Source organism: Gorilla gorilla, chromosome 1, assembly GCF_029281585.2.
Source record: "Gorilla gorilla gorilla isolate KB3781 chromosome 1, NHGRI_mGorGor1-v2.1_pri, whole genome shotgun sequence".
Lineage (NCBI taxonomy): Eukaryota > Metazoa > Chordata > Mammalia > Primates > Hominidae > Gorilla > Gorilla gorilla.
In genome coordinates, this window is record NC_073224.2 from 87,907,384 (window position 1) to 88,026,161 (window position 118,778).

General features: G+C 39.3%; 2 long non-coding RNA genes across 2 annotated transcripts; one reads left to right on the forward strand and one right to left on the reverse strand.

Moving 5' to 3' along the window:
* Positions 1–18,654: 18,654 nt before the first annotated feature.
* LOC129527604 (uncharacterized) lies at positions 18,655–86,944 on the forward strand. Its single transcript, XR_008672599.2, has 3 exons — positions 18,655–18,821; positions 22,401–22,553; positions 86,520–86,944. It is a non-coding gene; the product is annotated as an uncharacterized lncRNA (long non-coding RNA).
* Positions 57,552–63,483, reverse strand: LOC134758367 (uncharacterized). The gene is made up of 3 exons (XR_010133526.1): positions 63,195–63,483; positions 61,536–61,644; positions 57,552–58,109 (listed from the first exon to the last, which is right to left on the reverse strand). It is a non-coding gene; the product is annotated as an uncharacterized lncRNA (long non-coding RNA).
* Positions 86,945–118,778: the final 31,834 nt, after the last annotated feature.

A 118,778-nucleotide genomic window follows, 5' to 3' on the forward strand; every position in this document is an offset into this window, starting at 1 on the left:
ACATGAATTATTTGACACTGCTGATTAAACATACTTATGCATATTCTACAGGTACAAGAAAGAGCCAAGTGTGCTAAGCATAGTGGTCTTCCTTGGCTGAAAGGATAATATGGACAAAAGCCTCTCTATGTAAGTTCACTGTGGCCCGAAAATGTTAAGAGTCTTCCCAAGGAGCCTGATTTGCAACAGGAGTGCCAAGTAGCCCCAAGAAGCTACTGAATCTCAAGGCAGCACTTCCTTCTTTCCAGCGCAGTATTCTGTATTGTGGACCATCTCTCAGGTTTTGTCCATAGTGAGTGGGAATTCTCGTCACTGGAGAATATGTACATGATATGCATGATGTGCATCTGTGATACAGCAGGGGCTCTTTGCTCTTGCACAGCCTTTTGGAGGCAGCTTCATCCTGCATCCTGGAAACACATTCCTTGACTTCAGTTGCAAAGAGGGGGAAAGGGATGAAAGTGGGAGTGGTGGCTGGATGACAGTCCCTGTCTTCATAGGGCACTCCTTGTATATTCAATTCCTTCCAGCTCCAGCCTCCTTAGAGTATTACTCCCCTCAACCAAAAAGGCAGGAAATGGATGGTACAAGTGAGAGTTTCTACCTCACTGGGTGTGAATGTGAATGTGTTTTATATACTGGGAGTTGCTATGAAAATATAAAACATGATTATATTACATATTACACTCTTTTTTGAGGGGCAAATGTTGAGTTGGAAAGAAATCACCCATGGCTGCCTAGAACAATGCCTGTGACAAAATTAACCATGCAAGTTAGCCCTGATAATTTAACAAGGGTTAAGAGAATTTGGAAATTTAGACTGAACCTAAGGGACATAAGAATAAAAATAGGTTTAGGAGATTCAGGGGAGTACATTATGGTTTTCATTTGTTGGAGAGAGTTAACTCACTGTGATACCGACAATTTGCACAAAAGGCCATATTTTTCAAAGCTCTTTAACATATCACCTCTCATGTAATTTGATCCTCAGAGTAACCATATGAAGAGGATAGCAATATAACCCTTTTGTACAAGGGAGGAAATAGTTATCCAGGCATTTGTACATGTCCATTACTTATTGTCCATGGGAAGACAGGGTGGGACTGGAAAATAAAACTTGCTCTTCTGGTTCCAAATCTTTAATCTTTCTACTACAGTGTAGAATTCTCCAGTGTACTGGAATATAATGTTATTATTAAATCAGTTTTCTTCCTATGTCACACCTTAGACAAAAGCAGAAGGGTGGCAGTAACATTTGTGTAGGCTTGAAGGGCTTTTGTCATTGACTCAGAGTTACAGTGCAGAGGGAGACATGCACAATTTAATCAAGAAATTGTGATCGTAGGTGCATCTTGATGCTCCCCCTAATTCAGCCCTGCCATTCTTCTCTTACAGTGGTGGAGCAGATTTTGTCAACAAGTGTGCTTTGGGCACTGTGCTGGGCACCATAGGGAATAGAGTTGTAGTTTATTGCAAGATCCTTGCTCCCAGGAGCCTGAAATCTAGACTAAGTAAATTCACACACACAAAAATCTATAGTACCAGCTCTGTTTGAAATTCATTTAAGAGAAAAGAGACCAGTGAGGGCAAGACTGCAGGAAGCTGCAGGAAGAAGGCATCCTTTACAGCTAGTCAGACATAGATAAGGAACTAAATATACTGAAGGGTGAAGGCACATATTTCCAAGGGAAAACATGAGCCAAAGCTTAGAAGCAGGAAAAACCAGGGTATGTGTGTGAGACAGTGAAGAAGCCATATTGCCTAGGGCAGGAGGGTAAACCACAGTTACCTATTAGGAGGAGAAACTGGCAGCCAGGCCCAACCAGTGGCAGAAGCAATAAGAGAGAGATTGATGATGCTGTGGCAGGGACTCCACCCTGCCCCAGGTGTATCTGTACTGTTGACCAGAATGATCCTCAGAGGGATGTACTCAGCGTGGATGTAATTTTTTTCCAGGAGTGTGAGAAGGAGGAAGTGTAGGGAAGTGGGAGAGAGGAGAAGAAATGCACTGGGGTGGGGAGGTTGTAGGTTTCTACCAGCGCACATTGTCCCACAGGAAAAGGCTTTCCACGAGACACATCTCCTTCCTTGTCTTTGCAGGCTGATTCCTGCCAATGATCTTCCTTTGGGAGATTTCCCATTTTCTCTTCCCGTTCCTGCTTGGTACATACTTTTTCTTCTTATGGCAAATTTTGTATTTTTAGCCCAGGCAGTTGCTGTGGAAACCACTAGAGCTGAACATTTTGTTTCCCAAGAACAAATGCATGCTTAAATATTCAAGCAATTTTCTGTTGTTCAAAGGAACTCAAATTTCTAGTGTATTGTTCAGACCACATGAGAGAAATTGAAGTTTTTCTCCATTACTTTTAGGGGTTCCCACAGTAGTCACACTTTTCTAGGGTTGAGAGAAGGTCAGGTTTAAAGTTTATATCAAACATGGTAATCCCTTTCAAAAATAAGCATAAGGAATAATTTTATAATGTTTCCCTTCTTCCTCCAACATTTTTTAAAGATCTTAACAATGCGTCCTCTAGAAAATGAAGGTGGGAGTTCATTTCTTCCCTCTTTGGGAGGGGGAGATGCATTAAGAGGCATGCTTCTCCAGCCTTTCAATAAAGAGGTGCCATCTATTTCAAGTCTAACTTACCTCAAACAACATTGGCATTGAAAAATAGCTTTTTGCTCAGTATTGATCAAGCTGCCCCTACTTTGGACAAATTGTAGAAATTGCATTTGCTGTATCTGAGTAGTCTTTTTCCCCCAAGAATATTTCATATACACATTATAGCCTATGAATTGCAAGCATGTCCCTACTTTGGTATCTGAGGTTCTGAAGCCTACCCCAGCCTCCAGATTTCTTTCAAGTACATTAGAGAATAAGAATGGATTTCCCACACATCTAGATAAAGAGTTCTTAACCTTGGGTTCACAAACTTGGATGGAAAAAAAACCTACACCATTATTTTTGCTAACTTCTAACTCAGATTTATAATTTCTTTCACTTATGAATGTAGGCAACAAATCAAAAGTCTAATGATGACTTTGTCACCACTGGAACTTATTACAGTTGCTGAAGAGGTATATCAAAATTTTGTGCTTGCTTCGCACTCCATTGAAATTAGTCATTAGATATGCTGCGCAGTCCAATCTTGTTTCTTGAGTTAATAAAGAATATATATATATATATTCCTATGGAAATTTGATTTATAGTATTTTGAAAGCTATATTTAAATATAATTGCTATTCTTTGTAATAAATTATATTTTATTTTATGCATTTAAAAATGTTATATTTTGAGAAGAGGGTCTGTAGGTTTTCCAGACTGCCAAAGGGGTCCATGGCACACAAATATTTAACAACTCTAGTGTTACCAACTCTACAACAAGCTGTCGCCATCTATTCACCATTACTTGAGACATTTTCTGCACTCTGTTTGTTACCCTTGAAAGCCACATGTAAAATTTATAATGTAAAACAATTCTGTGGGAAGAAGTGGTATCAGTTGGTGTAGTGTCCGGACTGAGAAACCATTCTGGATATTTTAAGCAGGAAGAGATGTAATGTAAGGAGTTATAGACTGGAGCTGAGGGAGCAAAGGTCAAGGAATACTGCCACTGACATTCTGGAAATCAGAAAGTTTAAAGAACTTTAGGAAGCCTTCACTAACCTTCTTAGCTGCTACAACACCAAGGGATATGATTGGTGAGAGAAGGATACCTGGAAGCTTCTGGACAGTGTCACATCTACAGTGTATGCAAGTCCACAGAATGCATACAACTGCCTATTGCTGCTGCAGAAAACTTAATAGTTTCTATTTTTTCTCTGTTCTCCAGTTCTTGCGTTGCTTCACATTGTTGAAACATAACTCAGGCTGGGATTCTGAGAAATGTGGATTTCAGGCTTCCAGCCTCTGGAACACAGAGGCAGCATAAGGTGGGAAGCAGGGAGCATGGAATGAGGAGTGCTGAGCCAACAGCACACCCAGCATGCAAGCCTGGTGCAGCAGTGGCATCATGGAGAACATCAGGTTTGGATGTTGGAATATCTAATAACCTTGCCTCTGTGCCTTTGGGTAACTCACACTTGTCTTTTCTGAGACTCAACTTCGACATTTACAAAGATTTAATTTTTAAACTAGACTACATTTTGACTCAAGTCCCTTTTAGCTCTGAATTCTGATGGTTCTGGGAATGTAGTTCCTTGGAATTCAGTCCCTTGAAATAAAATTTACTTTTCCATTCACAAGCACTGGTGAATGAGTGGGTCTAGGAAAAGTAGAGCTTGTCAGGCAATGGGCTAAGGAATTTTGAAAGAATTATTTAGATTTCTTTTGCTCTGAAGAGAGGATACCTGTCCTTCCCAGTACCACATAATTATAGGCTGACATCTTTCTCTACACTGTTGCTTGGGCAACCTACGTAGAAAGCAGTAAGACTAATTCCACAAGCTACACAGGAGGGTTTGATTGCTTTATCTGAGAGTCTCATCACTTACATGTGTTTACATGAAGTGTTTGAAGATAATTTCTTACTAACCTAGAGGCATCTCTGTGTGATATATTCAACCACTTTGAATAATCTCCCTCTAATCTGGTTCATATTCACCTTCACCATTTCCTCCACTTACTCCACTTCCTCATCATCTTGCCAAGTGAGGAAAAAAACAGACCAGGAATACAAATATTTCAAATACCTACAATAGGTCAAAGCAATATGGCTTGGATCAAGAGGCATTTTGTTGCTGTTCCATCACGGTCATATTAGCTCCCCGGAGGGACTCTGGCTCAAGCCTTCCAGGGAAAGTTCTCTTCTATCCTGCAGGCAGGTGCATCCTGGAGGGCAGGAGCACTATGGTCAGAAGGCTGAGCTCCTTAATCAAAAAGCCTCAGGGGTGCCATGCTGTCACCCATCAAGTGAAAGCTTGAGGAAAGAGGCTTTGAATGGCCAACATTGATTCTCTGAGCTTATTCTCTTGAAAGTGAAAGGATTATGTGCAGCTGGGAGATCTAGTTTAGCAGGAATTTCCTTTCAATAAGGAAAGGGCTTCATATTTGATTTTATATATTACAAGGGCAGGTCTTGGTTTACAGAACATATCAACAATTCTATTCCTGTCCTGAGAGTGGGGAGACCTCTAGGCAGAGGTGGGGCAAAGTCAGAGGGCCAGGCTTCCTGGAATTCTTGGCTCTGTTGAGAGGCGATAAGCTGGTTGAATAGTCAAGTGGGGTGCAATTTTGAAGATCTCTGCTTTACATTGCCTACTTTCTGCCCTGAAGTGACTAAGAGAAAATCAATTGAATTCACTTTTTAAAAGCAGCTGTGGATCACATATATGTAAAGACCCATGCTGAAGCTATTGCGTATTCAGAGGTGAAAAATACCTCGTTTCTGTCTTCAAGATTTTATAAGCTGACTGGAATGAATTACACATCCAAATAAATTTGATACTACTCTGTGATGACTGCTAAAAACCATATTTTATGAGAGAAAGAATTATTTCTGTCTCTGTGAATCTTGGGAGTCATCTAAGAAAATATGAGAGTTGTATGGGCCTTGAAGGAAACAGAGGAGTTTAATAAATAAATGATGGGAAGATTAGTAAGGGAGAAGGAAACATTTCATGCAAAAGCCCAAATTTATACTGAGGCCTGTAGTAGAAGGGTGAAGGACATTATTTGAGAAATAAGGAGTGGCCATAAGTTCAGTGTTAATGAATCAATACTACATATTAAATAAGGTGTCTTTAAAGAGAAACACACGTAAAACAAGCTTATGTATTCACTGGTTGACCAAAATGTTATGAGCAGATGCTCACAGGAACTTAACCTTGTATTTCTTCTAGGATCGATGGGTCAGTATTTGCTAATTCATTGCCTGCAGTAACTTTGCAGAGCACAACTACCATGAATAATGAGAATCAATTGTATTTATCATCTCTGGGCTAGACAATAATACAAATAATAGGTACACTTAATTACTAAGTACTACTTGGCAGTCATTGTGGTAGTTGTAAGAGATACAGTGATGAAAGAGAGAGACACAGCCCCTTTTCTCAAGTTTATAGATCATAGCGAATTTAGATGCTAATGTGCTCACCGCAAAACTGATGGATATGATGAAAAGGGAATTATGGCATGCTGTGGGAAGATACGCAGGAGGACCTAATCTACAGGTAGGCACTATTATTCTCCTATGCATGGGGGACTTGGAGGCACACAGTTCCTAAGTAATTTGTCCCAGGTTCCCTCATCTCACTTTGCACAACTATCTCTGGGGGTGGAAAATGTTGGGAGGTTGGAAGGCAGAAGTGATGAGTAATCTCACTATAAAAGGAATCTTGATTTTATTGAGATTCACTTTAAATACTATGGTGCACAAATGCAAAGTGTCAGGAACTACTGCAAATGAAGACAGAAACGATGAACCTGCAGTGCTTCAATTTCAATGGTTGTCAGTGAGATACAAGTCAGTTTTCTAAGCATTTCATTATTCACAACTTTTCAAGATAAATCTGCTACATAAGGCAAGGTAATTCTCATGCAAATGAATTCAAGTTTCTAAAATAGGGAATTTCATAGAGAAGCCTTTTTTCCTTCTTTCTTTTTTCTCCCTTCTACAGCTCTGCTGCTTTTCTCTTGGGACCACGGTTTCTCAACTGAGCTGTATTCAATTTTACAATTAAGTTTTGTATTGATATTTTCTGGTTCCTGAGAGTAAGAGAATCGAGGAAAGAAAAGCAAGTAGTACATGGTTTCCTCTTACTTTGCTCTCACTTTCTAGAGATTTAACTTGTTCCTGGTAATGGGTAACAATTCCCCAGGGACCTCGATGACACATGCACTACAAATGGAAAAGTCTCTAGGGAAGCCCCTGTTTTCCTTGTTTATGTGAATACAACAGCATCCCTCTGTCTTTGGGCTTAAAGGAAGAAGCGCTTGCCAGTGACAAGGTAAAGGCACAAGAGAAGGCAGGAAATGAAGAGTTCTCCTTAGGGGAGAAGGCCTGGGATGGGGGATAAATGAGGGAGGCATTTGTTTGGTGGAGACGTTAGTGAACAGCCTGACAAAGAAATCCCATTTCCAGACTAAAGACGACCACTTCAGGACCCTTCAAGAGGGCGCAGATTCTATTCACCTTGTCTAGTGGCACATGTCCCAGTTCTGCTTTTTGTGTTTTGGAAACTTTTGCTGTTTCAATTGTGGTTGTGTAGAACAATCTATTGTATGTACAATGTTGTTCTACTTCCCTATACTCCTTCACAGTACAACAGTTCCTGAAGTGGGTGGAAATGATTACGCATAGGTTTCTGATGGGAAGCAAACCGTTGAGAGAGAAAATGTTTGTCCAGGGCTCTCCACCCAGTGAGTAACATAGCTGTGATTTAAGGTAACCATTACAGGCAACAGAGCAAACAGAAAAATACAGACAAGAAAATGTCTTTCTCTGGAAGACTAACTTGCCAACTTAACACGTGCTGAGAGCTCAATCACTTGCTTTTAAAATCAGCTGACTTAAACAAATGTCTGAAAATCTTATACTCTACCAATGTCTATTTAAACATGGCTGATTAAATCCAAAAGAAGGGCAGATCAAACAAAAATAATGTTTGGACTTCAATTGCCAGATCGAGCCATTTGATTAAAAATATGCCTCTGCCTTGAACAGAGATTCTATATAAAAATATAGCTGAGCTTAGCTTTCTTGTTTAAAATAGGACACTTGTAAAAATGGAACACATGTGGGAGATTCTTCACAAATGGCCATTATTGTTCAAATTGGAAGAGGTGGATACATGTAGGGTTGCCAGATAAAATGCAGGATGCTTAGTTAAATTTGAATTTCAGATAAACAATGAATGATGTTTTAGTAAAAGGTTGTGCCAAATACTGCGTGGGCCATGCTTATTCATTGGTTATCTGAAACCCTAATATGACTGAGTGTCCTGTATTTCTACTTGCTAAATCTGACAAGTCTAGTCATGTGCTTTAAAATCAACATCTGGTTCTGGATATCAGAAATGCAAATAGTATCATAAATGCAATGGCTTTCCAAAGCATTTTCTAGTCCCTATTGCAAAGTTGATACATCTTGAAAATGGATTATACCCTGAAAATGGAAATCCAATCAAAGGAACTTCCTCATGCTCCAAACATAGAAAATTTGGATAAACTATGCCAACAAAAGTTACATATGCTACTAAGCTCAACAAAAAAGGAACTCCATAGGTAGTAGAAATAAAGACATTCTCAAAGTCAAAAATGGTGATAGCCTAAAGCCACAGTGGCTCATGGGACAACAGGTCCTTGATATACTTTTTAATGTACGAATATTGGGTTTTTCATGCCCACAGAGGATGGGCTATGAGATCTAAAGCCATTTGAGATAAGCAACTATAATGGAGTCTTTTACATATTGCTACAATTCTTGAAAGCAGATTCTATCCGTAGAAAAATGATTTAAAAAAACCTCCACGTATTAGTGACCCAAGGAGCTAGCTATCCGTAACACCCGTAAGAATTCAGAATCTTGAAATTACGTAAGGAATGGGTGTAGAGTCTAAATATACCCCACCCATGAGGTGTAGGAACCCCAGATTTAGAAAGCAGCATACAACTGGTCTAGCTTTGGTGAAACCCTGAGGCCCTGGCAGAGGCAAATATGAAAATACTGTGTAAGTGCACTTCCGTCAATCAGCACAACAGAATTTCCAGTGAAACCCATCTGCAGTAAAGATGAACTTTTAAAAGTTACAAGAGGCAACACAAGAAAATTCTGAGGAAAACTAACAACAATGTGAAAAAGAAAATGACCGCTTCAGTAAAAAAAAAAAAAAAAGAGAGAGAGAAAATGAATGTATTTAAAATATTCATGTTAGAACATTATAAAAGGCATAGAAATCAGAAGACAAGAAGAAAATAGTATAAGAAAAGAAAAAGCAGAAAAATGGCATCTCTAGAAATGAACAAATATGTAGTTCAATTAAGATAGCAAATTATGAGTTAAACTAAAGTACATGCAGCTGAAGACAGCTTAATTAGTAGAAGGTAGAGCTGAATAAAACACCTATAATGCAGAAGTGATCGAAACGGGGTGTTCTATAAAGAGACTAAAAGATATGAAAGTTAGAATAAGAAGATCTAATATACATCTGTTAGAAAAAATGAGAAGACACAATATTCAAAAAGATACTGGCTTGGAATTTTTCAGAACTCCAGAAAGATATAAGTCCTCATATTAAAATTATGCAAGTAATCCCAATGAGAATTAATTTCATAGTGAAATTGCAGGACAACAAAGATCAGAAAAAATAAATTGTGCAGGTTCCAAGAAAAAAAGACAGATTACCCACAAAAATAACTACTAAGACTAATAGCATACTTTAGCAACAATAGAAGCCAGAATGAAATGGAATATTTGCAAAATGTTCAGTTAAGTGTCACTGAAAGGTATGGTGGAATAAAATTATTTTTCTATAAAGGAAGGTTGAGTTTATAAATCACATATATTCACTGAAAAAACTACTAAAAGTAACGCTGATTGTATAAACAACAAAAAGGCTGTTTTGAGAAGCTTGAAAACAAGGTGAAACTAATGTAAAATAACATGAAAATGGAAGGGGATTGTATTTAAAGCATACCAAGTTTCCTCTATTGGCCAATAAGAGATCTTTATTAGAATTGGACTTTGTTAGGTGTCCATGTTAAAGAACAGAAATAAAACACATATATTCAAAAGAGTGGATGAAGAAAAGGAAAGAAAGAAAATGGATCTGTTATTTAAATACCTAAAAAGTAAGAGCAGAGAATATTTTAAAGCAAAAAAGTTTTAAAAAGATATAGTAGGAAAAAAGAAAGCTGTTATTGCAATATTAATATCAGACAAATCTAGTTTTTAAGGCACAATAGCTGTGAAAAGGGTTATTTCTTAATGATTAAAACAACAGTTCAGGGCCGGGCATGGTGGCTCATGCCTATAACCCCAGCAGTTTGGGAGGCCGGGGTGGGCGGATCACCTGAGGTCAGGAGTTCGAGACCAGCCTGCCCAACATAGCAAAACCCCATCTCTACTAAAAATACAAAAAAATTAGCTGGGTGTGGTGGTGGGCCCCTGTAATCCCAGATACTCAGGAGGCTGAGACCAGAGAATTGCTTGAACCCAGGAGGCAGAGGTTGCAGTGAGCTGAGATCATGCCACTGCACTCCAGCCTGGGTGACAAGAGTGAAACTCTGTCTCAAAAAAGATGAGAAAAACAAAAACAAAAACAAACAAACAACAACAAAAAAAGGTACATCAGGAAAATATAATAATCATTACATACTACAAACAGAAACTGACAAATACAAAATCGAAATGGGAGATTTTTTTTACCTCCCATCAAAAACTGGTAGATGAAGCTAATAAAAACTGGTGAAGATATAAATATTTGAATATTCATGTTTATAAGCTTGATTAAGTAGACATGCTTAGAACACTTTACCTATCAATAGAGAATATAACACATACTTTCATCTTATAAGCATTTTTCCAGAGGAAAGGAAGCAAGCAAAAACTCCCCAAGTCAATTCATAAAGCTATTCTAACTTTGACAGACAAACAAGACAAGAATAGTAGAAAGAGACCTGAGGAAAAACTCTTCATTTATAAACATAAATGCAAATTTCATAAAATATAAGGAAACTGAACCTGTCCATTTATTATTTTTAAAAAGTTTATCATGGTGCAGGAGGGTTTATTTTAGAAACGCAGGGATATATTAACATTAGGAAATCTATAAAGTAACCCATCACATTAACAGATTCAAGAAGAAAGTCAGTTAAGCAACTCAATAGATCCAGACAAGGCATTTGATAAAAATCCAACATTCCTTGTGGTTTAAAACAATGCTTAACAAACTAAAAGAAGTTTCTTAGATTAAGAGAATCTAACAAATGTGTACAGTGAATACTATACTTACAGCCTTAGAATCTATTCTTTTAAAGTCAGAAATACAGCAGAGATGCCCATTATTATTTCTAACCTTCATTGTACCGAAGGTCTTAGGCAATACAAAGAGACAAGGAAATGAAACGGTAAGAATAAGGATCAGATTGGGAGAAACAAAACTTTCTATCTACAGACAAGCTATTGCAAGTTATAAGAGGAGGAAGCAGTGTTCAGGGTGTGGGTTTCATTCTGTAGGAGTATAATGACTTAAACACACACCTACTCCGGCCATTCCTGCTTCAGACCTGGGTTTAGTTTGGTTACTCTCTGCAGTCTGTCATTTTTTGGTGATAGATTCTTTCTTTGGTCATATTCCCTACATTGACCACTGGATTATATCTTTCCATAAAACATGTTCTCCCTCTTCTTTTACTTACAGATCTATAGTATAATTGCAGCATAGGCTATCAAAGATATTTCGATGTTTCTTTTTTTAAAATTTAACTTGTATTTTAAGCTCAGGAGTGCATGTGCAGGTTTGTTACATAGGGAAACTTGTGTCATGCACATTTGTTGTACAGGTTATTTCATCACCCAGGTATTAAGCATAGTACCCATTAGTTATTTTTCCAGGTCCTCTCCCTTCTCCCAGCCCCCATCCTCCAATAGGCCTCAGTGTGTGTCATTCCCCTCTATGTGTCCATGTGTTCTCATCATTTAACTTATGAGAACATGTGGTGTTTAGTTTTCTGTTCCTGCATTCGTTTGCTAAGGATAATGACCTCCAGCTCCATCCACGCTATGGAGAGAACATAATCTCATTGTTTTTTTATGGCTGCATGGTATTCCATAGGGTATATGTACCACATTTTCTTTATCCAGTCTACCACTGATGGGCATTTAGGTTGATTCCATGTCTATGCTATTGTGAAGAGGGCTGCAATGAACATACATGTACATGTGTCTTTATGATAGAATGATTTATATTCCTTGGATAGGGACCCAGTAATGGGATTGCTGGGTGAAATGATAGTTCTGTTTTTAGGTCTTTGATGAATCGTAACACTGTTTTCCACAATGTTTGAACTAATTTACATTCCCACCAAAAGTGTATTAGCGTTCCTTTTTCTCTGCAACCTCGCCAGCATGTTTTTTTCTTTACTTTTTTAATAGCCATTATCAGAGAGATTTTGAAGCACCATCAAATATATAGCAGGATTCCACATTCCAGCTAATCCACACTTTCAGTCAACACTGTGATGAAGGATTTTAGGTCCCTATATTCATTAATAAAAAGAAATGCTACCAAACTTAATAGGAAGTTGAATATTTTGATGCTTCCCTTTCAGTAACTGAGGATAGAGGCATTTACAATACTTTTTTTAAAATTTTTTTTTATTTTTAGTATTTATTGATCATTCTTGGGTGTTTCTCGGAGAGGGGGATTTGGCAGGGTCATAGGATAATAGTGGAGAGAAGGTCAGCGGATAAACACGTGAACAAAGGTCTCTGGTTTTCCTGCGCAGCAGGCCCTGCCGCCTTCTGCAGTGTTTGTGTCCCTGGGTACTTGAGATTAGGGAGTGGTGATGACTCTTAACCAGTATGCTGCCTTCAAGCATCTGTTTAACAAAGCATATCTTGCACCGCCCTTAATTCGTTTAACCCTTAGTGGACACAGCACATGTTTCAGAGAGCACAGGGTTGGGGGTAAGGTTATAGATTAACAGCATCCCAAGGCAGAAGAATTTTTCTTAGTACAGAACAAAATGGAGTCTCCCATGTCTACCTCTTTCCACACAGACACAGCAACAATCCTATCTCTCCCTCTTTTCCCCACATTTCCCCCTTTTCTATTTGACAAAACCGCCATCGTCATCATGGCCCGTTCTCAATGAGCTGTTGGGTACACCTCCCAGACGGGGTGGCGGCTGGGCAGAGGGGCTCCTCACTTCCCAGACAGGGCGGCCGGGCAGAGGCGCCCCCTACCTCCCAGATGGGGCAGTGGCCGGGCGGGGGCTGCCCCCCACCTCCCGGACGGGGCGGCCGCCCTGCGGAGATGCTCCTCACTTCCCAGATGGGGCGGCTGCCGGGCGGAGGGGCTCCTCAGTTCCCAGATGGGGTCACGGCCGGGCAGAGGCGCTCTTCACATCTCAGACGGGGCGGCGGGGCAGAGGCGCTCCCCACATCCCAGACGATGGGCGGCCGGGCAGAGACGCTCCTCACTTCCTAGACTGGATGACGGCCGGGAAGAGGCGCTCCTCACTTCCCAGACTGGGCGGCCGGGCGGAGGGGCTCCTCACATCCCAGACCATGGGCAGCCAGGCAGAGACGCTCCTCACTTCCTAGACGGGGTGGCGGCCGGGCAGAGGCTGCAATCTCGGCACTTTGGGAGGCCAAGGCAGGCGGCTGGGAGGTGGAGGTTGTAGCGAGCCGAGATCACGCCACTGCACTCCAGCCTAGGCAACATTGAGCACTGACTGAGCAAGACTCCGTCTGCAATCCCGGCACCTCGGGAGGCCGAGGCTGGCAGATCACTCGCGGTCAGGAGCTGGAGACCAGCCCGGCCAACACAGCGAAACCCCATCTCCACCAAAAAATACGAAAACCAGTCAGGCATGGCGGCACGCACCTGCAGTCCCAGGCACTCGGCAGGCTGAGGCAGGAAAATCAGGCAGGGAGGTTGCAGTGAGTCGAGATGGCAGCAGTACAATCCAGCCTCCGCTGGGCATCAGAGGGAGATGGTGCAAAGGAGAGGGAGAGGGAGGGGAAGGGGGAGGGGGAGGGAGAATACTTTTTATCCTATTGTGGAGCTTCAGTCAAAGGACCCAGAGAGTGAAATTTATTTGCTCTGATAATTTCACTGATGAAATGACTGTCACAGCTGGAATAATATGCAGAGAAGAGGACAGCAAGGAAAAAGTAAATAGACATTAAAGAACACTGGGACTCTATCATTGCAGGTTGAGGAGGCTCATATAGTAGGAATAGTTCTTTCCTCCTTTTAAGAGTGATTTTATCTTTTTCCTCCTAGATTTCCTTTCCTTGGTGGCTGTGGGAATCTGTGCCTTTGCACAGTAGCCTCCAGAAGCTTGTAAGCAAATAAGATATCTGACATTTACAAAATGTCTTACAGTTTACAGTGCAGTTTCACATACATTATCTCCTTAGATGCTCACAACATCCCTGAGCCTGCCATGTGGTGTCATTCCCACTTGATAAGGAAGGATACTGACTTTTCAGAAAGGTTAAGTGACTATTCAAAGTCATGCAGCTCATTTAGTCACAGGGTCCAGATTCAAGCCAGGAGGTTTTCAATGTTTTTTCAGCAATGCATTGAAACTCAGTGACTGATACAATGAGTGGCAGTAAATAAGATATCAGAAGCCATCTATCTGTAGGTGACAGCTTTGCTGGGATCCCAGGTCTCTGCCGAGGACAGAGGGCACAGAAAATGTCTTTGGAGACTATTGCACATATCCTTAGGGCTCCAAAAGTTTCACCCACTGCGGATGGCTCTAACCAGGTCTCTTGAATTCTAGTCTTGACTTGTCCACTGTGTTTGGAATCTTGGGCAACTTATGAAGTTTCTCTGGTTTTACTTTTTCTTTTCATTAAATACAGTTACTGATAATTACCCTAATAACATCAGGATTGTTGTAAGAATAAAGCAAATAATAAACATCATCTCAGAAGGCTTAAAGTGCAATATAAAAGCTAGAAAGCTATTGTTATTCTTGTCAGTAATAATGTAATAAATAGTACAGTAAGACTTTGGTTTCGGTTAACATTTGACAGATGTCCACGGACCCCACGCCAGGTAAATACTGCAGTAGCTTCCTAGAATTGTGTGCATTTATTTTTCCAATTTGAAAAAATACCAAGACATATCAATATAAAAATTATCCACATTTCTAATATTGAAAATTAATACAAATTAAGAATATGACATCTCCTGTCCTCGTCTCCCCTCCCCTCCCCTCCCCTCCCCTCCCCTGTTCTTCAACTTCCCTATTACCTCCCAATCCCACCCCCAGAGTTAATCACTGTTGACTGCTTCTTGTTTTCTTTGCTTTAGTTCCTGGATTTTTATGAAATGTGCTACACTGAGAAATAATATTGCTATGCAAATAATGACCACATCTTACAATCACACGGAGGCTTATAGTTTATGAAATACTTGTTTGAGTACTATCACCTTTGAGCCTCCTAAGAGTGCCTGAGAAGTGCTTATTATGCCCTTTGTATTGTAGTTCAGTCAGAGTAATACGATGGAATCAAAGACATGAATCCTGCAGCAATCAAGTTTAGTGAGGGAGATGAAAAATTATATACAATATGCTTATATATTTTTTAAAATTTATATTAAAATACATTTTAATTATACACATAATATAAAATAAACTTTATATTATAAAATGTATATATTTATATATTTTAAATATATGTAAATGTATATATTTTTATTATAAAGTATATATATTTTAATGTATTTTAAATATATAAATGTATGCTTTAAATATGTAAATAAAACATATATATCTGTTATATATATATATACACATACATATATATACACACACACATATATCTCTATATATATAATTAATTCTGTCTAGGGCCTGGTAGAAAAGAGAGGCCAGGAAATATTTTATATAAGAGATTACAGTAGAGCACAATTATGAATGATATTAAAATCTAGAGAGCAGTGATTACTCAAGGTCAGACCACTAGAAAGGACTCAAACTCATATCTTACGGCTCCAAGCCCAAATTTCTTTCTCCCACACTTTATTGTACAGTTTATGGTTTGCCCATTCAAAGCAGGCATGTTTTATGTAATATTTAACCAGAGTCAAAGGAATTTCCCAGCTTCAAAGACATTTAGTACAGCTGACAGAGACATGTGATTGCCTGAATGGATTCTAAAGTTCATAGAATTGCCAGTTACTGTGAGAATACCCTTGATGTGTCAGCATGTGTGTGGTGCAAAATAGATGAAGTAAGGAAAGTTTCCTTTTGGAACATTTCTCCTCAAACACTTCAGACTTCCTGGCCCTCTTGCTGTCTCAGGCTTCTGAGGCTCCATTGTGATAACACAACCAAGGCTACCTGGTCCTTAACATGGGCCTATCCCTAAATGATCCAACACTGACCAGCCAGTGTGTCATAATGATGCTTAACAGGCTGCAGCGGAATCTGGTGTGAGTACATTACCATGATGTGATCCATTACTAATCATCGTGTAAGAGTGGTTTATGTAGTGAATATTTAGTTCATTTAGGCATGAGATATATAGAAACTAAAGTCCCTTGACTCAAAGATATGGCTTTATAAAGCTGCAATTTGAGACGTACTGCCTGAGGAGGGAAATAGGATTTGTGTTGGGCAGTGGGGGATTAGAAACCACCAACTCTTTTTACATGTGACGCTGGATCTCACAACAGCAGAAATAACTGTGACCTTGCTTAGCTTATTTATTTGTTTTCCATGCTGGTGGTGACTGGCTACTTTGGTGGGGGAGGAAGAGTGAAGGTTTTTCTAAGACAAAGGACAACACATGGAGTGTTCAGCCAAGAGGGGCTCCCTCCCCTTGGCCTTGTGTCTGATCACCCCTGTGGCAGGAAGGAAGATGCCTGCTGGTATTGACAGCTCTGGCAGGGCCACCTCCGGTTTCCTGTTCTTTGGGCTGCCTCAGTGGCAGGGGGCAGGTAGCAGGGGGGAAGCACTGGCTACCAGAGGAGGGGTAGCTTAATGAAGGCAATAATGCTCCAGGAATCAGGGGAGAAAAAGCCAGGCTTAAAGAGGTCCTATTTTTTCCAACCAAGAAACACTATTATTTGGACTATGAGAGCTCAAAGGCCCTTCCAATGCCAGCACTCAGTGACTTCATAACTATGAAGGGAAGGGGCAGTGTGGTATTGGGGAGTTTCTGCTGAGGGAGCCAAAAGTTTTGCCAGCCTTTCCCTGTCCCCATGACACCTCTTTTATTTCCTGTCCTTCCCATTGCCACGGGAATTTGCATGGGTAGTCACTATGCCTACTGTGTTTATTGCTTTATTGCAGCACTTAGCACTGTGTCTGACACATAATAGAAAATTAATAAATATTGCTGAATGATCTTTATGACTATCTATATGTATTTGAAGTAAAATCCCATTGAACTATTTCCTTCTTTATAGTCTATTCAGACTTAATACTTTGGTTAACAAATAAACAAATTAAACTTGTGCATAGGACAAAAGGCTAGAAGGAAATTATCAAAATATTAATAACTTTCTTTGGGAAATATAAATATGTTTATTTCTCTCTGTTCTATTTTGGTTTAACTTTCTTTTTCTACCTTTCTATAACTAAAAAAGTGTGTTAACTTTTGTAATGAAAAAATCTTCAGCAAACTTTATTAAAAAATGTAAAATCTTTTTGGGGAACTCTATTTTCTGAAGAAATAACAACTACTGACTTCCTATAATGTTTGGGTGGGGTGCAGCCATGGGTGGGCTTTCATGCACATATGTACACATCTACATATGTAATAGCTGTACATTCCTCCAATGGAGATGTTAACTCCTTCTTTTAAACTTCAGTGTAACCAAATAAGAAAGACAAGCAATGTACTTGGTAAGCTCTTCCAGGACAGTAGCATTACACAATTCCTCCATGAACATCTGCAGAAGTGCTTTCCAGCTTCCCAGCTGATTAATTCTACAGCCTCATCTCTTTCTGGGCCCATCTCCTCACTGCCGCCATACTGAATTGCTTGTAATTCCCTGAGGAAGCTAAGTCTTGCCTATCTCTGCTTTCGCACCTTTCCACCTAGGAAACACCTCTCCTTCAGAATGCAGCTCACTAAAGTGTCACACACTCCATAAAGCCCTTTCTGGCTCTTTTCCCAGCTCTACTCTTCACCTTTATGGACAACTGATCCCCCATCCTCTGGGCATTCCTTGCACCCCATGAGGGTCCCCATCGCAGGCCTGCAACCCTGGACCGTGCTTATCTGTACAAGTTTGTTCCTCCACTACCCTTTGGCTCTCTGCAGGTGTGCAGCAGGTCTGAGTGCCAGAACCTAGCACAATTCTTTGCACCTAGAAGGACCTCGAGGGTTGTTTGATAAAGGAGCATAACTGACCTCAGCCTGCCAGTCCCAGTGACGGGTTAATGGCAGGTGGTGACATAGTGGGAAGAAATGCATGGGAGGGAAGACGTGTTTAAAATTGTAATGGAAGTCAGAAAAAAGGAGAATTTACTGCAGCCAACTTTTAGAGATGTAAACTGACTTGCCATTTGTTTTGGATCTCCCAGTGCACTACTTTGTTGTTTTTGTCTCGAAATGTCATCTGAGATGATGCTGTTTATATCTTGTCTATCACAAGTTCTGCGGTTTGGTGGTGAGAACACAGAAACTGGGTTCTATGCTGCTATGGTAATCATTGCCTGTAAAAAACAAAATGAAACAAATGACTTTTCTCCTTGAGGCCATAAAAAAATAAACAGCTTTGAGATACTTCCTAATTAAGGTGTAAATGTTCACCCCATATACTCCAAGACAACTATGATAATTATAATAGCACATTCATTATATTCACAAACGTTTGCAAAGCACCCACCATGTGCCAGACGCTGTTTGTAAGTGCTGGCATGGCTCTTGCCATGGGGACTGGGGACAATTGGTCCTTTCTACCATGGTGTGGCTGGGAATTTAGCTGCTTCTTCCCTTCCCCCAATATCCATGGGGTACCATGCTCTGACCTCAGCCTGAAAAGCGAAAGGCATTTAACCCCTACCTGAGCATGTGAAGGAGGGAAGCCTATTCTCTTTTCTCACGGCTCCTTGATGAGAGACGCACCAACCATGGGGCTTCTGAGAATGAGGGAGACCATCGTCACAGGGAGATGCAAAGGTAAGGAGAGAGAAAAGAGGCTTTCGTGTGCTGATGATGGGGTGGAAGGGCAGTAAGACAGGAGACTTGAGAAATGGGAATTGCAGCAAGGAGCTATCAAGACAAGAAACGTGTAAAGAGAATGAACTAGAAGTTAGGAGAAAAAAATGGATAGATGGAAGCTGGGGAATAGACAGGGTGTGGGAGAGCTAGAACTAGAGAAAGAGTGGTGAATGACAAAGCAATTGTGTTACTTCACTGTGTCCCAGTTGTGTGCTTCTCTTGGGGAACCTGGGGCCTCTCATTATTTAGCGACTTTAGCCCAGCTTGAGATCCTGGGTCAGCTGCCCAGGCTCATTTATTTATTTATAAAATGCAACCTATCAAACTTAGAATCTAATGAAGATTCTTCCCTTGGCATAATAGGGCCAATCTGGGCGTAGGGCATGATCTGGTTCCTAACCCACTCTCCAACCTCATTGCCTCCTACTCACCCTTTTGCTCAATCCACACTGGGTTGCTTACTGTACATCAAACATTCTTATCCTGCATTTGGCCTTAACATGAGTTGTTCTTGAAGCCTATAATGCTCTTTGGGCAAATATTTGCATGTCTGTATTCCTCAGTTTATTCAGATCTCTGCTCAACTGTTACCTGCTCCTAAAAGCCTTCCCTGACAAACCTATTGAAAACAGCTTTCCTTATCAATCTTCATGCCCAAACTGTTTTTTTATATCATTAATTACTATCTAACTTCACACATGTATGCATTGATTCATTCAATCATATATTTATCTTTGCCATTTAGAAGATAAGATCCATGTGTTGGGAGAGATTTCTCCATGAGTCTCACATTTCTGCCTTTTGTGTGAACAGAGACATGGACTTTGTTGCCGATGATCTCTTCTAGTCCATTTGTATAGTAAACACCCTGGAAAGTGGAGAGAGTGTCTCACTCCAGAGCAAAGACCAGGAAAGCTTAGTGACCAATTAGAAAAGATTTAGATTCCCTAAACTCAGTGTTCTTCTCCTGTAATACAACCCACTGCGTGTTCCCCTGTCACCTGGTTCCATGGGTCCCAATTCTCCCAAGGTGATGCCAGTGCAAGAAGAGGCTGTTTCTCTGCATCCACTGAAAATGTTTCAGGCTAACTTTTAGCTTGCAACTAGGGTAAAATGCTTTAAGAGTGGATACTCAGCTATTTAATTACATTTAATTACATCTTGGTAAAGGTCCTTCCCACCCTTCCCACACTGCTACCTGTGCTCAGATTCCCTGTTCCTCTATTAGCCACTATTGGTGTCTAGAGCACAATAAATTGCAACCGCCCTCAGTGAAGCATCCCAAGACCTAATCAGGACTCATATGTCCTAGCTTAGGGAAATTTCCAACCAGTGGGGCTGATCTCAAATCTCCTATCTCCTCCAGATTTGCACCCAGGAAGTCAATTTAGATAATCCCCTGACTTTTCCCCAATGCCTGCAGAGTTTGAATTTTGTCTGTGGGAGTTATTTATAGAGTTTTCTTTGTGCACGAGCAAGACTGAAAATTTACAATGTTGTTTTGGTATCTCCCTGATCCTCAGCTGTCTTAAGAACATTCGATTCAAAGGGCAGTTTTGTAGCTAATGCTAGCAGATCAGTTGGTGAGACTGAATTGCTGTTTTGCCTGACTTAACCTAAGTACGGTTTTAAAGAGGTATAATTATTTCTTTGCATTGGTAATAGAGGCACATGCAACAAACATTATCCCCAAAGGTCTATGTAATTGAGTTATTATAGATCAATTTGTATTTTCTCGTTCAATTACATTACAATTTTAGAGGTAATAATACTTATTCTCAGTGCTTAATGGTCTACAAATGGAAGTGATTACTGCCTTAATTGTCATTTTCCAAATGCTTATTGAACACCTATAATGTCCCAAGAATAGCGTTAGGCTTGCAATAAAGCTGGCAAACAAGTGCACCCTAATCAGATTAGAGCATGATACGTGTCTTAAACATAAACAAAAGGTTAAGTATCAGTATAAGCAAAATGCCGTGAAGGTTTCAGGAAATGGAGTGATGGGGAGTGAATAAGGTTCTTATAACATCAAACACACGGCTTGATTTAGATTAAGTTTTCAATAAGTGCTTGTGTAATTGAATGCAGGAAAGACAGCATATCTTTTGGGGAAGATCAATGATTTTATGGAATAAATGTTATTTCATATAGATCTTGAGAAATAGGCTAACGCAAAATCTCTGGGAAAGAGTCCAACATCTTAGTAAATGTATATGAAAGTGAGAAGATGGAATTCTCTGCCTTTGAACTCCTTTTACTAATGTTTCATGACTTTATTCTCTCCTCTGCTTCTAATACTAAGTAGTATTATTAATTATATTATTAATTATTAATTACTACATACTATGCTATATAATTATTAAGATAATTACTACTAGTAATTGTATTATATTAGTAATAACCTAATTATATATTAATAATTACAGTAATAATATAATTACTAGTAGTAATAATGACTAGTAAAGTTTCTTTATCATAACATATTAATCCTTGTTTTCTTTTCTAGTGCAAATAAATAATTTTGATGTTAACTGATGCATTTTTTTATGTTTCCAAAGTAAGTTTAGAACCAGGACCACTCTAGACAAAATTGTAGTAAAGCAAGGGGAATTTGTCATTAGCGTTCCTTCCCCAGGCAACACATATTCTGAAACATTATACTCACACCAGTATAGGCCATTCTTGGTTCCCAAATCTTAAAGAGTTCCCTGTCTGCTAATCCATAGCTAAGTTGCTTGATAAACAAATGACAAAAAAATTTACATTGTAATGGCTTGCTTTTATCTGGTGCTACATATTTAAAGATGGCAGCATGGAGCCAATCTGAAACTCATAGTCTTAAAGCAACGATTCGAATAGTGGGGATTTTGTTCACTCTGACAAGCTGGTGGTTGAAATATACCACACACTGCTACATTTATACTATCAGCTTTGGAATCATAGAATTTTAAAGCTACAAAAGACCTTGGATATCAACTTTTAAAATAAGGAAATGGAGGCCTAGAGAGATGAAAAAAACAAACAAGTAAGCAAGAAAATAAGCAAACACAGATTATCCAGTCATGATTCATGCTAGCAGCATCAAACTAGATGAAATGAAAATTCAGTGCTTTTAACATATAACTAGGGTTCTTAGCAATTTTAAGAGCCATTACTTATCATTGTTCTGAAATAATTTAATTTCTAATTAAGACCAGGTATCAAACTGATAGTTAATGGGTCTCATTATATGAAAAAAATTCTGAATATTATGATTCAGTTATTTATTACAGGTTTGTTTTTTCTGGTTACATCAAAGACAAAGCAATTTTCATTATAGAAAATTTAAAAGCTAGTAATTTCTAAGTGACTGCTCTAAGGTCATACAAAGTGTCAGTGGTTCAGCAGGGATTGGGACTGAAATTATTGGCCTGCTCTTTAAAGCTTTTAAGTCCCAGAACTTCTTCAGTGGACACTTATTTCCCACAATATGCCCAGCTGTGTGTAAGTTTTAAATACACAAATGTATACTCAAGTATTTGTGAATGTATTTAGGCAACTGCTGTCTGAGATCCAAAGAAGAATAGTCTCTGATGTCAAGGAGTTTCCATCTGGATGGGAATTCTCAGGGAGTATTTTCTATCCAGGAACAAGGAGGTTAGATGATCATATGGCTTGTAAGCTTCCACAGATGGTTTACACCTTGAGGTAAGTAAGATTAACAGTAACATAAACCAGAGCAAAGTTTTTGACGAAAGGCCCTAGAAGCTCATAGATTTTCTGTCTGACATTTTCACTCCTTTCAAGCCACATATTAATGATGCTGACCTTTTTAGTAATTTGGTTTTGACAGTGACACAGCAGCAATAGTACTCAAAGGCTGACAGCCTGATGTGGGCAAGCCAGGGAAGTAATTACTGCTTTAAATCAAAGAAGAACTGCTTGTGCCTCTGTAGCAGCAAAATTCCACGTTAAGCAGGAACTCTTCCATCCTCTGAACCATATTGTATCCATCATCTTTCTGTGGGTTTACTTCCCAGGGCTCAGAAAAACTGGCTGCCTATTCGTGCCTCCAGACATAATAAGCATGTTTTTTGTTGTTTTTGTTGTTTGTTTGTTTGTTTTAAGACAGGGTCTTGCTCTGTTGCCCAGGCTAGAGTGCAGTGGCCTGATTACAGCTCACTGTAGCCTCGACCTCCTGGGTTCAGGTGATGTTCCCACCTCAGCCTCCTAGGTACCTGGGACTACAGGTACGCACCATCACACCTGGCTAATTTTTTTGTAATTTTGAATAGATTGGGTTTTGCTATGTTGCCCAGGCTGGTCTTGAATTCCTGGACTCAAGTGAACACAGACCCTGGATATGTCAGACTAAGATCTCAGTATCCAATAGATAAATTCATAATGAAATGAAGGGGCTTATGAAAATGTATTTTCGCCACATAACCTTCAGGCCGTAGTTTTGGATAAGAAGGAAAAGGGCAAGTTAAAGAATATTTTTAACTTAAAAAGTGTAGGCAAACTCAGTTTGCAAAAGGCTAATTGGATTTTCTTCCTAGCCGTTCCTTATTTCCCCATTGCATTGCACTTTTCCTGGAAGAATTAGATCAGGCTGGGCAATTTTGCTTTTGGTTTGTAACCAGATTCATTTTGTATCCCTCTTGGGTTTTAGCAGAGTTAGGTTTTAAACTATAGGAGGGAAAAACCACATTCTCACACTCAGAGCCAAGATTTCAAACTATTTTGCAAACACCGTTGACTTCTGTAATTATCAAAGTCACTTCTTCAGCACTGTGCTTGGACCATTCTAAATTGTCTAGTTTCTCATACCTACTGATGATATATCCAAAGGGCAGAGACTAAATGTGGACTTCTTGCTCCTACTTACTGAATTTCCTCTTTCATGGGGAATAACTCATGCTTAGTCCCCATGAGTATAGGGCCATCGTTAACCTACACAGCACCTTTGGAAAATGGCAAAATATCTCATCTTTGGCTAGATGTACAAATTAACTAGCAGAGGGTGATTTTGTGAGAAACAAAAGGGCCTCCTGCCTCTGAATAAATGCTGCCCTAATCTAGTGCTTTGGATTTGCATCATGAATACAGCAGAGGGAGTTAAGCTAATACTAGCTGCTATAACAAACTAGCTCAAAATGACCAGTGGATTAAAACAACAAAAGTTCACCTCTAGTTCATGACAGTTGCTTATCAACCTCCAATAGGCAGATGGGAGAAGGCAGAGAATGGAGAGGCCAATCTGCTTCTTGATCTCTTTGGCCTAGAAATAACACGCTTTACTTCTGCTCATATTCCACTGACAAGAACCAGTCACATGGAGCTTTCTAGGTGACAGGGGATGGGGGGAGTTAGGAGGTATAGTTCATATCCTCCTGAGAAGTGAAGGCAGTCACTTCTCAGATACAAGGGAATTTCTGTGCCTGATGATTTAATAACATTCATTTTGAGCAAGTCAAAGTGTTCTTGTGGAGCCCCATTTTCACCAGGACACCGCAGAGCTGCTAATGCTCGATTTAGGAGGCTGAGCTCCAAATGCTTTTCATATGCTAACGGCTTCAGGCTGTAAATTCATGTGAGCATGGACTTGGGAGTCAGCCAGAATTATATTTAAAATCTCACAAATTGCTTAGCCACTCATGGTCTCAGTTCTCTCATCTATACAATACAAAATAGAGATAATAAGAATCCCAGTTCAACATAATGAATTGAATGGCTTGTTTGTCTCTGCTCCTTTCTGAAGTCCCAGTAAAATAAATATGAAATGTAACAATGTTATAATCTTTAAACCCAATTGGACGGTGACAGCAAATAGAAATGTCAATAAATTTCAGCTGATAGATGGTGGACTCGTGAAAGAGAACTGATTTGATGTAATGAAGCAAATAAAACTTTACAATGTAGTGAGGGGGTGAAGAAAGCCAGCAACAAGCAAACTGATTTATACCACAGAACCCTATAAAGGCTCAGAAACTGGAGAAAGGAGGTATGTTTGAAGAAAAGAGTGTAAGACGGAACTGAAAACAAGATTAACTGCCACCATCCTGGGAGCTGGAGAGAGATGCGGTGCCACACGAAACATGGGCTTACAGAAAATCAGTGGATGGTATGGTAAAACCCTTATCTTTTTCTCCTGCTTGGTTCCAGATTTTGAGAAGCCAGGATTATATGTGCTCTCTTCTGGAGAAACTTCTGGGCAAAAGAAAAGGCCTATACACATCATCATTGGGGTATATTAGTTTCTTGCTGCTGCTGCAACAAATTCCCACAAACTTGGCAGCTTAGACCAACACAAATTATCTTACACTTATGCAGTTCAAATGTCCAAAATGGGCCTCATTAGACTAAAAGCAAGGTGTTGGCATTCTAGGGGATCTGGAGAAGCATGTTTACTTGTCTTTTCCAGCTTCTAGAGGCTTCCCACATTCCTTGATTTGTGGCTCTCTTCTTCCATCTTCAAAGTCAACAACATCAGACCAAGTCTTTTCCACACTGCCATCTGTCTGATTCTCTCTTCTAATTGCCTCTTCCACTTTTAGGTACCCTTGTGATAATACTGGGCAGCCCAGATAATCCAGGAAAATCTCCCTATTTTAAGGTCAACTGATTAGCAACCTTAGTTCCATCTACAACCTTAATTTCTTATTGCCATGTAACCTGATACAGTCACAGATTCTGGAGATTAGGACATAGCTATCTTTGGGGGACATTTGATCTCATCTCACAAAAATGCATTTGTGTCCTAGTCTGATCACCTTGTGAGGCCCACTGGCTGCCAAGCTGTGCCCATGCAGAGAGAGCTCCCAACTGGCTCTTTACAGCCTCTCCCTTATACATGAACTCACAGTCAAGGACCATCAGACATTAGGATACCTCTCAGAGGTAAGGGAAACACATACAAGCACACACAAACACACATCCATGCACTGCACTGCACTACACCACACCCACCCACACTTATACTCAGATCCCTTTCACCTCTCACCCACAAGGCCCACAAGGGTGAGAGGAATGTCAGTATAAGCGTGTGTGGGTGTGGTTGTAGTGCAATACATGGATAAAGGCTCACCCCCTGACCTTTTATAGGGTTCTGTGGTATAGATCAGTTTGCTTGTTGTTGTGAACTAGTTTTTAGCTTAACAACCTCTGCTGTATTTATGATTATGGCATACCTGACTGCAGATAGAGCAAGGATTTTCATCAGGCACATGGAGCAATTCCAGAATGAATAGGGCTTGCTGTATATTCTCCCTCTTTTCCCCTAGAGTGACAACAGAAGGAAGGCTAGAACAACTTATCAAAAAGCAGATGAAGCTGGAGCCTATTGCCCTTGGCATCTGGGTCCTATGGTCCCAGGCCAAGTAGAAGATATGAAAGAAATGTTCTGGCCATGTGTGAAGAGATTAGAGTGTGAGGTAGAGTTGGAATACCCTGGTCTACTAGGCTGCAGACAAATGGGCCAGGTCAAAGAAAGCTGTTGGGTTGTCGGGTAACATGAGAGGCTGGGGGCATGGCCATATATGCTACATGGTTTCACCCTGTATCTCTCCCATTCTTCGCCTTCTCTTTTCCTTCCTTAATCCTGCTATTTCTTTCTTCCCTCTCTATAACCTTTCCGCCCTTTGGAAAAGGGGGGAACCTTTGGATTTTGTCCAAATCTCATATGGAATTGTAATTCCCAGCGTGGGATGTAGGGTCTGGTGGGAGGTGATTGGATTGTGGGGGCAGATTTCCCCCTTTGGTGCTGTTCTTGTGATGGAGTTCTCATGATATCTGATTGTTTAAAAGCATGTGGCACCTTCCTCCTACTCCAGCCTAATGTCCCCTTTGCCTTCCACCATGGTTATAAAGTTTCCTGAGGCCTCCCCAGAAGCTGAGCAGATGCCAGCATCATGCTCCCTGTACAGCCTGTGGAACCTGAGCCAATTAAACCTCTTTTCTTTATAAATTACTCAATCTCAGATATTTCTTTATAGCAGTGAGATAATAGACTAATACACTTCTCCTCTTTTTTTTCCTTCAGTATCCCTGCATGTCTTTCTGTCTCTCTACCTCTCCATATTATGACAATATCCTCTTAGTTTATACATAAATATGTACCAGAGTCAATGTACGTTTCTCCTCATTTTCCTGAAAATCAGTTTGATAGATTATTGCCATTTCTGGCATATTATATCCCTGCCTCCCCAAGATTTCTAGGAATATATGAAATAGGAAATGTAAGAAATTGCTTTTCTTTCATAACAGCCTTTCATCAGGTATTCTCTGAGGAAGTGTGCTAATGGAAGAGGTAGAAGTTTTATTGTCTCTAATCAATAAACCTAATTAAAACATTCCAAGTGCTCCTCAGTTTTTCCCTGAGTTAGTGGAATCTCATGGTTACAGTCATTTTTGGAGTGATGATGGCATCAACGAATGCTAAATGCTGGGGGAGAGCTTGGGGTTAGCTCAGAACATTCTGGCCCTATTCTAGTGATTAGCCTCCTAACGCCTGCCAAGAGGAAAGCTTTGAAGTTCTAGTTCCCAAGCTGAGTATTCACTAGAACCATCAGAAACATCCCAACAGGCAAGGGATAAAGGATCATGAGCTATGATTTCTCTCAAAAATGAAAGGAAGAAAAGTGTATTATTCTCAAATACGTAATTAGATTTAGGTTTCTACATGATCATGTCCAAATTGATATAAAAGAAAAAAAATTTGCTTCAAAACATCTTAAAACTCTCTAACATTAAGTTCTTATATACTTAACTTGTTTCATAAGGTGTAACTAATGTTTAAATTTGTATTGAAATAATACATATACGTAGCCTAAAAATTAAAACAGTACTACAAGGGTTATAATGCAAAACAGCAGCTCCACATTTCCCCAGTTCTGATTTCTACTCCTATATGTAAACATTCCATTCTTTTAGCTGTTTCTTCTGTTATTTATCTTCATCTTGCTAGATGAATACTTATACTGCCATTTCTTGATTTTCCAATTTTAGACACTTGATTTCCTACAATATAAAATAGGGATTTAGACCTCTTGCTCCATGTCCCCTTTGCACACTTGCAGATTTATTCCAAATATATTGACATCATAAATTTTGGTTATATCAATATTCAGGACTCACGTTGTTATGTTTATATTAATAGACATCACAGCTGGGCCGCTGGCAGTGGTGTCATTGCATTATATTTCTCATCTAGCTTTTCTATTTCAATGAGATTAATCATTGCTTTTATGATGATTTGCTTAGTTTTTGGTATCCTTTCACTTCCAAATTCTCTACCAGATCTGTAAGATTCCTCTCATTATAGTCAGGTTTATCACAAACTGTATGCATTATTTTTACTTTTTCTTAAAGACATCCCCTCTGAAGGCTTCCATTCTCTTGCTCCTAGCTGCACTGCTTGTTCAATAGACTGTGAAACAACTAGTTATTTGGGGGCCTTCTCTTCATCATTATTCTAAAAATGCCTTTTTTCTATTTAACTCTTGCCTCTTGGATTCTAAATCCCTATCCTTCCTTATTTTTTTTGCATATTTCCCTTTTTAAAAACATGGAAAACATCCTTTAGCAATTTTCTAAGAAGGGCATAAGGGGGTTAAATATTTAAAGGCTGCCTATAAATGAAAATCTTTTTATATTCCCATAATTGAGTGGTCGTTTATATGGGCCCTGAAGTAAGGGTTAGAATTTACATTTTACTCGGTATTTAAAAGGCGTTTCTCTATTATCTTCTGTAGTCTAGCTTTGTTGTTGATAAATTCAGTACCATTCTGATTTCAAGTCGTTTGTGACCTGGTTTTGGTTTGTTTTCCTATCTGAAGAAGCAATGAGAATGTCTTGACAGTGTTCTGAAATTCTCTAACGATATGCTTTGATGTGAGTCATTTTTCATTTATAATAAAGGGCCCTTAGTAGACCTTTCAGTTTCAGGCTTATGTCTTCAGTTCTGAAAGTTTTCTTATAACATTTCTTTGATAATCTTCACACTTCCACCATGCCCCACCCCCACACTTTCCTGGTCTTCAATTCCTGGATCTTCTGATGATTCTTTAATCTAATTTTATTTTAGAGATATTTCCTTAACTTTATCTTCCAATCTATGTATTGACTTTTTTGTAAATTTCTGCTATGTTTAATTCTCCAAGATATTTCTCTTTCTCTCAGTGTTTCCTTATTATGGCACTCTGTTTTTGTTTTATGACAATAAAATCTTGGCTACTTAAATAAATTAATTTTAGGTTTTCAAAGTTCATTTTCTGCCAGCCAGCAGTGTCTCTACTTCTTTTTTTTTTTTGAGACAGAGTTTTGCTCTGTCGCCCAGGCTGGAGTGCAGTGGCGCGATCTCGGCTCACTGCAAGCTCCGCCTCCTGGGTTCACGCCACTCTCCAGCCTCAGCCTCCCTAGTAGCTGGGATTACAGGCACCCGCCACTACACTTGGCTAATTTTTTGTATTTTCAGTAGAGACGGTGTTTCACCTTGTTAGCCAGGATGGTCTCTATCTCCTGACCTCGTGATTCGCCCGCCTCGGCTTCCCTATTTCTTATGAGTTTCCCTTCCTTCTTTGCCCTTTTCTTTCTTTTTCTTCCTTTCTCTTCTCCCTTCCTTCTCTTCATTGTTGTGAGAATAATTAACATGAGATTTGCCCTCTTAATGACTTTTTAAAAGTGGATAATAAAGTATTATTATCTATAGGCACACTGTTGTACAGCAGATCACTACGACTTATTCATCTTGTATAACTGAAAGTTTATACCCCTTGAATATCAACTCTCCATTCCCACTCCCCTCAGCCCCTGGCAACCACCATTCTACTCACTGCTTCTTTGAATTTGACTATTTTAGATACCTCATATGAGTAGAATCATGCAGTATTTGTCTCTCTGTGACTGGCTTATTTCATTTAACATAATGTTCTCAGGTTCATCCATGTGGTCACTTATGACAGAATTTTTGTTTTTTTTAGGAGAAGTTTCCCTCTTGTTGCCCAGGCTGGAGTGTAATGGCGTGATCCCAGCTCACCGCAACCTCTGCCTCCCAGGTTCAAGCGAGTCTCCTGCCTCAGCCTCCCAAGTAGCTAGGATTACAGGCATGCACCACCATGCCCGGCTAATTTTGTATTTTTTTAGTAGAGACAGGATTTCTCCATGTTGGTCAGGCTGGTCTCAAACTCCCAACCTCAGGTGATCAGCCCACCTCGGCCCCGCAAAATGCTGGGATTACAGGCGTAAGCCACCATGCCTGGACAGAATTTTCCTTTTTTTCTGACAATAAGATTCACAGATATATGGATATGGTGTAAATATGTATTATGTCTTCTTTATCCTTTTATCAAATGATGGACATTAAGCTTGTTTCCACAGCTCAGCTATTATAAATAATGCTGCAAAGAACATGGGAGTGAAAATATCTCTTTGAGATTCTAATTTCAATTCTTTTGGATAAATAACCAGAAGTGGGATGCTGGATTATATAGTAGTCCTATATTTGATTTTAATTTTTGAATGCTTGGAGAAACTTTCATACTGCTTTTCATAGTGGCAGCGTTTTACATTTACACTAGCAGTACATAAAGGTTCTAATTTCTCTACATCCTTGCCAACTCTTTCTTTTCTTTTTCTTTCTTTCTTTCTTTTCTTTTCTTTTCTTTCTTTCTCTTTCTCTTTCTCTCTCTCTCCTCCCTCCCTTCTTTCCCTCCTTCCTTCCCTCCTTCCTTTTTTCTTTCTTTCTTTGTCTCTCTCTCTTTCTTTCTTTCTTTTTCTTTTTGTAATAGCCATCCTAACCCATGTGAGGTGGTTTCTCATTGTTGTTTTCATTTGTATTTCCCTGATGATTACTGATGTTAAGTATCTATTCATACACTTGGCCATTTGTGTATCTTCTGTGGAGAAATTCAAATCCTACTCAAGTCCTTTGCCCATTTTTATATCAGGTTATTTGGTTTTTTGTTTTGTGTTTCCTATTTAGCTATAGAAGTTCCTTACATATTTTAGATATTGACCCCTTATCAAATATATCGTTTGCCAAAAATTTCTCCCATGAGTTATTTTTTCTTTTTATCTCTTATTTTTCTTCTCATTCTTGAAATGCTATTTGTCTGTCAACTCATAATTAAATTGGAGCCACATAATTAAATTCAACTTAGGTTGAATGGGGGTGTAAGTGTGATTGTCTGCGCTCTGGGTATCGGGTTTGCAGTAGGTTGTACTGTTCAACTTGTGGGCTTTTACTTCATTTCTTTATGATTCAGTATAGGGCTTTGCCCTTGCCCTGAGGTAAGCGGGGTACCCCCAAATCCTGAGTTCCTCTACTCTAACCTCTCTTTAGAGGAAATCTCTATCATTTTCCAGAGTGGGAGAATGAGTAGATGAGGATGAGTAGATGAGTAGAGAATCTGCAATTCTAAGCTCCTTATACAAATTTATAATCTTCTTTTTTTCAGCCTTCCAGACCATCTGCACCCTTTACATCCCCCTCAAAAAAACAACCTATAATTTCCAAGTCTTTCTAAGAATCTGACCTGTGGCTTGACTTGGCTTCCCTTTTTCTTGGCTTTCCCCCTACATGCTTAGGGCTCAGCTTTCTATTTGGTCAGTTACTACTGGTGCTTTTTTTTTTCATTTTCCAAAATTTTGTTTTTTGCTTATAGACTATTGTTTCTCTCTATCTTCCTTTTTCCTTATACATTTATAAAATCCTTTACTATAACTTTAGTATGCTTCCAAAAGGAAGTGTTCTAGTGTTCAGCCCACCACACTTGATACAGTCATCTTATTTAAAGTTATGATGTAATAGAAATAAACTGAATTTGCAATGACAGTATAAGATTGGATTCTATTGCATCTTAGCTTACATGACTATGGTCAAGTAAATTAATCTGCTGAGGCATCTCATTTTTTGTCCTTAAACGGGGAAGCTTCATTAAACCTGTATACCTGTGAAGTATAAAATCCCAAACACGGCAGGTTTCTGTAAGCCTTTGTGAGGATAGGTATTGGTAGTCCTACTCAACAGTGTGTCCAGTGCCCAGCACAGTGACTGATGCATACTAAGTATCCATTGTTGTTATTAAATGTGAAATCACTTTGTGAAGTATAAAATACTGAACATTTATAAGGCATTGCCAATGGGTATTATGGGAAGGCAATACTGAAAAGACTTAATCGAGAGTTTACTATATGCTAGGCACTGTTCTAAATGTGTTATAACATTCATGCTCTCATTTATTTCTTATACAAACATTCTGAGATAAGAACCAGTGTTATTCCCATTTTATATATTAAAAAAACGAGGAACTAGTGGTTAAGTGACTTGCCAAGGGCCATGTAAAGAAGTAGAACTAGGCTATGATGCCTGGTAGACTGGCTTTAGCAGTCAGGTTGGTATTTACTACATTGCAGGCTCCATGACAGGAGACCAAAATATTAGAAGGAAAATTCCAGAGACTTAATTTATAGTTGGGTAAGACCAAAAATATAACTGGAAGATAATCAGCAAGCAGCATATTAAAAAGTGCAAAGTGTATCACTTATTTAAATAATCGTTGTGGGAAAAAAAACACAAAAGGAAATAGACAGTTAATCCAAAAAGGCTTCCTGGGATCAGTAAATTTTTAAGCCAAAAAAAAAAAAAATGCCTGTAGAAACTCCAACTAAGGTTCAACTATAGTAATTTAGGGACATTTAAAATGTTAATACAAATTATTCATAGCCCACTCTGTCCCCAATTTTCATGCCTTAGTCAAACCAAGTTATGGATGATAATGCAATAGTCTCCAAAAAGGTCCAGAATTCAGCCCTGCAATCTTTCCTTCCTTCCTTCCATGCATCCATCCATCCATCCATCCATCCATCCATCCATCCATCCATCCAATCATCTGTTTATTACCCTAGGCTCTCAGGCACAAAGCTGAATACATCATAGTCCCTTTCCATAGAGACTTAGTAGACTAATGAGAGAGGCAGACACCTAACTTATGCCATAGGTATAATAATATAAGATAGACATCAGGAATTATAGAAGGAAGAAGAAGGGGCTCTTGAGAGTAAGGAACGGCTTCATTGAAGGAAGTGATTTCCAAATTAAGTATTAAAGGATGAACTGAGATTAGACAAGCAGAAGAGAGGAAAAGAGAAGGGGTAGTAAAGAAATTATAGATCTGCATTGCTGAAGCAAAAAGTTTAATCCCTGAGAACTGAGGCTAGAGAAGTCAGCAAGTACCCATTAAGGAAGGGCATTTATGGCTGGTTGTGGAGCTCAAATGTCACGCAGTGTTGGAAGGAAGCCACTAAAAGCTTTTCATTAATGAAAGATACTCCCAAACCCCATACTGCCAGGCCTAGTACCTAACATCTCACCCTTGTATGACAGTGGGAGCTATCCTTCAGGCAGCCAAGAGTTGGATATCTTTTCTATAATGGCATTTTTCATTCAAATTACTAGTTCATGGGCCTTCAACTCGCCCAAGACAGACAAAGGCAGTTGACATCCTAAACCTACCCCTTTAACGTTGCTTCATGGAACTTCTTGTTTCAGCCCAATGAATCAATGGACAATGAAGCATATCTCCAAGCTCACTGCAATACCTGCATGAATGCCATTGTTCTTACAAGAATAGCAGAACAATCCATCACATCTTATATTCCCTGTTGACCCTCATGATTTTCTCTTTATTCATGCAAATTTTAACAGTTGACTGAGTAACAAACATAAAAAACTAATTTGTTCTAAGGAACTGATACTTAATAATGTCTTACAATATTAACTTCACCAAAAATTGTTTGCATATTTTCCGGGATCTTCAATCCCCAACCCAAAGAAATCTTTAAGGTGAGAATATCAACAAATTGTCAGACCAATGGATAAGGTATCTGTGGTTAGACTTGCCATTACACATTACTCCAGTCTTACTATCTGTGTGGACACTCCCATACTCTTTTTTTCTTTTCTTTTTTTTTTTTTTTTTGTCTTTTCTTTTTTTTGAGACAGGCTCTTGCTCTGTCACTCAGGCTGGAGTGTAGTGGTGCAATCATGGCTCACTGTAGCCTCCACCTCCTAGGCTCAAGTGACCCTCCCACCTCAGCCTTCTGAGCAGCTGGGACCACAGCCATGCACAGCTATGCCTGGATAATTTTTTTTTTTTTTGAAGAGGTGGGATCTCACTATGTTGCTCAGGCTGGTCTTAAACTCCTGGCTTCAAGTGATCCTATCATCTCAGCTTCCCAAAATGTTGCAATTACAAGGGTGAGCCACTGTCCCTGGTCTCATCTTATTTTCAGAGTCAGAGCAGCTGAATCTATTCCATTAGGATACCTGGACCATTTCTGTGTAGGCTCAGAGCAGGGATCTTCCATGGAGAAGATACTGACTTTCTGAAGAGGGCTGCTTTCAACCCAGATCCTGGCTCCACTAAATTGACTGTATCCATGAAAGTGTTTCCACAACCATGGATTGCCTTGCAAACATATGCTGCCATTGAGATACCAGGATATAAGAAGATTATATTCATGGCTAGGTTCATACTCTGATCTTCTGATGTGATCCTTCATTGCTCAAAGTGACCATGAATGATTTCAGAGGATGTGTGCTTGTCCTTAATGGAAGTGGGCCTGAAGTTCAGTTAGAAAGATAAGGTATCAAGTAAATCTGAAGAGGAGGAAAAATGAAAGGAGTTCAGGTCTCTGATGATTAAAGAGTTAGGGTTAGGACAGTAAAAGTACTTCCTAGTTAATTGGTGCACACACTGACACCAATTTACAGAATAATTTTTGTCAATCTGCTAAATATTTCCATCTGAAGCTTCTTAATTTTTTAAATCTAAAAATTACTTGGCAGCCAAAGTGAATATATCCTAAGTCAGTGTGGTGAATATGATTTTCATTTCACATCAGATCTAAAAGAAGCAATTTAAAATAGATTTAAATAGCTTAAAATTACATTGAGACATTCTCTCCATATATGTATGTATGGCATGCCTATAGAAATTTTTTTCCTTCAACTTTTAAGTTCCAGGGTACCTGTGCAGGATTTGCAGGCTTGTTACATAGGTAAATGTGTGCTATGGTGGTTTGCTGCACAGATCAACCCATCACCTAGGTATTAAACCCAGCATCCATTAGCTATTCTTCCTGATGTTCTCTCTCCCCCTGCACCCCCCTCCTTGACAGGCCTCAGTGTGTTTTGTTCCTCTCCATGTGTCCATGTGTTCTCATTGTTCAGCTCCCACTTATAAGTGAGAACATGTGGTGTTTCATTTTTTATTCCTGTGTTAGTTTGCTGAGGACAACGGCTTCTATCTCCATCCATGTCCCTGCAAAGGACATGATCTTGTTCTTTTTTATGGCTACATAGTATTCCATGGTGTATATGTACCACATTTTCTTTATCCAGTCTACCATTGATGGACATTTAGGTTGATTCCATGCCTTTGCTATTGTGAAGAGTGTTGCAATGAACATAGGCATGCATGTGTCTTTATGATAGAATGATTTATATTCCTTTGGGTATATACCCAGTAATGGGATTGCTGGGTCAAATGGTATTTCTGCTTCTAGATCTTTGAGGAATCTCCACACTATCTTCCACAATGGTTGAACTATTTTACATTCCCACCAACAGTGTAAAAGCATTTCTATCCCTCTGTATCCTTGCCAGCATCTATTGTTTCTTGACTTTTTAATAATCACCATTCTGACTGGCATGAGATGGTATCTCATTGTGGTTTTAATCTGCATTTCTCCAGTGATCAGTGATGTCGAACTTTTTAAAATTTGTTTGTTGGCCATATAAATGTATTCTTTTGAGGAGTGTCTGTTCAGGTCCTTTGACCACTTTTTAATGGAGTTCTTCATTTTTTTCTTGTAAATTTGTTTAATCTCCTTGTAGATTCTGGATATTAGACCTTTGTCAGATGGATAGATTGCAAAACTTTTCTCCCATTCTGTAGGTTGTCTGTTCGCTCTGATTATAGTTTATTTTGCAGTGCAGAAGCTCTTTAGTTTAATTAGATCCCATTTGTCAATTTTTGCTTCTGTTGCAATTGCTTTTGACATTTTTGTCAAGAAATTTTTGCCTGTGCCTATATCCTGAATGGTATTGCCTAGATTTTCTTCTAGGATTTTTATAGTTTTGGGTTTTATGTTTAATTCTTTAATCCATCTTGAGTTAATTTTTGTATAAGGTGTAAGGATGGGGTCCAGTTTCAATTTTCTGTATATGGGTAGCCAGTTCTCCCAGCACCATTTATTAAATAGGGATTCCTTTCCCTATTGCTTGTTTTTGTCACATGTGTCAAAGATCAGATGGTTGTAGGTGTGTGGTCTTACTTCTGAATTCTCTATTCTGTTTCATTGGTCTATGTGTCTGTTTTTGTACCAGTATCATGCTGTTTTTGGTTACTGTACTCTTGTAGTATAGTTTGAAGTCAGGTACTATGATGCCTCCAGCTTTGTTCTTTTGGCTTAGGATTGTCTTGCCTATTGGGCTCTTTTGTGGTTCCATCTAAATTTTAAAGTAGTTTCTTTTCTAATTCTGTGAAGAATATCAGTGGTAGTTTGATGAGAATAGCACTGAATCTATAAATTACTTTGGGCAGTATGGCCATTTTCACAATATTGATTCTTTATCCATGAGCATGGAATGTTTTTCCATATGTTTGTGTCCTCTCTGATTTCTTGGAGCAGTGGTTTGTAGTGTTCCTTGAAGAGGACCCTCACTTCTCTTGTTAGCTGTATTCCTAGGTATTTTATTCTCTTTGTAGTAATTGTGAATGGGAGTTCATTCATGATTTGCTTGCCTATAGAATTTTATTTTATTAATTAATTAATTAATTTGAGACAGAGTCTTGCACTGTCGCCCAGGCTGGAGTACAATGGCTCGATCTTGGTTCACTGCAACCTCCGACTCCTGGGTTCAAGTGATTTTTCTGCCTCAGCCTCCCAAGTAGCCAGGAATAGAGGCACCTATCACCATACCTGGCTAATTTTTTGTATTTTTAGTAGAGATGGGGTTTCACTATGTTGGCCAGGCAGGTCTTTAACTCCTGACCTGGTGATCCACCCACCTCAGCCTCCCAAAGTGCTAGGATTACAGGCGTGAGCCACTGCACCTAGCCGAGATCTGATGTTTTTATAAGGGGCTTTTCCGCCTTTTGCTCAGCACTTGTCCTTGCTGCTGCCATGTAAGAAGGATGTGTTTGCTTCCCTGTCTGCCAAGTTTGCTGAGGCCTTCCCAGCCATGCTGAACTGTGAGTCAATTAAACTACTTTCTTTTATAAATTATCCAGGCTCAGGTCTGTCTTTATTAGCAGCATGAGGAATAATATAGTGTTTTAAATTATAAAATGCATAATCCTTACTGCAAATACTAAATGCATGTATTTTAATTTGCATTGAACACATGAGGAGAGCAAGGCTCTGAGAAGTTAAGTAACTTGCCCAACATCACATAGCTTGTAAGTGGCAGAACTGGGAGTACAGGTGGGGCGAGTGGATTTATCAAAACTAGGGCTGTTTGACTCCATGGCCCCGGCTCTTATAAGCTCACACATTGATGTCCTTTCTTCTGCAAGCCCACTAAGGTGCAATTTTACATTTTAAAGGCTGTGACAGAAGACCAATTCCACTATACATTTGTTTATCCATTTCTTTAATACTGTTTGTTTTTTTTTCTGTCATTTACATCCTTCTCTTATCCTGCCACACGGCTGCTCAAACCTATCAGTTTGAGGCCCACCCTCTGTCCTGCATATTCAAGGCCATCTTGAATCTTGGAGATTTTTCTGGAAAGATCTGCTTACTGATCTTCCTTCACAATATTATAGAACAAGGAAATATATCAGTGTTCTTGATCCCAGTCCTACCTTATCATCCTCTAGTTGTCATCAACTCTTTAGGTAAAAATTAAGCTGTCTGGCTTTCCTCTGGCTTCTTGAAGCCCCATGTTCTTTTATTTTGTGTAAGGATAGAAGGGATGATAGCTCACCACCCAGTAAAAATGGTGGAGGGAAACATAAGAAAAATATTTCAAAATGTTGCTTAGCAGGTGGCATGGGTTGAATTGTGCTTGTCGAAAAAAATATGGTTGGAATTCTAACCTCTGTTGCCTCAGCATGTGACCTTATTTGGAGACACAGTCTTTACAGAGATAATCATATTGAAATAAGGTCACTATGTTAAGCCTTAATCCAATATGACTCGTGTCCTTATAAAAGGGAGAAACTTGGAAATGGAGACAGACACACATAGAAGGAAGACAATGTGACAAGACAGGGAGAAGACGGCCATCTGCAAGTGAAGGACATTGACCTGGAATATATCCTTCCCTCACGGGTATCAGAAGGAAGCCTGCCAACCCCTTGATTTTGGACTTCCAGCCTCCAGGATTGAAACGATAAATTTCTGTTGTTTAAGCCCCCGAGCCTGTGGTACTTTGTTGTGGCAGGCCTAGGTAGCTGGCAAGCAGGTGAGTATAAGGGAAGACATACTCCAGGAAAGCAGACCAATGGTACTCTGCATAGGAAACATAAAGACAGGACGTGAGTCTCCAGGGAGCCACCCACAGAGCCCTACGAGCAACGGAGCTCTCTCAGGATCACTGAAGGAAAAGGATCCTTGTTTGAGCTGCCAGCATCTCATTCTACACCCAGGCTCTGGGGCGCTATTCTCTCTGTTGCCATGCCAAATGAGAAGTCACAAATTCAAGACCATCTTTTAGCTTCTTGATCCAGCCCTTACCATGAGCACACTTGCCTCCTTAGAGCTTCCATTCTAAGGTGGATAGGTCATAGCACTCTTTGTTTCACTGATTTCAAGGTTACGGTCTATTTCTATCAATAGAAAAACCTCTATATAGTACATGGAAATGTTCACCACAGTGTGTTGGGGCAAATTCAGCAAGTAATGTTTTGGATCTTTGTTATGCACGAAAAGATGATACCCCTCAGGGTCTGAAGTAGTAAATTCACTTCTTTCATCACTCGTGATTGCATGGGTGCATGCATACACACACACACAAACATACACACTACTTTCTTTGATTCTTCCTAGCGCATTTCCATTCTCCCCATCACCTGCTATACCACTGCAGGTATTCCTGTGGGAGCTCAGATGTCAGACTTCAGACTGTCTATTTCATCATCAATGATGAAATCATCACTTACTCACCTCTGGCTGTCTCAACAAAGGGAATAGACAAAATATCTTCTTTGTCTTTGTGTCTACAAAGCTCAGAAACAAGCAAGGGTATAGGGCATCTTCATAGAGGTCATGACTGAGGCTTTCTAGGAGCCCCTTAGCAGCTGGGTACCTTGCTTCAAGGGATGGAGAATTATTTATGGTCTGATGACATTCACACACACACTGACTATGAACAGTGTTTCACAGCTGTGTTTAGAAGTTCTCAAGGAAAGATATATTTGGAATATTTTTTGCCTGAAAAAAGAATAGTGGAAGGCAGGCAGGCAGATGAAGGTCAGCAAGTGTCACCACAGCAACTGGAACCTAGAAGATGACAGTGGTGGCTTATTTTCTACCTCCTCTCTTTCCCCATAAATACAGAAATCATGACCACTGGGGCCTTGAGTGAGTGGAGAGCAAAAGTAACAAGTACAACTTTTCCAAGCTAATTTGGCATTTATGCTTATCTAGAGAGAGATCGTTTTTTTTTCAATTCTTCTTTGTGCTCAGTTACTGTTGGGGGAAGGTATAAAATTACAAGGACACTCACAGGAAGACAGCATGGTATAGACAAAGTAAAAAAAAGTGGGAGGACATCATAGAACTGGAGTATGAATGGTGACTCTCTCTCACCTCAGTAGATTCTGTGAACTTGGGCACCTTCCATACCTCATGTTTTGGGGAGAAGATCAAATAAGAGACTCTATATTGATAGACTGCTAAGTTGTAGAAATGTATCTTTCATTCCTCTTCTCTTCCCAGGTCTCCCCTGCATCCTGCCACTGAGCACACTAGCATGATAAGTCTGAGCATCTGAATGAAAGGAAAGTATTCTTTAAAAAATATTATCAAATTTGTCTTAAGAAGACAATTTAGAAAAGTTCTAAATTTCTTTCTGGCTGACTGAAGCACAATGCCCAACAGCATTCCTGTTCTCCTTCCATACTTTCTTTTCCTCTGTAATACTTCTGCCCTTATAATATATGACATAGGACTTCTTTATTTTCATTATTTGTCTTTACAAAACTAGGTTAAATCTCATGGGAACAGGTTTTGTTGTTGTTTGTTCCTTTGTTTTTCCAGATGCCCTTTTGCAAGGCCTGAGGTTCTCAAACTTGTCATCTGCTTCTAACTGCATTGGCTAAGCCCAAGTTTCCTCTGTTTTGGTAGCGTTCTACCTTTATCTCTCTCCAAAAAATGAAACAAAATGAAATAAAACAAAAATCTAATAAAAATAAACACACACCATGATCCAAATATCTTATATGACATTATCTCTGAGCTTTGCTAGGTAATTAACTTATTAATATAATCAAGATACTATTCATATAATTTGTAAGTAATAATATAATAAAGCAGTAATTATATAAATAAGTAAATTGACTTATTTGATTCCTTATTTGTATATGTTTGATGTACTATTGTATTATATTCATGTTCATTGGTATTATTGAACTTTTTGTACCAACACTTTTCCATTTTTAGTAACTATTGCCAATGACCCTAAGCCAATTTGTGGAAACCTCAAGCTCTGAGGCAGGTGGATGTTTTCTGAGCAATGGAAGTGAGTGAGCGTTACACAAGTGAATGGAAGTGAATGAGTTATACTTTGTGAGGAGGAGATGTGGTATCCAGTGAAGCAGGGCTTATGGTAAGAGCTGTCCCCATTGGACACAGGTGGCTCCTGAGGCTGCAGACTCATACAATGACCTGTATCAATTTTGCTCTGACAACAGGCATGCAGGGAGCCCTGTCTGAGGGGCTTTGAAAGGCATTGAAAGCCTCCCTGCATTGGTGGTTTATGACACCACCAATGAGGGTGAGAATATGACAGGATACCCAGGAACTTTGAACTTGGAGTTGGAGGGTCTATGTTTGAGTCCTGATTCTGCCACGTATGGTTGGATGGGTATCTATATCTTCATGGGTATAAAGGAACTAATATCACCTCCCAGGATTTTTATGACGATTAAACTCTAGTGAAAATGTGAAAATGCCTAACATTGAAACTAGCTCTATGGCAGCTGATCAATACACATTAGTCCTAACTGGATCTCATTCCTTTAATTGCCGTACTTTTCAAAGCTGTGAAGCCACATAATGCACTAGTTTTGAAACTGGGAAACCTTCACCCTCCTCTTCATACACATGCACAGGAAGGACAGCTCTCAATTCATCAGAGCCAACACTTAAAATTGGGCTCTCAAACTCTTATATGTCTAATGTTCAGGTGGATAAAGAGAAGAAATCAACTTGCTTCTCTTGACAAAGACAAACATGAACAGTGAGTTCTATGTCTATAAACAAATATGCAGAGAAATACACACAAAAAATGATGTGTCTCAAGTTGAAGGAAAAATCAAATGGGCCTTAAGTTGACACATCGATGTTATTAAGAAGGAAAAAGGATATGGACATATGATGAAGAATATGAAAAGGGATTTCTAGGTAGACGGTGATAAACCATCAAAACCAAAGGGGAAAATCAGTGAGATGATCTTGATTCTGCAGAGTTCTATTCCGTCACCATGTTCCTGAACATATATGGTATAAATTGAATCAATGACATGAAGAAAGTTCTCTGTTTTTAAAAGAATAGCTTTAGGAAAGTTAGGTATAAAGCAAATATTCTTCTTTCAGCTGGGTTATTTGTTTGGCACATAATGATTTTTCATATTAAATGTCTTTTAAAAGCAGGGTAACCCTATAAGCACTATTTCTGTATCTGTAAACCCAAAAGAGGCATACACCAGAATGTTAAAACACGGTGCCATAATATTTTACATGAGTTTATGCAAAGAAGAGTTTTCTAAATTACGACCATTTGGCAGAACTAGCCATTATTTTACAAATGCAGTAAATTGACTACTACGAATTATTATAAAGTTAAGTTTTGAAAAAGCTAATTCATCCTGCAGTTATAATAATTTAAGAAACAAAAGTCAGAGTATCTCAAGGAAGGTTAAAAGACTCCAGATATCTGTTCAGAGAGAAGATGGAGGGTGCTTTAATCATCCTTCCTTTGCATATATATACAGGGTTGCAAAGAATCTTCATTCATTCTGAATCTTCTCAGAACAAGATGACAACTAGGTATAAACTATGTTCTGAGGACTTGATTAGATGTAAGCAAGCTCTCCCTCCCTGTTTGGGTGTTTGAGCATTGATACACATCTGCAAGAGAGGTACCAAGGAGCACTTCCGGGGAACCCAGGTAAATAAGGCAGGCACCCAAATGGAGCCTACTTATTCTTGGGATTCTAGAAGCTCCTTCTGAATCCAGCAATCTCTGACTATGCCTCATGTGATGGAAGACCCTATGCAGCATGAAGAAGCACTAGGGCATGAAGATGCTTGGTCTATAACTGGGTCTGGAGAGCTGAATGCAAAAATATGAGTAATACCTTCATTGCAGCTCTTTCTTAGTGCTTCCCCCCAGTACAGTCTGACCATCATTCCCCTGGAGCAGACACATCTCCAACTGTGTAGTCATGACACCTTGGATTGCAGCACTCACTGCAAAGTATTGTTATTACTTGCTTTTAGCTCTTCCTAAAATCTGTGCATTGCTTATATTTCTCAAGAGGTAAGCAATAAGCAAGCCTGCAGGAAGTGTTTGAATGAATAAGTGAATGTGTGAATGAATGACTGTGACCTCTCAAGGAGGCTTGTGTTCTCTCTGTAGTGTCTCTAAGTTCTGGATCCATCTTTCTACCCCATCCCTCTTTTTTTAAATCAAAATATACTATTCTTACTCTCTCTCCTCACCTCTTTTGTATAGGAATTTGCACCTCCCTGGTGGTGGAAAGCAATATAAGGAAGAATTGTACCTAAATATGTTACCTCTCGAATGCCATTTCCATTTTAACTAGAGGCTTCTGAGATTATAAAAGAGTAAGTCAGGAGAGCAAATCCCTAGCAACTGAAGAGAAATCATTTATGGATCCCCCAAGTAAAACATTTAGGAAAAAGATTGTTTAGTCAGTGCACTGGGGTAGCTCTTTCTATAACACTGAATGTTGGAAAACATCTCTAACAATTAGAATCATGAAGACAAGTCAGGCTGATAGATGTATTGAATATTTTCTATTTAAACTCCCACTTTTATAGGATAAGGGGTTTAAATGAAGCCTTTGGTTATAGGTTTCATTATTCATTCATCCAGCAAATATGATAACCTGTTATGTGGCAGGCACTGCTCTAAGCTCTTAGGATACATGAGGGAACAACACAGACAATGACCTTTGCCCTCATGGGGCTTACATTATAGCTAGGGAACCAGACATTAGCCAATACACATACAAATAAATAAATATATTCTACTTTACATAAGAGAAATAATGGAATGAGGCAAAGGAACTTGAAAGTACAGAGGGTCAGTGGAAGTGTAGCTGGGAGGTTATAGTAGTAATGAGGTGGCCAAATCAGATTTTATTGAGAAGGTGAGATAAGGGAGAAAGCCAAATAGGTATTCAGGAAGGAAGGTTCCAGCAGAGAGAAAAGCTAGCACAAAGTTCCTAAAAAGAGAGCATGTGTGCCTGGCATTTTTGAGGAAAGCAAGGAGGTCAGAGTTGTTGGAACAGGGCAGCACAGGGAGAGTAACAAGAGAAAATAGACCCAATGGTGTGGCAGCTCGGAGAGGGCCTTATGCCATGGCGAGGACTTGGACTCTCACTCTGAGTGTAAGTGGGGGCCAATGTAGGTTTTGATCAAGGGAGTGACATGACCTGATTTACGTTTTTAAAGCATTATTGCTACTGCTCTGTAGGGACCATACAGAGGCAAAGACAGAAGCAGCAAGAACCGTTAAGAGGCAATTGCAATCAATATTCCAGGCAATTGATGATGGTAGCTTGAGTGAGCAGCATTTCCTGGTGAGGGCAGGAAATGGTAAGGGTCTGGATGTGTTTTGATGGTTGAGTCTACAGGGCTACCTGATAAATTGTTTAACTGTGAGGAGTCAAGGATGACTCCCTGATTTTGGTCCTCTCAACAGAAGGACAGAGTTGCCAAAACTGAGATGAGGAAGGCTGTGGGTACAATAGGTTTGGGGTGAGGGAGTGGGGAAGGTTGGAAGTTTCTCTTTGGATCAGTTGAGGTTGAGATATCTATTGACATCCAAGATGTTGAGTCAACAGCTCCAAGAGAGCCTTCAGAGCCCCCAAGGTATATTTCTGTGTCTCAGATATAGTGGGTCAACTCTTTGTCAGCAGGCTGATGCCCAGCCCAGTTATTCCAGATAAAAGGAGATCACTCTCCTTACTTCTAAAATCAACTAGTTTCTGATTTCTTTCTCAAAAGAAATATCAGTAAACGGAAAAAATAAGGGACTTGGATATTCTTCAAAAGGCATACATATCCCTTATGATAACTTTAGATAGCAGTTTACACAGAATATGTGCAAAGACCTAGTTACTGTTACGAATATCTTCCCTCTGCTGGGATTACATTCATATGTAGGTATTGACTGACCATCAGAACACCAAAATTTAGGCTGGGTGCTATGGCTCATGCCTGTAATCCCAGCATTTTGGGAGGCTGAGGCAGGAGGATTGCTTGAGACCAGGAGTTTGAGACCAGTCTGGGCAACATAGAGAGACCCCATCTCTACAAAAAATTAAAAAATTAGCCAGGCATGGTGGTGCATGCCTGTGGTCTCAGCTACTCAGCAGGCTGAGGTGAGAGGATTACTTAAGTTTGGGAAGTTGAGGCTACAGTGAGCCATGATCATACCACTGCAGCCTGGGAAACAGGGAGACTCTGTCTCAAAAAAGAAAAAAAAAAGAATACCACAGTTTATACCTCAAAGTCTCAATTTTACTTGCGTTTTATGTTTGGTTAGATTATTATGATAGCACATTAAAAGAAAAAAATCAAAAGAAAAATATGTGTAATACTGTCACCCTATTGCAATGACATCTTTTTAATTTGTTTTATTTTCATGTTACTTTCCATTTATTTCCAATTTTATATAAAGGCTTGATTAGGAGACTTTTCAACTATAGGATTCAGAGAGGCCTTTGGGGGAAAGTTAGCAGGATCCAAGATGTGAGGATAGAGGTATTTGCAGCTAATAGTGTGAATAAATAGAACTGAATTTCACTGAAACATTATTCTGTTTTAATAATCTTCAAAATAGATGGAAGACCTATTTTCCTGAGTATTATCTCTGCCAGTAATAGCACCTATTAATTACACTTTTGTGTCTGTGTACTTTGGGTGTTTTTGTTTTGTTTTGTTTTGTTTTTACTATTTGCTCTGTTTACTTTTTTAATTCTAATTACTTTTTTACCATATACTTTCCACATACTCACACATTCCAATTTCACTCTTGATTTTGTATTTACAATACATACAGATGAAATAAAACCCACCCCTTAAAATAACCTAGGAAATACTGCATCTTGCAATATCCAATCATTATTCACTTTCCCTACAAATTCTTAATGTCATGCAAATCAATGAAGAACCTCAGATAAATTTTACCTCCCTCTGTGACTTTTTAAAGTAAACGTTTCTTTGAAGAAAGTGCTAGAACAATAGCAACAGATTACAGACTACCTGTAGATATAGATGGCATTCTTGCAAAGAGATAATTAACAACAAAAAGAAAGAGTGACAAAAAAACAGAACTCTAGAATCTGAAGAGCTCTTTTAGAGGCAAAAATAAGACCCTCTTCAATAAATGCAAAAACCTGAGGTTTTGCTTAACCTGAGCAAAAACACCAGTAACCTGAAAACTTACCTGATGATGCATCTCTATTAATAAAAATGTTTTAGTTTGTTCCTCCAGGAAATAAACATATTTATTTATAACAAATGAACAATTGTACTAATATATTGTATATTTTATAAAATATATGCAAAACAGAAATTAAATGTAAATTAACGTAAATAGCATCCTAATCATTTCATCCCGCACCTCAACGGATCATTTTTCCCCATGGGCCACATTTACCCTATTTAAGAGAACACTGAACATTGCAAGTGAGTGCTGTAAAAAACTTTTCAGCGAATGCAGCCTCTCTGTCTCAGTCTCCATTGTTTTCAGCTCTGGATTGCTGCCCTGTCACACCAAACACAAAACCACAGTGGTTAGCTCTTGTCACAGTGGCTGAAAGCAACTACCCCAAGTGGTCAGCCTGAGACTGGAGACAGGAAGGCGTCATGTCACTTTAAAGGATTGGAAGGAGATAAATGCCACAGTCCCAACCAGCTCCCATCAAGTTCAGAGTATGTCAGGCCTTTTGTAGGGCCCTGAATGATTTGCATTAGTATCCATGTCTGCCAATAGCAATATAAAAATTACCCCTCTTAGAAGCAGCGCTTTGATGTTTGCACAAGGCATGCTCTTCTCTCCTAAGCAGGCATTCCCTTTCATCTTCTGCTGGCCACTGGCAATCTTATGACTGCCTACACAGACATCCAGGTGCATTTCACTAGGCTGTTTCCCATCATGGGTTCCTTATATAGAACTTGCTCTCTTTTCTCATGGAGAATGTGTGTGTCTGTTTCTGTCCATATGTACCCATGTGCATTCATGCTGTTTAAAGAAAACTGCTCTAAAAGCTGGGTTGACATCCAAAGAAGGAAATAAATGATTGTGTGTTTATTTTAGACAGATGGACAACCTAGATACTTGGTGACGGGATTATTGATTTCCCCTTTATGAGACAAACATACACACCAAGTCGTTGCCAAGACATCTTGTCCCTGGTCATAAGACAGTGTCTTAGTGAATCATTTATTTTGTCCATTTTAATGATTGGGTGGTTAAATGGTAGAAATGACCTGCTGAACAGAAAATCAGCCAATAGCATCTTCAAAGACCATAAAAGTGAACTGTCATAGATGGTTTGGCTCACTGGTAAAGCAACTAAAGCTCTTCTATGAATGTTCTTAAAGAGAAAGAACCAACCAGGTTATAAACCAGGGTCTTCTTGAATGTGAAGGATAGTAAATGTTGCTTTAAGCAAGTCCCTGCACTATTACCAGGTTTTAACAAAGCAAAGCACATCCTACCTCTTACTACCTGCCACAATATTTGTAATAGTACAAATGAGATATAGGCCTGAAACACATTGCCATTTTAGCAATGACCACTTGTTTTCTATCCCAATAAAATATTTCAAGAAGTTATTACTATTGACAATTTAAATGTTAATAGAATTTTAGTTCAAAGTAATTGACTTTTAAAAAATTTTTAGGTTTCACTTATTTATCCAATAAGTATTTACTGAAGGCCTTCTAGGTATTTCATAGGGGACAAAACCCAGTCTCTATTCTTAAACAGCACTATTGTTATTAAATACAGGTTGATAAGCACTGCCATTCAGGGGGTCCTGGGTGCTAAGGGAGAATGCAGGAGGGCGAAAGGGACACCTAACCCAGTCCAGGCATTGAGAGAAAGCATTTAGAGGGAAGTGAGGTTTAATCTAAGAAAATAGACTAAGTGGGAATTAGCTATAAGAAGAGGATATGTAGAAGACAGTCTGAACAGGGTAACACGACTTGCAAAGGCCCAGAGACTCAATCTGAGTCCAGAAAGTAAGCAGGTAAGGTTGGATTGTAAAATGAAAATGAACCAGTTAGAGTGGAGAAAGATGAAGCTACTGTGATAAGAAGACCGGGTGATGGAGGATCTTAGAAACAATGTTAGAGTTTGAACTTTATTCTTAGAGTAATGAAGGCATTGAAAGATTTTAAGGAAAAATAATTGTATTTTGGAAAGAGCATTCTGGTGGCCATGTAGAAAAATATCTTCTTAAACTACAGGTCATGATCCATTGGTCAGTTACGAAACCATTGCAATAAATCACAAATAGCTGGATTTTTACAAAATTAAATACATAGGATAGAAAATATCAGCATATACTGCAAAAGAGTATGGGAAATATTGTTTCATGAAGCTTTTGCTTCAGAAGTGTGTGTGCCCTAGATCTTGATGTGGAATTTATTTCTTCCTGTGGGTCTCAACAATAAATAAATAAAATTTGAAAGTACAGAGAATAGACTAGAGTTGAATACAAAACTCCAGCAGTTCAAAATTGTAACCTGAAAACAGCAGTAACAGGGAAATACAACAGAATGGAGGAGTTACTCTAGAGGTAGAAAGAATGAACAGGAATTGGTGATGAAGTAAATGTGGTGAAGAGGTAGAGATCAAAGACGACTCCTAGTAGGATAAATAGGTATACGGTGATGATGCCAGCCCCTAAAAACAGGAGCACAGAGAGGGAAGCATGTTTGCTGAGGAAGATGAAGGTTCACTGCACAAATTGGCTATGGGAAGTATGTTAGTTTCTTATTGCTGCTGTTAAAAATTATCGCAAACTTTGGGGCTTAAAACAATACAAGTTTATTATCTTATAGTTCTGGAGGTTCTAAGTCCAAAATAGGTCAACTAGGAATGACTTTTTTTCTTGACTAATGCCTTTAGCCAGCTCTCAGCTTTTTCCAAATTACAGATTCAATCAGAGGATCGTTCAAGAAAAAGTAAAGAGGGATTTAAAAAAATGTTTTAAGTTATAAAAGTTAAACTCTACTCACTATTTTGGCACATAAGTTTATTCTGGATAGTTGGATACACTGGCATATGCAAAAATGCATTATCTCCTATTTAGTATGAGCACTGTATGTGTATTTAATTCTACACTGTTCATGTTGCAGATCTGTGAGGTTTAATTATCACATATATTCACACTACTTATCCTATTCAGAAACACTGAGAGATAAAATATATAAAGGCACTTATGTATCTGCCTTCAATTCCCTTTGAAGACTAAGAAAATGTTAAATACAATAAACATTGCTTCATAGAACTTTGATGCTTAAACAGAACTTAAGCACCATTTATTCTAATCCCTTTATCTTATGTTTGAGAAACCTGAGCCTTGCTCCAATGACTCACAGCTAATTGATGGCTGTGACAAGAGTAGAAGAGAGAAGGTCTAACTGTTTTTTCAATTCCCTTTAGTTGTTAACCAGAAATGGGCCTAAACATGGCTCCCTTCAAGTAAATAACAAAAAAAGAAAAAAAGAAAAAATTTAAGTTAATGAAAAATTTTTTAAAGTTAAGATTTTCTCAGTATAGTTGATTTATTATTTAATGCATATTCAAGTACACTACAGAAAGCTATATGATATGGTTTGGCTCTGTGTCCCCACTCACATCTCATATTGAATTGTAATCCCCAGGTGTCAAGGGAGGAACCTGGTGGGGGGTGATTGGATTGTGGAGGTGGTTTCCCCCATGCTGGTCTTGTAATACTGAGGGAGTTCTCAGGAGATCTGATGGTTTAAAAATGACAGTTTCCCTGCTCTCTCTCCCTCTCCTGCTACTTTGTGTAGAAGGTGCTTGCTTCCCCTTCACCTTCCACCATAATTCTAAGTTTCCTGAGGTCTCTTTAGCCATGCAGAACTGTGAGCCAATTAAACCTCTTTTCTGTATAAATTACCCAGTCTGAAGCAGTTCTTTATAACAGTGTGAGAATAGACTAATACACCATAAAATAGTTTACTACATTAATAATATGAATATATATTATGCTGAAGTTCATAATTCTAATAGTACAAATGTCCTAACTGATTGTACATTTCCAGTTATGCACCTCCCTCCATTGCCACCAGACTATCTAAACTATATGAAACATATAAAATATAAATCTGACCACTTATCCCCTAATTAAAATTCTTCAGTGGACTTCCATTGTCTACGCAGGTCAAAGACTAATCTCCTTCACTTAACCCTGTCCATAGCTTCAGCCTTCTCTCTTGCACTGCCTGTCTCAATCCTTATGCTCTAGCAACAAGAAGCTGGTCGTGGCTTTCATAGATCTTGTATTTATTGTTTCTGTGCATTTGTTCCCATTTTCCTTTCTGCTTGAGATGTCCTGCCCCCGCTCCCCACCCACCATGCCCCATCACAGCCTCACTCCACTCTACAGGCTCTTGCTTGAGACTCAGCACTCAGATGGCACCTTCAGGAAGCTCTTCCTAACATGTTCCCTGTTTCCTGTCTCCTAGATTAGGTATCCTTCCTCCCTCATTCTGTGTTTTTCTTTGCATAATTAATCATTGCTTTTAAAGAGGTAATTATAAGACATTGTGTTACATGTCTACCTCACCTAGCTTACTGTGGATTCCTTGACAGGAGGGCTATTTTACAGCAAGCATTAGTCCTAATATATTGTAAGAGCTTGATATGAGCTCAATAAATGTTATTGGAATGATTAAATGACTAATGATTAAGTGAGTTAATCATACAAAGTGCATAGAACATCAGTTGGCATACAGAACAGGAAGAATGCCAAGGAGTAAATGAATAACTCTAAGATCTTCCCCAAGATTAGTTCTTCTGACTAATGAACGCTGTACTTCAATAGGAGTCAGGTGATAAGTGGATGATCAGTAGAATGTGCCAGAGGAATTGGGAAAAATTCTGATTTGGAAAACTCTTAGCAAGAATCTTCAAGTGTGGGCATATCTTACCTTGGCCTTGCAAAGAGTTATAAGAGTGAACTGCAGAAAAATCAAAAAGTCTCACAAAATAGTTTGATGAAAGTTTTTTCAGTATGCAAGGAACATGACATAGTGTTATTGCTTCAAGCAGCTCTCCTTCCTAAGTTCTTGGCATCCATCAAATCTTTCTTTGGTCTGTAATGGTTTTGTGCCTGGTACATCTACCAGAGGTCAAACTTCTAAATACAGTGTATCTCCTTTCAATAGCATGGAGGGCCTAGAGAAACAATTTTATTTCCTTCTTGGCTGTAGTAAAAATTGCTGTTCTCTGTAGGTGGATTGCATAGCCAATCAATCTCCTGTAATAACTTGGGGAGTAGAACTAAAAATTAAACTTTTTAAAGAGAATGGTTTTCTCCTGTCCTATATCATGCCTCTACTCTTACCAGAAATGGGTGATGATAGCATTGGCAATTCAAGTACTATATCTAGTTGCAGAATGATTTATGTAGGTTGTCATAGGCAAGCAGCAACTAAACCCAATTCTTTATAGTACTGATAGAATTTTTTCTGTCTTATTGTTGTTATATAGGCATACCTTGGTGATAATTGTAAGTTTGGTTTCAGACCACCTCAGTAAAATGAGTGGTGAGAGAAATTTTTTGACAAAATTTAATACTCTTTTCTTATAAAATTCTCAGCACTGTAGTAGGAGAAAAAACCTCCTAAACCTAGTAACTGGCATGTATAATAACCCTACAGTGAATTCAATAACAGTAAAACACTGAATGCTTTAACTCTAGGATGAGCCACAAGGCATGGATGACTGCCATCAACCACTTGTATTCCAACTTATACTAGAAGTTCTAGTCAGTGTTTGATAAGGAAAGAAAAAATAAAATAAAAGGTGTTCAGGTTGGGGAGAAAGAAGTAAAACTGTTTTTATTTGCAGATAACATGATAGTCTATGTAGAAATCTAAAGAAATCTACAAAAATATACTAGAACTAATAACTGAGTTTAAAAAGTTTGCAGGATACAAAAGTAATATACAGAAATCAATTGTAGTTCTATATACTAGCAACGAGCAACTGAAAATTGAAATTAAAAGTGATACTTCCAATAGCAACAAAAATGTGGCATGCCTACAAATTAAATTAACAAAAGATATTCAATATCTGCACACTGAAAACTACAAAAACATTCCTGAGAGAAATTAAAGAAGACCTAATTAAGATATACTGTACTGATGTGTTGGAAGAGTCAATATTGTTAAAATGTTAGTTCTCCTACATACCTAGCAGAATAGCTAACATAATAAAAAAAAAGTGACAATGCCCCATTCTGATAAAGATGTAAAGAAACTGGACCTCTCATACATTGCTGATAAGAATTTAAAAATATCACAGCCTCTCTGAAAAAGAATTTAGTAGAAGTCATTCAAACCTAAACCTACACATACCATACAACTCAGAAATTACAATCCTGTGGCTGAGTGTGATGGCTTATGTCTGTAATCCCAGCACTTTGAGAGGCTGAGGTGGGCAGATCACTTGAGGCCAGGAGTTTGAGACTAGCCTGGCCAACATGGTGAAACCCCATCTCTGTTAGAAATACAAAAATTAGCCAGCCATGGTGGCATGCACCTGCAGTCCCAGCTACTCAGGAGGCTGAGGCAGGAGAATTGCTTTAACCCGGGAGGTGGAGGTTGCAGTCAGATGAGACTGTGCCACTGTACTCCAGCCTGGCAACAGAGCGAGACTCTGTCTCAACAACAACAACAACAACAACAACAACAACAAAAAGGTAAAAAAAGGAAAGAAATTACAGTCCTGGGCATTTACTTCAGAGAAATAAGTATGTACATATGCATAAAAACCTGCATGTACACAATTGCTCACAGCAATTTTATTTGTAATGACCAAAAACCATAAACAACCAAAATAACCCTCAATAGATGGATGGTTTAACAAACTGTGGTATATCCAGACCATGGAATGCTACTCAACAATGAAGAAGAATGAACTATTGATGCATGCAACAACTTGGATGGATCTCAAAAGCATTATGCTAAGTGTAAAAAGCCAGTCTCAAAGGTTATATATAAATGTTATATATATCCTCATATAACATGAATCCATATATAACATAAATGTTATATATAATCCACATATAACATTTTTAAAACAAAAATATTATAGAGATGGAAAACAGATGAGTGGTTGCCAGAGGCTAGGAACGATGGAGAGGAAGGTGGGTAAGAGCATAAAGGAGTAGCACAAGGGAGATCTTTGTGGTGATGAGCAGTCTTGTATTTTGTCTGTGATAGTGGTTACACAAACCTACATTTGATAAAAAGACATACAACTGCACACACACATTGAACAAATAAATACCTTGGAGTAAACAGACTGAAGGGCATCTGTATTTCTTTGTACCATCTTTGCAACTTCCTGTAAACCAATAATTATTTCAAACTAAAATTTAAAAAAGGTGTCAATTTTCCCCAAAGTGGTGTATACATTCCATAGGATCCCGTTCAAGTCCCAGTAGATATTTTTGCAGAAATTGTCAAGATGATTCTAACATTTATATGAAAATTCAAAGGACCTAGGATAGCCAATACAACTATGAAAAAGATAAAATTGGAGGACTTATCATACTACCTGACTTTAAAAATAATTTTAAAGCTATGATAATCAAGACGAAGTAGTGTTGCTGAAATGGTAGGCAAATAGATCATTGAAACAGCGTCCAGACGTAAAGCCACATATATATAGTCAATTGATTGTGGGTTTTTTGTTGTTGTTGTTGTTTTTTGAGATGGAGTCTCACTCTGTCACCCAAGCTGGAGTGCAGTCCGAAATCTCAGCTCACTGCCACCTGCACCTCCTGGGTTCAAGTGATTCTCCTGCCTCAGCCTTCTGAGTAGCTGGGATTACAGATGACCGGCACAACGCCGAGCTAATTTTTGCATTTTTTAGAAGAAACGGGTTTCAACATGCTGGCCACGCTGGTCTCGGACTCCTGACTTCAAGTGATCCACCTGCCTTGACCTCCCAAAGTACTGGGATTACAGGTGTGAGCCACCGTGCCCAGTCATCAATTGATTTTTGACAAAAGTGAAAGGGTAATTCAATGGAGAAAGAATAGTTTTTCCTATAAATTCTGCTGGAATAGCTGGTTATTCATATGCAAAACAGTGAACTTAGAGTCACAGCTTATGGCATATACAAAAATGAACTCAAAGTGGATTATATACCTACATGTAAAACTAAAACTGTAAATTCCCTATAAGAAGAAAAAGAGAAAAATTATTGTGCCCTTGGGTAAGGCAAATATTTCTTAGATATTTCACCAAAGGCACAAATCATAAAAATTTGATGATTTGAACTTGACAAAAATGAAAAACTATTACTATGTGACAAACACTATTAAGAGAATGAAAAGACAAGCCATAGTCTGAGAGAAAATATTTGCAAGTAAAATATCTGTTAATGATCTTGTATTCAGAACATGTAAAGAACTCTTAAGACTCAATTTTTAAAAAAAGGATGGAAAAAAGACTTGAGCAAAATTTTACCACAAAAGATACATGGATGGTAAATAAGCACATGAAATATATTCAATATTGTTTATTAGTTGGGAATTACAAATTAAAACCGTGGCGAGATAAGATTGCACATCTATCAGAATGGTTACAATATTAAAAAACTGTTCATATCATGTGCTTGCAAGGACGTGGAAGAACTAGAATGTGGTTGGTGGAAGCATGAAAGAGTACAGCCACTTTGGAAGAAAATTGGCAGTTTTACTCCAAGTTAAACATATACCTACCATATGTTCCAGTCATTTCACTCTCAGGTACTTAGCCAAGAGAAATGAAAACATATATCTGGACAAAAACTTGTACATGAATATGTCCATAGCAGTTTTATTTAACAAACTGAAAATGATCCAGGCATTTTTCAACAGGTGAGTGAATAAACAAATTGTGGCTTATTCATACATTGGAATACTTTTTAGCAATACATAAAGAATGAACGATTGATGCACACACAACATGGAGGAATCGCAAAAGAATTATGCTAAGCACAAGGAGCCAGACAAAATATAGTATATGTGGTAGGATTCCATTTATAGAAAAGTCTAGAAAATGCAAATAAATCTATAGTGACAGAGAGTAGATCAGTGTTAGCCTGGGAGGGGTGGGGCTGGGGAAGGCTTGGAAGATGGTATTACAAGGGGACATGAGAAAACTCAGGTGGTTGATGGTTATGTTCATGCTCTCGATGGTTGCAATGGTTTCAGGGGTGTATGTGTAAGTAAAAGTTTATCAAATTGTGCATTTTAAATATGTACAGTATATTTTATGTTAAGTATGCCTCAATAAAGCTGTAAAAAAAAAAGTATGTAATGGCAAATGGACCAAAAAGACCATATAACAGACCTTGTTTTATAAAGGCAGACGCTGCAAGTTTCACAAAAGGCACCTGCATCTCTCCTGTTGCCTCCTGCTTCTCTCCCCTGTGGTAGAGGAAGGGTCCCTCCTTCCCTCCTGTGCTCTGGGTCCCATCCCTTTGACCTTCTTTGAAACTTTGACCTTTAGTCTTCACCCTCCTCCTGTCGCCATTCTTTTACTCTGCTTTGCCTATTCCCCTGGGGACACAAATGTGCTCTTGGTATCTTTCTTTCTTTTTCCTTTTTCTTTTTTTTTCTTTTTTTTTTTTTTTTTTTTTTTTTGACAGAGTCTTTGTCTGTCACCCAGGCTGGAATGCAGTGGCGTGGATCATGGCTTACTGCAGCCTTGACCTCCTGGGCTCAAGCAATCCTCTCACCCCAGCACCTGACCCCAAGTAGCAGGGGCAATAGGTGCATGCAACCACACCCTGCTAATTTTTGTATTTTTTGTAAAGACAAGGTTGCACCATGTTACCAAGGCTGGTCTTCAACTCCTGGGCTCAAGTGATCTACCCACCTCACCTTGCCAAAGTGCTGGGACTACAGACATGAGCCACCACACCAGGCCTGTTAATCTTTCATTTTAAAACCAAAATAAAACTCTTCTTTATCTAAACATACTCCCCTAGGTCCTGCTCTCTATACACACCCCCTCAACAAATATACACACATACATGCACATACTGAGTTCCCCAAATCTGATAATAACATTTTTGTAATTTCTCCCAACTTTGTGAATTTGGACATAGCATGTCTGCTACACTATTTATTAAACTAATGAATTGTGATAAAAGTGAATATAAAGTAGATACTCTGTTAACACACAGTTGATATGTATTAACAAGTAGATCAAATAGATCTAGTTTTGCATTCTGGTTCTGGCAGAATTCAACAGTCATGGTATTAAGTGTGACTCTGAGTAGGTTATTAAACTCCTTTAAGAGTGTTTGCTACTTGTAGATGCATTTATGATACCCATTTAATGTATTTCAAGACTTGGTGTTAGAATTAAGTGAAATCATGTTGTTCTGTGTGCCAGCATCCTGCCAGGAAGACATTAGACTCGGTGGATAGCCAGCTGCTGCACTTCTGCCTGCCTGGGCACCAGAGGCTCAATCTTCCTCCACTTTCTCTCTTCACTTCTTCCAATGGGGTTGCTTCTTTTGGCGTAGGATGAGTCAGCGCGGCTCAGCACCTCACACAGAGGGCTCACCTCATCTTCCTTAAACCCGCCAATCCCTCTTCAAGCCCAATAAGCATTGCTAGGCAACATCATTAGTCCACACCCATCGTGAGAACACTCATTGGCCACAGAGCATGGGAGCCCTGACTCACTCAGAGCTTTTCAACACTTTCTCATTCTCAGCCCCAACTCTATGTCTGTCTCCCTAAAACACTGATTTCTTTAGAGCAATTTAATATTTCAGCATTTATAATAAAACTACCTTCCCTGCAGTCAATCAATATAATGGTAAAATGAAATATAAATAAATAAAAATAAAACCCTACTCCTATGGCATTTATCTGTACTTTGCAATAGGGCTACTACTTAGATATGCTCTTGTATTAGACTCATTTGTTTTATGTGTATGTTTTTCCCCTGGCTGAGTAATCCTTGAGAATTAAAACAGTTTTCTAAAATCAAATCAAGTACATAATATAGTGCTCAGTTTATATCTGTTCCATGGATTTTGATGATATCAACTGGGAAGTCATAGACACCCAAACTACTTAGTATTCTTCTCCCACCTCCACATCAATAAGATTTCTTTACTCATATATTTATTCTGTCTTTGGAATTACTTTCCTTTTCACTTTGATTCCAGAAGGAAGAGGCCCAACCCAGACCCCACCTCCTCCATGAGACTTTCTCTTACTGCTTCTGCTGAAGTTATTCTCTCCCTCCTATGACCTTCCATGGTACTGGACTGGGATTCAAAAGATCTATATGCCAATTACTAGCTGTGAGAATGTAGGCAAGATATTTACCCTCTCTGAATCTTGGTTTTCCGTAACTCTAAAATGAAGATAATAACACCTATCTCACAGGGCCATTGTGAGGATCAAATGAGGTAATGTGTATGGAAGCTCTTTGTAAAGTAAACTGAGATAAGTAAATGAAAGGGATGATTATCTCTATTATAGCTTTTATCTAGTCTGCCTTGCATTTTAGTTACTTGTCAGTGGATCTGTCTCCTGAATTGGCTTGAGAAGTCCTGGGAAAGTAAGAATGTTTTACTCATCTCTGTAACTTCCACTGTGCCTTGCACATGTAGGTGCACATTAGAACCTGTTGAATTGAATGAATTGAAGGGCACTGGACCCAAGCCCTTCTTCCTCCAGAGAAGTAAATGTCTATCACAGCACTGGTAATTCTATGGACAGCTAAAGAAATCCAAAAACATTTGCTTTCTTTTTTTAATGCACCAGAAGATGATTTTCAAAGAAGAAAGGGGAAATCATTTCCTCTGATATGTGCCACATGCTCAAAGCCTGCAGAGCAAGTAACCAACACAATTCATCAAATGAGATTACAGGAATTCAGGAAACGGCAAGTCCTAATTAAGCCAAAACAACAATCCACACCAGATGCACGCTCTATTTTCAAGCTATGATCTTGTATTTTATTATCCCACAGAGTACTGGAGTCAGGACTTGTAGCAGAGGGACTGAGCTGGAAGCCAAAATAGGATGACAGTCTAGTTCTTGTGGAGGAGTCTAAGCTGGAATATCAGATGTTTGTATTTAAAGTCAAGAACATCTTCAAACCAGGGAGGGGTTAGTGCTCTTAAGTGACCAATGGCTGACTTCCTGGATTCAAACAAGGAAAAATGATGTTGAGAATTCTGTTGTAAGTATTCTATTTTTGTATAATTTCTTCAGGAGTTTTTATCTACCCCTCCTGGTAGAGTTGGGCCCTTTTGCTCTGCGTTCCCATCATTCTGTGCCCATCTCTTCTTAGCCCACAACACACTGGGAACAAGAATGGTCACTTGGTCCATGTTGGGTCAACCAGTCATTCTTTCTTATAAGGCTTTGATCATAGAGACCGAATTAGTCACATGGTGTTAAGATTGAAATCTTTACAATCTCTGCAAGAGGAAATGTTGACTAGACCACTGGGTGTGACTTCAGAGGTCTGAAAGAGAGCTGTGGGCTGAAAATACACATTTGTAAGTCATCACTATATAGATGGCTAGCCATGTGGATGACATCTTCCAGGGTAAGACAGTATTAGGAGAAGAGAAGAGAGGAGACAGACAGGAGAGGAGGAGGAGAGAGAGCTCAGGTTTCAGATTTACCACTTATTTATTTGGTGATGGAAAGACCTTTGATCATCCTGAGTGACTGTTTTAGTTTTTGTAAAAAATGTATTTATTTATTCATTCATTTAGTTGACAATTTTTAAAATGATTATTATAAGCCAGATACTGTGCAAGACGTTGGTGATACAGTGGTAAATATAGTGGTAAATATAACACACAGCAGTATATCATATAACATACAGTGGTATAACATACATAGTGGTAAATATACAGTGGTAAATATAGGCTTTCTCTCTCTCTGTGTGTATATATATATGTGTGTATATATATATAGCACATCTTTATGATATGTAAATATATTTACATATAAGTATATAAATTTATATATCAAATATATTTTTACATAAATGTGTATTAAATATATGTTCATATATTATATATAATAAATATGTGCAAGATATTGAGAACACAGTGGTAAATTGTGGATACTGCATTTTAGCAATATAATTCTTGTTGCAGTCTGATTGACAACATAGAGCAAGTGACCATTCTTGTACCTAGTGTGTTACGGGCTAAGAAGAGATGAGCAGAGAACGACGGGAACACAATATATCGACATATCTCTTTATCTCTCTCTCTCTCTCTTCACGGAGAGGTGTGTGTGTGTGTGTGTGTGTGTGATAAAGATAGAGGAATGCTATGATAGGGTGTGGCCAGGATGATTTTGATGCCCGTTTGAGAGGCAGCCATTGCAGTCCTGGGGCATCAGGAGAAGTTTCTGGAAGAATAACATTTAAGAAGAGAACTGAGGAAGACATTAGCAGTCATCCAAGTGAAGGTTAGGAAGTAGGAGGATATAAACTGGATGGAGGGAACAACAAACACAAAAGCCCACAAACAAGAGAGTGCATAGTGAAATGTAAGGAATGATGAACAATTTCAGTCTGATTTAGAGAGAGGATCTGCAATGAGGAACGATGAGAGAGTCAGGTTGGGTCCAGATTACAAAGTGTCTTGTAGGTTGGTTTTAGGAGGCAACCTTTCATCTCAGAGAAAGTAAAAAGCCATGGAACAGTTTTAGTTATGGAAATTTCAATAATAGAATTGTGTTTTAGCAATAAAATTCTTGTTACAGTGTGGAAACTGTATTGGAAATAGAAAGGCATGTTAGAAAACTGTTGAAATAATCTAGATGAGGAATGAAGATGCCCTGCGTCAGGACAGTGGTTTAGAGATGAAGAAAATGTTTGGATGATAAAGAAAAAAAAAAAAAAAAGCAGGCTACAGCAGTAACTAGGGTTCCTGGCATGGATAGAACTCAAGGAAAATCAGACTTCAGTAGTTAGGTGGCATTTTGATGTCACTTTAGCGATAAGGAGCAAATGAACTAAGCCACCATGATGATCTCTGACTTCCACATAGTTTTCTTTTTCCTTTTTTGAAACAGAGTTCCATTTTGCTTCCCAGGCTGGAGTGCAGTGGCACGGTCTCAGCTCACTGCAACCTCCGCCTCCCAGGTTCAAGCAATTCTTGTGCCTCAGCCTCCCGCGTAGCTGGGATTATAGGCGTCCGCCGCTACAACCGGCTGATTTTTTTTTTTTTTTTTTTTTTTTTTTTTTTGTATTTTAGTAGTGACGGTGTTTCACCATGTTTCCCAGGCTGGTCTTGAACTCCTGAGCTCAGGCAATCCACCCATCTTGGCCTCCCAAAATGGTAGGATTACAGGCGCAAGTCACTGTGCCCGGCCGACTTCTACATAGTTTTCTATATATACATATATACAATGTGAGTATGTGTGCATATATATGTGCATGTATTTGCTTTAAGAAACCATCAATAATACCCTCAATTTTCAACCATAAAGACTACAAACTTACCTACATCAGAATCTAATGTTGCTCCTTTTCACTGTAGGAAAAGAAGTTGTCCATCCTGTCTGCCATTGGTCCTTCTCTCTGTGCTTTGGACCCTTCTGCTTTATCTTCTTGTGAACAATTTCCCCTTCCTTCTCTTACATATTTAGACCCTACATCTCAAATGAATCCTTTCTATTAGTGTTAAAAATGCCCGTCTTACCCAATGAAGAGCATACACCTCAACCCACATCCCTCTTCCAGCCTTTCTTTCTAACGTCCAAACTCACTTCCCCCTTTCCTCCCCTCTACCCCTCACTCCTCAGCACACTTTAGTCTCATGCCCACTCCCGTCATTTTCCAGATCCAGCTCTGAGTAGGCTCTCCAAAGACCTCTATATTTCTAAATTCTTCAGACATGTTTCAGTTTTCCCCTTACATGAATGTCACAAAATCCCTTTTATTTACAATCTATTTTTAATTGAAAAATGCAAAAGAGAACAAAGAATAATATAAAAAGCACCCATGTAATCAACAACCAAAATTTAAAAATGCTTTTTCACATTTGCTTCAGAGCTATTTTTTCAAAAAACAAAACATTACCTTCTTAACGTCACAATTCCCATTTCTTCCTTCTCTCTCCTGGGGGCAGGCATTTATCAGGAATTTAATATTTATCCTCCATTTGTGGCCTCAGGGCCTAGCACAATGCCTGGTACATAGTAGGTACTCAACAAATATTGTTGAATACATCCATCAATAAAAAAATAGTTTATATTTCAGTGCTTTGGTGAAATGGGGAAGGTTATTAATTTTCTGAGAATAAGATGGGGGAAAAAAGCCTAGGGAGAATGCCTTATGATGAAAAGGCACGTAGGATTCCTATCCGTAGGCATTTTGCTGGTGTGGTTCTAAAATATTACGTAGTCTAAACTTTATGCTACACACTTCCAGTGACAGCTAATATACTGCTTTATAAAGTAACCCATTTCATTTCCGTACACCTTGGTTGAAGAAAATATTGTTTTTCAACTTGACATCTCTTTTCAGGTATTTCCCTTGAGTATTTCCATAGTAACCACTATGCATGGCACACGCTTAGCTGAAATGGAGGATTTTTCTCCTTTCAAATGACAGTCAAGAGGGTGGAACTTGAAAACATTTCCATAGTGAAGTGGATGCATAGGAGGTAGAGAGGAAGTGAGTTAGAGAGGGATGAAGGAAGAGAGGGAAAGAGTGAGAGAAATACAGAGTACGTGAGCAAGAGGTGCTAAGATCCTTCTCAATGAAAAAGAAAAAAAGGAAACGGTAAGTAAAGTTAGATTAGTTACAAAGCTTCCCAAACTATATTGTTGTGTACATACCACTTACACATGCACATACATACATATACACTCACAGAGATGTATACAAGTAAGGCAAACATGCAATTGGTGGGGAAGAATCAGATTTGGAGCTCTATACCTGCTTCTGAACCCCATGTTTCAGCAAAGTATTCTTCATGCCAGTTGGTTGCTGTGGAAATACTCTGAGAAATTCTCCACATGCCTGTGTTAGTCCTGCAAGAGAGATTCTGTAGTGCAAATACATATAGTCTTAAGGAGAGGTTAGAAAAGCAGAATGGCCCAGTATGATTTCATTTTATATACCCCCAAATTACTTAATGCAATGCATCCAAGAAATCCCAGTAGCCACATAAATACTTTTTTTTTAAACTAGTTTGTAGGTAAAAGGTTGCCTGGCATTCCGCTAATTTCTGCCTGGCTAGAAAATATCACCACTCTCTATACACATGTGGGAGGAAAAGTTTATGAGAAAAGAACAGACTGGAGTCAGGAAACTTTTCTTCCTGTAGCAGATCTTTAACTATGTACTGTTTGACCTTGGGCAAGTAAGTTCCCTCTAGGGCCTCATTTTCTTATTTGTAAAATGAGAGGAAAGCACTAGATGATTCCAACAGATTGCATCACAGAGGAGGCTTTTGGTTGTAAATGACCAAAATAAAAAATTCAAAATTTCAAATTAGCTTAAAAATACATGATATGTATTGGGTCATGAAATTAAAAAATCCAGAAGTGGGACTAGCTTCAGGTAAAGTTTCCGTTAGTACTTCAACAATGTCACCCAAGGACCCAATTTTGATATCCATTTCATCTTGAGGCTGGTCCCAAGATGGCTGCCAGAATCTCAGGGCTACATGGCATCTCATGTAGCAAGAGTGTTTGCACTGGATTCCCAACAATCATTCTGAAAGTTAGTCCGATTGGACCAGCTTTGGCAACAAACGCACCCCTTAATAATCATCATAGCTGGAGGATAAAATGTGGATATCAGCTTAACCTTGGCAATATGTGCTCTAAATAGGAAGCAGAGAGAAAATTCAGTTTTCCTGGAAATACAGGAATCTTTAAGAACAAAGCAAAGACAGCTGGAAAGAGGGTAAGGGGACTACTCGACAGATAACCAACAAATGTCTTCTCTCGGGTTTCCTCAATTCTGGCATCTTCTACTTGCTTTTTCTGCTCCAAGGGAGAAGTAAGTTGGCTTTAAGCATGAAAGAGGACATCGTTTGAAGCTCTTTGTGCTTGAAAGTTCCTATTGCCTTTGAATTTTGCCCTAACCATGAACCTCACAGAAAACTACACAATAACTTCAGTGTAAGCCTTTTTAGTCTTTTGAACAGTTAATGAAAATAAAACATATGGAGAAATAGGGAACACACATATGCACACTCACACATGCCCACACAGACACACACAGACACAGACACACACACACACACACACACCCTTCCTGAGCATATGTCCATTCAACTGCATAACACTTGTCCTTTCCCTGTTCTTAATTTCTTATTTTCAAAATTAATCTGCCGTTTTCCTTTATACTTTAAAAATTTGCACTAAACTTCTAACTTTCTAAGGACGAATAGAGACACCTTTCTCTTTCCTTTATCCCTTAAGCACATACATGCACAGACACGTATACACATATCATATATTATACCAGGAAAAAGAAACCCCTATCAACAAACCTGAAATTGAAAAGCCTTATCAGTTACCACATTTCAGGCAGGGTAACCAAAAATCAAATTTCAAATGATCTAAATATAAGGAAATATATTACCTTATAAAGAGAAATCTTGAGTTAGGATAGTTCTAGGTTAACTCAGCAGCTCAGCAATGTCATCCAGTCCCTGGATTTTTTCTCCATCCCCGCCCTGCTTTTCCTAGAATGCTGGCATATTCTCTTAGGGTGACTCTTCTCAGGGTACCAAGATGGCTGCCGTAGCGCTAAGCATCACATGCTCATGGTAAATCTAAAGACAAAAAATAATACTTTCTCCTCCTGCTTCCTTTTCATAAAGCAAAACAAAATCTTTTTCTGGACTACTACCTCCTTTCAAGCAGACTTCCCCTCATGTCTCTTTGGTTAAAGCAGTCTTACATGCCCATTCTTAAATTAATCCCTGGAAAGATGAATTACCCCAGTTGGTGTGCCAATCAGGTTCACTTCCTGGGAGAGGGGTTCTCTCTTAAAGCACATAATTGCCTGTTACCTGAAGCTAATAGAATCTGCTACAAACGATTTTCAGAAGAAAATGCTCTGGTGAAGGATGTGTAACACGGAGCCTTTCTCTAAAGCCCCACCCCTACCCAGCAGTAGACTTTCCCTCCAGTGTCACTGGGCAGAAGGGGTTACATGCCTGTTCTGAAATACCAACTTACCACAATTCCCACAAAGAAGTACAGTAATCATTCCTGTATTAAAATTTCTGTTTCTCTTTTTATTACTGGCCATGGAAATGAGGGTGATTTTTTTTATTTTATTATTATTATTTTTTTATTTTGAGACAGGTTCTTCCTCTGTCACCCTGGCTGGAATGCAGTGGTGCAATCTTGGCTCACTGCAGTCTCTAATTCTCAGGCTCAAGTGATCCTCCCGCCTCAGCCTCCCAAGTAGCTGGGACCACAGGTGTGAGCCACCACAACTGGATAATTTTTTGCATTTTTTTAAGAGATGGGGTTTCTCCTTTTTGCCCAGGCTACTCTTGAACTCCTGGGCCAAGCAATCCACCTGTCTTGGCCTTCCAAAGTGTGAGGATTACAAACGTGAGCCACCATGCCCAGCCGAGGCTAAATATCTTATCACTATTGTGCCTCAATTTACTCCTCTGTAAAATTGAAATAACATTACAGCATCTACAAAATCATATGCTTTTGAAGGTTAAATGAAATGAAGTAGACATAAATGGCACAGAGAGATACTAGTATTCTTTAAATATTAGTTCCTTTCCTGTATTGCCATCTTTCTTACTTTCCTTCACCTAAAGACCTAGAAAGAAGAGAGTCACACAGCACAAAATACATTAAAATTTTCATGTAGCTGATTTTTTTTCACAAGATGGAGTCTTGCTCTGTTGCCCAGGCTGGAGTGCAGCAGTGGCGTGATCTCAGCTTACTGCAACCTCTGCCTCACGGGCTCAAGCAATTCTCCTGCCTCAGCATCTCAAGTCGCTGGGATTACAGACATGTGCCACTATGTCCAGTTAAGTTTTGTATTTTTAGTAGAGATGGGGTTTCACCATGTTGGCCAGGCTGGTCTTGAACTCGTGACCTGGTGATCTGCCTGCCTCCACCTCCCAAAGTGCTGGGATTACAGGCATGAGCCACTGCACCCAGCCTAATTTTTTATTTGTCTTAAATTTTGGGATACATTTATTATATGAAATAAATACATGTTAGCATATTCATTTTGCTCCGTATTTAAGTCTTTATAATCCCAGTCGGCCTGGATCTAGAGCTCATAACTTTGGTGCCCTACCTTTGCCTCCTGAGTCATCTCTTATTGGGGTTGTAGGAAAGCTGCCCATCTGTACGTGAGTATATTAGAATGAAATTGATTGGATAATGTGACCTATTCAAAGGTCATCAGGCCCCCTCAATTCTGTCACTTTTAAGTCTCCCATTAGCATTTTAATTTTAGACCAATATTTGAGTTATAGTTCTATGTATTTAGCTAGAGAAGAAAGGTTTTGCTTAAGGATCATTGAAGTTAATATTGTGGCAGAGAAGGCTTAATGGAAGAGTTAATATCTTAACTGGATTTTGAAAGATGATGAGAATTTGTTAGTAGGAGAAAGGGATAAAGGTCATGCTGGGCAGAGGAAGCCACATGTATAAAATTTTGGAAGGAAAAAAGAACATACCAAGTTTATTTTAAAAACAACATTTTAACACTGGAGAAGCCTGGCAGCAGATGTGGCTGGAAAGAGGGAGCTCAAATGCTGAAGACCCTTTTATGCCACACTAAAGAATTTGGACTTTATTCTATCAACAATGAACAACTACTAAAAAGTTTAATTAGGGAAGAGATATGATTAGACTTATGGTTTAGCAAGATATTTCTCTCCAAAATAAAGAGTTTGGGTGATTTTTTTTTATGTTGGTGGATAAAATAGAGGCACTACTAACCAACATTTTATAGGAAGAAGGAAGAACAGGTTTGGAGAGGAAGATAATGAGCTACCTGAGGACATGTGGAGTTAAGATGTTTTTGGAACATCCAGGTGGAGATCTTGGCTTACCATTGGACCAAAGAAGAGGAGTGCAACCTTTAAACATTGTGTAACTGTCCACTTTCCCTAAGCTCCCCCAACAATACCAATTGTTTTAATTTAGGATTAAATTTAATTTAGGATTAAATAATAATTTAATAAATTATTTGATTAAATTAAATAGCTTACAACTAATTTAATATGATAAATCAATGATTTAGAATTTAAAATTTAAAACTGTAAAAGTGCTTTGTTTATAAAGTTTAATAATAATAGCCCTTTTGGTTATTCTGTTTCTGTTTTTGAATTTATCATCCAAAAAAAGTTCAAGTAAATTAGCTAGCCAAGATTTTCCTGGACAGAAAACAGACTTACTCTCTCAGGAGGTTATGCTTGCTTAAGTGTTCAAAGTCTTCCTCGTTTGTCAGAGATTCCATGTCCTTGCTCAATATGAAAGTGAGACAACTATTCAGTCTCTTGCTGGAAAACAGCCCAAAGATGGGAGCTATGTTGACGATCTTCTGCTGTAGTAGCCACTGGTAATGAATATTGGAGAATAGCCATAGTTTTGCAGTGTCACCTTTGAATTCCTTCAAAATTGTTCGGTGAATTCCATTCAGAGTGAGTTATTTTATTTACATTAGTTTGACAATTTGATTTAGAAAATTCTGTTTATTTCCAATTCCTTTCTAACTAAAAACCAAGTGTTACATAGACTATCTTTCTTTTTCACTTGGAATAAACATCATTTTGTGGATGGACTGTAACGGCTGGCATCCCATTAAGCTGTGCTCCATAGAACATGGAAACATGAATACAGTATTTGAACTCTGACTCTATCGCAGTAAATCCCTGGATTAACTGCTGGCTGATACACTGCCTGGAAATGAAGAGAATCATCAAATAAACCATCAGATAAGGTGACCAAGACAGTCAGACTGGAAAACCGCTAGCTCATCTTTTTTAGTAGCTCATCTAAATGACTAAACTGAATCTAATACTACACAATCACTTCTCAGTTAAAAGCTTGAAGGATGCCTGAAACCTGCTTATTTAAAAGTCTTTATTTATTGTACTTGATGTAGAAATAATTTAGTGTTACGTTTCAGATTATGCTTATAAAGAGACATGTGAGGTCTTATATGTATGCAAACTCTATTCATTCTTTCATTCCTTCATTTTATTTATTTGTCATAAATTTTATGCTATGTTGTGTCATGTCCCATGTCCATGTTAGGCATGGAGATAGTAAAGACAAACATGATCCTGTTTCTCAAGAAACTTAAAATAAGTTGAAGGTTGTGATACATAGCATTAAGTGTCATGTTAAAATTGCTACAGATATGAATATTAAGAAAGTATATTGCTAAGGAACAACAGAGAAACATCAAAATCGTACTGAGGTATTAGGAAATGTTTCCTAGAGAAAGTAATCACTACACCGATTTTTATCGAATGGGTAGGAGATAGCTTCATTAACAAGGTAAGAGAGGAAATTCCAGCACAGGGAGCATTATAAACAAGGCTGATGATGTGAACATGCAGAAGTCTCTATACAACTTGCCTGGAGGGTATGTGGATGTCATAGGTGAGATGGGGTGAATTTTTCGAAGATAAAGCTATAAAGGGAGATTGGGATCAGAATATGAAGAAGCATTTAAATTTTATCCCCAAGCCATTTCTTTTGGAATTCCTCTCTTGCCCCTGTGATTGTGTCAAACCTTCTTGTAAGTGCTTATTGCACAATGGACCTTTTTTGGTGGAACTTATCACAGATGTTATTGGCATTTACCTAAATAATTGATTACTTGATTCATGTCTTTTTTCTTCACCAGATTGTTAGTCTTCTGTGCTCCTGCTTCTTTACCTTACACATCTTGGTTGATAACATCCCCTTTGCTATAAGCTCCATGAGGACAGAGATGCTGTTTCATTAACTTTGTATCCCCAGAACTTATTACAGTGCCTGGAACATGGTGAATATTCAGTAAGTGTTGACTGACTGGATGTGTAAATGAATGACAGACATCAAAGCCACTGAAAGTCCTTATGAAGTGAATAATTTGCTAGATTGCATCTATATTCTGGAAAAATCCTGCTGGGAGTAGCCTTGAGTGATAAATTGGGAGAGAGACAGATCAGAGGCAAGGAGAACAGGTGGAAATAGTGCCATTGAGAATTAATGAGAGTCTAAATCTAGTAGTGTCAGAGAGAGTAAGAGAAGAAAACAAATTTATTAAGGAAAAAATAGATTTATAGATACTATAAGGCTTGATATCTATAGCTTGGTATTTAACTGGATGAGGGGAACATATGACATTGAGATATTTAGGATGACTATTGCAGACTGGGTTCCCCAGGAAACAGACTCTGAGGCATAGATTAGTATGCAGGAGGTTTATGAGGGAGTGCTCCCGGAATTAACACCTGTGGATTGGAAGGGACGCTAAGAAAAGAGAAGGAAAAGGAAGGAAGAGAAAGAAAGAGAGGGGAGGGGAGAAGAAGGGGACTCATTAATGTGGAAATAATAGTTGAAGTGAAAGGAGATAGGCAGAGAAAATTGGATTTGAGAGAAAGGAAGGAAAAACACAATGAAATGTTGTTCTCAGAAGTCAAAGAAAGATAGAACTTCAGGCAGGAGGAAGCAAGTGACTATGCCTAAATGAAGTAAGATAAGAACCCAAAATCATATGCTGAATTTAGCAAAACTTGCTGACTTCTGCCAAAATGCATCATGGAATGAAAGGAGCAGGGGTAGGACTTGAATGTAGTGTGTTAAAGCTTGTATGTAGCGAGAGGCATTGCTGTGTGAAAGTAGGGTAGATTACTCTTGGCACACTTGTCTGTGAAGGGATGTGGAGTTATAGGATGGTAGCTATAGAAGGACATGGTGGTCAAAGAAAGTTTTGTTTGTTTTTATTCATTTTTTAAGATTGGAAAGATATGAAATGTTTTTATGCAAAAAGAAAAACACCCATTGAAAAGTTTGAGGACGTAGAAGAAGGAAATGGGAAAGCATGGGACATAGGAAAGCATGGGACCCAAACCACAGGGAATTGGTCTGGCATGCTAGGTGTGAAACCCCTTCCATAGGATGGGAAGGAATAAAGAAAGTAATGAGTACATGTATGGGATTATGAATTTATTGCCTCAGTTTTCTCACTAAAGGGTGTAGGCAGAAATGTCAAATAGATCTCGAACCCCAGCAGCTAGTACTGTGCCTGACACTTAAAAACACCAAATAAAGATCTATCGAGTGAATATGAGAAAGAAGGAATTGCTCTCAGCGACTCTGAAAAACTTCAACCTTTTCTGGATAGCCACACCCCACTACCTCCTTAACATTTCTGCCTGCACCACAGGTCAGTTTCATGGGTATAAAATGTGCATTTACACAGGAACCTCTGCTTGAAACAGGTGGAATATGATTGGTTTAATGCTGCTTTCACTTTCTTGAAACTCTTAATCATTTTAGAGCATATGGCCCAACATTTTTACCTCCTACTGGGTCCTGCAAATTATGTAGCTGGTCCTTCTGCCACCAAGAAGCTGTATCTGGTAGGTAAGACAGATATTAAAAAATAAAAAAGTGAAAGAAAACCATGATGTTCAATGGATTTTAAAAGAAAATGAATAAACAAGCAAAAACAATAAAATGAGTGTTACAAGTGAAGAGGTACAGAGATCTGTGAGACACACAGCAGGAAACCCTAACCTAGTACAAGAATGAGAAGGTCAATGCCAGGTGGAGGTGTGAAGAGTTAGTAGGGGTTAATAACAAGAGGATTCAGAAAGTGAGAATGTTCCCTGCAGAAGGAGAGCAAGTGGGAACATCCAGAGGTTTGAGACAGACTTTTCTTTCAAGTTCACTATGTTTGCATAAGAGAGAGCCAAGGGAAAAGAAAAGAGATGGGGCAGAAAGACGGGCGGGAGTCCGATCATGGATACCACTGTCAACCATTTAAAAAAATTGGAGGCTCTATTCTATTAGGTTCTATATTGCTTCATAAAAGCTAATTAACTTTAGGAAAGAATTTGAGAAGAGGTTTTTTTGTGTGTTTTAGAAAGAACACACTAGATGCTGTATTGAGTGAACAAAAGAACATCAGGATGGCAGGATGGTAAATGTGGAGATCATTGTTAGGCTTTTGCCTTAGTCCAGGGGATGGGAGATGTGGACCCACTAGAGAGTGGCAGTGAGAATAGTGAGAAGTGGCTAGACTTCAGATGATGTTATCTCTTCCAAGAGAGGGTCCATGCTTACTCCTGCCAAGCAGTTAAACTGCCAAGCAGTTAATTCAATCCTGAGTTGAGGTGACTTGAAGGTATATTTCAATCTTTGTGAGATCTGATCTGGTCTCGAGAAGTCCAGCTAAAATTCTGTAGTACATTTATCAGAGCCCCTCCTTCTAAGTGGGCTCTGAACTCTAGCTGCTCCTTAGTGTCTCCGCTATTTCTTTAGAGTCAGCAGATGCCAGCAGGGAAAAGAGGCATTTGGTATTGGACTCACTTCTCAGGGATCCCTTATTTCCAGGATTTTGGCCTATCAAGTCCTTTATTGTTCTCCAAAGCCTTTAAACAGACTTTTTAAAATGTATTTTGTCCAGATTTTCTACTAGTGCTTGATGGGAAGATTGGCCCAATAAGCTGGTATACCACCGCTGGAAATGGAATTATCAAAATTAACTTTCTGGAATAAAAGATATACCCGGTACAAGAGAGAAAAGAGGAAAAGCACCTAAGAAAGTATAAGGCATGAATCAAGACACATTTTATGATGGCTATTATTAATATACCCAGAACAAAGCATACAACTGTTTGAGGGATTCATTATCCACGGGCAAGTAGAAGGAAAAAGAAGAAGGAGCATGTTTGTAGGAGCAATGCTTAGGAGAATCCATGGGGATATACTCAAGTGCATAGAAGGAGTGAATAAGGTTATTCCCAAGAGTGGTCACATTCCACAAGGAGACAGGGGAGGGAAGAAAATATTAGCAAATGTACAGAGAAATGAAATTTGGAGATGAACAGAGTTGAGGAAACTTATACTTGGCTTTGACTTTCTGCTTGAAGTAAGACACAAGATAGTTTGAGGAAATAGGAAAGGAAATAGGATATAGGACAAAGAAACTGTAAACTCAATGCTAAGAACTTCTAAAAAGGAAGATACAGACTCCTGGAGGCGTAGAGATACATCATAGAGAAAAGGACTATGTAGTGGAAGTCCATTCTGGGTGTGTCGAAACAAAAAATTCAGGTGAATAATTACTAAGAAACAACAGTGTGATAAAGTCACTTCTAACACCTCCTCCTGGTCCTGGGAGAGGAAGATATTGAGAAAATGATCCATCGGGGGAAGATGAGAGGGAAGTTCTGTCAAGCTCTGTCATCAAGGGAAAGTCATGTTTAATTTAATAGAACAAGGTTGAAAATGTGTATGAAAAAAATAGTGAGGATTGACTTCCACTTTCAGCCATGAGAAGTAAGAAAATGTGACCCATGACTAGGAGAAACATCGATTAGTTGAAAGATACCCAGAAATAACAGAGATGATGAACTTAATGAACAAGGACATTGAAATTGTTTCTATAAGTATATTCCGTATGCCCAAGAATGTAAAGAAAAATGCAAACATAGTGAAGAAATAGAAAATACAAATAGAACCAATGGAGCTTCTAGAGATAAAAAAAAATACAATATTTAAAATGAGAATTTATCTGAATGGAATTTATGGTGGATTTGACAGTGGACTTGAAGATAGAGCAACTATTCAAAATCAATCACAGGGAGGAAAAAAACCTGATAAAAGGTGAGTAGAAGGGTTTCAGAGGCACTGACACAGTATCTACTTGGAAGCCTTCAGAGAACATGAACCCTGAACAAACTTCAGCTTGACAGGACAGAGATGGAAGCCAAGGAGAAGAGAGTCTGAAGAGCTTGGTTCCTAGGGGATATAGTGGATGGTGGCCATGCATTTATTTATTCTAAAAATGTTTCCCAAAACAAACTAATATTCCTTGGGTGTTTTCTATGTGCCATACTTTGTTCTAGCCCCAGTAGATAAAAAGATGCGCATGGCACAATTTATAGTTCATATAGGGAGGCAGGCAAGGAAACAGGCAACTGCAGGAAGGATACTATGGACCATGATGATCATAAGGGTATTAAAGGAGGTGCTCACTTTCAAGGTCATGCAAGTCAGCCTGTCCCTTCGAGGGAATGCCTCCTTAAATTTTGCACCCTAGATGCCTCTGTCTCTTTTTTATAAATTTTATTTATTTATTTATGAAATAGGGGTCTCACTAGTCCCTAGTCTCTGTCCTGGGTAGGACAAATTAATGATGGTAGAAAGAAGTACTGAATTTAGGACTAAACTACCCAAGGTTTCTACTGTCATTCAAATGTTATTGCCTGCATCACAGCATCCAGTGTTTGAGGGAGGTTGGGCCTCTGGTTTCTCGAGAATTGCTCATCTTTGAGTCCTCACTTCAAGAGACTCTCTCTAACCGATGCCACTAACTAAAAAGCAAAACAAAGACAAATAAAATAAAAAGCTGAATTTAGCTCACAATATGCTCCTTTGCATTCACCGTGTCCTTTACATCTTTCTATATTCTCACCAACAATACTTTATTTCATGGCTCTGTCTTTCTTACTAGACTTTGGGCACTGTAAAGACCAGGACTGTCTTATTCATTGCTTTTTTTGGTAAAGCATTTTTCTTATTGCAGTAAATATATGGAACATAAACTTCTTAATTTTTTTAATTGACAAATAATAATTGTACATATTCATGGGGTACATAGTGATGTTTTGATATGTATAATGTATAGTGATCAGATCAGGGTAATTAGCATGCCCATCATCTCAAACATTTGTCATTTCTCTGTGTTGGGAGCATTCAATAGCTTCCTTCTTGCTATTTGAAACCTTATAATGTATTGTTATTAACTATAGTCATCCTATACTGGTATAGGACACTAGAACCTATTCCTCCTACGTGGCTGTAACTTTGTATCCTTTAACACATTTCTCCCTAACTCCCTCTTCCACCTACCCTTCCTGGCCTCTAGTATCCTGCATTCTACTTTTCATTTCCATGATTAACTTCTTTTAGCTTTCACATATGGAAGAACATGAGGAGTTTAACTTTCTATACCTGCCTTATTTTACTTAACAAAATGTCATCCAGTTATATCCATATTGCCATGAATGACAGGATTTTATTCCTTTTTGTGGCGGAATGGTACTCCACTGTGTATATATGCCGTATTTTCTTTATCCATTCATTTGTTGTTGGACACCTAGGCTGGTTCCATATCTTGGCTATTATTAATAGTGCTGCAATAAACATGAGAGTGCAGACGTTTCTTTGAAATAATAATTTCCTTTTCTTTGGATAAATTCCCAGTAGTGAGATTGTTGAATGACATGGCCATTCTAGTTGTAGTTTTTTTGAAAAACCTTCATGTTATTCTCCATAGTGCCCACTTTAAAATACACAATTCAGTGGCATTAATTACATTCACAACATTGTGTGTTCATCACCATTATCTATTTCCAAAGTGTCTTACTCAACTGTTGTATCCTTATAACAGTGTATATCCTTATAACAGTGTATATCCTTATAACAGTATATATTCTTATAACAGTGTATATCCTTATAACAGTGTATATTAAAAGTGTTCTTTTAATCAATATTTATTGAATGAATTTCAGAATTGGTACATGAATTAATCCAACAGTTTAGACACTGACTATAAATACAAAGCAATTAAGATTTTCTTTGCTGCTGTGCAAACAAGGACAGAGAATAGAGGCTTGTAAAATTGAAATGAGATGTAGATAGTTGGGGGGGGCACTACATCAAAGGAAATAGCTTTAGAAAGAGAAGCTGTGCTAATGAGGAATCATAAGGCATGTTTTTGGTGAAGAAGCCACATGACAGAACTCAATGAGTTCCACAAGTGGGTGACAGTCCCTTCCCAATAGACAGCTTTCAATGGAGGCAGGCCTGATGATCCTTTGCAGGTGGTTTGACTCCTGAAGCTGTCCAAGAAGTAGTCAAAATATTTTTGACATTTAATAAGCCTTTTTCTCCACCTACTAAGAAGAGGACAGGCTGGCCCTATTACTATCTTTGGGGATGGAAAATAAATGGACAGTAATAACTCCTCTTTGTGCTTCATTAACGTGCAATCATCAGGGCAGCAGGTGTAGAATGAAGGCCAATGTTGACTGGATGTCACAGTGAGAGGACAATTCTGTAGGTCAAAATGGGAGAAGAGGCAGAATAACAATCAGAAATTGTAGGTCATGTGGAAAAATCAACAAAGGTTGCTTTTATTCTAGTGATATTTTCCAATTATGTTAAGTGCACTGCCTAACTTGCTAACATCCCCCCTGCTTCCCACTGCACTAAAAGGAACTAGTTGTCTGACTGTGCGGTGAACCAGGAGACCTGGTGTGTCCCAGCCCAAAAGCTGAGGAAAAATGGCCCACAAACCATTCCTTGCAATGGAATAGAGTAGAAAGGGTCAGAAGATACTGTCATAAGGCCCTACTCAGCCACCTACTGGTTCTATTACTTTTGGGGGGGTTATATGTTTATATTCATGCGGATTTATATGACCCTTATAATAATTATTATAAAACAAGCTCAATAAGTTATTGTCTAGCTTTTTCTCCTCCTTCACATAACTGCTTGGTCCACTCCTGACCTAAACAAACAAATCTAAAAAGAGCTTACAACATCCCCCTCAATGGGTACGAGTGTGAATATTTTGTATAGGAACGAGATTCATGGTTAACGTTAACCCACATGAAAGCTCTTCCCACTGTTGGAAGAGAAAAACAGATTTTCACTCAATGTCTTCTCAATTGCTAGGTTCTCTTCTTCATGGGAAAACACCCCACAATTATGGTAGTTGCTGCCAAGAGAATAATGGTAACAGAGAGAAAAGAAACAGTTATTATGGAGTTTGTCCAGAAATCCATCCCTATTATGTAACAGCAAATGATACAATTGATTCCCTCAAACTTGGGCCAGGAGACTTTTTTGGTAAAATGCAGCCAATCCACTGATTCTTTCTCCTTGTGTATTTCCCTACTCCTGTTCCAAACTAATCTGCATACCTGTATACTTAAGAGAACCTGGATCAGGATCCAGAACCCCCCCAAATGTTAATTAATATATATTATATATACACACATATATATCAGCTTAAATACATATATTTATATATTTAAATATACATCAGCTTATATATAGAGAGAGAGAGTGCCATATATATATATCAGCTTAAAGTTACTAAAAATATATTTAATCCAAATGTTATTCATAAATTTAAAATTCAGTATCTATAGGCATTTGCAAATGCCATATAAACATACACAAAGGCAATTTATAGCTTCTCTAGTACTAAATTGTTTTAATCCCTAAAATGATCCTCAAGAGGAAGACACAGGGATACTCAAAGCATGATTGGCTTAGAGTCAGGGCTTATGTTAGGCACACATTGGTGGAGAGCTAATAGATCTTCCTTTGAAATTCTACCTTTATCTCCTTTTAAAAAGTCAATGAATTAATTTGTTATTACTCATGAAAACTTTTCTACAGATTATTTTTTCACAGAAAAATAGAATGGTGGGATCTGAGAAAGAGAAAGAAAAAAGAGAGAGTGGAAAGTTATCAAGAGCTGGGATTTTTGTAAGGCAGAGGATGAGAAAAGTGTGGGCCAGGGCAGGGCAGGTAAGTGGTGACACTAAGGAGGAATTGCCAGCTTGGGTGCACAATGAAGTTTAATGGGAAGGGTGCCCCAAAATAATTTCATTGCAGGATCTGGTCCAAGACCGGTTCTGACTCTCATCACCCTTTCTCTAGCATGCTTTCACTCTGCAGCCCTCGGCTCCCAGCCCCTTACACTAGTTTCCCTCTTGAGCATTATCTGCTCGGTGATGACCTCTGATCCATTCTGCCAATAGTTATCCCAGACTCTTTCTGTCTCTCTACAGAGAGAAGGTGTGGGTGGACAAAGTGAAGCAGAGCCCTGACCTCACACCAGCTGGCTGAGCTGTCTTGGCTTGCATTTGCTATTCCAGCATTTGTGGAGTTTGAACTCTGCATGCTTGGAGTGCGGAGAGCTGGATCTCGCACCACAGTCTCCCTGTGGGCTCTTGAGTAAGTGCTTTTAGCAGCTAGGGAAGGTGGACACAGAAAGGGAGGGGAAGAAGAGGAGTTAAGAGTATTTGTGTAGTGTGATCTGAGGGACAGTTAATAGCCCTCTCTCCTCACAATCATAAAATAAAAGTATCTTTCCCAAGAGGCACCATCGTGTTAAAAATGCAACTATTAGAAATACACTCAGTTCAGTAAAGCGTTGCTCTCTCCTCTTGATTCTTATCTTCCCTTATCAGTATAAATATCCTTAGGAAGTATCATACCCGAGTCACTGATACTTCAGCATACATAATCAGAAAACATTCTTCAGTCCCAGAATTTAGATGATCACTGTAGCTACTGGGTTGAGATGCTTTTAGGAAGAAACTGATGAAGGAGGATAAGAAGAAAAGGACAGCACAGAAAAGGCAGAAAGGGACGTCAAGACAATCTTCACTGACTTAGCAGGACCTCCAGGCCCACTCCAAAGCCACGCTACAAAGATCTCTTCCTCTAGTCTTCAGTGGCACATGTTATGGGGCCATTCAATCTCAGTAAGTGAGTGCATGAATGTCTGTTTAGTAAGTATTCTGTATTCTAATGTATACTAAGTATGTAGTAAGTATGCTAGAAAACTGTCTTGTTACAAATATGATTTTACCTGCGATCCCGTGGAGGGGTGATCAGAGAAAAAGAAGAGTTCAGAAAGTACTTTTTATCTCACTCCAGAAACTACTAAAAACTACTAATTTTCTTCTCCAGGTATTGAACTGATACATTGTATTTCTCCCAGAAAAGATTAAAATTGTATCCACAGAGGCAACCTCAAAACAGAGTTAATTGTTGTTCTGGAAGCAGGCTGATACATTTTTTAAGATTGTAGGACAAAGTCAAGTATGAAGTTTCTCCTGGTCTATTCTAAGATACAAAGTATAAATCAATTTTGGAACAATCCACTTGCCCGCAGCCACAGACAGAAAATAAGCTTTCCATGGAAAATGAAGGGAGAAGGTGCGGAGAACTTGGGTGAGGCAGCAGAAGAAACAGAAAGCCTGCGAGTATGGGCAGGGGCATTCCAGAGTCACCAGAAGTGGAACGTGCAGTTCTCCCTGCTGATTGCTTATTAGTGTCCCCCAAGATTCATTCTTGCTCTGACACCTTCAGGAAATTTATAGATCAATCTTTTCTTTTCTTAATTTGATGCTACCATAAAAGCACTGTATGGTACTATGAAGGGACAAACGGCTTCCTCCATAATATCTTTGCAAAAAAGAGAGCTCCAAAAGAATCCTTGAGGGACCCAGGTGACCCAGTCTGTGTTCATTTCTACTCCACATTCAAGTCACATAGCTCTGGTATCCTTATGGATGACGGTTTTGCTTAGAAATAAAAATCTGTGCTCTGACATTTCTTAACTCTGAAAATAGTGACATGGTCGTTTCCCAAAACCTCTTGAGCCTGTAATCCATCAGTTGTACTTGCAGGCTTAGACTTACATAATTTGAAGGAGTTTGGGTCTTTCCCAAATATGTTACTGAAATGGAAATCCCACAAATGAGAATGGATTCTAATTCATCTCAAGTCATAATTTAGATTGGGAATTGGCACTTTTTCTGTAATGAACCACACAGTAAATATTTTAGGTTTTGCAGGCCAAATGGTCTCTGTCGCAAATACTCAACTTTGCCCTTGTACCTTGAAAGCAGTCACAGATAGTGCATAAACAAATGGGTGTGCCTATGTTCTAAAAAGCCTTTATTTATGAAAGCAAGCAGCAAGCGGGATTTTCCCAGGCCATGGTTTGCTGAGCCCTGCTCCAGATGGCTCTTTGCAACACCCACTTTATTTTTCTGTGCTACCTATTGCCACTATCTGAGAGTTCTGAAAGTTTCTAAATTTACATAAATTGTCTATGCATTGGTATGATTTTCTCAAAATTGCAGTATGAACATGTGCTTTTCAATTTCTTTTATCATATCTTTATAGATTAAAAAATACACAATAAATTCTACCTGGCTGCATTCTAATAATTTTTCTGAACACATGAGCATATTTTTATGTAGCTGTGATTTGTACATGTATTCTATTTCTCTATTTTGTGATTTATACTCAATATTTTTTGTAGAGACATTGTTATGTATTGATATATTCTGCTTACTTATTATAAAAGATTTTACAGTATTTCATTACATTTATAAAGCTGGCTTGCTAAATATTCTCCTACTGTTAAATATTTGGATTTTTCCATTTTTTTCTGTGAGCCAAATAGGGCTACTGTAAAAAATCTTGATATGAGTGACACACAAGAAGGTTAAAATCCAAATGTAAAAGCTAACTAGCTCCAAGCTGTACTAATAATTGTGTTTGAAACATGGTAACATTACATACTCAAAAACATAGCCAGATGATTTTTTAAATTGTAAATTCATTGGATTGCTCTATCACATCATCACATGATCTGTCAGAAGACTATCCTATGCAACTTTTACTGAGATATGGGTTTTGATCTTACTTTTTTTAATATTCTGTAGTTCCCTACAAATATTACATATTTCCTCTCAGATTTGATGATGTATCTCAATATTGCTATACAAATCAGCTGTTCTGATGGCTTAAATACTTCAATCTATGTTCAAACAATGTACTTAAGTTTCTAAATAAGATAGTTTCATTAACATTGCCAACAATCTCATAATTAACGTCCAGATACTGTCATACTCAAGCTCAATAGTTTGTTTTTCCCAATGGGAGAGAGTTGAATTTCAAGATTGGTAGCAACTTTTCCTTAGCTCAGAGCTCAGGTATTGGGCTTGGTATTTCCAGAGCCAGCAGTAGATTCTTGCCTTTTAGGCCTATGGGCCATTGAGGTATAAAGTAGCAGAGAGGACTGGGTGGGGACACTGTAAGGAACCATTCTGAGGCTTTTTATTTTTTTGGCGAGAAAGGGCTTGCTCAGATGCCTTTCACTAAATCACCTATTTAAAATGATTGAGACAACTGAACATGCTAATATACTGATTCATAACTTTTTTTATCTATTTGCGTCTTCAGATCTTCAGGCGCCTAAGCCAGCAAGAGATACCTTTATAGAGAAAGGACATGTAGCCTAGATCTGTGCTTCTCAATTATCATTGGTAAAGAACCTTTTTTTTTTTTTAATTTTCAAAATGTCACCCACCACTACTTTCATAAAATACAATAAAAATAATTATCAAAAAATAAATAACAATCAGACATGCAAGATACCAGCCCCCAATTTCACACTTATAACTAGAGATCATTTTAAATTTTTATTATAATTAATATAAATATATTTATTCTATATTTATTACATACTTCTGTTGGATGTTACATTACATTAGCATTAAATAAATATAATCAGAACAAACAGCATAGGTAAAAATATTAAGACTGTCACTTTTTAATTGAAAAGGTCATGTTTTTCATTTTTTATTGAAAGCTTCTGTATACATAAATAATACAGACTTTACCTAGCCTATGGTGAACAGGTCTGAGGCCTACACTTTTAGTACCACCAGCGTGGAAGGCCTGGCCAAAGCTTTAGCTCCAAAAATACCTAGTCTTTTCTCAGTCTCTTACTATCTGTGTGACTTTGTGACAATTCACTTTTTTTTTTTTTTTTTTGAGACGGAGTCTCGCTGTCACCCGGGCTGGAGTGCAGTGGCATGATCTTGGCTCACTGCAAGCTCTGCCTCCCGGGTTCATGCCATTCTCCTGCCTCAGCCTCCCAACTAGCTGGGACTACAGGCGCCCGCCACCATGCCTGGCTAATTTTAGTATTTTTGGTAGAGACGGGTTTCACCATGTTAGCCAGGATGGTCTTGATCTCCTGACTTTGTAATCTTCCTGCCTCGGCCTACCAAAGTGCTGGGATTACAGGCATAAGCCACTGCACCCGGCCCTTTTTTTTTTTTTTTTTAATACTTTAAGTTCTGGGGTACATGTGCAGAATGTGCAGGTTTGTTACATAGGTTTACACGTGCCATAGTGGTTTGCTGCACCCATCAAACTGTCATCTACATTAGGTATTTCTCCTAATGCTATCCCTCCCCCAGTAGCCCCCCCAACGGGCCCTGGTGTGTGATGCCCCCCATCCCCACGTCCATGTGTTCTCATTGTTCAGCTCCCACTTATGAGTGAGAACATGTGGTGTTTGGTTTTCTGTTCTTGTGTTAGTTTGCTGAGAATAATGGTTTCCAGTGTCATCCATGTCCCTGCAAAGGACAGGAACTCATCCTTTTTTATGGCTGCATAGTATTCCATGGTGTATATGTGCCACATTTTCTATATCCGGTCTATCATTGATGGGCATTTGGGTTCCAAGTTTTGTGAACAGTGAATGCTATTGCTATTGTGAACAGTGATGCAATAAATATATGTGTGCATATGTCTTTATAGTAGAATGATTTATAATCCTTTGGGTATTTACTCAGTAAGGGGATTGCTGGGTCAAATGGTATTCTTAGTTCTAGATCCTTGAGGAATCACCACACTGTCTTCCACAATGATTGAACAGAAGCACAGACTATAAGGCAAAAATTGTTGATCTGACTAAAAAAAATTAAAGATTTTTGTTCAACACAGGCACAATTGACAGTGTTAACAGATGTGTACCATACTAGGGGAAAATATTTTTAAAGTTTAAAATAAATGAGATTAATACTTAGATTATAAAAGCAATTCCTACTAACAATTAGAGAAAAAATAGGAAAATGGGTGAAGGATGTGAATAAGAAATGCAAAAAAGGAGAAATCTGAAGGACTACAATTAGATCAAGAGATTCTCAATCTCTCCAATAAGAAGAGACATAAAAATCAAAGCAACAATAATATACCATTTAATACTCATTCAATTAGCAAAAGTTAAAAAGTTACATGACTTCAAGTTTTCAACAAGTTGGGGGAAACAGAAACCTACATAAATGGCTGGTAGGAGTGGGAGCTGGCACAATCTTTCCAAAAAGTAATCCGGCAGCTTTTAGTAATTAGTTTCTGTGTACCCTACAATATAGCAGTCTCTCTCCTGGGAATGTGTCTGAGAGATTTTCACACAGGCCTGTAAGACACCACATAGAAAAATGAACACAGCAGCATTATTTGTTAGAGCAATAGTTGTCCATCAGGAGATGAAATAGAATTCAGCTGTCAGATGCGATAAACTAGTGAATATACATCAGAACATAACATTGAATAAAGAGATAAAAGAATATAATGAGACGCTGTGTATGACATACACTAAAAGCTTATACATGGCCAGGCGCAGTGGCTCACATCTGTAATCCCAGCACTTTGGGAAGCCAAAACAGGGGGATCACAATGTCAGGAGTTTGAGACCAGCCTGGCCAATATGGCGAAACCCTGTCTCTATTAAAAATACAAAAATTAGCTGGGCGTGGTGGTGAATGCCTGCAGTCCCAGCTACTCTGGAGACTGAGGCAGGAGAATCTCTTGAACCCGGGAGGCAGAGCTTGCAGTGAGCCGAGATCGTGCAACTGCACTCCAGCCTGGGTGATAAAGCAAGACTCCATCTCAAAAAAAAAAAAAAAAGAAAGAAAAAAAGCATATACACAAAACACTACTAGATATCTTTCACAAATACGTATGTATCAAGAGTATGAAGAGACATACATTAAACATCTTAGAGGGAATGTATACTAAGTGGTAAGGAATGGGAATAGGGAATGAGAGATGAAGGGGAAAACTAAAATAAACTAAGAAAGGGACTTTATGGGATCAAACATAACAGTGTGCCAGGAATTGAAATAAGAGTATGAATAAATGAAATCTCTGAATCTAAAATCCAAAAAGTTAAAAAAACAAAAAGACACACATAATATGGAACAGGTTGCTATAAGAAGGCACACTTGGTCTCTGTATAAGTTTCTCCTAAGCACATGGGAACACATGAGCCTCACAGGATATAAAGTGCAAATCAAGACCCTGTTCTTAAATTCATGAACTATGATTCTCTTTAGACTGTTCTCCTTCAATCTCTTGAAGCTCTTTTCAGTTCTACAACAGTGGTGATAAATTAGCCAAGTGGGGAGGGGAGGGCATAATTCCACTTTTCCTGAGAAGCTGGTGACAAAGATTCCCCCTGGCAGAGGTATTTTAGAAACGTTGATTGTGTTCTTGTATTTTCCATGTTTCCCTCTATGTGCTGGCAGTAGCAAATGTCTTTATCGTGGCTGTCGTCCAGAGAATTCGAAGCCAGAGCTCTGCTCTGGGCATACATCCAGAAGAGTGATTTGGATTCCATGGCTGAAGAGCCCCAAAGTTTAAGGAGGGCCCAGAGGTTATGCTGACTGCCTCTTCAAGCCTTTACAAGTTGAAGAGGGAGAAAAGCTGAAAGCCCTTGGTCTTTCTCAAGGCCGCGTGCGGCCTTACTTTGATTTTTGTTCTGGGACAGGATGCCTAGATGTTTAGAAGTGTTTTAAGAGCAAGAGGTCAAGCATCACTCTTGAGGGGCCAGAGTAGAGTGGGGAGACTATACATCTGTGTTTTAGATTTTGTTCTACCTCCAAATTGGATATGAAGATTAATTGGGTAGAATTTTCTCAACCCATTGCATTCCTTACCATTTAGTGTACATTCACTCTGAGATGATGGCTAGAATTTCATGAGCCCTGTGTTTATGAAACGACTGAGGTGTGTTCATCTTTTTAGCATAGAAGAAACACCACTCATTGACAAAGAAGCAGCTACTCACGAAGAGGGATAAAAAGCATCTGAAATTCCTTCCAATCTCACATCAAATGTCTTCCAATACACTGAAAGTCCCATTATTTTTATTGATAGTAAACATTTTCATGTTAAGTATTTATAGTTATTATTTATAAACAAAATTTTATAGTTTTAACCAAATTGCTAAGAAGCTATTATTCCCATTTTATAAGTAAAGAATGGTCTTAGCGAGAGAGGTTACCCTCCTTGACCAAGATGACACAGCTAGGATATAGCAGAGCCAGGATGCAAGCCAGGTCTACATGGATGCATGTGTACAGCTTTATAGCTTATTAGTGTTGCTATTAAAAGCTTTCGCTAAGATAATACATATATTTTATGCAGCAACTTGGAAACTAAGGCATTCTCAAAACTTCTGTATGATTTTTTTTTAATTTTTATAATTTTTTTGTGGGTACATAGTAGGCATATATGTTTATGGGGCACATGAGATACTTTGATGCAGGCATGCAATGTGTAATAATCACATTATGGAAAATTGGGTATCCATCCCCTCAGTATTATTGATTAGTTCAAACTAGGCAGATATGATCTCAAAACCAGATCCTTGAAAGAATGAAGCACAGAAAAATTTAAAAGCTTTCAAGCTTTGGATTACTCATCACCTATAGAGCAAAATAGTGCCCTGCAAATAGGAGACCCCATCAATACAAATTCCCGTCCCCTCCTGCCTAGCTTGAGGTGCACAGTAGATTGTGAGGGACAGAAGACTGGATACCAGAGGCCTTGGAATCTAGGAAAGGGGACACAAAAACCGAAGGCACTCTGAAAAGGTGATAAGAGATCTTCCATGGCAAACAGAACCTGTTTTTCCATTCTTCCCGAAGGTCAGGCCTTACTCTGTTGACGCAAGGGCTGTTTTCTGTGTCATTTTCTAGCTAAGGCTGATGGTCCCTAAGCACGGCACAGATTTTGATTCTTTCTCATCACTTCAAAGTCTATCTAAAGATTCTGCTGAGAAGGAGCTTATAATTTTTGCATTGTTATGGGTTAAACATATCAATTTTGATAGGCAAAATGCCCTGTGATAACATGTAACAATAATTACAGTTGCAGTAATAGCAACCATTAAGGAAATGTTTAGTATGTGTCAAATGCTGTGAAAAGTGCTTTATATATATACATCATCTCACATGATCCCCTCAACAGCCCTCAAAAGTTGATATCATTACTTCTACTTTACAAAATTGAAAATAAAGGCCGGGTGCGGTGGCTCATGCCTGTAATCCTAGCAGATTGGGAGGCTGAGTTGGGCAGATTGCTTGAGCCCAAGAGTTCAAAACCAGCCTGGGCAACAGGGTGAAACTGTCTCTACAAAAATATACAAAAATTAGCCAGGCTTGGTGGCACACACCTGTAGTCCCAGCTTCTCGGGAGACTGAAGTGGTAGGATTGCCTGAGCCCAGGAGGCAGAGGTTGCAGTGAGCCAAGATCATGCCACTGCACTCCAGCCTGAGTGACAGAGTGAGAACCTGTCTCAAAAAACAAAGCAAAAAACCCCCCAAAAACAGTCAAGTAATTTCCCCTTGACCATCTATCTAATGCCTGGTGGAACTAGAGCCAATTTACTTCAGACTCCAAATACCATATTCTTGACCCTTATATTTTAACTTTGTTACTAATACCCTGATCATCTATGATCTAGGGAAACTGAGGCACAAGGTGTTGATTCATTAAGGTAACAGTTTGGAGTAGACGGGGTGGACTTGTGATTTAAAAACATAAATTTTGCTTCTTAATTGTCCATTCATTCATGTGATTAATATTTATGATGAGGAATAATTAATGCTGCATTCTATTTATTAGTAAAAATATCTGCAGTAAAGTATAACTGAACATCATAAACATGTTAATAATAAATAACAAAATAAATATTAAATGCAATCATAAATGATATTTCCTACACAACTTATTGCTTTCCTTTAAAAAGCCTTCTTCAGTTTCCTCTAAACCATCATTTTTTAATCTGAGGCCCCACAGGATTCATAGATAAAATTTGAGGAAGGGAAGGGGTGATGTACATGGAGTTGGTTTGGAAAAAACTGACCTTTTTATTTCACTAACATCTAATTGAAATTTGTTGTTTTTCAATTACAAATATTGGCAACAAACTACTGTAGTATTTAGGAATATCTCCAACTTAATCACTATGCATATTTTAAAGTATTATTTTGCAGCTGTTACAGATATCTTGAAATATCATTGATGTTCATCTCTATTTGGAAACTATAATTGTTATTAGATATACTGCTACATATATTTATCTAATACTTTAATAAAGACATGTATTCCTATAGCACAAATATTTTAATATTTGATAACTGCATTTCAATGTAATTTGTCTCTTTTGCAACCTTATGCCATTTATGTATTTGACAACAATATTGAGGAAAGTCCATGGACTTTGCCATAAAAAAGTTTGAGAATTCCTGCTCTAAGTCACGTAATAGAGGTAAACTTTCTTATAAACAGGAGTTGGAGTGCAGAGAGGATAACTGTGCCTGATCTCTGCAAAGCAAGAAGGTCCTAAGCCTGAGACCACTCCTGTCCATGGACAGAAAACTCAGCAATTGGTGTCTGTCCAAATATTGACTGAGACTCAGGGCCCTGCAGTGTTGGCTGGTCATTCAGGAGTTTCGTACTGACACCTGGAGAGTTTTTAAAAATACCTATACCTTAAATGAAATTAATGAAATCAAAATCTCTGGAGGTTAGGCCTGGGCATTGGCATATTTTTAATACTTCTAGGTGACTCCAAGGTGTTGTCAGGGTGACAACTATTGGATTCAATTATAAAAAGGCCTTGTAGACTGTGCTAAAAAGTTTACATTTACAAAAAATCAAGGAGGTTTAAAGTAGGGAAGTGACTTGATGAAATTTGTATTTTAGAAGTGTCATCCTACTCATATAGTCTGGAAGATGGAATAGAAAAGCAGAAACTACAAAGCAAGATTCAGGCAAAGAGGTTATTGCAATAATCCAGATGAGAGATGAAGATTAGCAATGGTAAACTAAAGCAGTGTCAGTGAAGATGCAGGGGTCAGGATAGATGAATATTAATTGAGAATATTAAGGCAATAAGTTGATTGCATGCAGGGTGTAAGGGAGAAGGAGGACCAGTTGGTGACTGGAGGTTTCTGGCTTGACACAATGGGGAGATGTGGTAATATTCCCCAATAAATGAAATGCAGGAAGAGCAGTGGGAATGAGTGAGGAAATGATACAAATATGAGTTGAGTTGGACAGGACACCCATGTGGGCATGTCCAATAGTCCACTGGAATGATGGCTAGAAGCTGAAAAGAGAGGTGTGAGCTGGAGATAATTATTTAAGAGTCACCAAGCCCAGAGAGTAGCTGAGATCAACAAGAGAGAAGAAAGTGAAGGATGGACCCCTAATAGATAATCATATTCAAGGTACAGGCTGAGAAAGGGAAGCTGTCCTCCAAGACAGAGAAACAGCAACCTAAGATTTGAGAAGAAAAGCAGAAGGCAATGGCATCTAATGGAAAAGGGGAGAAACTTTCATAAAAAAGAGGTGATCAGGAGATCCCAAAGCTACAGAAAAGTAAACGATAATAGAGAGTTATGGATAATCTCTTTTTTGAGTAGAAGTTAGGTATCAAGCACTTCACAACTCTTTCAATGAGGAATTTGGGGGCAATAACTACAATAAAAATTTTGATTTTAATCATAAGAACTTCTATTGTTTCATATATCAAGAAGTCTATGGAGAGAAGACTCCCATGATAGTACACTAGGGCTGATTAGATTTACTCCTGAGCTGGGCTAGGGTCACCATCCAGGAGGGTATCCAGCCACCTATAAAAATTTTAAGTTTTTCTTAACCAGTAGAAAGGAGGAAATGGATGTTGGATAGGCAACAAATAGTGTCTGCTACAAATGTTTTTCTTCAGGTATGTCCTCTCAATGGTTGTGCAAGGTAGAGATTATTACCTTCTCTTTTACAGATGAGAAAACCAGGAGAAGCAGAGGTAAGAACCTGTTCAAGAAGGCACATCTTAGATGTGGAAGAACCATGATTCAACTCGAGTCTGTCTGCTTCCCAAGACTGTGGTATTTAAACAGCTTATAATGAAAACTCCTTCTATAGCTCCCCATAAAAGGGCACACAGTTCTTTCTTAATGTATTATTTCAGGCATTCATTCACCATTCATGTATTTGTGAAGGTGTTCTCTCTAAATAAACTATTGGGACCTTACTTGACTGTGACTTCATTAGTTTATGACTAATTATTTCTCCAACTTGTCAAGATTATTCAGAATTCTGATTTTACTCTGCAAGGTGTTAGTCATTTCTTATACTGTAGGATTAACCAGAGAGAGACACCCTCTTAGTAACATGTTTCAAACTGTGACTGCAGATACCTGTGAGCTGGGTGGCCAGGAATACTCCCGGAGCGTGATTCTTGGTGCATCCACCTCACAGTACAGTGGCCTCTGGGACTGTGTTTTCCTAGCTTGCTAGCAAGTTTGCTGCAATACAGTCATATGTCATATTGATGATAAGATAGGCAATATTTATTACTTATTTTATCTATAGAGCACTTCATCAATCCGCCACAGAAGAATATTAAATTGGTTTACATAAAATGGTTTTGAAACTGGTTTATCCTAAACATCTGTGATCATCCACGTTAGCAAATTCATCATTTGACTTTCTCTAGGGTCTTTCCAGGAAACCGGCACACAGTGATTGATCAACCGTGTCCAAGAAATCTTTCTTTACTTTCTCTTGTTTCCCTACATCTTCTTTCTTTTCCTGACACACCTTGCCTTTTATTCATTCCTCTGAATCTCTTTTCCATAAGTAGTTTAGCTAATTTAGCCCTGGAGCCATGCTCAGTGATGAAATAGGCACAGACTTAGAGAATACTTGATTATTGATTGATTATTAACCTTCCAGCTTCTGCAACCAACGTCATCCATGCACGTGTCTGTTCCACATTCCACAGGGGAATAAACAGCAAACAAAATGAATGGGAACCAAATCTAGTGCAGTTTTAAGGTAGTATAATTTGTTTTAGGTTCCCAAGGCCCACACTGACCAGTGATGTGCTACTTCCTGCTCAATGACTGTCAGTCTTCCAGTCCATGAAGGACAACTATGGTATATACCCAATACCAACATACAACGAGAAGACATTGATACCAGGACAGTTAATAATCATAATAGCTACATTGATTGAGTGCTTACTATGTGCTGGTCACTGTGCTCAGCACTTTAACACTATAACTCTTTTTAATCTTTGACTTTGCAAAGTAGCTGCTATAAATAGCCCCTCTCACAAGAGAAGAAACTGAGGCTTCGAGAAGTTAAGCAACTTGTTCAAGGTTACGCAGTCAGGTAAGGACAATCTGATATTCCAGTCCAAGTTTTTGGTTTTCTCTTGTTGTTTTTAGCTCCAGAGATGGAAATTCTTAACGATTCTGATATGGTTTGGCTGTGTCCCCACCCAGATCTCATCTTGAATTGTAGCTCCCATAATTCTCACATGTTGTGAGAGGAACCTGGTGGGAGGTAACTGAATCATAAGGGCGGGCCTTTCCAGTGCTGTTCTCATGATAGTGAGTAAGTCTCACGAGATCTGATGGTTTTATAAAGGGGAGTTTCCCTGCACACACTTTCTTGCCTGCTGCCATGTAAGACTCCATTTACTCTTCCTTCGTCTTCCATCATGGTTGTGAGGCCTCCCCAGCCATGTGGAACTGTGAGTCAATTAAACCTCTTTCCTTTATAAGTTACCCAGTCTTGGGTACATCTTTATTAGCAGCATGAGAACAGACTAATACACATTCTATCTTCCAAATGCTTAGATAAGCAACAGCAATCTCCTCTTGATTTATTCATTTAACTCACATACAAATTTCTAAATCTCACTGCTTTATGCCCAGAACTTGAGTTTTAAAAAGTAATAACATTTTACTTATTCTTTAGAGTAAGTTCTTTCTTAAGTCCCCCAATTTTTCTCCACAGAGAGATCAAAACCAGCCTTGTTTAACAAAGGTAAGAGGTTTTGGGAAGGCTTTTCGAGGGAGAGGTTGGTTCATTTCTCAAGTGGGGGCCTCCCAGGACAGTTGGGACATGAGCCCTGAGTCACCTGTGGCAGAGCACAGAAGGAAGAGGAGCTACCTAACTTGTATGTAAGAAGGCAGCCATGTTGTTGTTGTTGTCGTTGTTGTTATGGAGTTTCACTCTTGTCGCCCAGGCTGCAGTGCAATGGTGTGACCTCGGCTCACTGCAACCTCCACCTCCTGAGTTCAAGCAGTTCTCCTGCCTTAGCCTTCTAAGTAGCTGGGATTACAGGCACCCACCACCATGCCTGGCTACTTTTTTGTATTTTTAGTAGAGATGGGGTTTCGCCATGTTGGCCAGGCTGGTCTTGAACTCCTGACCTCAGGTCATCCACCCACCTTGGCCTCCCAAAGTGCTGGGATTACAGGCGTGAGCCACTGCGCCCAGCTTTTTTCTTTTTAAAACAACTATTTAAAGATCAAGTGAACCTGTGGGAGCCACAGACAAGGAGAATTTTCGCCCACTCAGAGGTTCTTCATTATGCATATCCATTGGGTGCTTGGGAGAAGAACTGGAGGCAGGGCCAGGGACCAGAAACAACATCCCTTGATAAGCAGGCCAGCTGCAGGTAAGGCATGAAACATCATCCAGAACCTCTTCCCTAAGGAAAAAAAAGTCACTTGTGGAAGCGCAGCTAACCCTGTTACCCCCTGGTAAAAAATGAAGACTCAGGTGGCCTGGGAATAAAACAAAAACAGACAAGCAAACAAAAACTAACCCTAGAGGAAGGGGAAAGAAATCGCCGGGGAGCAGATTATTAGATGTCTTCCACTGTTGGGAGTGGGGCAGGATCCAAGAGAAAGGCTCATCCTAACAACAGAATGTACAGGGCATGCCTAAAACCAGCCTAGTGGCACCAGGTAACAAGCAATCGCAATCTAATGAGAGAAACAGGGAAGGGGCAAGGAGAGAGCCTCTCAGATGTTCAAGTGCACAGGGAAGGCAAGAGGCATGGGTGGCATAGAGACATTGAGGAAGACTTTCAGGCAGCCAGCCCTCATCAAAGGTAATGCCAGAGGAATCTGAAGCTGGTGTTGCACTAAAGATAGCCACAGCAACAATATAAGCCAAATCCCGCCTGGGTTTCATTTGGACTTTCTACAACTGAGGGTTCATGTCAGTCCTCAATTCTTAAAAATATTGTGGCCTTTCTTCATTTGAATTCTAAACCTCTGCTTGTTCTCTATGCTGCATTCTGAGTAATTTCTTGAAATGTGTCTTCCATTTTAGATATCCTTTCAGCTGGTTCTAATCTTCTGCTTAGTCTACTCAATGAGTTTTTAAGTTGCAAATATACTTTTTTTAAAATAGAAGTTCTATTTAATCTTTAAATCTGCCCTGTCATTTTATATTCTCTTCTCTTTGCTCACGTGTTTGGCACCTTTTATACCTTTAAACATATTAAATATACTCACTTTGTATACTGCATCTGATAAATCCAATGTCTGAAGTCCTGTGGGTCTGATTCTCCAACCTGTTTGTTTCTGCTCTCAACCACAATGCTCTGTTTCTTTTATGCTTTTTCAGTGAACTCTTGTTTGATTTAATTCTGTGTGGAATAGGTCCCTGGTGATGGCGCATTCTTCTGTAAAGAATTTGTGTTTGTTTTAGCCAGATGATAGGAGGCCACCAATCTAATACCACCTAAAAACAAAATTTCAACTTGTACTTTTTTGAATTAAATAGGCAAAATGAATTTTTATGAAAATCAGAAAATCCCCAAAAGGCTAAATTTAAGTGAAAAAACTCTCTGGGAATATGATTTTTTTCTCTCTCTATCTATGGTTACGTTTAAGTTAACGGTTTTCCTTGTTGACCTTCTTTGTGGTGGTGGTTATTGTTTTTGTTTTAATGAAAGGATTTTCCAAAGTATAAATGACTCTTTATCCTTTCTAACTTTGTTTACCCTCCATAATTTGAATGGGCTCCTATAACAGGGTTAGTCACCAAGGCCACCAGAAATTAATTGATTTCTCCAGGATGGCCGGTGGTTTTGGATTCCTATTTTCACTTCATTTTCGCAAGTTGAAATCACTTATAAAAAATAAAGGAGCAAAGTGTCCTAGTAGTGTCTATTAGTCTTGTCCTGGATTTGAATCCCAGGTCTGCTATTTTAGTTACTGTGCAATCTTGGGCAATCCATTTGCTTTTCTGAACTTGTTTGATCACTTGTAAAACATGAATAATAATATTTATCCACATATCTGGCTCTCATGAAGACTCAAGATAATGAATATAAATTGCTTAGAACAAAGAAGAAACCTTGCCTGGCACTTAATCAGAGGCAGCTGTTACAAGTTATTAGTAGACTCTCTTGGCATAAATGTCCTGAAATCTTTAAAAACAAAATTGGTCATTTTCCATACAGGCCTTCTGCCCACTCAACCCAGAGTGGTAGTAACAGAGAAGAGACCTGGTTTGGAGGCAACTGGGCTGTTATAGTATGAGTGAATGTGGTGGTCAATGGGATCTCTGTTTCCCCATCTTCTGTTGTGTTGTTTGTGTCCCAATCAGAAACGATCCAGTGGCATAAATGACATATCTCAAATGTACAGGTGAAAAAATAAATAAATTGGATGGGGAAGATGTCAACTGAGAGTGGACTTCTATTATTAAGTGCTGTTGTACAGAATCTTGAAGAGTAATGAGGAATTAGCTCAGTGGTATTTGGGCAGGTTCTCCATCTGCTAGGGTGATGGCCTTAATGATTACATCCGTAACATCCAGAGGGTAAATCTAATTCACATGTTCCTGATCCACTTACACTAATGTAATTTCAACTTGGCCTGATAGACACCGACTGATATACAGACTGTCCTCTCTCCTTTTGGTAAATTTGGCCAGATGAAAATTAATGAGAACTTAATGTTCGTTTGAAAATAATTAGGTCTATTGAATTTTACATGTGGCAAACCATCTTTATTTTTAAAGGATTTTAAGAGTTTGTTGACTGATGGTTATGTGACTATGGTCACTTTGGGCTTTTTCATTTATTGTGTCCTGTATCAATCATTTAAAAGTCTTTCAAAGAAATAATATATTATGGCAGCATCATTTACTGAAGGTTCTCCTGTATCTTATAGAATTTTTGTCTCTAAGACTTGGAAAGAATCCATGGTTTGTATTCCTTCTCATCTCTTGAAGGATGTTTATATCAAATTGAATTTGTTTTGTTAGCAATTTTATCCCTTCCAATGTTCATTCAGCCTTCAACAAATATTGAACCCTACAATGAGTTCAATTGGTTGGGTTCCCTGGGAAACAGATTGCGAATTATAGACTTGCTTGCAGGTTTATTGAGAAGGGCTGGTGGGTACAACATCTGCGAGTGAGGGAAATTGGACTTGGCAGAAGAAGTTAAACTGTGCTGCAGTTTTGACGAAGGCCTCAGCTGGCCCTTCAGAGAGTTCTGGACCTGGGGATAGCCTTTCAGAGTTGTCCTGAGTTGAGGCAAGGGGCCCAGGCCTTTGTACCACTGTATTGACAAGTCACTGGATTGCAACTGAAGAAGGAACAAAACATTGGGCAAAGAACTTTCTTTCACCAAGGGCAATTCCTAGGAAGGCAATCAGCTGTGAACCATTGGCAGCTGATGCTCCCAGCAGCTGGGGGAAAGCATGCCTCCATCCTGAAGGCAGGACCCAAGAAATGCACTGCAGCCTCTCCTAGCCCAGGGATACACCATTGAGCAAAATCTAACACAGTTTTCTGTTTCATGGAGCTTACAGTCTAGTGGATAGTCACAGTGAAAAAAAAAAGTTGTAAAATTATATATTAGCTATGGGTGATTGGGTTGCTGAAATCTGCTCCTGTAGACTATCCCTAGGGAACTCAATGTTTCACAGCTATCAGGTATATTTTGTAAAGCTTCTGTGAGAATGTATAAGACAGGCAGGAGACTCAGATTATTTCCATTCTACAGAGAGGAAAACTAAGGCACTGCACAGGCAGAGACTTCCCTAAGCCATATTCCAATGCAAGGGTGGAAATGATAAAAACAGCTACAGGTTGTCAAGAATCCTCTCACTCTTAGGCCTCCTGTAAACATTACCAGATGATTTTCCATGTTGACTTTCTTTGTGGAGGTGTTTTTGGTCTTCTTTGTTATTTTGTTTTTTCTTTTAATATAGTTTATTCTTTTCCGGAGGATGAATAGCTCTTTAGGGTTCTGGCTTCATTCACTCTCCTTAATTTGAGTGGGCTCCTACAGGTAATACCTATCTGAAAGGTAAAGATGAACAAACTGAGGTGCAGATAACCTTAATTGCCTATGGTCACAGCCATTAAATGACAGAGTTTGGGACAAGCCTATCTGGTCTTTCCTTACCCTTTCATTACCCCATGCCCAGGCATTCTGATACATGGCCTGGAAGCTCGCATAGTGAAGTGGGGAGATAAAGTGGATTTCTGTGTTTCTCTATCTTCTATTGTGCATTCTGTGTCCCCATCAGAAACAGCATTGGCTTTCAAACAATTTGCAAGTAAATTCTGTGGATTTTAGAGAATAGTACATGGGACACGGTCAAAGATGAATTTAACCTCAGGGGAAGGCTGCTACAAAACCAGATGTCCTAGCTTACCAAATATAATGAAGTTGCACTAGGAAGTGGACAAGAGAGGGAAAAGTTTAGGAGCCCTTCTCTGGCTTAGCAGAATGAATGGTGCAAGGATCCAGCCCTCAGCTGGAAAGAAGAGCCTCTCATGGGAAGTGGGCACTGATATCTCATGTTTGAGCATACCGCAGAGGAGATCATGAGGGAGGGGCTGTAAAGTAGTATAGAATAGGGGAAAGCATTAACTTCACAGCCAGTCAGACAGGTTATAAAGCTCAGTCTTGACATTCTGTAGGGTTTGCCTTCACCTCGCTGAGCCACAGCTTCCCAGTATGTAAAGCAGGAATATTCTGATCATCTTCACAGCAATATGGTGACAATTAAATAAGAATGTATGTTAAAATGCCAATAGCAGAGCAGGCACTGGGTAATTAGTAGCTCTACCTCTTAGCAAGGTATGAGCTTCCACTTTTGGTCTTCTTGCTGTAAAGAGACTGGAACTCAGAAAATGTTCAGAAAACCAGTCTGCTTCCCTGGGGGTGAGTTGTGACCCAGGGCAGCCACAGCTGACACAAGCCAGACTTTTCCTTTATTGCTCTACAGAAAGGAACAGGGACATGGTTCTGGTTCACTGGCTGGGGACAGGCAGTTTCCACCAGGATAGCTTAGAAGAATGAGGCAGTGAGTACAGGAACTGCTAGAAGCGAGATTACCTCCCCAGTGCCATTTCCCTGGGGAGCCCTATGCCTCTCAGAAAGCTGTAACAAGCAAGAAGGTTTTGTAGAGTCCCATAGGTCCTGGGAAGGGGTGGGAGAGAAACAGCCTACTTCTCAAGGTCACTTGCAGGCTGTATGTCACCCACACCTTTGAGCAGAGTGTGAAGGCAGCACCACCCTCTGAGATCACCTCCTTGTATTTTGCCTGATGAGCAGCAGGTTCTCGTGGGCAGAGATTTAGAAGAGTGGGAACTTCATATTCCGGAACAAATGGAGCCTACCTGGCACTGGGGCCTCGGCATTTATTATTCTTTGGGATCCTTTAGCTCTACTTTAATTTTCAATTAATATGGTGAACTGTTTTTCACTTGTCAGCAACCTTGACTAGGTGCCCTCTCTCTGCAGAGCACAAGCTGCATAGCACAGGGCTTGAGAGCTCTGACTTCAGTTCACATGATGAGGAATAGAAATCTGCTCCACTGCTTACTAATTGCATGACCTTTAACTCCTAGAATTTCAATCGGTAAAATGGGAATAACGTTAATACATACCAGATGCAAATGAGCTAAGGCACTGTGAGGTGCTATTCTAATTCCTTACACCTGTTCGATGTTCAATTAATGTCACTAATACAATGCAGTGGTTCTGTTAAGCAGTCAGTCCTTTGGTAGGAAGAGTTGTATGATCAACCTGGCCACAAGGAAAAGCAAAGGAAATATAGTAGAATGAAATGCACAGATTCCATGACTTAGAAGAAATATGGGATGAAGAATTTTGAAAAATGACCTTAAAGGCATTTATTCAGGACAGATGGCCATACTGTTTCTGATAAAAGTCAGTCTGCTCTAAGGGGGCCTCAGCTTTAGAACTGCATTTTAATGAGAAGGATTCTTAACTTAGTTATCATATGGCATAGGGGTGTTGGTGATAATTTCATTCATTCCACAAATATTTTTACTGCCTACCATGTGCAAAAGTTTTCAAAATAAAATAACTGACACATTCAGAGTAGTGTGGTACATATAATTTCTTGTCAACTGGATTGGAATTATTCGGAGTAAAACTGAAGAAGGCCAATTTAGCCTTTGTATTTTCTGCTTGCTCTTCTAGCATTCTCCTGCTCCAGGTACCTCCAGCCTCCTCCCACCTCCCACCACATCCCATCTCAGCTCATGTCCTTAGTTGTTTTCTAGGCTCTCCCCTCTTCTCGATGCAATCAAGTCCTATCTTTCCTTGCCCATCGTGTCTTTGGTTTCCTCAATGCCCCAGATTCAGGTATATGTGTGAAATTGAACTGGGAGACCATATTTTGTATTATATTCATGAGTTACCGTCTCATTCAAGTGTTACACATTCCAGAAATATTTACACCAGAAAGGGAGGTAGCTGGGGACTCAACACCTTGGCTCAAGGAACTGAATCTAATAGGATTTCAGTCTCTACAACAGGAAGATGAGAGGCATACAGATCTTTCTGCTTCCTCCTACTCTGACATTCTCCAAAAAAATGGGAAGAAGTAAAAGATCGTGCAGTGAGAACAGCATGCCAGATACTGAACTGGACTTGGGAACTACATAAATAAATAAGACAGTCTAAGTAAATTTTTAAGTTAAAAAAAAGTAGGCAATTTGGAGAGCACTAAGATACCCAATACTTTTCAGTCCAAATGGAGATTTTAGCCATGTTATGATTGTGACATGATCTTGCCATTATCTGCGTATGTCGAAACTGTCTATGTTTGCCGCCTTTCACTTCCCACCTGACATGTCTCCTGTTTGACCTGTTGGAGCAATTTTTAAAATGCTCCAGTTCATTAAGTAGATTTTTAAAAGGGAATCTATGACTGTATCAACACAGTGCTTCTGTTAAGTCATCAATACTTTAGTTTGTTTTTCTAACATTCTGAAACAGTGGTCACATGGAGGTGGTGGAGGGGGTGTTTCTTAAGCCAAATTAGGCCAATGAGGTTTCATTAGTAAATATTAGTTCTTACCAAAATGTGATAATTTTGTGTATATTCACAGTTGGAGCCAAATATTTTTTCCTGGGGAAATATCTTTGAAATCATAGTGTAAGTAGAAAGTTTAATTCATTAGGAAAATTCAGTTTTATTTAAAAATATACAAAAGGAACCCAAGGCTTATAATTTAGTCATTCGATTAAAACTTTATAGTACTATATGGATTAAAAGTCGGAAGATATCAGATCTTTCATTTTTAACTTGATATTCTCTGGAATATTGAATTTTAAATTGTTATATTTGAAGGAAAAGCAGTGCCCTTGTGTTTTACATCCTCTTGGTATTCATTCTTAGTATTCAAACTATCCAAAACACTATGCAACAATCCTTTAGAATACGAACCTGCAGTCCGTGGATAAATTCAAGGTGTCCATAAAGTTTCTGAAAAGAAATGTTGAAAGTCAAATGTACGTACTTTCTTCTGGAAAGAAGGTTCACCGTTTTTATCAGATTCTCCAAGTTATCTATGATCTCCAAAATGTTAAGCCCAATTGTCTTGGAGATGAGCTAACCAGTCATCTCATTGTACCAACTGGGAAACTGCCCACCTGCTCCCAAACTTATATGGCTGAGCAACTTGCCTGACATCCTCCATGAGCGCAGCAGATCCTGGGCATGAACAGAAATCTGTGGACTTCCAGGAACATAAGAATTAGAACCATTCCCACCAACACCAATATCCCCTGGACCTTTCAGGCAAACAATAGATACTAAATTTAGTTTTTGAAAATATTCTTGGCTCGGCATGGTAGTTCACGCCTGTAATCCCAGCACTTTGGGAGACCAAGGCAGGTGGATCACGAAGTCAGGGGTTCAAGACCAGCCTGGTCAAGATGGTGAAGCCCCATCTCTACTAAAAATACAAAAATTAGCCAGGCGTGGTGGTGGGCACCTATAATCCCAGCTACTCGGGAGATTGAGGCAGAGAATTGCTTGAATCCGAGAGGCAGAGTTTGCAGTGAGCCAAGATAGCGTCACTGCACTCCAGCCTGTGTGAGAGCAAGACTCTTGGGAAAAAAAAAATCTTTTCACTTTAACTTATAAATTACCCTTTAACATTGAGGAGGAGCTGGGATTGTATCAGTGAGACACTGTATTTCTTAGGTTTGCCATCACCCAATTTGGCACTGACTTAGGACAGGGGCTGCATGTGTGTTTGAATAAACACTACCTCCCTCGTTGTCTCCCATACTTCATCCTGCATACAAACTTGATGCCTATAGCAAGGGTTTGGTCTCCTTTGATTAGGCCCTGGAGTTGAGGGCGGGGGGTGTTATCCGCTTTTGTTTCATGGAAAAGTACTCCCATATCTAGCCCCGATTCCTGAAACCTCATACCACAGTTCTCTTCCCAGGACTTTCAGGTGTGAGGGGTTTGCACAACAGTGTCTTGGACAATAACAGAGAAGATAAAATTTCACAGATAAGGAGGAAGTGGTGTGCGTAGAAACTTGCAGTGGTTTAATTTCCATACCCTTCTCCCCACGCCCAGTCTCTCAGTGGGATGCTTGTCTGCACATATAACTATGAATTATAGAGCTCCCATAAAAATGTGAGTAATCACCCAGTTAATATTTACATACACAACATGTAAACTCCTTTGTCTTTAGCTGGGTGACAGTAAATAATGTTGAATCTGAAAGGTAAAAATCATCTGTCAGCAGCTGAGTGATCTTGATTCCTTTTTGTGGAAAACTTGGGAAAAATTGCCCAATTCATCCGTACATCAATGCTTCTCAAGCAACTTGCTTAATATTAATAACTCTAGTAATTGATTCACACTTTTCTTTCTGACACATAAATATTTTTCTCAATTATTTCCATCTCTTTTTCTCACTCGCAATCAATTTCCTGACCATCCATGTTAGAGTGACTGTTAAACATGGTTTACTTCTTGCTAGTTTTATTGTTGTTTAGGGGACATGATAACTGTCTTCCTAGTTATCATCTTAGTAGAAAAGCTTTCTGTTTTAATTTGTCATTTCCGTTCAGTTCAACAATGTCTTCTGAGCCTTTACTATGTAACCCCCACTGATTGTGAGGACCTCATCACTGAAACAGTCTTTGTCCTTAAGGAGCACATGAGCTTGTATAGACGTTTTATATATGCTACTAATTTTTACACATGGCAATATGACAATTTCATGTTGAAAAGAAATGCACTACAGACAGTGTGTTATGGCAGCACAGGGAGCAATTACAGAAAAAGCTTCAGACAGGAGGATGCTACTGAGTTGAGCTCTTATTGCCTAGCAGAGTTAATAGGCATCCTTTATTGACTGCTTGCTACCAAGCATTGTGCTCAGTCTTTCACATGCATTTTCTTATGTTATACAAGAATCCTGTGAGGCAGACAATGTTATTATTCCTACTTTACAGTTGGGAGAACACAGGCTTTGAGTTCAAATAACTTTAACTGCCAAAGGAGTTCTTGCTGACTCCACAGTCTCTCCCCTCGCCACTCCACCATACACCTACTCATTTGAGTAGATTTTTTAAACAGACAGAAGATGGAAGGCATTCCAGGCTGCACTTCTATGTTTACTGAATGAGGAGGGAATGTGGAGTCTGGTGGCAGGATTGTGGCAGGCTAGAAAAATAGCCTTGGAATGATTCTCAACTACCAAGAGGTTACTATGTGCCAAGCAGTGCCTGAGTACTTCACAGACATGATTATCATTTCATCCTTATAATAATCTTGAGAACTGGATATTATTATCTCAATTTTTACAATTGTGGAGACTCAGAGAGTTTAACTGTACTTGCTTGAGACATCAGGGAATATTGAAGAGCAGGGATTTGATCTGTAGTCTGGCTAGGATCTTTAGGACCTCTCTAATCCATTACAGGGAAAGGAGCTTTCACAACCCTGATCAAGAACTTCCTGTCTTTAACTATTACTATACCTTCACTTCCTTTCTTTCTTAAGCCCAGGACCAGAAAGCAAATTAAAAATTCAATGCAATTCCCATCAAAATACCAAATACCATCATTCTTCACAGAACTTGAAAAAACAATCCTAAAATTCATATGGAACCAAAAAAGTACCTTCATAGCTGAAGCAACACTAACCAAAAAGAGCAAATCTAGAGGCATCACATTACCCAACTTCAAACTATACTAGCAAAGACTATAGTCACTAAAACAGCATGGTACTGGTATAAAAACGGGCACACAGAATAATGGAACAGAATAGAGAACCAGCAATAAAGCCAAATACTTACACCCAACTAGTATTTGACAAAGCAAACAAAAATGTAAAGTGGGGAAAGGACACCCTATTCAACAACTGGTGCTGGAATAATTGGCAAGCCACATGTAGAGGAATGAAACTGGAGTCTCATGTCTCATCTTATACAAATATCAACTCAAGGTGGATCAGACTTACATCTAAGACCTGAAACCATAAAAATTCTAGAAGATAACAGTGGAAAAACCTTCTAGACAGTGACTTAGGCAAAAACTTCATGACTAAGAATCCAAAAGCAAATGCAACAAAAACAAAAATAAATGGGACCTAATTAAGGAAATTAAAGAAAAAGCTTCTGTGCAGCAAAAGAAATAATCAGGAGAGTAGACAGACAACCCACAGAGTGGGAGAAAATTTTTGCAATCTATGCATCTGACAGAGGACTAATATCCAGAATCTAAAAAGAACTCAAACAAATCAGCAAGAAAAAAATAGTAATCCACGTCCCCTAAGGACATGAATAGATAATTCTCAAAAGAGGATATATAAATGGCCAAGGAACATGAAAAACACGCTCAACATCACTAATGATCAGGGAAATGCAAGTGAAAACCACAATGCAATACCACCTTACTCCTGCAAGAATGGACATAGTAAAAAAAAAAAATTTTAAAATAGCTGTTGGCATGAGTATGGTGACAAAGGAACACTTTTACACTGCTGGTGGGCATTTAAACTAGTACAACCACTATGGAAAACAGTGTGAAGATTCCTTAAAGAACTAAAAGTAGAGCTACCATTTGATCCAGCAATCCCACTACTGGGTATCACCCAGAGGAAAATAATTCATTACATGAAAAAGACACTTGCACACACATAGTTACAGCAGCACAATTTGCATTTGCAAAAAGTATGGAACCAGCCCAAATGCCCATCAGTCAATGAGTGGATAAAGAAAATGTGATATATATATATATACACACACACATACACACACACACATACACACACCATGGAATACCTCTCAGACATAAAAAGGAATGAAATAATGACATTTGCCGCAATCTAGATGGAGTTGGAGACCATTATTCTAAGTGAAGTAACTCAGGAATGGAAAACCAAACGTCATATTTTCTCATTTATAAGTGAAAGCTAAGCTATGAGGAAGCAAAGGTATAAGAATGATACAACGGCCGCCTGGCCAACATAGTGAAACCCCGTCTCTACTAAAAATACAAAAATTAGCCAGGTGTGGTGGCACGAGCCTGTTGCCCAAGCTGCTCAGGAGGCTGAGGCAAGAGAATTGCTTGAACCTGGGAGGCAGAGGTTACAGTGAACCAAGATCATGCCACTGCACTCCAACCTCGGCAACAGAGAAAGACTCCATCTCAAAAACAAAAAACAAAACAAACAAACAAAAAACAAACACAAACAAACAAACAAAAACTTTGGAGCTTTGGGGAGTCGAGGGAAGGGTGGGAGGGAGGTGAGGGATAAAAGACTACACACTGAGTACAGTGTACACTGATTGGGTGATGGGTGTTGTGTGCACCAAAATCTCAGAAATCACCACTTAAAAAACATATCCATGTAACCAAACACCACCTCTTTTCCAAAAACTATAAAAATAATAAATAAATAAATAAAATAAAAATCTGTACACTGGCCAAAACAAAACAAATAATAAAAATAACAATAAAAGATTTCTAGATCCCTGCCATCAAATTGCTTTCCTATTGTCAGCTGGAATATTAGCAGCTGGAGGGTAAACCGGCAATAAGGAAGAAGTGGGAGTAGACTAATTCTCACCATGACCCTTCAAGATGAGTAGTCCTTTCTACATTTCCACATTGTGCAAACAAAGGAACTCATACAAAGAAAGTGAATAACCTTAGCTAAAAATCCGATAGTAATTTAGAGGCAGAAGTGATTAATATATCATTGGATAATATTTATGGAGCTTACCAATATATAAGACACACTATATTCATATATTTACCCAAAAAGCTATTTTCCAAAGCTATTTTTCTAGAGTTCCAGTCAAAATTCGTAGATGAGTCTCCTTCCATACAGTTTCAATTTGGGGTTTTCTATTCCTTATGAAGTTTTTGGAGCTTTGTATTGGGCTTGCCATAAATGGCAACAAATACTCCTTTGCCATTCTTTCACGAAATATACTTGGAGCAACCCCATCAGAGGCTACTTTCACAGATCTGCATTATCTCTACCAAGGATGTAGAGGAGATTCCCATGATTCCAGGGCCCTGGGGAAATTGTGAGATGTACTTCCTTCTCCATCCCAGAAAAGTGAAATAGAGTGTTTCTTCGCTGGCCATAGGATAAATGCCCAGATATCTGTTGGACGCTTAATTGCGCTAGTAATTGATGGAGAAGCACTCCATAACACTCAGATGCACTCAGAAGAACCAACTGACAGTCATGCATGTCAAAGTGCTGCTTAGAGGTGAAGTGCTGTCACTAAACTATGTGGATGTCCTAACGCTGCTCAGGGTTTAAAATTCTGTAATAGCAACAGTGAATATTTATTGAGCATCCATAATGGGCTAGATACTCTGCTAGAAATGGGATTTAACAGTGAATAATATAACGTTTCCATCACCAGGGATCTTAAAATCTATTAAGTTGGTGCAAAAGTAATTGTGGTTTTTGTCATTACTTTCAACGGCAAAAACCGCAATGACTTTTTCACCAACCTAATAGAAAAAGCTTCTAGATTTTCATATGTTGAATCACCCTTGCATCCCAGGGATGAAGCCCACTTGATCATGGTGGATAAGCTTTTTGATGTGCTGCTGAATTCAGTTTGCCAGTATTTTATTGAGGATTTTTGCATCGATGTTCATCAGGGATATTGGTCTAAAATTCTCTTTTTTTGTTGTGTCTCTGCCAGGCTTTGGTATCAGGATGATGCTGGCCTCATAAAATGAGTTAGGAAGGATTCCCTCTTTTTCTACTGATTGGAATAGTTTCAGAAGGAATGGTACCAGCTCCCCCTTGTACCTCTGGTAGAATTCGGCTGTGAATCCATCTGGTCCTGGACTTTTTTTGATGGGTAGGCTATTGATTATTGCCTCAATTTCAGAGCCTATTATTGGTCTATTCAGGGATTCAACTTCTTCCTGCTTTAGTCTTGGGAGGGTGTATGTGTCGAGGAATTTATCCATTTCTTCTAATTTTCTAGTTTATTTGCGTAGAGGTGTTTATAGTATTCTCTGATGGTAGTTTGTATTTCTGTGGGATCAGTGGTGATATCACCTTTATCATTTTTTCTTGCGTCTATTTGATTCTTCTCTCTTTTCTTCTTTGTTAGTCCTGCTAGCGGTCTATCAAATTTGTTGATCTTTTCAAAAAACCAGCTCCTGGATTCATTTATTTTTTGAAGGGTTTTTTGTGTCTCTATTTACTTCAGTTCTGCTCTGATCTTCGTTATTTCTTGCCTTCTGCTAGCTTTTGAATGTGTTTGCTCTTGCTTCTCTAGTTCTTTTAATTGTGATGTTAGGGTGTCAATTTTAGATCTTTCCTGCTTTCTGTTTTGGGCATTTAGTGCTATAAAACATATAAACAGAACCAAAGACAAAAACCATATGATTATCTCAATAGATGCAGAAAAGGTCTTTGACAAAATTCAACAACGCTTCATGCTAAAAGCTCTCAATAAATTAGGTATTGATGGGACGTATCTCAAAATAATAAGAGCTGTCTGTGACAAACCCACAGCCAATATCATACTGAATGGGCAAAAACTGGAAGCATTCCCTTTGAAAACTGGCACAAGACAGGGATGCCCTCTCTCACCACTCCTATTCAACATAATGTTGGAAGTTCTGGCCAAGGAAATCAGGCAGGAGAAGGAAATAAAGGGTATTCAATTAGGAAAAGAGGAAGTCAAATTGTCCCTGCTTGCAGATTACATGATTGTATATCCAGAAAACCCCATCATCTCAGCCCAAAATCTCCTTAAGCTGATAGGCAACTTCAACAAAGTCTCAGGACACAAAATCAGTGGGGAAAAATCACAAGCATTCTTACACACCAATAACAGACAAACAGAGAGCCAAATCATGAGTGAACTCCCATTCACAATTGCTTCAAAGAGAATAAAATACCTAGGAATCCAACTTACAAGGGACGTGAAGGACCTCTTCAAGGAGAACTACAAACCACTGCTCAATGAAATAAAAGAGGATACAAACAAGTGGAAGAACATTCCATGCTCATGGGTAGGAAGAATCAATATCGTGAAAATGGCCATACTGCCCAAGGTAATTTATAGATTCAATGCCATCCCCATCAAGCTACCAATGACTTTCTTCACAGAATTGGAAAAAACTACTTTCAAGTTCATATGGAACAAAAAAAGAGCCCGCATTGCCAAGTCAATCCTAAGCCAAAAGAACAAAACTGGAGGCATCACGCTACTTGACTTCGAACTATGCTACAAGGCTACAGTAACCAAAACAGCATGGTACTGGTACCAAAACAGAGATATAGATCAATGGAACAGAACAGAGGCCTCAGAAATAATGCTGCATATCTACAACTATCTGATCTTTGACAAACCTGAGAAAAACAAGCAATGGGGAAAGGATTCCCTATTTAATAAATGGTGCTGGGAAAACTGGCTAGCCATATGTAGAAAGCTGAAACTGGATCCCTTCCTTACACCTTATACAAAAATTAATTCAAGATGGATTAAAGACTTAAATGTTAGACCTAAAACCATAAAAACCCTAGAAGAAAACCTAGGCAATACCATTCAGGACATAGGCATGGGCAAGGACTTCATGTCTAAAACACCAAAAGCAATGGCAACAAAAGCCAAAATTGACAAATGGGATCTAATTAAACTAAAGAGCTTCTGCACAGCAAAAGAAACTACCATCAGAGTGAACAGGCAACCTAGAGAATGGGAGAAAAATTTTGCAATCTACTCATCCGACAAAGGGCTAATATCCAGAATCTACAATGAACTCAAACAAATTTACAAGAAAAAAACAAAAAACCCCATCAAAAAGTGGGTGAAGGATATGAACAGACACTTCTCAAAAGAAGACATCTATGCAGCCAAAAGGCACATGAAAAAATGCTCATCATCACTGGCCATCAGAGAAATGCAAATCAAACCACAATGAGATACCATCTCACACCAGTTAGAATGGCGATCATTAAAAAGTCAGGAAACAACAGGTGCTGGAGAGGATGTGGAGAAATAGGAACACTTTTACACTGTTGGTGGGACTGTAAACTAGTTCAACCATTGTGGAAGTCAGTGTGGCGATTCCTCAGGGATCTAGAACTAGAAATACCATTTGACCCAGCCATCCCATTACTGGGTATATACCCAAAGGATTATAAATCATGCTGCTATAAAGACACATGCACACGTATGTTTATTGTGGCACTATTCACAATAGCAAAGACTTGGAACCAACCCAAATGTCCAACAATGATAGACTGGATTAAGAAAATGTGGCACATATACACCATGGAATACTATGCAGCCATAAAAAATGATGAGTTCATGTCCTTTGTAGGGACATGGATGAAGCTGGAAACCATCATTCTCAGCAAACTATCGCAATGACAAAAAACCAAACACCGCATGTTCTCACTCATAGGTGGGAATTGAACAATGAGAACACATGGACGCAGAAAGGGGAACATCACACACTGGGGCCTGTTGTGGGGTGGGGGGATGGGGGAGGTATAGCATTTGGAGATATACCTAATGTTAAATGATGAGTTACTGGTTTCAGCACACCAACATGGCACATGTATACATATGTAACTAACCTGCACGTTGTGCACATGTACCCTAAAACTTAAAGAAAAAAAAAAAAGAAAAAGCTTCTAGAAAGCAAACAGTTAAGCACAGTAAAGTTTGGGAAGTGGTATAACACTCGAAACAGGAATGCCAGGAGGGGCACTGTGCAGCTGGGAGGGCCTCGCGAGGCTTTCCAGGGGAGGTGCACCGAAGCTGAAGTCTGCAGGGTGAATTGGGGTGAGTCTGGTGAATGTAGAAGAGGACACAGAGTGTTCCATGCCATGTGAAGACCAGACAAAGGCCAGGAAGTAAGAATGATCATGGTGTTTTCAGGTACCTAGATGTAATTCATGTGACTGAATCATACCGTTCCTGGGAAGAAGCGGGGGCAGACTGTGAGAGGACAGCTCCTCATCTTTCTCAGTAACTGATTCTGTCCCACAAGTAACAATTTAATAGTGATGTTGAGGTTTCAGAGACAGAAGTATTATCAATGCTAAAAAAAAGTATTCATCTTTTCAAAAACATGTTTTAAATATAGAATCCGTGAATGTTAGAGTTGGAAAAGGCCTCTTATCTAACCCAATCCCTTCGTTTAACAAATGTGGAGACTGAAGCTCAGAGAGGTTTGATGACTTATCTAAGGTCCCCAGCAAGTTTTAATAAATGCTTTTGCTTGAATCAGTGCATAGACGTATTACATTCCTGGATGGGAAGAACGTGTATTGTCAAAAGAGTGCTTTTTTAGATCCAGGTATAGGATTCACATAACTCTAATTACAGTAGCAAAAGGATTATTTATAAACAATTCACCCAATCATTCCAGGAATCAGTGACACTTAAGTTTTCAAGTCATTCAGGGTAACTGTCTATTTCACAGTGCATTCTAAACAGAAAGTAGAATGGAAGAGAGATCAGCCATTTCCCCACATACACAAGGTGCTTTGATAGGTTATAACTCACTTCTCATGAGTATGAGTACATTTTAAGAACACACTTTCTGAGGAAATATTCTTGTCCTTAATACTGTTCATCAGTCTGACTGGTGGCCAGCAAGCTAACGTAAAGGTAAGCCTTTGACACCGCAGTGAAAGGAAACCTGCAAAGGCAACTGTCAGTTATCCCTGACTCAGAGCCTTCCATTCCAGCCCGTGAAAACACTTCCTATGTTTTTCTTTTTCCTTCCAACTTCAATGATAATTAATGCTCCTATATCTTTTATCCAGGGAGCTCTAAGGGATTGACTAGCATTACAGTGTTGGTTCCTCTTTGATTAGCCATGGGAAAATGTCAGTTCTTGTTGTTCAGGAAAATTACTGCCCTTTCCAATTTAGGGCACTACACACCTTCTAAATCATCATTCTTAGGCCAGCGGAGGGAAGTGCCTATGTCAGAGGGGAAGCTGAAAGCTAAACATGGGAGGGACTTTGTCAGGGACCTAGTATGTTGCTCAGATGGCAGTGTTTCAGGAGGCTCTGACTCTGGGATGATCGGTGCTATGGCAGTGCTGTGTGTTCCAGGAGCCTCACCCACCAGGCTGCTGTCTCTGGCGTGCTGCAGAGTACTTTAAGTATCATGATTTGAAATAATGAGCTGCCTATAAGCCACCTTTTGATGTTTCATGAGTCTATTTCAGTTGCTAATGGTTCTGTGTGTGTGTGTTTACACATGTGTGTGTTTAGCTCCTAATTAACAAGACAGTAAGGAGACAAAAATTGTAGAGTCTGGGACACCTCCATTCAGAACTATGCAATACCACTTGTAGGGTGTCCAAGTAGTTAGAGACAATGATTGCTTCGATGGGAAAATTAGCATTTTATACTCTACTCTTTTAGGACTCATCCAGCATTGTAATAAGGGTCTAGCTTTAGAGCTAGACTCAGACTGCCTCACACTATAGGGAAAGAAGAGATGGTGAATTTTAAAGTCAGAATTCTTGGGTACAAATCCCAGGTGCTCCACTATTTGGCAGTGTGACCTTGGCAATTAATTAACCTTCTCTTATCAAACAGTTTTCTCATGTCTAAATGTGTATAATCCTGTCTCAAAAGATAGTTGTGGGATTAATTGTGATAATGAACATAAAGAGCTTAGCGTGGTGTCAGCACATCCCGTGCAGATGGCTCTTATGTCATACAGTGGTTGCTGCTGCTGCACTTGCTTACTGAGTTAAGCCAGGTACTTCTTTGCCTTTGTAAAAAGGAATGAATTTTTTTCCTCTGTTTTCTCGGGTTTTTTTTTTTAACTTATAAACTGAGACCTGGAAAAAAAAATATTTACTCTCTCAGGCCCTTTTCCACCTAATAATCCTTCCCCCAATATGTTGCTTTTGCATTGCTTTTTCTTCTGCTGATCTCATTAAAAGAAGATATTTATATGATTATCGGATTGTTTCTAGAGGATTAGGGTTTGATGAAGAATTCTCATTAACATTTGGTATCAGAATGAAAACCTCCATAAGCCAGATAACAGTGCATATCATTTACCATTTGTTAGGTGCCTGACACCTTTCAAGTGTTTTACATATGTTGATTTATTTAATTTCTCACAGTTGTATGAGGTAGAAACTGCTAATTTTTCAGAGGGAAAAACAGAGGCATAGAAACACTAATTAATTTGCTGAGGTTATGCCACCTCGTCTTCCTGGGGTCTACTAAATGTTGGAGTCTGTGGCGAGTACTAAATGTGAAGGAAGCTGTATTTGGGATCTGCAAATCCCAGTGAAGATGAGGTGAGGAAAGAGGGGATGTGTGAGGTGATATTCAGCAGATGTGGCCCCTGGGCACCTGGACTTCTCTAGAATGTTTGCAAGGAGAAAGTGTGCCTCAGAGCAGACTGTGGAAGGAAGAAAGGAAGTAGAGATGTTTCTTCACACATTTCCCTCCGTCTCTCATTCCCCTTCGCTTGAGATTCCCTCCTCTCCTCCCCAAGAGCTCCCTGCCCCTCACTGCCAGGGTTTGTCATGCAGTCCCTCAGCTTAGCAGCTGCTCAGGAAGCAGACACTGATGTTCCATCCAAGTTAAAATGTGGAGGGACAACCTGGTGCAAGTGGCGTCTGTCAGAGAGAAAAGGAAGGTGGTTTAGAGAAGCTGAGAAGGCCTGCCACAATTGCGTGGTATTCACTCAGGTGTAACTAGAAGAATGACTGTATCACCCCAATGATGGAACCCCCTTGAGCCCAGATGATTTAATTTCCTAGAGATACCATCACAAATACCACCAATCTGATGGTTTAAAATAAGAGAAATTTACTCTCACCATTCTGGAGGCCAGAAGTCAAAACTCAAGATGTCATCAAGACCATATTCCTTCCAAAGGCTCTAAGCAAGAATCCTTCCTTGACTCATCCTAGCTCCTGGTGGCTCCCAGCAATCCTTTGAGCCCCTTGGCTTGTAGGTGCATCTCTCCAATCTCTGCCTCCATCTTGGTATCATCCCTTCCTCTGTGTCCCTCTATGTCCTCTCATCTTATAAGGACACCAGTCATTGGCCCATAGCCTCCCTCTAACTGCAGTATGACTTCATCTTGAGTTTTTAACTAATTACATCTGCAAAGATCTTTGCTCCAAACAAAGTCACATTCTCAGTTTTGGGATAGGCAGACATTTTGGGAGGACACTATGTAACCCACTACACCAGGTCTTAGATTATGTGCCGTTGGCTGTGGTAAAATAAACTGAGCCAGTACTCCCTTACCTGAGAGAGAACAAGGACCATTTAGTGCCTTTGTAAGGCATCAGGTCAAAATTCTTAAAATCAGAATATCTCAGGAAGTATTGATCATTGATAAAGTTACTTGATAGCTACTAAGGATTGTGGGTTATAATGCATTTTCTTTGGGATGGTCAACTGAGATGAGCTGTCTGATCTAGCCATACTGTTACAAAAAATATTACCTTGATGCAGAAGCCATCTAAGTAGGAATGGACACATCTATACACACACACACACACACACACACACAGGTAAATAGAGAGAAAAAGGGAGAATAAGTTTTACATGACACTACTTATGATACTATTATGTTCATATAGCTGAAAAAAAACAAATTTCTTTGCATTTTGTGCATTTGGAGACTTTTCTTTTAGATGAAGCTATGGGTTATTTTGGTATACAAAACATGACACTTTTTGCAGTTTTTCCTCTTCGTTTTCTGAATTATATTTTTTTCTCTAAAGCCATCTCATTTTGGATATTGCCACGTGATGTGCTTTTCATTATTATTTTTTCTGTAATATTACTACCCAGAAGGTCACATTATTTCAAGTCTTGCCTCAGTGACTCCTGAAAGCATTTTTTAGGATAAAGGGTACAAATTGAGAAAAGAGGAGCGGAGAGTGCCTTTACTTCATTGATGTGGGTCTATTTCAACTCATCCGTGCAAGACAACACTGATTCAATATCCACAATCAATACACCAGGCCGAGTTGGGCTCTGGGGACACAGTGGTGAATGCAAGGGCGTCTTTCCTGCTTTCAGATGGCTTGTCTGGCTTACCAAACAGCAGCTGCTCAGATATACTAGGGTCATCTGTCAATCAATGAAAAGTCAGAAAAACTGTACTTTCTTTTTTGTTGTTTTTGTTTTTAAGAGACTGGGTCTTGCTCTCTCACCTAGATTGGAATGCAGTGGTGCAATCATAGCTCACTGCAGCCTTGCACTCTTGCACTCTTGGGCCCAAGATATCCTCCTCCATCAGCCTCCCAAGTAGCTAGGACAAAAGCCATGCACCATGCCCAGCTAATTTTTTTTTTTTTTTTGCAGACGGAGTCTCGCTCTGTTACCCAGACTGGAGTACAGCGGCCCAATCTTGGCTCACTGCAAGCTCCACCTCCCAGGTTCACGCCATTTTCCTGCCTCAGCCTCCTGAGTAGCTGGGACTACAGCCATCTGCCACCATGCCTGGCTCATTTTTTGTGTTTTTAGTAGAGACAGGGTTTCACCGTGTTAGCCAGGATGGTCTCGATCTCCTGACCTCATGATCTGTCCGCCTTCGCCTCTCAAAGTGCTGGGATTACAGGTGTGAGCCACCATGCTCGGCCACCCAGCTAATTTTTAATAAAAATTTTGTAGAGACAGGATCTTGCTCTGTTATCCAGTCTCCTCTTGAACTCCTGACCTCAAGAGATACTCCTGCCTCAGTCTCCCAAAGTGCTGGGACTACAAACATAAGCCACCATGCCTGGCCAAAAACTGTACTTTCTGAGCTACTTCCTGATCTAAATTTCATATTTTGGGAGGCATCGGATAAACAGAATTCACCTCTTGATCCTTAAGATAGATCCTTATGAGGTCAAAAGACTGCACGTGACCTCACAGGTCATTTGGTCCAGTCTCCTGATTTCAGTGAACAGACATATGACAAATATTTATTGAATGTCTGCAATGCAGCAGACACAGTGCTAATACCCTGAAGAAACAACTGTATGTAAAATCAGGCACAGGACTGGCCCTCTTGGAACTTATAGTCTAGTATGGGGAATCAGATGTTATCAAATAATTATACAAATACATAGAAAATTGTGATTGGAATAAGGGCTCTGAGGGGGTTTATGCAGTCCTGTGAGAGTGTGGGGAATTTTCTGATCTGATACAACCCTGAGAGGTTCTTCATTTTGAGAGCACAAGCTTTGTTTTATAACAGGCTTCAAAATAGATCTTCTCTACCAGCTGGGTAACCCTGGGCAATTTTCTCCCTAAGCATCATCACCCTCACTTGTAAAATCGAGAGGATGTGTCTTTCAAAGAGTATGGAGATGACATTCAATATAATGGATATAAAAGTTTGTACCACAGTTAGACCTACTGATGTAAGCTTGCAGGTTGGCAAGATCTCACTTTCCTTTGCTCAGGAAGATCTCCAGGCCCAGGGACAACATGGCCTAGTGGGAAGCCTGACACACAAATAAGGACAAATCAGAGGGATTCCCAGTTGATTTTCAGGAGAAGGTTTACCTTTGACTTCCTGAAGGGAAATGGTTACAGAGGTGTTTGGATGGAATGATATTAGAGTTAAGGGTAGAAAAATGGTGGAAGTGGTGCTGGCTTTGCATTGAAGAGGGAAGCACATGGATGCTTCCCAACATCACACAGCTGGGGAGGACTTTCTTCTCCCCATGAGCACCTAAGGACCACAAGAAACTGGAGACAGATGCCCAGTGCTGGAGACAGTCACATTGTTTCAGGATCTTCCTTGGATCAAATCCAGACAGTTGTTCCTTATATCGGTCAGTTCCTGGCAGGAAACAGGTCCATATTCAACAGTAGTGACTGGAGAGAATTAATGAAATAACTATGTACAGAGATGTGAGCAGGGTTAATTGTGAACATCCCAGGGCCAGCTACAGCTATAAACCACGGTAAGACCACCCCTGTAGTCTTAAAGCTGCAGGGTGAGGGAGTGAGGTTGCTGGAACCTAGCAGAAGCATTTACCTTGGAAAGGGGGCCAACCAGCAAAAGCTAAGGCTGCATGGAGAGAAACCTGGCCACTGCCAACCAGGCCTTGGTGGCAGGCAGCCAGGGGAATTCATATTTTGACCTCTCTCCTGATCCTTCCATATTCTGCTGGTGCCTCTCATTGGCCAAGCCCAAGCAGGAACCAGAGGGCAAGAAAGCACCTTAAGGTAGCACATAAAGCCTCCTAGAACACAGTGCAGGAAAGAGAAAGATCTGAAAAGTAAATAGGGAATATTCAGTACATCCCCTTGCAAAATGACATCTGATTGTTTTTTGTACCAGCAGTACCAGGCTCTGTTCCAAGCACGGTACATTTACATGTATTGTCTCATTTAGTTTTCATGATAAATTAAAGTATGTGCATTTCTATTTGAGTGCATGTGCACGTGCATATACTCTGCAGAGCTTTAGCAACACAGCAAAGATGCCATAGCCCCGTTGGTGTCTTTTTCGGCTAAGCCAACCCACTGCTGTAGAGAGTTGAATTATTTTGGTAGTTGTTAATATTGCAGCATTTTAAGAAGCTGGGGTAGAAAATAGTACTCATTAGTGTGCAGCGTGCTCAGCTCCAGGCTGTTGACAGGCATGAGAAGAAGGCTGAGCTGCTGCCTTTCCTGCAGTTCTCAGTTCTGCTCTGTCACTGCCTGTGTGGGCGGTGTGTGACAGGAGGCAAGTGGTGGGCTCCCTGAAAGCAGGATTAGGGTGCAAAGCCCTCAGCAGAGCCTACAGGCCACAGAGCCAGGGGAGTATTTCTACTGTAACCAACGACAGGGTAGTTGGCAGAGGAGCCCTGCCTGGTTCTGCCTCATACTTTGGAAGCTTACAAAATCATAAACATCCTTATGCACCTTAGCCTGTGGTTTTACACTTCGGGATGCATAAAAGTCATGTGGGAAAGCTCGTTAAAAAGGCAGATTCCGCCTGGGCGCAGTGGCTCATGCCTGTAATCCCAGCACTTTGGGAGGCCAAGGCGGGCAGATCATGAGGTCAAGAGATGAAGACCATCCTGGCCAACATGGTGAAACCTCATCTCTACTAAAAATGCAAAAATTAGCTGGGCGTGGTGGCGCGCCTGGAGTCCCAGCTACTCGGGAGGCTGAAGCAGGAGAATTGCCTGAACTGGGAGGCGGAGGTTGCAGTGAGCCGAGATCACGCCACTGCACTCCAGCCTGGTGACAGAGCAAGACTCCCTCTAAAAAAAAAAAATGGCAGCTTCCAGGGCCCCACCTCCAGGATTCCACTGAAGCAAGGCTGTCAAAAACTCAGGAATCTTCCTCTAACATGCCTCCATGGCTGTGATGCAGGTGGTCTGTGGACCTCACATGTATCAATACTTTGGGGTGGGTGTGTGTTTTTAGAGCTGGGAGAGACAGTATGCTTCTTAGGTGACCAAGTCCATTATCTGAAGTTGATGTACCATGATTGGACAATGCTGAAAAGAGGTGCCAATCTGTAGCTTCAGGAATGGGAGCAAGAATGTGTGAATCTTGGTTAAAGAGCAAGCCGAGCTTGATCAGAGGAAGCAGCACACAGAAAACGCACTGGAGGACGGCACCAGCAGAGATGTCCTGTATGGGAGGATGTTATTTTCAGGGAGGCTGCTCCTCCTGCTAAAGCCCTGCCCCCACCACCTGCCTTCAGGATGGTAGGAGGGAAAGGCTTGGACAAACTGTGTGAACTGGCAAAGTGCTCTGAATTGGCCACCTTGCTTCCCTAAAGGATGTGTCACCAAATCCCTCAATGCCGTGTCCTCCAAGAGAACTGGCAGGTCTCAAACTAGGGAACATTGGCTTATGCCCAAGCCCTGTCACCCAATATTTCTGTAACTTTGGGCATCACTGTACCTCTCAAAGCCTCTATTTCCAAACTGATAAAATGGAAATAAGAAAGCCAACTTTACTACCATCACCAATGCAAAGATGAACTGAGATCTGTTAAATCCCTGCACGTGGAAAAGAATAAATATTTATTGAGTGCTGGATTGTGTGGTTTATATACATTGTGCAAAATGCTACACAAATGAAAGGGGCTGTTATTTATTTTATAAACCTTAGGTTTACACACTTAAAAACCCAATTTCAAATTAGAAAATTTGGCTTAAAATGACATCACTTAAGTACTTTCTGATTAAATTGTTTTCTTTCTTTTCCCCCGTTTGTATCCAAATCTCTCCAATGAACCTCCTCCCGCGCTTTTTTTTAACCATGGTCTCTAGCGGGTCATGAGCTCAGAGGTTGTAACCAGTATCCTGATCTCTGTTCCTCCACTTATGAGCATATAATATGTTTACTAAAGCAATATTTCCGACACCTACACATACATCTCTGTGCTTCATTCATCCTCACAGACCCCAGAACACTAATTAGGCACTTGGGCCCTGAAGCTTCCTTCTGTGAGTGTCTCAGAGCTAACTTGGCTTAGCACCACCCCATCCCCATCCCCATCCCTACTCTCACCCCAAGACACAGTCCTGGTTCCCAAGCTCACAAGTTCCCAAGCTTCTTCTCCACCACGATAGCTCCTCCATCTGCCTACTGTTCCCAAGCCTCCTGAATTCTCTACCCTCACTCTGCCTTTAGTGCTCAGCCCTGTTATCCTGACACCTCTCCCTGCAAACTCACTCTCAGGAACCTCTGCGATTGACATTCATCCACATATTAATGGAACTCCAGAGAGTGGTGAAGCCATATTCCCCCAGCTTTACTCATTCCCAAACCCCTCCAGTCATCATCTGCACAAGAACACTCTTCTGCCCTGCGGAGTCCTGGGGCTGTTCATTACACTAATATGCATGATTGTTCCCTCAACTCCAGCTTCTAGTGTTACCCTGAGGTCAGACTAACAATGTACATTTGTTTCAAGCTTTACACTTGACAAAGTCTTTGCAAGACCACTATTTGATATGACTGTCACAATAATCTCGTGGTAAGTGGTTGGTGTTGTGATTATCCTCCATTTTACAGATGATAAAACAAAGGTTATGGGTTTTGTCTGATTCAGTGGTTCTCAACCAGAGATGATTTTTCCCTCCAGGAGACATTTAGCAATGTCTGGAACATTTTTGATTGTCACAGTGGTGGAAGAGAAGATGCTACTGGCATCTAGTGGATAGAGGCCAGGGATGCTGTCCAACATCCTATAATACACAGGGCAGCCAGCCTCCACAACAAAAAACTATCTGACCCAAATCAGAAGGTCATTTTGATTACTTGCAGAACCAGAACTTTAACTTAGATATTTGGATTTTAGGAGTCTCTGCTCTTCTCACAACCATCTGCCACTGCTCTGAGGCCCTGCTGTGACCATTTGGCACTTGGGGTAGAATAGTTACTAACAAATTCAAGTCACCTTTCTGTACTAGCTGTGAAAATTGGGGTGAGCTACCAGTGATCTCTGAACCTAATTTTCCTAGAACTGCTGGAAGGTCAATTGGTCTATCATATGTAAAGCACATAGTACAGTATTTAGCACACAGTAGGTGCACCTTATTCTACTCCTCCCAATCTTCTCTATTTCCTCAACTTGGACGGTCACTCTTTCTCCTGCTGCTTCCAGTATGAGCATTTTTAACCTTATTGGTGGCCCTCAGGGCTAACCCCAAATGATATGACAGTGGGTTCCACAAATGATCTTAAAAAGCAATGGGTCATGCAAGGGTGGCAAGTTTGCTGAAGGTGAGGACAGCCTGGGTGTACTGAGGCTATTGAATGCCTCTCTCAGCTAAACCGTGAAACTGGCACAGACTCATTTTGGAGGAAAGCCACGGATGGCTCAGCATACACTTGCTGGGAAGTTTGTGATAGTACTCTGGCCACCTAGAGCTGCAGCCAAGTCCTGATTATACACAGGAGTTAAAAGGGAAAAAAGACAGCAGGCAAAATGGAATCCTCCAATAACTCACAGTCAATATTTTGGGTTAAGCATCCATTCATCTGGGGCTACCAGCTTCACCCAGGCACTAGCATGAGCCTTGCCTTCTCCTGTCTGAGCAGCCCTCCTCGGGACCAGCACGTCACATCTGGAATTCTCCAGTGGATCAGGTCTTCTCCAGGGTGACCTCTGTAAGACTACATCATTCCCTCCCAATATACAATAGCAGCTACCCCAATCCAGAAAGTGTAAAAGTAACTTAGGAATGAGTTGATTCTAGGGCCATTCTAGGGGCTCTCAATTAAAATTGGGCAAAGTATTATATTCAGAATCTCTCAAAAAGGGATTATATGTTTGAGAAAGCTGCCAGACAGGAGTGGATCCAGGTCGCAAAAAGTGTCACCAGAGTGACTATGAGTTCCTACACCTTTCAGAAGAACCCAGACTTAATAAGCGTTGGTGAGGATTTGGAGAAGAAATTGGAGCTCTCATACACTGCTGGTAAGAATGTAAAATGGCACGATTGCTTTGGAAAACAGTTTGGCAGGTCATTAAAAGATTAAACACAAAATTACCGTATAACCCAGCAATTCCACTCCTGAGTATATACCTGAGAGAAATGAAAACATATGTCCACACATATACTTCTACATACATGTTTGTAGCAACACTGTTCATAATAGCCAAAAAGTGGAAACAACTCAAATGTCCATCAACTTATAAATGGATAAATAATATATGGTAGATGTATACTGTAGAGTATTATCTGGCATTATAAAGAAATGAACTAGTGATACATGCTGCAAAATGGATGAACCTTATGAACCACTAACATAAAACATGCTAAGTGAAAGAACCTATTCATGAAAGACCACACATTGAATGATTCTATTCATACGAAATATCCAGAACAGACAAATCCATAGAGACACAAAGTAGATTGATTGTTGCCTAGGGCTAAAGGATGAAGGGAAATGGAGAGCGACTACTGATGTGTTCAGGGTTTCTTGTTGGGTGGTTAAAATATTCTAAAATTGCTTGCGGTGGTGGTTGCATAAACTCTGTCAACATACTAATTTAAGGGATATATTGAATTATACACCTTAAGTGGTGAATTGTACGGTATGTTAATTATATCTCAATACAGCCGAAGAAGGAGGAGGATAAGAAGAGAGAAAAGAAGAATAAGAGGAAGAAGAAAAAGAAGAATCATGGAGACTTTTGAATGCTCTTTGTCAGAATCTCCAAAATATCTCAATTCCATTATCTACTAGGAGGTAAGATAGCCCAGTGGTGAATTGTGTGGGCGCCAGAATCAAAATTAGTGAACTGAGTTATATAGGCTTCAGTATCGCTACATAACTTCTTGAGAAGTGACACCTGGAATTTGGGTAGAGTGTTCTGCATTATCTGCTACACAGTAATTCTCACTTTAGTGAGTATCAGGTTACCTAAAGGGCTTGTTCAAACACACATTGCCGGGCTCTACTCCTACAGTGTCTGATTCAGTAGGTCTGAGAGGGGCCGGAGGAGTTGCATTTCTAACAAGTTCCCAGGTGACGCTGATGCTGCTGGTTTTAGAGCAACACCCCCGAAACTACTTATTGAACATTTAGTTCTTTAAAGTCCCCAGGGTCTATTGAGTAGACTTTTCAAATAACAGCAGAAATGCGTAGCGCAAATTAGTTATATGTGTATGTTAATATACATACTTTATAAGTGCATTATTTGACACTTATTCCTAAATGTTATAATTAGTAACTGTAACTTTGATGAAATGATGGAAGGAATTGCAGAATGGGAATCAGAAGACATGGGGTCATATCGTTCCAGTTCTAGAAATTTGGCCCAAAATGTTCTCTCACCACAGTTTCCCCATCTGTGAGAAACTAATTCCAATAATGCCTCACTAACATATAAAGTTATGAGGAAGATAACATAGTAACCTAGTAGAAAACACATGGTCAACTGTAAATGCATTAATCTTATGTTCTCAATGTCTGCGTATGGAAATCATTCTCTATGCGGCCACCAGAATCTCTCTCAAAGGCATCAGCAGTTTCTGGAATCTCCTGAGACACTGGATGAGTTAGGTTGCTTTCAGCTTTAAGTAACAGAAATCTATATTCAAACTGGACCATAGCATGAAGATATTTATTTTTGCACATTACAGGGAATCCAGCTGAGGTAGTTCTAGCTGTAGTTGAAAGAAATCTGTGGAGAATGGAGATCAGGCAGAGGCCCTGGAAATTGTTGGAAAACAAATGTATAATAAAGATGAGTGTTTATGATAATCTGCTTTGTCTCCTACAGCTCTTTAAGGTTTAAAATAGCTCATATCATGTCCAGAATGCAAGATACAACTCATGAGTATCAGGATGATAAACTGAAAAAATTTAAAAAAAAAAACCCTCTAGCATAGAGGTTCTCAACCCTGGCTTCCGGTGAGAAGCCTATAGGGAGTGTTTCAAAGGACGTCATTGTCGGGACCCTGCTCAGAAGCTTCTGATCTGATTGATCCAGAAATTGCTTAGACTCTGGAGGTTTCCAAAAGCTTTCCAGGTAATCCTTAAATGCTGATAAGGTTGAGAATGATTGCTTCAGCATATCATGAATCAGAGAGATCATTCTAAGCTAGGAAGAATTCCGATGCCAGCACTGGGCAGTTACTTACGGATGGAAGTGGTGGGAGAAGATGGTGCTAAAAACAAAACTAAGCCTCACATAGCTGTTCAGCCCAGAGCCTCTCCCCCTCACTTCAGTAACCATGATCATCAGAGAAAACTGCATTCCCAACACACACACACACACACACACACACTCACACACACACACGAGTTACTTGTTGCTTTATTCTCATGTATGACTGTCTTTCCCTTTCAAGACTATCTTGGTGTTTGATCTAGACTGAATACCATCTGGTAAATGTGCCATAGGCTAGGCAGACGGTGGGATTAATAGTGCGATTTTTCTCTGGCTCCACATTCCTTTAGGAAAGTGACTCTTAGCAATTGATGTGAATAAGAATCACCTGGAAAATTTTTTAAAATATAAATACCTGAGCACCCCTTGTGAGGTTATGATTTAGCAGGCCTGGAGAAGAGTCAGAGTCTACATTTTAACAAACTTCACAGAGGCTGTAGTTAGAATTGGTCTATGATCACAATTCTAAGAAACTTTAAGAACAACACTGACGAGAAATGGGAAATACTATGTGCTTAAGAGATGCCCAAAGGTTTCAAAAAATTGAAAAGCCAAATCATCAACGGATGCATGGAATGGGTAATGAGCACATGAAAAGATGCTCAAAATCATGGATCATTAGAGAAATGAAAATCACAACCACACTGAAATATCACTACAAACCTATTTGAATAGCTAAATTTTTTTTAATGGCAATTTTCTGGTAGTGGTGGGCAATGGTATCACCACTTTGGAAATCAGCTAGGTAGTTTCTTGTTTTCTTTTTTTTTTTTTTTTTTTTTGAGACGGAGTCTTGCTCTGTAGCCCAGGCTGGAGTGCAGTGGCACAATCTTGGCTCACT